Source organism: Phyllostomus hastatus, unplaced genomic scaffold, assembly GCF_019186645.2.
Source record: "Phyllostomus hastatus isolate PE091 unplaced genomic scaffold, TTU_PhHast_1.1 phas_contig_1, whole genome shotgun sequence".
Classification (NCBI taxonomy): domain Eukaryota; kingdom Metazoa; phylum Chordata; class Mammalia; order Chiroptera; family Phyllostomidae; genus Phyllostomus; species Phyllostomus hastatus.
The window spans coordinates 19,692,532-19,836,710 of record NW_025333498.1 but is presented as its reverse complement, the minus strand read 5'-3'; the positions used below and the strand labels follow the sequence as shown (position 1 = coordinate 19,836,710).

Genomic DNA, 144,179 nt, shown 5'->3' with positions numbered 1-144,179 from the left:
TACCCTCCTTGGGTTCTAAAAATCTCTATGTAGTAATAAAAATCAATGCTCTAAAGTTGAACTCCTAATAGAAAACAAGAACAAGACACTTCAAAACTCCTCTCCTTCCTGGCATTCTCTTTTCTTTGACTAAAATAAAAAACTTCTAAAGAAAAGGTAATGTCAAGGGCACTGCTTTTTTTATTTCACTTCTGACAGCAGAATTCAGAGCCCAAAACTTTGCATTAATTAAATTATTCTTTTGATAATAAAAGAGATGCATCTAATTCTTTGAAACAGTCGCAGCCAGATGGACGTATAATGTGAATATGCCAGTGTCTATGAAAGTTGTTGGATTGACTGCTCTGGGGACCAGAACTTGAGGTTTCTCTGGGAAACAGCGTGTCGGCTGTACCAGGGAAGGTTTTAACTCTGGCTGCCCAGTCTCTGTCACTGAGCCTCAGCCCTGCCCTGCTGGGGCCACCCGCTCCAGGTGGAAGAGCAATTTGCTCTCCCCTCCGCTTAATCCTCGCCTGTCTGCGGAGACCTCACCAAGGTGCCAATTGTAAGGATGGCTCTGGGTTTCAAACACCTGTCCACTAGGAACTAGACTTATCCCCCCAATGCCTTTCATGCGGCCACAAGACAGACATCAGATGGTAGCAACTCCTGGTCCCTCCTGAGCAGATGAGTTATGTGGGATCCAACGGCGCCCTGCTGCAGCCTCCCTGTTTTCCGGATATTTATCAGAGTGTAGAATTTTAACTGTGGACTAAAATAGAAAACAGAATCTTCAGGAATCCTGCCAGATGATAGATAGGCAGCACGGCTTGTTTTCATTTCATTCGATTCTCACAATCCTTCATTCTTGTATTTATTTATGTATTTTTTTTAAATTTAATTAACAGTGATTTTATGTGTTGTTCTAAACCCTTTACATTTATGAATGGTTTTAATCATCATAACCCAACAGAGTAGGTATTATTATTATCCTTATGTTACAGATGAGAAAATGAGGCACAGAGAGGTTAAGTGAAATGCCCACAGTCACAAAGCAGTAAGTAGCAGAGCTGGGATTCACACCCCAACAATTGGGCTCCAGAACCAGGCCTAGGGTACAATGCCAATTACTTTCCTCATTTTGAAGATAAATAAATCCAGATGCTGAGAGCTTACTTGATTTTCCAAGTTATACAACTTGAACCTGCCCCTACTTTAAGTCCTGGATTTTTCTGCTCTGACAGCTTCATTATGCTTGTGTCGGTGCCCTTAGCTGCATTCTCCCAACCTGTCAGGTTTACACTGAGGGTTTCAGTGTGACCCACATAGTTTTGAAACTCCAAGCAGGGCAAATCGGAGGCTAATTCGAGCACCTGCCTCCTGCCCCGGCTTCCCTGGTCTCCACCACCCTGAGTTAGGAGAAGACCAGGACCTTCTCAGGAACTAACTGGGGGCTAAGTCCTTTCCTGCCCACACATTCTAACAGGGCTCTTAGTTCATTCATTTGTGTTTTCATTCAACATATACTTAATGAGGTCCTACTGTCAGGAACCACCATGCTGAGCATGGAGACATAATAGTGAGCAAGGCATGGTCCCTGTCACCAAGGAGCCCACAACACACATACTAAGAGGCAATTGCAATGTCCAGCACAAAGCATCACAGGACGGACAGGTAAGCTAGGGTGCTGTGGAGGGGCAGAAACAGTGGGAGGCCCCTAGAGGAAGTGCCACTCTCACGTCAGCATTTGGGATGTGAAATGAGTCCGCAAAGGATATCGCTGCCCAAGTTCATAAGGCCTGTGTGCAGGACCCGGGGAGTGGCATTGTGGTGGCCATTGAGGAGTTTTAAGTAAAGAATTCACTGAACTAAGTTCAGTTCCCAGCACAGTAATAATAAGCACTAACATTTATTGAGCTCCGAAAATGTTCTAAGCCTCTACTTGTTATATTTGTCTTAGCCTGGGCTGCAATAACAGAACACCATAGACTGAGTGGCTTATAAACAACAGAAATTTATTTCTCCCAGTTCTGGAGCCTGGGAGGTCCATGATCAAGGTGCCGGCCAGTTCTGTTCCTGGAGAGAGCTCTCGTCCCATTTGCAGCAGGAAACCACCTTTCTGTGTCCTCACATGGTAGAGAGATAGAAGGGGAGAGCCAGCTCTCTGGTCTCTTCCTATAGGGGCACTAATCCCACAGTGGAGCCTCTGCATTCACAGCCTCATCTAAATCTAATCACCTCCTGAAGGGCTCACCACCAAATGCCATCACATTGTGGGGTAGAGCTTCAACATATGAATTTCGGAGTGAACGTTGAGTTCACGGCAGTATTGATTGGAAGTCACTATGGTACTATAAGGTTGCTGTTACTGTCCAATTCATGGATGAACTACAGAGGCATAGAGAGGTCAAGCCATGAAGTGGGAAAGCCAGGATTTGATCCCAGGAAGTCTGACTCTGGCGCCCATGCTCTTATTTGGTCCTCTAGACTCACTACCACCGAGCACAATGTCACTCAGAGTATTTAATACATGTTTGGGAGATTTGGTGGCCACTTTTTTACTCTCCCTGGTCCAAGGTTTCTTAGTCCTACTCCCTTTGGCATGACCTGAGAAGATTTTTAAAAAGTTTATTGTTGGGAACTGCCCTGCCTGGTATCAGAAGCTGTAACCCCGCCAAGGCTAAGGCTGAGGGAGTGGCCTTGGACCATAAGCCAGCAAGGAGACAAAAGCTTATCTCCCTGGCAGGAGCACTGCTTCTGCTGCTTCATAACTGAACCCCAAAGCTTGGTTGGTTAGCCAATGATGGGTAAGATTCCCCAAGGGGGGAACGATCTAAGACAGGCACGATCACGTGAGAGGCCCCCAAGAAAGAACTTTGGGGGGTACAGCAAAAGGGGGTGATGGACCCTTGCTCCTCGGCTTTGACAGAGCCTGAGTCCTCAGCGGCTGGGAGAAAATCTCCTTATCTCTTGGTTGCCTTAGTTCCCTTGCTCCACCTAAGCCTGAAACAATGACAGGGTGGTGCAGCTCTGTGCTGAAAAGGGCAGGTTCTCCAGGTGATCAGGCCTAAGAAAGAATATGTAAAATCCTGTGAAACCTGCTTTGTTTAGAATGCTCTCAGTTGAATGAGAAGGGTCCAAGGAGGAAGTTAGTTTGTTCCTCAAAGTCTTACAGCTCTTTGAACCCAACTCAAAATAGACCAGCAGAGTTCCTTGTTATCTATTGTTTGATCCTTACTTCCTAGCAATGAGTAATGAGTTTTTACCTGAATTCTTATGCAAACGAAACCAATAAAAAGCCTCTCCGGAGGGGGACCGGAGCGTTCTCCCCACCAGGGAGGGTGGCCAAGGTGCTCCCCACGTGAGGAGTGGCCCTGCTGTTCCTATTCCCCCACAGGACCTGGTTGTCTCTGTGTATGTTTTTCTCGAGTTTCGACGAGCCATCCGCAGCATTCCGTGATCACTGCTGGCCAGTGACCCATACATCAGTTTATCCCAGGGAAATGAAAACTTATGGGCTCACAAAGACACCCATACGTGAATGTTTATAGCAGTCTTATTTGTAATAACCAAACACTGGAAACAATATGTCCTTCAGGAAGTGAATGAGTTGACTAGTATGTATTCATACAATGGAATGCTGCTCTGCGACAGAAAGGAACAGACTTGATACATGCAATAGCCTGAACGGCTCCCAAGGGCATCATGATGAGTGAAACATGTCAGTCTCAGGCAGTCACATACTGTATGATTCCAAGTGCATAACATTCTCAGAATGTTACATAAAATGACAGAATGGCAGAGGTGAAGAACAGATTAGTGGTTGCCATGGTGAGGTGTAGGGGCTAGGTGTGACTATACAGGGTAGCAGGAAGGAGCCTTGCCTTGATGAAACAGTTCTGTATCTCAGCTGCTGTGGTCACACAAATCTACACCTGTGACACACTGACACAGAGCGGTACATGCCCACTGTACCAGTGTTGGTTTCCAGGTTTTATGGACTATGGTTATGTAAGAAGGGGGAACCGGATGGTACACGGGACATCTCTGTACTCATTTTGCAACTTCCCATGAATCTGTAATTATTTGAAAATTGAAAGTTTTTTAAAATGCCAATGCCTTGGCCTCACAGACTCTGATTTAATTAGTCTGGGTGTTCATGAGTCTGAGAAGTTGCCAGAGTTGGGTGCCTCTGAGCTGGCGCCTGGAATCCTACCATTGGAGGCTCTTTTTTGAGTTGAGAGCTTGCCTCCAAGAGCCCTGAACAGAGTGTAAGAGGAAGCTTATGAGATTCAGTAGCTGTCTCCATCAGAGGACATGTCCCTGAGAGCCCAGGACACCAGAAAAATCCTCGTTATCTATGACGGGAGTGGGGAGGGAGGAATGTCCTAAGGGAACGGTCAGCAAGCAGCAGCATTAAATTTGCTCATTTGGCCGGGCTCCTTGCTGGTGTTACCTCTGCAAGTCTGAGCCCAGATGCCCACAGATGGATCCCAGGTCCTACATTAAGACTTTCTTCCCCTACTGGAGGCCCCAGTTACCAGGTCCAGTTTCAAGGCCTTGTCTATTTAATCTTTACCATGGTCTCATAGGAAGGGTTGCTGAGTCCCAGATGGCCAACACTGATTTACCATGTGATAAACTGTCTCTGGGACAGATCTAATACAGAAAGGTGCCAAGCATGTTTTCACCACCTTGCAACCCAGTGTACGTTAACGTTTTCAAAGGGGTTATTAAATTGGTATTGATTAAGTGCAGGTCAAGAAATCAAGCACTTATGCTTGGCAGCTGGCAGCTCAGGTTTCTGCTGAAAGACTCTGAAACCTCCAAAAGAGTTTCAAGTCAAAAAAGGAAATAGATATTGAGCGTCTGAAACTCCCCAGTTTCCCTGGGACCACTAGCGAGATGGGAGCCACGTGTGCCCCCACATTAACACAGCGGCCACCCACGGAGCCTCCTGGGCAGCTGTGAGTGTGGAGAGTCCTGGAATGCATTTTCTGGTAGCTGCATCTGGGTAAGTGGCAGACTTCCTGGCTGCCTCTTTCTTTTTTATAGCCTCTTGGCTGTCTGTGTGCAGAGATGTTCAGGCAGCTGGGGACCCGCCTTGGGGCGGATTTGGGGTTGGAGTCCTCATGAGTTGCTTTGTTCTCTTACACATTATTGTCGTCCAACTCACCTATTACTGTGAATAATTTGCTAATTTTGGCCGTAAAAACAAATTCTTAGACAATCTCCAGTAACGGGTCTTTTTATGTCGATCAGGGGGGTTTTTTCCTGCCTTCCCTTTGTTTGATATGGAAATGAGCCTGATAGCTTCAGAGCCAGCCAGGAGCACAGGAGAGAAAACTGGAGAAAACTGTGTCCACCATAAAGGTGGCCCCTGCTCTCCTCGGCAAGTCTTTGAAGAATTCGTTAGTGGAAAACAAAGACTCAAAAATAAATAAACATCAAACTAGAATTCCTCAGGGGTGTGCACAGATACGTCTGGGTGTCTGTAAAACACATATTATGTAACACATGTTGCCTAATTCTGCTATTTATGTATCATCTGTGACCAAGCTTCCTCGTGGAAGGAATTAACGGGGTTGAAAAGTAAAATCTTCATAAATCACATAAACCTCTGGGTCCACAGTCACACTGTTCTGGTCAAGGCAGACCTGCCTCCAAATGCCCAGGCCCACAGCAACTTCGGGCAGATGAGGCTGCGAGGGCATGCACAGTTGTTCCCGCCCCGGGCTGCCCCTTTCTGTGCTCTCCTGCCTTAATTCTCCCCTTTTTAGCATCCCAGGTACCCACCTGTTCTGCTGGCTCCCCACCCCAAACAAGAAAGTTTCTGATAAAATCACTTGTTGAAGGGTTGGTTTATGACATCTTAATAGGCAGAGTGTCGGTCAACGTGTCATGGTAACTAGACATTTGCAACCTAAGACTTTCGGCCTTTGTCTTATTTTTAAGCATTTCAAACATCTGTGGGCGGATGCAGGTGGGGGACAGTAGAGGACTCCATGACTTTTCTCTAAACTCAGCTGATTGGGGAACATGGCCTGAAGGCAGCCTGATTTGGCTGCTCCAGGACAGAGGTATTTGCAGTTATAATTCCCTAGCCTCTTTTAAAGCCTGGGTCTTTCACCATCATGGAGTTCCCATCTGGCTCCTCGCTTTCCCTCCCCTCTCCCTCTTTCCCTACTCCTCTCCCCTCCCTTTCCCCCACTTCTCTGCCCTGCTCCTCCTGCCCCTGGCTCTGCCCCACATCCCCAGGGGCACAGGCTGCCTTCCAGCACAGCTGATGCTACCTCCCCTCTACCTAATGCTATTTTACCCCTTGTAACCCTCCTTTTAGATTGTCAGGAAATGAAGTCCCTCATCTCCTGTGGTAGAAAGAATACTTGTGCTGAAAGTCCCCAAAGCCTGAGTTCTGTCCCAAACTCCAACACTACCCTGCTGGCTGACCTTGCATGCATCACTTAACTTCTCTGGGCCTCTGCTTCCACATCTATAAAGCAATAGATTAGATTTCAAGGCCAGTCTCTGATCCTAAAACAGAAGCAAAACAAAAGGAAATGGTCTCTTGTTTCACAGGTGAAGAAAATGAGACCCGCAGTGGACAAGAGCTTTGCCCAGGGCCCCGCAGCTATGCCTGTGTGCATGCGCAAGGGGCTGGGCTTACTGTTATTTTGTCATCGACATAGGAAAGTTCAAGAACTCCACATTGCTTGGTTGCTTTTATAAGAAAATGGTGTTATTCCTTCATATTATGTCAAGAGAGCAGAGCAATGTATATTTTTGTCAATTATGAATTGCGTAGAGAAGAACAAAACACAGATATTTTATATGATTCCTCCTTTTAGATTTAAATTTAAGCCATGATATTTTTTTGTGAGAGAGTGTGTGTAACATCAGTGTGAGAGAAAAACATCGATCAGCTGCCTTCCGCCAGCACGCCAACCGGGGTCTGAACCCACAACTCAGCCATGTACCCTGACTGGGAATCAAACCTGCAACCTTTCTGGTGCCCAGGATGATGCTCCAAACAACCGAGTCACCCGGCCAAGGCTAAGCCATCATATTCTTATGTTGGTGAAGTCTGAAGAATAACACCATCATGCTGTCAAATGGCCTATTTTTTTAAAATAAAAAGTTATTAAAACCCTCTCCTGGTGCTAGGATGAGAGTCCAGGGCCCCACCCACTTAGCAGCTGCTCCCTGGTGAAGAATGACAAAGCCCCCTCTCTCCTCAGGCAGGCAGGCAGGCAGGCAGGCAGGCAGGCATGCAGGCAGCATGGAGGGAGTCTTGGGCCACACTGAGATGCTGCCACAGGCTGGGAGGCAGCGTCTGCCCCAAAGGCATTTATCTAAAGTGTTTCAAGGAATGTTGAGACCTGAGGGCACCTTTCTGAATATCAAGAAAAATTAATGCTTTCAGCATCTTAAAAACCCATCCTAACTAAATAAGCACAAAATATTGCTATTGTGGGTAAATAATAATTATTCTAAAGGCACAGCTAAGTTAGTGTGGCCCAGAGGCATTCAAAAAATAGTCATTGAATCCAAAACAAGCAGCAATACCCTCATTTTAAGCATCTATTCCAGCACAGCAGGTAAATAAATTCTCATTTATTACTGCCAGATAAAAAGAAAGTTATTGAGTAACTGAAAAAGTGCTGCTGGTACAGAGTCCAGGTTTTATATTTAAAACACAACATTTATATTAAGTAAATATTAACCTCAAAAATTCCTAGGTGTAATGGGAGTTTCACCATATGGTTATGAGTGACGGGAAATGATAACAATAAACACTGTTGACACGAATGCGCAGAGTCATATATAAACACCATCCAAGCCCCTTCAGTGGGGCCAGTAGAAGCCTCCATTCATGCACACAGTGACTCTACCACGTGCTTGACTGGACTTGATTGTACAAGAGAAAATTCAGATGACTGACTTTAAAATCTCTCTCTCCACACACACACACACACACACACACACACGATGCAGTCTTATTGCATGGCATATGATTTTGGGGGTTAAGTTTTATGTATTTTATTTGTATGAACTTAATCATTTTGGGGACTGGTAAGGACATTTTCTTAAACTGAGTGGAATTTCACCAGTCTTGTACCTGGCTATTCCCACATCTTCCTCGGTCAGAGAAGGGACAGTGAGAAGGAAATTCCTCCTTGGCTGAATGGTTCGTAGAATTAGCATGCAGATAGACTAAGATGTCTTGAGGACTGGGTATAACTGGCATACTTTAGGATCAAACACACACACACCCCCACTCCAAAATAATTCCATCCCCAGAATACTTAGCTGCTGGAGAGAAAGAGAAAAGACTACATTGGGATGCCCGTCTCAAGAAGCCCGCCTCCCAAATCATTCACAGCTTGAGAAATGGCTCACCCAGGAGATTATATATTGATGAAGACATATGATTCATGTTGTTTGTTGAATATTTTACTAGAAAAGGTCCTAAGAGGTCATTTAACCCAAACCCCCTAGTACATATGCTTCCTTGCAACTCAATACATTTTTCAGTCCACCTACCATATACAGAGCAGTGCACTAGAATAGTAGAAAGACTATATGCATCTGTAACTTTTATTGCACTAAATTACATGACCCGCAAAATACCATTCAGATCAAAATTGCAGTTTAAGGTTCTGTAGGCAAGGGGCAATTAATTGGAAAAGGGAAGGCTGAGAAACCTTCTTAGAGTAACGCTATCCAGTAGGATGTAGCTACTGAGCACTGAAATGTGGCTAGTGAGAGTGAAGAAATGAATTGTCAGTTTAATCAGTTTAAATGTAAATAGCCACATGTGGCTTTTGGCTACCATATTGGACAGCGTAGTCTTAGAGGATGTGAGATTTGAGCTGGGCTCTAAGCAAGGATAAGTAGGAGTTTGATAGGTATAGAAAATTAAAATTCCAACCCTCGCTGGTATGGCTCAGTGGATTGAGTGCCGGCCTGAGAACCAAAGGATCACTGGGTCGATTCCCAGTCAGGGCACTTGCCTTAGGTTGTGGACCAGGCCCCCAGTAGGTGGTACACAAAAGGCAACCATACATTGATGTTTTTCTCCCTCTCTTTTTCCCCAACCCTCCCCCTCTATCTAAAAATAAATAAATAAAATCTTTAAAATAAAAAAGAAAAGGAAACTAAAATTCCAAGCCAAAGGTAGTGCTTGTATAAGTTCATGAAGGAAGGAAAGCTTCAGGCATGGCTAAGTGAAGACCTATTATCTCATAAGATTGAAATGAAAAGTGGGTAGTAGGTTAACATGGAAGATAAGGTGGGAAAATTCAAAACTGTGTGGCATCTTGAATGCTAGCCTGGAAAATGTACACTTATTAATTCCATATTCAGTGGGGAGACATTTAAGGTTTTTGAGCATGGTAAAAATATAAGCTGCCTGGTGTTTTAGAAAAGTAGTCATCAATAATCTGCAACATGGGTCTGAGGGCTGTTTTGTTTACCTATTGCTGTGTAATGAACCACCCTACTCACAGTGGGATTAAACAGCAACCATTTCTTTGTGCTCTTGGGTTTTCTGGGTCAAGAATTTGGATAGCACACAGAGGATGGTTTATCTCTGCTCCATGATGTCTGGCACTTCAACTAAGGTGAATCAAACAGCTGGGGCTGGAATCACCCTCAGGCTCCTTCCTGTCGGCTCCTGAGCTGGGATGACTCAAAGGCTGCCCTCAGCTGGAACTGTTGACCAGAGCATCTATAGTTAGCCTCTTAGTGGCTTGGGCTTCTCACAGTTGGGCTCCAAGAGGGAGTGTTACAGGGGAGAGCATCTGGAGAGGGAGCATCTGGAGAGGGAGCATTCGAAAAGAACCAGGGGGAAACTATTTGGCTTTTACTGACCTGGCCTCCAAAGTCACTTCTACTGCATTCTTTTGATTATAAGTGAATCACAAAGGCCAGCCAGATTGTGGGATAAGAAATATTGTTGGGATCATCTCTGGAAAATGCAGTCTGCCACAAAGACCACAAAATGGGAGTTGGGAGATAATGAAGATTTCAACCAGGAACATGGAGGTGAGAAAGAAAGGAAAAGTAAGGTTTGAATAACAGCATGGAATTAGAACTAGCACTGATGGAAAGGGGAGTAAAGAAGGAGGAAGTCCAGGTGAGTGTGAACCTGAACCAACTTAGAAGTCACCAATTAGAAACCTGGGGAAGATGAACTTATTTAGAAGGTGGGAAAGGGGACTGTTTCCTGGGGATATATTTATCTTGGGGAGCTGGTGAGACATCCTTCAGTAGATATCAAGGAGGAAAACTAGTGATGCAGGGTTGGAGCTCTAAAGAAAAGTCACAGTTAAAGCTGGGAATAGATTTGGGAATCATGAGAGATGGAGATGATCAAAGAATTACATGTGGTAGGAATTCAATAAATATTGATCGACATAACCCACTGTAGCTGGGACCAAAATTAGTGTTTGCAATGAAAAATGATTATCAGTCTTTGGGGAAGTCTCTAAAGGAGAAGTGGGTGCCTAAGAATGAGGACCAGGAATTAAGGCGAAGCAATTTCAAAATCAGCAAATGTAGCACTATCTGAATTGGCTCATTCAGTAGCTACTCCAATGTCTTTCTAAGCTACAAAGCTGAAAACTATATTTTCCAGACTCTCTTGCAGCTAGTGTTCCAGATATATGATTCAGATTGTGCCAATCATATGCAGCATACCAAATTTGAAAGGCAGACGTACACAACAGAGAGGCAGAAACTGTGCTTCTGCTGTCCCTACTACTACAGTTGTGGTATATTTGTCACAATGGCAGCTGCAACAGCAGTCCTAATGTCATAGCCTACTTTTCTATAGTTTTGCTTTCCCCATTTTAGTTGCTGGTGGTTAACTATGGTTCAAAACTACTAAATGGAAAATTCCAGAAATAAACAACGAATAAATTTTAATTTTTGAGCCATTCTGAGTAACATGAAGAAGTCTTGTGCTGCCCCACTCTGTTCTGCTTGGATGTGAATTATCCCTTTGTTCCATGCATTCACACCATATACACTCCCCGAATGTTAGTCATTTAGCAGCTGTCTGTTATCAGATAGGCTGTTGTGGTACCACAGGGTTATGTTCCAGTAACCCTTATTTTATGCTTAATAATGGCCCCAAAGCTGAAGACTAATGATGGCTGGCAGTTTGGATATGCCAAAGAAAAGCCATGAAGTGCTTCCTTTATGTGAAAAGGTGAGTACAGTACAATAAATATTTTGAGACCACATTCATGTAACTCCTATTACAGTATACTGTTATAATTATCATGTTTCATTATTGGTTATTGTTAATGTGTTATTGTGCCTAATTTATAACTAAATTTCATTATAGGTGTGTGTGTATAGTACTTATACATGATATTTATTGGGTTTGGTAGTATCCGTGGTGTCAGACATCCACTGGAGGTCTTGAAAAATATTCCCTACAGATAAGTGGGGACAACTGTATATGCATTTATCAAGAGGGCAGGGTACACGGTAGCAGGGGCAGGATTCTGAAGCTGGGCAGTTGCCATGGTGGCTTTCCAGTAGGCAAGCAGCTTTCTGATTCCACAGCCTCCCAATTCCAGGTTGGGGGGTGGGGGGTGGCTGGGGGAGCGGCACTGGTTCCCTTGTTAACCTTAGTCTGCAGTGTTGTTTTGGAAGTCATTGCTGAAAGCTCAGCTGAGACTTTGCTTCTTCCGCTCTGGAAATATATGAGACATTTCATGCCTTGTAACAAGTCCTATTCTGCTCAAACTGGGTGGAATGGATTCTATTCTCTGTAACTGAACCCTGACCAACACTGTAAGCAAGAGATCCTGGTGTAGGTCTTAAAACCCTTGTAACAGCTACCTAACTGAACCTTAGAAAAATAACTAATGAGAAGGATTTCAGGGAGCAGCCATGAAAAAGTGAGAGGGGACATAGAGCGGATCAGTGCTGGTCCCCTGAAAGGGAGCATCTGAGTCTGAGTGATTCTGCACAAGGTACAGAGTAAAGAGAACAGTTCCAACTGGAAACTAAACTACGATCCTAAAACCCCTCAAAAGGGCATCATTTCTTGAGACCAAAAACCCATGCCTGAGACTCTTGCCAAAACTAGAGGAAGTACAGGTGACCCTTTCAATGGAAGGGGACATGTAGAGATCTGATCTTTGTTTTAGTCTGCCCTCAGCTGGGCCCTTAAAGATATTGGACTAATACTGACTTACTTCCTTAAAATTGGAGCCTAAAAACTTCCCAGGTAAATAGCTGATTCTGTGTGCCCACTGGTGGCTTGGGGTGAGGGTAAGGTGGGGAGAAAAGAATACTCTAGAGGTGAAAGAAAAGGTCTTGGATCCAGACTATAATCCTTGAGGCAAAAACCATCTCTCCCCTTGTATAACACAGATAGCAAAACCTTCAGGTGGGACTGACATTTTTACCACAAGGCAAATAACCTGTAATGTGACCAATAAATTACTCCAGAGTTCTTATTTAATATCACTGCAGACCCCCATACACATATACATTTTTCCAGTAATAGAAAGAGATTTGCATTCACTCAGGGAATCTACTGTGATGGTTAAAAGGTTGTCCTCTGGAATAACATTACCTGGATTAATTCCAATAACAAGAGGCAAGATCTTAGGCAAATTACTTAACCCCTCTGTGCTACAGTTTCCCCACCTATACAACAGGGTTAGTGGGGAACTTGGTGAGATCACATAGTGTTGTGATTGGCAGCAGCATCATGGTCCTCCAGCCACAGCAGGATAAGTACACTCTCACTGTGAGCAACTGTGTGTGCACAAGCTGTGGCCTCCCAACATACTACTACCAGCAAACCAGAGCACCATGATGCAAAACGGTGACCTCACCAGCACTCTTTTCTCCAGCCTAAGTCAGCCAGCCCCATCCTCTTCCATCCAAAGTGCCGGGCTTGGAGAGTTGAGCATGGAGGGTCCAGAGTTTATTTACACTTCTTGATATGCACACAGGATCTTTATTAGGCTTGCATCCAAAGTAATTTTTCTACATATTAATACATATTTTAATTTTATTGCTATATCCAGATCAAATTTTCAGAAATATAAATATTATTCTTTAGCTTAAAAGAAAGATTTGACAGTTTCACCTCTGTTAAGGGATGCCATCACAAACAGGTAATAGGACATGGAGAATCTTCCCTTTCAATGCTCACGTTCCCTACAGCACTATAGAAATAATGTGTGCAAGACTCAGTTCTTTCACTGTGTTGTGGGATCTCAGGAAGCCACCTCACTTCCTTGGACCTCACTTCCTTCATCTGCCCTCAGTATCCTCCTCGTGATTCTGTGACCAACCTGTGACTCCCCTATGACCTCCCTCTCCCTCAGTACCGGACTCCAGACTCTCCGAGGGCAGAGCACATCTTCTGTATCTCAGGGCTCCTCCAATATGCCTGTGCTCACCTGAGCAGACATCTTTGCACTCGGTAAGTAAAGATTTCATTCCTTGTGCCTAGGAAGAAAATGGAAGGTACCCACAGAAGGGTACCTTGAACTTCTGTAGGCCCCTGCCACGGCCTTCAGTCCTTGGACTTCTCTGTGCCTTTATTTCTTCTGACATCAAGTGGTTCTTGGCACTACCTACCCCCAAGATATGCCTTTTGTAAGGGGGCTTTCTCCATGCTTAAAGATAACTCATATCCTTGGCAGTGCTGTTAAAAGCAATTGTATATGCCCCAAAAGAGCATGTTTATTTGGGAACCTCCTTCCCGTGGAAGGCAGGTGGCACTTCAAGACTCCTTCCCCTACCCCACAGGATAGCCCCACAGCAGGATGTGAGTGCTGGCCCTCTCCTTACAAGACAAGAAGGTGAGGAGAGGGGTCACATTCTTGTCTGAGGGAGTCCCAAAGCCCACAGAGTAGACTGGAAGGCAGGACCCAGGTGTGTGAAAGTGATCAAATAAAACCGCCAGGACAAGCCCAGCAGAAGCAGGTGTAAGCACCCTGATCTACATTTCGCCCTGCACTTTCAGGTGGGGCCCCCACCTCTCACTCTCAACAATCATTCCACCTTGTATTTTTCAAATAAATAAATAAATAAATAAATAAATAAATAAGAAGCTTCCCCCTTGAGTTTCATTTGGGATCACCCTAGCCAGCAGTTCTCTCCTGCAGTAATACCTGCTTGTTTCTCTGCCAGGGAAGAAGAGGTTCCTCTCTCCTCATTAGAAGGAGCCTCCACACTGTTGACGCAAAACCCCAGTTTCTAGCAAGCACCCCTTTTCCTGACATTTCATTTCTCAACATGCTAAAACACAAAAACACTTTTGCTTTGACCCTGCTATCTGTTCTAGCTGCTTCTAAACTCAAACTCTGCTTCCTGGCCCCACTTCAGTTCTGAAGGTGGCTTCTCAAAGCTTCCTCCGGAAGCAAAGGCACTTTCTGTTTCTTACCATCCTTTCCTCTGCCCCGCCCCTGCCCCGCCCACTGCCCTTGGGCACTTCCATTGGTCTTGATCATTCTTCCATCTCCAGTTTCTTCGCTTCTTCTTACCTCTCTCACTTTTTCCTTTGGCTGCTTTCATGGCTCTTCTCCTTCTGTTCATCTTCTAATTGTGATTTCCCCCACCCCCAACTCTGTTGGAGCCTTTTTCTAGCTGCTTGATGCCCACCACTTTCATGAGCTCACTTACTCAGGCATCACTGCTTACCAAAGGCTCACAAGTCCCTGTCTGTAGCACTATCACTTATACCGCCCACTTCCCACATTTCCAACTTTCTGTAAGCATTTCCCTGTGAATATCCAGCCCACATCTTGGACTCATCAGCCCCAAACTGAATTCAGTGCATCTACTTAACTCCAGACTGTCTCCTTTTCTTCTTTTCCCACTTTTGTCAGCAACTGGACCATTCTTGCTGCCTCACAGGCTAAAACCTCAGAGTCCTTTCATTTTTTTTAACAGCTCTATTGAGATATAATCATCTATCATACAATTCATCCACTTAAAGTGGTATTTGGTGTGGCCACAAAACTTTGCAACCATCATCAAATCAATTTCAGAACATTCTACCTCCACCCAAAAACAAACAGACCAACCGACAAGCCTGTACTCATGAGCAGGTATCCCCTCATCTGCCCTCTCCACATCCCCTCCCACCACTGAAGTACTTTCTGTCTCTAGATTTGTCATTTGACATTGCATATAAATAGAAACATACTGCATGTGATCTTTTGTGACTGGTTTCTTTCACTTAGCAAATATTTTCAAAATTCATCCAGGTTGTAACAGTTAGGTATCAGTATTTTCATCCCTTTGTATAGCTGAATAATACTCCATTGTACACATGTAACATGTAACACAGTTTGTTTATCCATTCATCAGTTGATAAACTTTGGGTTGTTTCCACCTTTTGGCTATTATGAATAACGCTGCTACAAACATTAATGTAAAAGTTTTTTTGTGGACATATGTTTTCAATTACCTTTAATATATACACAGAAGCAGAATTATAACTCCATGTTTAACATTTTGAGAACTACCAAATTATTTTTCGAAGTGGCTGCACCATTTTGCATTCCTACCAGCAGTATATAAGAGTTCCAATTTCACCACGTCCTTGTCAACACTTGTTATTATCTTTTTCATCACTAGCCCTCCTAGAAGTATGAACTAGTATCTCATTGCAGTCTTGATTTGTATTTCAGTGATGGCTGATAGCTAATGATGTTGAGTACCTTTTCATGTGCTTCTTTGCCTTTTGTATATCTTCTTAAGGGAAAAGTCCAGTCAAACCCTTTGCCTAATTTTAACTGGGTTAGTTGGGGTTGTTGTTTTTTCTTTAATTACTGGTTGCAAGAGTTCTTTATACACTATGGACATGTCTCTAATTAGATTACATAATTTGCAACTATTTTCTTCCATTCTGTGGGTTCTTTTCACTTTCTTGATGGTATCCTTTGAAGCACAAAATTTTACATTTTGATAAAGTTAATTTATCTATTTTTTTCCTTTTGTCACTTGTGCTTTTGGTATATCTAGGAAGGCTTTGCCTAACTCAAGGTCATGAAGATTTATTCCCATGTTTTCTTCTATGAGTTTCATAGTTTAACTCTTACATTTAAGTCTATGATCCATTTAGAGTCAATTTTTATGTACAGTATAAGGAAGATGCCCAACATCATTCTTTCACATGTGGATATCCAATTGTCCCAGCACCATTTATCAAGGGATCTTTTTTATTTTTCCTTTTGTTTTATCTCATTCCAACCTGTCATCAAGTGTTGCTCCTTTTCCCCTTAAAATATTTGTCACCCTTTCACCACCAGGTCAATTCCCAGTTGAGGCCTTCACCATCTCATACCTTGATGACTGCATCTGCATCTATCTTTCCAAGCTCTCAGCAAGCCAACCCTCCTAGGGAAGGGAATTCAAGAAATGGAATTGAATTCCCATAATTCACCTGCTCAGGAACCTACAATAAATTCCTATTACATGTAGCATCAAGGCCAAGATCCTCCCCCTGGCTTCTCTTACCAAATTATTTTTCAAAGTGGCTGCACCATGGTGGTGGCGAGCCCCACCATGTCTACACCAGCAAATCAAAGATGTAAAACTCCATATTCCGTGTTTCTTTAGCTCCTCACTGAAAGGGGAGTTCCCTTTCTTTGTTGTCCTTTCCCCCCTCAGTCATCTTCCTTTCTACACCCCCCATTAAAATCCACACAGGCCCTTAAAGGCTCCTCTAAGCCCAAGCTCTTTGATAAACCTCCCTCAACTCCTCCAGCCCTCAGCAATGCTGTCCTGAGCCCCTGCTGCACTTGTGTGCTCCATAGCACCAGTCACTGTGCAAACAACAGTGGTGCACAGAATCGCACTCGACCACCCAATGCCAATGAGCAGTTATTGAACAGCTAGTGAAATTCACGGCACTGTGCAGGCACAACACATTCATGCGAATGCTGTTTCCTCCTGCCATCAAATGGGGGAATCAAATCCAATGAGATAAAAGATCCTTCCAAATCTACAATTCCACTCTTTCATCCATGCTATATTGATTCAATTTTGAAGTTTAAGCTTAAAATTAACTCCAGGTTTCCAGTGGAGGAAACTTTCCAAACCCAAGCCAGTGTTTTCCAAAGATCCCAGCATTATCTTCCCCCACCCCACCCCCCTTCTTTTTGCCATTGAACGCGCTGGGCCTATTAATGATCGAGCTTCGTTCGGTTCAGGGCCTCTGTGATTGGGTCTGCAGCTTACACTACAAGACCGATCCAAATCTCAAAGTTAACTTAGTATGAGGTTGCAACCCCTCTCCCCCTCGCCACCATTTCAAGAAACAAAAACAAAACAAAACAAAAACCATTCGCATTGAAGAGGCAGAGTTTGATCCCTTCCACGTTGAGTGCTCAAAACAATAGGAGCTTTCCGCTCTAGTACGACTTCAAAGGGCTACCGAGTGACTGCTCTCAGAATACTTGGTTGTGGTGACTGAAGAGACGAACAGGCATCCTCCTGCAACTTGGGGCCCTGTTAACACCTTAATAAAGCAACGACTCTGTACTTACTAACTAGGCAAATGCAGGAAACTGGAGGGTTGAGCCTTTAGGAGAAGGGGCGAGATCTGGGCGCTTAAGCAACACCCTGCTTTAAAAAGCCAATGAACTAAGAATTTGTTAAAATGACCTAAATAATGTGATTTTAAAAAAATCAACTAGAGATGGTTGGATTGACTCCAGAGGCATGATTCCTCAGTTGCAGGGTGGAGGATCACTGAAGCGAGGTACCAGGCTTGGCCGCGAAGTAGCAGCACCCCAGAGTTCTCAGCAAACACCTTCCCCTGCTCCCCCTTGCCTGTAGTGGATCCCAGAACACTGAGCAGGCCCGCCAATCGCAAGAGTGCGTCCGCTAGCTCGCCTACCCACCTCTTCTCGCAGGTGGCATCCAGCCAGCGCTGGCCACCAGCCCTGCAAAGAAACTGATTGCAAACTCCCCACGTTGGAACCTGCTGCTTGGAGAGCAGCGTGGAGTGCGACTCCTCTGCTCCAGCAGCTTCAGGGAGGCTTGTATGCAACCTCTCCTTGGTGCTGGAGTTAAAGTTTGCTCCCAATTTGCTGCTCTCCCCACCCTATAACCACCCTACCCTGGGGCTAGAGGACCACGGAGGACTTCTTGGGTCCACGGGTGCACAAGCACACCCACCAACAAAAGAAAGCCCATTAAATCTTCCCTCCTGTGAACTCATGCCCCAACGGATGCCTCTTTGAACTGACCCCCAACCCCCGCAGCCTCCGAGCGGTCTGGGGCGCTCCAGGCCCTCCCAGGCTGCGCACTTTTGCAGAACGCTTGGTCTTTGATGTCTCTTTACATTATCGCAGAGCAGCCCCAAGTTCTTCCCCGGTGCGAGGCTTTGTGTAACGCAGCTGACATTTGGCCTTGATACCTGTATCTCTTGGAGATTGCAACAAATTTCTAAAATAAATGTTGTACTTTGATCTCCCAGCATTGCATTTTTAATGGATGCTGCGAACATCACTTCATTAAGAATAAGTTTTCAGGAGCACAAAATGCAAAGGGAAGGAGGCTAAATGGCAGTTTGTAAAAGTCTCTCCAAACTTCAGCTTGCGCCTGGGAGGGCTGGAATCTTGGCGGATTTTCACAAAACGTAGATGAGGCCAAGAGAAAGGATTCCGAACACTCAAGAGAGAGCATACCGTGCATTGTCCCGGGCACTGTCCTAAAGATTTCACTTATACTACATTGTGTTTAAACCTACAAGCACACTACAAGTGAGTACTGTTATAACCCCAACTTTGGAACCGTGAAACTGGGGTACAAACAGACTGAATAACTTGCTTGTTAAGGCTACCAACTAGAAAATGGAAATCTGGGTTCGGATTTTCAGAGTTCGAACTCTTAACCATTAAACCATCACTGTTTCGCCTTGCTGGCAACTGGTGGTGGTTTAATTGGCTACGTGCGGGTATCTTAAAGGGGAAAAAAGTTCTCTCCTATAACAATCAAAGAGATGTGAATTAGCTTTTCTTGTCTTTTTTTTTTTAATAGCGAACAGATTCAGCTAGTGAGAATGCCTTCCAACTCGCTTGGTCCGGCCTCCTGGAGACAGGGGGTGTCGAAGAGCTCAAGGGATTGCGAAAGGAAACATGCGAAGGGGCCAGACCCGCTTGCCCAGTGCGGACAGGTGCCGGCGCGGCTGTGCGCCACGGGACTCCCTGGCCTCTGACTTGCATCCAGGAAAGGGCTCCTTCTCGTCCCCGGCTACACGGGACTCGATACCCTGGACTGGGCTCGAAAAGGGGTAGGTCTACCTGGCCTCGGACCAAAGCACTTCTCTCCCAGAGCACCCGGACCTCATCTTCAGGAACCAACAATGCCGCTGAGCTGTGCTGCCAGGGCTCAGCATTTCCTGGATGGCACTTTGTTAGAGAGAAGGGGGCCGTGCGAAGAGCTCATTGTATTTGGACCACTTGCGGCCCACTTGTCTCAAGCAAGATGTTTCTATTTCACTGACTGGCCCTAGGCGCGGGGAAATGTCGGTCTGGTGGCATGTGCCCTGACCCCTTGGTAAATGCAGAGGGCACAGATACACTGCAGCCCAGTCCCCATCCGAATCAGAACCCCGTTGGAGTTCTGTTACCCGGTCCTTCCTCTCACGTCAGTCCCACCCCTCCACCCCCACCCCCGTGGGGTCCCTGGGAAGACAACGTGCAGGAAGCGCTAGATGACTCAAAAGACCCCTGCACCCCTCTCCCCCACCCCCACCCCGCAGCCTAGGAGAAAGGACACTGTGTCCACCGGGAGGCCGGATATGGAGCCCAGTGGGCGAGGCACTGGAGGCCCCAGAGCTGCGGCTGCTGGCTGGAGGCCTCAGAGGCTGTTCCGGACCCCTAATCCTCTCCAGTGCCATAGGGACCCCGCCGCGCTCCGTCTGCCTCTTTACCCTGCCCCAGCCCTCCCCCCATCCTGGTGTTCCTACAGCTCCCGGAGGACCCCCTTTGCACTCTTGGCCAGAGAAAGGCTGGCGGCCGACTGTCCCTCCTGGACTGGGCATGAAGGGCCAGCGAGGGTTTGGAGGGGACACACCGTGGTGAGCATTTCCCTGACTCGGGCGAAGAACGCTCCGCTCCTGAAGAACTTTCTTTTCTTTCCAGAGGTGATGAGAACAACCGTTTTTGTTGATTTTTCCTTCCGATTAGAGGACTATTTGTCCTGGTAGGTATTAAAGTAGTTCGTTAACAACAAAAGACTTCCTTGGCCTGGCCTTACTTTATTCAAGTAGTTCCCGGGTAGGCCCGTGCGGCTTACAAGAGCGCGCACTCGCCTGCCCGGCCCATGGGATGAAATCACCAGCATCGCTGGGGGCTTTCAGTGGGGCCTCACAGCGGTCAGTGCCTCCCTCTACCGGGTCCGGGGCTGCCGGCCTGGACGAAGAAGAGGGAGAAGACAGCAAGCATTACTTCCCCTAGGGTGTGTATTCTGGGTTGCTCTGGGTGTCCTGCCAAGCTCGGCTTTGCGGGTAAATGCAGCGCGGGTGTTTTTCCCAGGCTCACTATTTGCTAAAGTTGTGGCCTGAGAAAACTTCCAAGTTGCCAGCAGGAACGTCACAAGAGAGCCCCAGTAGCTGGTCAGGCAGGCGGCCCTGAAGCGTGCGCGCCACCCACTGCCACCCTGGGCGGCCGCCCGGCCCCGCCCCGGGTCACAGCTTAGCCCGCAGGTTCACCACCACTGGCAGGGGGGCACGCGGCGAGCAGGCGAGGTGTGTCCCACGCCCCGCCCCGGGAATTCCCTTGGGTTCGCGGTGCACACAGGCTGTTCCAGTGTGGGTGTGTAAGTACCGGGGAGGGGAGAATTACCCTCATCTCCGTCTCGAAGTCCACGCTTGGAAGCTGAAGACAGATTTCTCTGAAGATAACAAAGACACTTTGTCACTTTGGGCGCTGCCTCAATGCAAATCTTTAATTGCAAGGGAATGGGGGAGGGGATAGAGTGTCTCAAGCAACCAAGCGCGGGTCTCCAGGCGGCAAGGCCCCCTTTGATCAGGAAAATCCAATTATTTGTGTATATACATTTCCCACATAGTGATTACTTCATTAATTGTCCCGCCTTTATCTCCTCCCTTCCCATCCCCCCTAATAATCAGTTCTTTTATCCAGACCAACAAACACACCATAGGAGCTTTGTGGATTCAAAGGATTTGCTTTCGCTTCTGAAAGAGCCGCTATTCTTTGATGATTGGGTAGCGGCAAACTTCAAAGCCATAAATCTTCCCTCTGACTGGCTGGCGGCCCAGCAAAGTCCTTATCAAATTCTTGGAGGTGATCCTGAAGCGCTCAGACCGCGCGCAGGGCGAGCGAGTGGTGTACGGTGAGGGGCGCAGGCGGGGAGGGCCCCAGCTCGCGGATCGGGCGCAAGCTAGGGACTCTGGGCGGCTGTCCGTCCTCGCCTTCTGGTCTCCATGCCTCGGCTGCGCCCTGGTCCGCAGCCAACTGCCCGCAAACTGTAGCCATGACCGCCGTTGCCGTCCTCCGGAACGACTCTCTGCAAGCCTTCCTTCAGGTCAGGGGGCTGGGCTCGGAGGGGGCGAGGGAAAGATGGAAGGGTCCTGTCTCGATCTCTCCTGGTGCTCTCTAAACCCTAAATCTCCAAGAGAGCCTTGTTCAGTCAATGCTGCAGAAGTCGGACTTACGGGCGCCCAAACCAACTTCACACCTAACCATAGAGTCCAAAGTGAGGCCTTTGGGGGAGGGACGCGCGGATCCTGGGGAGGTACAGGGGTGCGTCTGGCTGAGAACAAGGCCCGAGCTCACCCAGCTGGGCCCTCTTGCTGATTTCAGCTTGGGGTGGGTGGAGCAGGAGCCGGAGAGTAATGTGGAAACAGAGCTTGAAAGATGGGAGGGGGGGGGGCGTATACGCAGTCCGGCTGTGGGTGTTTTCAGGCCCTTTTTTACCATGGAGCCGGGAGTCCCCAGTCGGACCCCTCTCCCCTCCCAGTTGTGCCTGCTTCCTCTAAGACTGGGTAGCGTGTCTTTTAACCAAGTGCAGCACTTTAGCGGGAAGCGCTCATGCGCTCCTTGTGCAGGTAGCGCAGGCACCAAAAGTTTCCAGGGACTGGTGGATGCGTGCGTGGGGTGCGGTGGCGGGGGAGGGGCAGCAGGACGGGGGAGGGGCGGCGGTATAATAGCTGGCGTGGGGGTAGCGGGCTGGCCCGGAGACTGCGCTTGAAGCGTTAACCTTTTGTCTCTTCTCCGCCCTCCCCCGCCGCCGCCCATGCAGGACCGCACCCCCAGCGCCTCCCCGGACCTGGGCAAGCACTCACCCCTGGCGCTGCTAGCCGCCACTTGTAGCCGTATCGGCCAGCCGGGCGCTGCTGCACCCCCGGACTTCCTGCAGGTGCCCTACGACTCAACGCTGGGCTCGCCTTCCAGGCTTTTTCACCCGTGGACCGCCGACATGCCAGCGCACTCGCCGGGCGCACTGCCGCCCCCACACCCCAGCCTGGGGCTGACGCCGCAGAAAACGCACCTACAGCCGTCCTTCGGGGCGGCTCACGAGCTGCCGCTCACCCCCCCTGCTGACCCCTCGTACCCCTACGAGTTCTCACCGGTCAAGATGCTGCCCTCCAGTATGGCGGCGCTGCCCGCCAGCTGCGCGCCTGCCTACGTGCCCTACGCGGCCCAGGCCGCGCTGCCGCCCGGCTACTCCAACTTGCTGCCACCACCGCCACCCCCACCGCCTCCCACGTGCCGCCAGCTGTCCCCCAACCCGGCCCCCGACGACCTCCCATGGTGGAGTATCCCGCAGGCGGGCTCCGGTCCGGGGACCTCCGGGGTTCCGGGGGGCAGCCTGTCCGGCGCCTGTGCCGGTGGACCCCACGCGCCCCGCTTCCCTGCATCAGCGGCCGCTGCTGCCGCCGCCGCTGCTGCAGCCCTGCAACGGGGCCTGGTGTTGGGCCCGTCGGACTTCGCGCAGTACCAGAGCCAGATAGCGGCGCTGCTACAGACCAAGGCCCCCCTGGCGGCCACGGCCAGGAGGTGCCGCCGCTGCCGCTGCCCCAACTGCCAGGCGGCGGGCGGCGCCCCGGAGGCAGAGCCGGGCAAGAAGAAGCAGCACGTGTGCCACGTGCCAGGCTGTGGCAAGGTGTATGGCAAGACGTCGCACCTGAAGGCGCACCTGCGCTGGCACACGGGCGAGCGGCCCTTCGTATGCAACTGGCTCTTCTGCGGTAAAAGCTTCACGCGCTCGGATGAGCTGCAGCGGCACCTGCGGACTCACACTGGCGAGAAACGCTTCTCCTGTCCGGAGTGCGGGAAGCGCTTCATGCGTAGTGACCATCTCGCCAAGCACGTCAAGACGCACCAGAATAAGAAGCTCAAAGTCGCTGAGGCTGGGGTCAAGCGGGAGGATGCGCGGGACCTGTGAGCCCACCCGGGAGCAACTCTAGGCCTTTCCCCGCCTCGGACTACCCAGCACCTCTTCATGGAGGTGTTGGGGGCCTGAGGGGAGACCCGAGAGATGCATTTGCCCCAGCTGTCTGCCTCCCAAAGCGATGCCAGGATCCCAGCTTCCCTGGCCCGGCCCGCGGACAGGGACCCTGTGCCCAGAAGGAGCAGGGGAGGTAGGGTTGGGAGCTCTGCGGAAGGGTGGTTTCAAGCTCTGAACCATTCCCACCGTCTGAGAGACCTACAGTTTTGGGGTGGGAGACCTCACCCTGGGCTGATCTTGTATATAAGAAAGGCTGCTGAATTAAAGTGGAAGAACCTTGGCAGAGTTGAAACAGTGCTGGGTTTTTTGTTAGGACAGGGCCGGGCTTTGTACAGGTTATTTAATAGCTTTGTTAAAGAATAATTATAATAATTACAACATTAATAAAAATGTTAACTTTTGTCCTCAGCTCCATGCAGAGCTACAGCATGAAATGTCTATGTAAAGCAATCAGCAGTTGCAGCGTGAAAATAAATACGTTAACTCTTAACTCCGGGGTCACCTCTGGAAGACCCCGCTGAGCCGGTCTCATTTGATCTTTTATTCTTCCGGGAGGCTTTACAAAGCGGTCAGGTTTCACCAGGAATTTGGAGCTTCCTGGAGGCTTCTTTGGTGGAAGGTGCTGGGGAAGCGTGTTGGGTGCATGGATGGAGGACATAGGTAGGGCAGGGTCAGTTTGGTGGTACAGAAGGTAGGGCATAATTTTCTGATCACACTAGGAGTCTCTTAAGCGGCCTTAGGACTTGACCGGAAACTGCTGGGCTTCTCTGAAAAGTTTGAAAGTTGCTGCGCATACAACACATGTTCTTTTTATCTGGCGAATTCCCCGTGGCTTTCCATTTGTTGCTACTCCAGAGACGGAGGTCACACTCGAGCTTCGCTTCCTCCTGGCAGCTGGGAATGCTGGTGTCTGGAGAGGTCCTACGACTCGAGGATCTATTTCCAGAGATTTTGGAGAGTTACAGAGAAGCTGAGGGTCCTTGTACAGGTTGGTCTCTGCCCAGGAAAAAGGCATCACTCCTGCACTTCCGCCTCATCGCTGACTTGCTTATTTTGTCTTAATAATTGTGCTTGCAAATCTTAAGTCTTGTTGCACAATAGCCACTTCAGGACTTCTGTCTAGGCCTGTAAGTTTAGTTCCGGTTTGTATCTTGGGATTTTATTATTATTTTTATTTTTTAATCATTGAAGTAGACTAAGATTTCCTCAGGGAGGGGCCAGGAATACTCATCTGGGTTTCTCCTGACTCTAAAATTTGAGGTTTTAAAGTTTACAAGTGTTTTTCCAAATGGCTCAACTCAACTGGCTCATTGATGTTTTCTGGTATTTGAGTTTTTAAACCTGAAACTGAAACTTTAATCTTATGATATAGAATTAGCAAAGAACAGAAACATCCCAAATTTTGTTAATATGTTAAGCTAACATCATTAATGCCAAGTTTCAGTGGAACCAAATAATCTCGTGGTAGTAGAAATGTGTATAAAGTGATAGGATTTCACAGTTTACAAACTGCTGTCACCTTGCCTTTTGTCTGAAGTCAAAGTGAAGGGTAAATTCTTAAAAGTTGTGAGGGTTGTACTTGAGACTATTAAGTAAAACACAAACATCAACATAATTGAGATTAAAAGTACTGTTACACTCCTAAGAAATAGCATTTTTATTCTATTAACTTGGGACAAGGTAGTAAATAAATATTAGAACCATTGTGGAAATATGCCTTAGACCCAGTTATTCTCATGAGAGATTTTGAACTATTTAATGACAAATTAGACTGGGAGTCTTCAGGGTTCTGTACCAGGGAAGGGCAGTTTGCACTAACTAAATTTGCAAGGATGTGGCAGTTTTATGAGCAATAGGAATAAGAAAGATGCTAGAGGGTAACATTAATACACATTTAAGTGTGCAATCTTAATCAAGGTTCTTGTGAATGATTTCTATGAAGAGTTACAGAAACCCTCACATCTGGACCTTGTCCTGGGATCAACTTCAGAGCCAGAGGAGGTTTGTTTGGCAGACAGGGAAAGATGAGTCCTTGTTAGAGACTCAGAGAAGCTAAGTGATCCTTTCATGAGAAAGAGAATGCCCTTGGTAGAGAAAAATGACAATTTTGAAATGAGTCTACTAGCTATGATTGGCAGCAATGTACATTTAGTATCTAAACAGATAAAGTGTTGAAGATCGTTTCCTTACAAGTTCAACTTTGTAGTTAAGAGGAAAAAATACATAAATGTATAAAATTTAGTATCCAAATAGGTGAGGTGTTGAAGATAGTTTTCCTTATAACTATAACTTTGTGATTGTTAAAAGAAATCAGGTAAAATCTATGGAATGTATCTAAAAATACAGTATATTTAATTTTAAAAGCAGAATAAAGTCATTTGATGACATAACTTCATTATGTTTTCACTTAATTGAACCTGTAAATTGAAAGAAGTATGGTGAATGTTGTCTCCAAACAAATTTTGCACAGCTGACTATTCCTTACTGTATCACTGCAAAATCTGTGCTCCAGTTACTTTAGGGGAAAAAAGTTCATGCCATCATCCAAGTGGAAGCCAGAAAGCCACAATAATGTGATATTGTTGTCCAAATGTAGGAAAGTATTTCATACTTATCCTGAAAAAGAAGCTAATGAATGCTCAGAAATACAATTTTGAGTATACAGCATGTATTAGATTACATAAGCTGTTAAAATTTAAACTCGTGCTGCATGCTTTGTTTCATAAAACTGCAAATTATTTTGAAATAAATCTGTGCAAGAAATTGTATGCATAAATGATGGATTTAAGCACATTTAGCAGAAAAATTAATGAAATTCAAATTTAAAAGTTCAAAAGCAAATTATTATTAAATACAAACTAAAATTTATATTTGGAGTTTTGCCCACATCAAAAAAGACAGTTTAAGCTACCAACTGTATTCAAGCTTTACAAAAAGACCCCAGCACCCAATGCCATTAAATTTTAAAAACTAATTGAAGAAAGTTAGAAACAGTTTCTAAGCAACTATTTTAATAGTATGCCAATAATATGTAAAGTGTCATAATTTAGAAAATTTTATAATTAGTGTGATGTGATTATTTAAAATTTAACACTCAATTGACAAACAGCCATTTTTTACCAAGCACTTAGAAACATGGAGAAACTGAGTTATCAATAATCTAGGTAATTTGGAATTGTGTGTTTCTGAACTCGTTAATAATCCATAGTTTTCTGCTTTTTTCATAGGAAAATTGTGCAAATTTACCTTTGGCTGACCACTAATTTGTAGCAGTTCTGATAATGAATGAAAGTAAATTGTGTTAAAGAAAATACCACTAGATTATTCACTATTATATTAGTCTTTTCTAGTTTTGGTTAGGGTTTAAATCTTACCACTACATTGTATATATTGTGAACTTTTTTTTTGCTGTAAAGCAATCAAACAAGACATACCCATTTTTAAAAATTAACCTTGAGCATGCTTATTGTAGAAACCTTTCTGAAACAATATTTACAGAAAAGGCAGTTTTTCACCCCAGTTTGTACTATGTTTCTATGCTAATACTGTGGGGTTTTAAGTAATCAGTTTAAAGCAGCAACTTCTGTGTTTCCTATTGTTTTGATTCTGCTGTGAGAGTTTCACAATGTTACTAGGCCCGTAGCTATGACATCCAATTCCATAAACACCTACTAAGTTGTTTAGAGCTCTAAAGTGGTAAACCACTTCACTCACATCAGCATACCACATGAAATATGGACCAGTTGAGGTAAATATCTCACTGGGAAATGGTCTGCTGTGGAATCCAATTTGACCCCCCTAGGAAATGTAATTAAGGTTTTCTAACCTCTCAGATTGAGGGGCACTCAAGGCAGGACATACTAACATTCTATTACACACCGTTACCTCCCTTTGGTTGGCATGATGGAGGGGACATCAAAAATTTGATACCAACGGCAGCTTTGAAATGAGTGTATGTGCCAGCAGTTTGATAAACTGAGGGGAAAACCCAGAGAGATGTATGTTAGTAAGGAGATATGTATTTAGATTAATACCCCAAAGGGCATGTTTCATTATTGGGCCACTATAATGGTACTCTGGTTAATGCGGCATTCAACATCTGTACACAATACATTTTCCTCTGGTGCTATTCAGGCTCAACACATCTTTGCATAAAGATCTTTGTATCAATTAACTCCTTCCTTGATTATTTTTAAAGAATCTGTCATTTTTCAACTTTTCTGATAGTTTCAGAGTTTACTATTACATCTTATTACCAGTTAAAGATTTGCACATGATGATTGATATACTAGACGTTTTCCTGCTGACTTTTTGATGATTTATCTTTCTAGTCTTTATATGCTTTTCCTTTCATGTCCTTAGTGATTATGCTGAAGCAGAATACCAGTGGGGTATTTGACACTTAATTCATAATTCAGTCCTAGCATGTGAAGTGCAGTAGTTCCTACACAATGCCTAATAAACTGCATTAGATATTTTGGTTGTCTATCTGATATCAAAATTCAATTTAGGGAAAACAATCCAGTTTCTAATTTGATATATTAAAAATATGCAGCTTTCACTTTACATAAAATTGTTTCACCATTGTGGAGATTCAATCTGTATTATAAAATGAAAGTTTGTTTTACAGCAAAACTCTGTTTTTTATCACCTGTCAAACTTCTGACATCAAAAATATACTAAAATTTTCTAAAGTCTAAGGCAGTAGCTAGATGTCACCTGATTTTTAAATATAAAGTTAAATGGTCCAGTCACATGGGTGCTTTCTAATTATTTTGTGTTTAGCATAATCTAAAACATGGATGGAAAACATCTGGCTCTCTGCTTAATTTCATCCAATTTACAAGGCAAGTATCAAAGCTAAATCCCCATTTATGCTTATAGTTTGGAAAATGTGTCCTAATTTGAAAAGTATTTGGTGGCAATTTCCTAAAAGTCTACATAAGGTACCATGAAAGCTTATTTCTCTTATTTCTGTCTTTGGGAGTTTTATTCTTATATTTTGTGTACTGTTTTCTTTTTGCATTCTGTATGTCTCTTTACTTATGGATGTCAAATGTCTTTTGTGTTATGTGTCTTTCTTCCTTTCTTGATACAGCTATGCCCATATTTGATTTTGCTCCTTATTATGCAGAATTTGACAGAATTCTAAACTCTAGTTATTTAAAATCTATTGTATTTTTAATAGTTATATTCCTTGGTCTAAATTTTACATGTGAGTTAATTGAATCTATTTGTAGATTCAAGTCATATTTTGTTTATAGTATGTACATGTAGTATGTACATGGCTAGTGTCTACTGTGGACTTGTGAACATTGGTGAGAAAAATATTTCCATCACAATTGAAAGTAAACTTTTAAAATATGATAGATAAAATATTATGGTTTGAAGTAATCTCAAGTTGGATACACTTAATAAAAAGCATACCCCCAAAAAATAGATTACCTAACCTATAAACATAGCCCTTTATTGAGCCAAAGTTTTAACCATTACCCTGTAAGCATTTAGCTATTTGTATTCCTTAATAAGGTTATAATTTCTGATGGTGATTTCTTTTTCTCTGAAAGCCTTTCTTCTCCTATTAGATCCTGATAAAGTCCATGTCATCTTTCCATAGTACTGCAGATAACTACTAAGAAGTCATTGTGGTAACAAATTGTGTGCTGAGTCTGGGTCTGGAGTAGAAAGTTGCTAAGTTTTCTAGGCAGAAAGAACTCCCTCCATCAATCACCATTCAGGCTTGGCAACAGCAAGCCTATGCACCCTGAGCAGGTGGGAGCTGGGAGCTGGGAGCTGGGGGCTGTAGCTGCTCTCTGGCTTCTGGAGTGAAGAGATCTAGCAGTAGTGAAAAGAACAACTAACTGATCTTTGGGGAATCCCATGACTGTGAGGAATAACAGCCACTTGGAGTATGCTGTTTAGATAGGCTATTCATAAAGGAGTTTAAACAGAGCCACTGGGTAGAAGTTGAAGGGAAAGGTTTGAGCACTTTTGGAAGCTGGAATGGACCCCTGGAAGGAAAGCACCCCCTCCCTCACCCCAGCTTAATGTGGTTTTTTAAAACCAAAAGTGAGTGTGGGTTTTACCAGTGTATGGAGATGTGGGCTTTAACTGAGGGCATTTGGACTTGGATGATCTTTGTGGTTTCTTCCAAAACTGTAAAGCTTCAAATATAAAATCTATAAATCAAAATTCAAGTACATTTTATTATACGTACCAAAAAAGCAACAGTAGTATGAATATTCCTGGCATTCTGGCATCTGATTTTAGAAATCTGGTTTTTTTAAATAGGTTGTTCTTAAATAGTTAAAATTACTAAAGAGGAGCAAAGGCAATTTGTGGATAAATCAGAGAAACTCTCTGCAAGTAATATCAGAATTTAGTCACCTGATCTTAACATTAGCTTTTGGAGATAGCACTCTGGGTATGTCAATCCTTATAAGTGCCGTACTGTTAATCCACACCCCCACATCCTGTTTCTATGTAGGGAAATTTCACAGTAAGGTGACAGGATTGAAGAGTATAGATAACTTTGCAATAATTAAGTAGACTTATTTAAATTTACAGACTCCGGCCTAGTTAAGTTTAAGGTAAGTAACCATTATTTCCCCACGCCCTCAAGGTCAGTCAAGTCAAGATGTACAATTAAGAATATGTAAACTGCATACTTAGTAATTTAGTACTTGTTAGTTACAATGATTAGATGTAGAAAACTAGATAAAAAACAAATTCAAAGCACGTGTACATAACTAAATTTAATTGACCAAACAATCATTTGATAGCTATAAGATATAAAGTACAATGAAGATTCAAAAGTGAACACAGTCCTTCAAAGAACTGGCCGTCGTAAAGGAGATTGATATACATACCAATTAATGTAACACAAGGCCTAACTGAAAAGCGATGAACGAAATTCCTTTAATTAAAGCACAAGGAAAGAGAAAGTGCTTCAGGTAAAACAATGATAAACTATTTTATACCATAAATGGGTCTTCTGCTTTCAAAAACAACAACCCACAAACTTTGCCTACAGCATTCAGAAATCAGTTAGGTTTTTACCTGCAGCTGAGAGGTCCAGGTAATGTGGTCCCCAGACCAGCAGCCTTAGCATCACTTGGGAACTTGTTAGAAATGCAAATTCTCAGGTCCAGTTTGAAGTTACTAAACCCTGGGAATGGGACTCAGCAATCTGTGGGGTTTTTTTCTTTCCTTTTTAAAATATTTATTTATTTGTTTATTTATTTTTAGAGAAAGGGGAAGGGAGGGAGAAAGAGAGAGAGAAACATCAATGTGTGGTTGCCTCCCACATGGCCCCTACTGGGGACCTGGCCCTCAACCCAGGCATGTGCCCTGACGGAATCGAACTGGCAGCCCTTTGGTTCGCAGCCCACACTCAATCCACTGAGGTACACCAGTCAGGGTGCAATCTGTGTTTTAATAAGTTCTGTATTTTAATAAGTGATTCTGATGCACACTACAGTTTGAGAACCACTAGTTTTGGAAATTGCATATTTAATAATGTGTAAGACTATAGCAAATAAGCAAATTCGAGCCTAAAACACTTACAAGTTACTCTGGAGAAATGGAGACTGTCTAGGCCACTTGGCTAAAATCCTCACCCAACTGAGAAACTCAGTTGAAAGTCTTCTAGCTGCCAATGAGAAGAATAGTCTTAATTAGTGATTTTTACGTGCATGTTATACAATTATATAATTGTCCTGTTTTGTTTTTAACACACACAGATTTACATTTGTGTACCATAAATCATATTTTATATGTTAGTGGAATTTTCCCCATGAAGGAGAACACTGACTTCAACAACATCTGTTTTCTTAAGAGGAATACTGAGCTAACTGAGCAGTTTGATTTTTTAGTGTCATTGGATGATTACCAACTAATTCTCATAGGGCACGTATATACACCACTAAGAATGAAAAATGCATGGACACTCCAAGCTGCAGAAATGTAATGATGACACTTCTGAAGTGCAAGCACAGTTGATTCGGGCCCCTGGTGCTAACATAACCCTTTAAAACTCCCGAGAGAGAAGTGCAGAACCCCAGGGCTTCTCTAGAGAGGCCAAACTTCACTTCCTCTGGTTTCACCACAGGCATCAGCCCACCCTCTTCTCCACCAAATCTTTCTTGCTTAAGGTGCTTCTTGGGGCTGTTTCTCAAACCAGAATATGATCTGGTAAAGTTTCTTTGAAAAACAGTTGATTTCTGACCATTGGAATTATAGAAAACTGCTGGGAATTACCAAGACCAGGGAAGCTTGTTACATAAATGTGAATAGCTCCACAATTTTATCAGGCCCTTCTGCCTCCAGGTCTAATCAGTCATTGATTTGGGGTACTTTAGGAGGACCTTTAGTGAATGAAAACATGAAGTTAGCTTGATGGTGACTATGGCATATTTCCAAAGTTCCCCAGAACTCTTAAAGCTAAAGGAGCTTTCTACAACCTGGTAAATCTCCCCAACCGGAATTTTTTGAAATAGAATTTAACACTTTGGAGTTGGCAGACAAGTTAAAAACCATTCAGTCTGACCCTCTGGTTTAACAGAAGAGAAACAGGGCATGAGTGATCAATGAAGCGGTCGTTATCCATGGTGCATTAAAGAGTGAACACCCTCTATGGGAACTCCAGCCGCCTAGCAAGGAGAAACGGTGGAGGGTCAGGAAGAATGGGAAGAAACTCAGGAAGTAGCATCAATAGATACTTTGGCCCCAAGCTGCCCAAGGATTGGCTCTCAACCTTTTATGTACATGAAAATTACCTGGGATGTTTATGTAAATTCAAGCCCCCAGGCTAAATTCCTAAACCAAACCTTCCTAGGTTGCCTACCAGCTGGCCTTTTACATAAGAGAGAAAGAAACCATTTAGTTTAAGCCATTGTTACTTGGCATCTGTTACAGTAACTTAACCAATATCCTAACTAATAAATCACACAATGCTTCTAGAAACAGTTATTAGCAGTGCTCCTGCTGAGTCTTCCTGTGTCAGCTGTGAATTACACCCCTTTAAAAGATTTTACATGGTGTCACCTTTCCACCTCCTCCTAGGCCCTGTCTGCTGGAGTCCTCAAAATGAGTTCTCACTGCTGAACGGAAACCCACTTAGGAGGCTGCTATGGAAAATGCCATCTCTGCCTTCCGGCTTTGCCCATGCTCAGGCACCTAGAAGGCTTCATGCATTCCGTTATTCACTTATTTCACTATTTATGGGGCTCTTTTCATGTGGCAGTCCCTACTTTAGACACCAGGGATATGGCAGTGAACAGAACAGACAAGTTTTATGTTCTCAAGAGGCTGACATTCTAGTAGGGCAGTAAAGGTACAATATAATGAAATAAGATAATTTCATGGAATTATAAAATAAGACAACTTGAAATTTATCTTTATTTGCTCTGTAAGGTCAGACAGGTAAACTAAGTCTCAGCCACATTGCTAGTCTCTGTGGTAAGCAGCCTCAAAGATGGTCCCCAATAATCCTTGTCTCTTAACTGCCTTGGATCCTTGTATGTGCCCTGACTGGGGATCGAACCCACAAGCTCCGTGTATCAAGGCGATGTTCTAACCAACTGAGCTACCCAGCCAAAGCTGAATGCCACTGATTTTTTATATTTGACTGGCACAGATAAGATCTTTATGGGGAAAAATTCAACTACCCATTTTGATTTGGGGGGATTTCAGTTCTGAGAGCCACATAGAGGCACAAAGGCCTGGATGATCTCAAACAAATCACTTCTCAGAGGTCATGTTCCCCATTTATAAATGGGTGGAAGATGAAGAAGTTTCCAAATGTAACTACTTTGAACCCCTGGTAACTGATGCCTTAGGAGTCTCCTTGTTGATTGGGCGCTCTGCCTCTGTTTCATGTCCTGGCATTCTCTGATAATCACCCACCAACTGGATGATCCCTTTCACTTTTGCTATGAGTCAGCACCTGGTGAATTACAAGCATAATCCACTGCCTCTCGGGCCCACTGGTTGATACACAAGGTTTCAGTACACAGTGTTGAAAATGGAAAATGGAGGAAAATAGTAGAGTGAGAGAAGCCACTGGGAAGAGAAGGATAGAGACCAGGGAAGATTGGGAAAGGAAGAAACAAGTTGGCCAGTCTTGTAAAGTGACCCATGTAGAGGGTTTCCTCTGTAGGCAGGTCCCATGAGGAGCTTTCAGCTTAAAGGTTTACCCCAAGTCAAAGAGAGCTGGAATTTCAGGGAAGATTGTCCCTAGCCAAACAGCTGATGCTGTTCCAGTTCATAGGAGACTGCCAAACACGCTCGACACATCTATGTGTATGGAAGAGAAATTCAGACTCTTGATCTGTTACCAACTAGTGGCATGACTTTAGACAAGTCGTGTAACTCTATGAGGGTCAGTTTCTTTATCTAGAAAATGAGGGAGTAGGACTGGATGATCTCTTGAGGTGCTTTCCTGCTTGAAAATGGCGTGATTCTTACCAACACTGGTGTATATAGCCAGGTGCTCTGGTTTATTACCTGTTACTAAGTGGAACCACCCCAACACTGAATGCCATAAAATAGCAACCATCCTATTACGCTCCCATATTCTGCAGGACAGGAATTCACACGGGACACAATGGGGGTGGCTTGTATCACACGGTCTTTGATCTCAGGTGGGAATGACTCAGGTGGGCTTGGCTCAATGCCCCTGGAGACTGTCTCAGTGATGTGCCTGGTGCCTAAGCTAGAAGACTCGAGGTCTGACCCAAGAAGAGTCTGTCAAGCAGAGCACCTGACCTCCTCACGTGGCGTGGGCTTCACAGAACTTGGCAACTGGATTCCCAGAGGGAATGTCTTGAGACTGACCATCCATCTCAATAGGGAGGATTTCAAAACAGGCAGAAGTTCCATGGCCTTTTCAGACCTAGACTTAGAAGTCCCTTGGTAACAATTCTACTATATTTTATTGGTTGTAAGCAAAGCACTGAGGTTCAAGGGAAGGAAAAGTAGAAAGGCAAATTCATTGTCAGGGGCTTAGCAAGTTCACGTTGCAAAAGAGCCATGCTGCTGCCTGTTTTGGAAAAGCACCCCCTGCCGCAGTCTCTGCCCTGGCAACAAGAGTTCCCACCCCTCCCTCAAGATCCCCAAAGCCTCATGCACAAGATATTTAAAGTTTGCTTCCACTCAGAGTCCAAGATCTTGCTATTTAGTTAAGCTCTTGTGCTGATAAGTTTTCTCAGGTGCCTTTCTCAGGTACAGCCCCATGAGCACATCTCCTTGCAATTTGAAGACCTGTGTACTAAAGAGACAAGTGGTATCTTAAGCTCCTTAAAGTGCCTATTATCTGTCTGAAAGGGCTCATGAGAACAATCTGAAATCTTTCTGAGGTTTTTAAAGTCACATCATTGGCTTTATCTTTACTCTGAGACTTTGTCTTCCTGACCGCACCCGGGATGCGACCTTTGCACTGAGGACCTTCCTTCCTTTGGGAATGCTTTGCTGGCTGGAAAGACTAACTTAAGCCTTCTATACTTGCTCTAAATTTTGCTGGAAAATTGAACCATTCCTCTTTCTCTAGCCATATTTTATCACCAATTACTAAGATAAACCAGTTGTCACTTTTGGCTTTTTGCCAGGAAATCTTCTTAGCCTAATCCTCTTCCATTTGGTATATTTGCTATTTTTCTCCTTACTGAAGGCAACAGTGTTAATAAACATTTTGCTACTACTTAGCAAGCTCCCCTTATTTCCACCCTCCAATAGTAATTTTCTCCTCCAGGCCTTCATTGACAGTCTTCCCAAATCCAGACTGGTTTCAGTAACTTCTAGAGGCCATTTGACCTCGAGAGTCAGCATATGCAAGAGATAATGAACAGAAAACATATAAAAATGGGACTGTGACCCACAGTCTGCTGTAACCAGCCTATGAAACCAACCTATTATCCACAGTAACCAGCCCAGAAAGCTTACCTGCTGTAAGTAGGACTTGGAGGAAACCAGGCTGCTACCTTTAGCAACAATCCAGGAACCAAACAAGACTCCCTGTGACAATCAACCCAAAATGACCAGTTAATAATTAACAACAGACAGTTTCCCCAATTTTATCCCTGCTTCCAATTTAGGACAAACCAGAGAAAGCCAAATATACATCCTAACCAATCACATAGGACATCCCGCTTCTAATTAGCCCACTTACAGCTTCCCCAGGCCAGCACTGTCCAATCAGGGCACACACAAATCTTCCCTTCCTTCCACTATCCCACTCCTCTCCTTCCTTGCTTTTGAGCGTCTGCCAAAACTCAGTGATGGTGGCTGATTCCCTTGCTATAGCAAGTTCTGAATAGCTCTTCATTGTCCTCATTTGGTTAGTCTTCCTTTATCTCCACAATCTTCTTCCTGCTACTGAGTCAAAAGCCAGTGATTAATGTTTTTTTGTTGTTGTTGTTTTTGTTATGGAAGAATCCCACTTCTAGGCACCAAATTCTGTACTGGTTATGTTGCTGCATAAAAACCACCCCAAAACTTAGTGGCATAAAACAACAGTTATCTTATTCTCACAGATCCTGTGGGTCAGGAATTCAGACAGGGCAAACCAGAATGCCTTGTCTCTGACGCACAATGTCTGGGGCCTTGGCCGGAAAACTCGAATACCCAGGGGAGGGGCTCACCAGGAGGCTGCCTCACTCACAGGTACTGATGCCTGGGCTGGGGTCACTTGGAGACTGGGCTCAACTGGGTGTGGCAACCATGGACTCGGGCTTTTCCCAGCATGGTAGCCAGGCTCTGTGAGGGAGTGTCCTGGGAGGTGCAGCCAGACAATGAGTGTCTAAGGAAAGGTGGGAGCTGCACACCCTTATTGATCTAGCCCTAGAAGTCACATTTGTGCCCTGACTGGTGTGGCTCAGTTGGTTGGGTGTTGTCCCTTGAATCAAAAAGTCACTGGTTCAATTCCTGGTCAGGGCACATGCCTGGGTTTCGGGTTTGGTCTCCAGTCAGGGTGCATGCAATAAATAAATAATTTTTTTATAAAGAAGAAGTCACATTTGTTGGTTCAAGAGCATCCCTAAGCTAACCTAGATTCAAGGGGAGGGAATCAGACATGTTTTACTGTGAGTGACAAAGTCCCTCTGCACAGCTACACATGAAATAGCAGACACCATGGCAGCCGTTTCTGGTAACTGTGATTTGCCACTCCAGGCCACCCCCTTCGTGGCATCCATCTACTCATTCATTCCTATCTCACTTATTTGTCCTCTGCTTCCCTTCAAAAATAATTTGAGGATGCTCTGTTGTAGTAAGAAGATGGGTTGGTGGGCATGGAAAAAAAACAAAGGAAGTTGGTTGATCTCAGGTGATAATCTAATACAGGTATTCATCCATTCATTCCGTAAGTATTTTTCAAGCATTAACAATGGGTCATGAACTGTGATCAGCTCAGGAGACACGAAGTGAGCAAAATTAACACAGGCCCTGTTTTCATGAAGCTTAAACCCAGTTGGGGAGGAAGACACTTTAAAAGTTTCATAAATATCTAACTACAAGTACACTCATCTCAAAGGGATATGCAGCAATGGTCTAGAAGCAGTGCAGGAGCTTGTTTCCAAAGAATTAGAGATTTCCCTGAAAAAAAAAAGTGACTTTTAAACTATTAATGCAAAGATGAGAAAAAGTCAGGTAACTAAACCAGGGCGTTGCAAAGCATGTTACATGAATGACTGGTGGTACAGAGATATATTGTTACTGTCCATTATATGTATTTATTTTCTGCAATTTAGGACAAGTGACAATGGTTTTCCATCTTTGTTAGCAGACAAAGTTTACTTATTAAATAAATGTCTTTAAGGTTAGCAAAGCTATCAACTTAAAAAAATAGATTGTAAGTGAAATAATAGGGTAGACATTACACACACACTACAAGTACACTGCATAGGTAATATGCAGATACCTGAAGTTTAGTAAATGCTGGACTTGGTGTGTTGGGGAACGAGGGCAGGGAGAGGAGACATGGGAAATGAAGGGAGCATCATGATGCAAAAGCTCTGACGTGGGAAAGTAGAGGATCTAAGAAACAGAAAAATGGCCAATGTGGCTTGAGCAGAAAGTGCGATGGGGTTGCTCACAGTGAGCCAGGAGGCCTTGACATTGAGATGCCTTAGTACAGAATCGAGACCTCCAAAAATCAAAATGGGACATTGCACTTTTTTTCCCCTTAAATACTGTACCTGTGGAAGGTTAGTACAGAAATCACTGGTATTTGAGTAGTACATTTGTAATAGAATAAATTTAAACTATACAGATTGCAGCGATATTAATATTCCCATAGGAAACAGTGTTGTTCAACATGTTTTAATTATCCATAAAGCAATGGGGCATCACTGAAGAATTTGGGAAAGGGAATGATGAAACCTAGTTTTTGAGGTTTTAAAAAATTATTTTGTCAATGTAATCCATGCACTAAAAAATCTATGGAAGGACTAGTAGTAATAATACACAAATGCTGTTCACCAACCTCTTTCCTGCCCCCAGAGCCAACCACTTGAACACTTTTCCATTGGTATTCTCCTGGTAGTTTCCCTCTTATCTCCAAAAAAAAAAAGTATACAATATAAAATTAAGTATTTAAATATGTATATATATTTTTTTAATTGCCACACTCTTGATTTACCAAGTTTGGACACTGTACTGGACACTTTTGTGCTTGCTTAGACTTTCTCAGACTCACCTTTCTCCCGCCTCTAAGGTTGCTCTGCCCAGGTCATCCCAGTGGCGACCAACTAAGTCTGAACTTCCATTCCACCACAGGAGGTCAGCAGGCTGCATACCCAGATCCACCAAAGGGCCCAGGTGACACCACACCTGGGTGTGTAGGAGAGTTCAGTCTCCAGACAGTAAATTTTGACCAATGGAACACAGGAGATAAAGGGAGATAGCAGATACATTTTCTCTTTCTTTCTCTTTCTGATGGATTGTTCCAGGCACAATATTTTCAGACAAGCTATTCAAAGAGGTCCTTTGTGACCGAGTGTCACCTGCTGAAGAGCCGATGGCCAATGCAGTAATTCATCACCTTGTATTTGCTACCAGTCCTTCCCTGCCTGTCTCCCCTTTCCTCTAACTGTTGCAGAGCTGAGATTGTACCTAATAAAGCCTTAAGCTTTGCCTCAGGCTGTTTTCAGGCTAAAACAAGCTAATGTTAAATATTGACTTACAACTGCAACTTAATATTATCACTCATATCTTTCTCCTGTATTCTTACAGTTAATTCATTGTTCTGAGTTCTGTTATGCTGAAACTTTCAATGTTGTGCTTATAACTACTATTTCCCTGAACCACCAGAGAAAGCACCTCTTAACTCTGATATTTGTCAGGATGAAGATACTGGTTTTCCTTCCCTTCTTTTCACTTCTCCTCCCCTTTTACCTGCAAACTTCCACATCATACTTGTACATTCTTAGGGTTGGTAGCGCTTATATTCTGTTCTGTAATCGTGACTATCTTTTATTATTTTCCTAAGTGCTGATTCTGACCTTGAAAATCAATGTGCAGTGCATATACTATGATAACTATCCCTGAACTATAATGTTTATTGAGGGTTTTCTTTGTTTCAGGCACTGTCCTCTAAGCTCTGGGGATAAAACAATGAACAAAACAGACAGAAATCCTTGCTTTCATGGAGCTTTCATTTCGGTAGGGAGACAAACAATAAACAAGATACACATGTAATGTGTACGGTATGACAGATAATGAAAAGCACTAAGATAAAGCAAGGAAAGAAAATAGGAGGAGTCGGGCCGAAGGGCTGAAACTCTAGATAGTCTGGGCAGGCCAGACTTCACCAGGGAGGTAACCTTAAGGAAATGAGAGTGCAAGACAGTCATCTGGGCAAAGGGAAACGCAAGTAAAGGCGCTGAGAGAGGAGAGTGCTTACTGTGCTTGAACAAGGGCAAGGAAGCCTATGTAGCTGGAGCAGAGTGACCAAAAGGAAGACTCAGAGGGGACGAAAGAAAGTGATGGCGAGACATTATATAGGGCCATATAAGTCCCAGTAAGGACTTAGACTTTCACTGTAGGAGAGAGGGGAAACCTTGAGAGGGTTTAGAGGCGGGGAGTGGCAAGACCTAACATACATTTTAACAGGATCGCTCTGGATATTGTTGAGAAGAGACTGAAGGGGGCAAGGAAAGAAGACTAATTGTTGGAATAATCTAAGCGTGAGATGATGATGGCTTGAAGCAAAGTGACAGCATGAAGTATATGAGAAGTGGTCAGAATCTGGATATATTTTGAAGGTAGAACGAACATGACTGGTGAACGACGGGATGTAGGGAAAAAATGGAATCAAGAATGACAGTAAGTTCATTGTCCTGATCATGTTAGAACAGGGCCGCCCATGGAGACATGGGAAAGCCAGTGGAAAGAGCAGGTTTTGAGGTTAAAAAAAATCAGGGTTACAAATTTTGCTGATTGAGTTGCTGTTTTAGTTATCTATTATTGTATCAAAATCATCCCAAGACTTAGTGTCTTAAAACAACAATAATTAATTACCGTTGCTCATGGTTTCTCTCTGTTAGAAGTTAGGGAGGGTTCAGCCGAGTAGTCCTTGTGTAAGTTCTCTCATGATAACCTCCCAGTTTAGCACTGAAAGTACTGTGTCCTGGGAAACCCTTCCCAAAAATGCAAAAAGTTCTGGGTTTCAGTGATAGGTGATAGAATTTGGAAGCTGGGGAGTACAAAACCGTACAGTGACTAAACAAACAAAGCAGGGACGAAAGGCAGCGCTGTTTTGGGTGTCAAATGGATAGACCATAGACTGTCTACCTTAGTAGTCACTGTCTCTGATTTTCCACTGACCACTGATCTGAGCAACCATGATCTGCGATTCACATTAATGTGCCATCTCTTATTGCATCACTTTGAGTTACATTAGGGTGCACTTAAGTATGTGTGGTCATGGCATTAACAGTCCATGTTTGACTTGGACTGTGGATTCACTGTTGCTCTTTGTATTAACATTATTATGGCCACCTGGAATGATCAGGATGGATCCCCACCCAAACTCCGGTTTGGATGTTGAAATTGATGCACATACCAAGAAGCTGTGGAAGGCTATATACTTATATCATTCAGGTCCATCAGGGAGAGCAGGGCAGGCCTCTCCAGCAGGAAAAGGAGACAGACTGGCTTGGAGTTTTTACTGTGGCAAGAGGACAGGAGGAGGAGTAAGGGTTCCTAGTGTGGGTAGAGGCTTGTGTGGTTTGGGTCTCCCACGGACACCAAAGGAGAGCACACCCAGGCTTTGTTCACAGCTCGCTTTCCTAGATGTAGGGCATCAGGGAGAGGAAAGGGATGAAGCCTGAAGCTGTTGCTAGGCAAACATCAAAAATGGAGACAGACTGCTTATTACAGAGGTAGTGCTATGTTAATTTCTAACAATGTGAATATTGTGACAATGTTTTCTAAAAGTTCAGATCATGAAAATGGGAACTGTGATATCACAAACACAACCCAGATATAACTGGAAAAGGAGGCTGAGTGACTGTTACTTGAATGATGAAGGAAGAAGACACACAAATAGATTATGTGGGTATACAGCCAAACAGAGCATGCTGGACAACGTGCAGAAAACAGTTTGGGGTTGGAGATAGCAGAAAAGAAGATTGTGAAAACACACATGGAAACTGAACCTCACAAGATTCCTAAATCAATTGAAAGATTTTGTCTCCCAAAGACACCAACCTTCAGTTGAAAACAGTGACCACAGAATTATTTTAGGCATACCACACTAATGAACAGACATTATCTTGTCATTCCTGGTATGGTTCTACAGAACTGAGTAAAGTTACATTTATTAATTTACAGGTTGGAACTAAAAGGTGTTGTGGGGAAATTTGGGAACAGCTGTGCTGGCCTCTGCATTAGGTGGCTAGGGCTGCCACAACAAAGTACCACAAACCAGGTGGCTCAAAACAAACAAAATTATTCCCTCACAGTTCTGGAGACTAGAAGTCTGAAATCAAGTGGTCAGCAGGCCCATGCTCCCTCTGAGGTTCTAGGGAAGAATCTGTTTCATGCTCTCTACTAGTTTCTGGTAGCTGTGGCAATCAATTGTTATTTTTTATTAATATAGGTAATATCTATTAAATTAGCACTACTGTATTTACGTTGCTTTTAAATATCTTATGTTTACATATCTTAAAATATACAACATAGCCAACAAAATTTAAACATCTAACATAGAGTTTAAAAAGTGATAAGATAAATCGCTATATCAAAGAACAAGAAGTATTTATTTACTTATTTATAGAGAGAGGGGGAGGGAGAGAGAAAGAGAAAGAGAAACATCAAAGTGTGGTTGCCTCTCATGTGCCCTCTTCTGGGGTCCGGGCCCACAACCCAGACATGTGCCATGACTGGGAATCAAACTAGTGGCCCTTTGGTTCTCAAGCTGGTGCTCAATCCACTGAGCCACTCCAGCCAGGGTGAAAATTATTATTGTTATATTTTCTCATGCATGTTATTTGCTTAATTATTCCTACTATTAATGACTTCTAGTTGCCATTGTTATTATCCTATTGTTTACTTAAATAACAGCACTATATATATGTGCATATATTGACCTTTGGCATTCTGATTTTGAGAATAACAATACAGATTTAAAATAAAAATTAGAAATAACTTCATTAATTTTAGTAGACAATATATAATCATATTTTCCTGTTTATTTAATGAAATTGAAATGGTTAGCCAGCTGAAAAAAAAAACTAATTTGAAGTTAGCAACAACATTTTTAATAGAAGGTAAACAATATTTAACATTTTCTAAGATAAGGATTAACTATAACTGAAATATTTTATGATATTATCTAATATTGGGTTGACCAAAGTCCATTTAGTTTTTTCCATAAAATAAAAGACAAATTTTTCATTTTCACCAAATCAATATCCATTATTGATTTGGATATTTTGAGTATGTTGGCTATCTCCTGCTATTGGCTTCTAGGGGGTAGAGGCCAGGGGTGCTGCTAAATATCTTCCAATGCATAAAGACAGCCCCATAGCAAAGAATTATTTGGCCAAAATGTCAATAGTACCAAGAAACTTTGCAAACCACTTTTGACATGTTCAGTCAGTCACAGTACCTTCTCTAAACACTGCACAGATCTTTCTTTGCATTTCAGTTCTGTTTTTACCTTTCTTGAAATAATAAAGCCTAATACACTGAAAATGTTGCATATTTTCTTCCATCTTCAATACTAAAATGACTGCATTAAAATTCACCGATTTTGATAATTTTTCTTAAATGCATGCTGATATTACAGCTGTCACAATACAATCTAACAAAATTTTTGAAATGAAGTTGAAGACAACTAAGCACTATTAGAACCATAGAATGGAAAAAACTAAACTAACTTTTTGGTCTAATAACCAGGTACTGACTAGTTTATTTAATAATGTACACCCAATCTGAAAGAAACCACATAAAACTTTTATCTGTAACTTTTATCTGATGTATCTTTTAAAAATAGGTCCCTAAAAAGCATCATTGTTACTAACTTACACTGATTTGTTGTTCACATTTTCTTCTTTCTAGTTAATAACATGGCCCTAAAGATAAATACTGAGAATAGCTTAATTAAAAAAAAGATTAAAAAAAAGATTTGTTCATGTGTAAGTGAATTTAGGAAGCTATTTTTAGCATTTGATATTTTTTCACCAATCCTCTTTGGTCTCCTGGATTCTGTCCAGGAATGCTCAATGTTCTTGACAACAGTCTGGGGACAGAGCAAGCTGGGTCTTCCAACAAAAACATCATTACTTCCACCACCTCACTCTACAATGTATCACAACTGAAAACATTTCAGTGTGGGTCAAAACCCCCTATTTCTAGTGCTGGTTTTACTTTCACTGAAATACATTTAGAGTAGAGAAAGAAACCCAAAATATATCTTGATCCCTCACAAAAAGCAAGTGCCCTTTGGCTTGGCCCATGAGGTTCTTACATAATGGGGTCACCTCTGGATTTGAGGTGGGTGAGAGGTGTGCTTTTCTTTTATAAAGTGTGAGGAGATGCAGAGGAGTTTTAGAAAAGAGTCCATAAAGATGTGAGGATCTGGTAGCTGGTTCCCTTAAGCAACTTCTTTGGAATGTAACCCCCATTTGAAGACCACTGGCACAGGAGAGAGGGAGAACAGGTGGACCAAGGACATGTGGCTCAGTGATACACTGATGACCCCCTTGGGGTTAACCATAATGAATTTAAAATGAAACTAGTCACTTGTTTTCCATTAGTCACAGCCTGCTGGGCTGATACAGGCAGGAAGAAGGTGGAGAACTGGATTTAACCAGCATCGTGGATTTAACCAAGCAAGTGGTTTTAAGAATTTAAAGATGAGAAAGAAAGGAAACATAGTAATAGTGCACTACTAGATTCTAGAGTAATGCACTTTATGTATATTTTTAGCTGATTCATCATACTCTCCAAGTAAGTGTAGTCTGAAGGTCACTGCTCCACTCCCATCCTTTCTGTCGTAGATTTAGACCTTTTTCATTCTTGTATTATCTTAAAAAGGTATTGAGAGGATGAGGTGATAAATATACATGCCTAGTTTGTCATCTTCAGCAAAAAGTTCTTAAATTGCAGTTTAAAAGATAATGCCTGCTCTTTGAGATGGGACTTGGTGAGGAGGTAAGAGTGGATGCAGTGGTTTTAGGAGAGAGTTGCTGTCATCCAAGGAAAGGGTGCTGGTAGGTTGGTATAAAGTGGTAGAAATGGAAATGGAAAAAAGCACATGGTGTGGAGAGTTATTCAGTACTTATAATGACCTCACGGGGTTATGGAATGAAGATAAGGAATAAAGAAGAGAGATTTGTTCGGTCTTCTTGTCAATGGTTGTATTCACTAAGATAGGGAACACTGAAACAGGATGACAATTCTGGTGGAAGGTCATTAATTATTTGTAGAGCTATTGAGCTTGAAGTGTCATCTACATATCCAAGCAGGAGGTCAAGGAGGCATGTGCTGTCTGAGTTTAGAGGTGTGGTCTGAGAAGGAGACATATTAGGGAGTCATTGATAGTATATCAATGGACAATGAGCCAAAAGAATGGATGAAATCTGTTTGGAAATGAATACAGATTAAGAAGCAAAGGAGATAGTAATACAAGATATAGTTAAAAAAATAGGCACATATTTCTCTCATCCTGGTTTACATGACTGTTTACATGATTTTGTCTCTCATTAAGAGGTGGAGTTTCTTTCTTCTACCTCTTAAGTCTGGACCAGACTTGTGAGTTGCTTTGACCAATAGAATATGGTAAAAGTAACATTGTGGGAATCTGAGCCTAGATACCAAGAGGCCTTGCAGCTCTGCTCTTGCCCTTGAAACTATGTTGAGAAGCCTAGATTAGCCTTCTTGAAGTTAAGTGACAATGAGAGGGACAGCCATCACTAACCACTGTACTTATGGGTAAGGTCATTTTAGATCATCCGGTCGTCAGTTTATCATCAGATAACTGTGGCTGCCTGAGCAACCATATGCAAGAGCAGCAGGAACCCCTCGGCCAAGCCAAATTCAACTTGCTGAGCATCAGAATCATGAACAAATAAAATATTTGTTATTGTTAAGCCACTAAGTTTTGACATGCAGCAAGAGACCACTGATATAGAAGCCCAGGGAAGAGTCTTAAGAAACTCCTATTTTTAAATATTGGGTAGAGAAACAAGCTGGCAAGAAAGAAAAAAAAGAAAGGAGAGAGAGAGGGAAGGTGGGAGGGAGGAAGGAACAAGGAACTGACCCACAGAAATCAAGGAGTGTTTCAAGAACATAGGAATGCCAATCGTGTCAAACACGACTGAAAGGTTAAATGAGATGAGATGAGAAATTCCTGTTGGATTTAATGACATGCAGGTATGGTCACAGTGACATTTGGGACAAAGGGAAAATTGATAAGCTCAGTCTTAGACAGTCTGATATGCCTGCAGAGTTTCTAAGGGAGTGTGTCTGTCCAGCAGGTAGTTGGATTATATGAACCTGAAGCTCAGGGTAAAGTTTAACCCCAGTAGGCATATTGGTGATGAAGCCTGGGTGTGCCCCCGGGGAAGACAATGTTAAGTGTGATGGCAAGGGGGTCTTGGGGTGCACCAAGATTTTAGAAGGTGCGCATTGGCAGACACTCCACAAAGAAGCCCATGAATTAGAACTGGGAAAAAGTGGTGCACAAAAGCTTTTAAAAAAAACTGTTTCCAAAAGGGGTAAAAAGTCTATGTATGGTGCCAAATGGGTACTAGACTTATCAAGAGAATCACTTCATAAGATATATAAATGTACACTATGGTGCACACCTGAAACCAATATAATCTTGAATACCAACTGTAAATGAAAAAGGAAAAAAGGGTTGGGGGAAAGAAGTCTGTCAAATGCAGCAGAGAACTTAGTAAGGCAAGAACCAGTAAGTCCTCCCATTGAATCTGACACCATTTGCCAGGGGAAATGTGTTAGCAGCACCTTTGCAGAGCCAGCAGAGCCGTGCTGCGCAATGGCTGAGAACTGGAATAGGTGCCGGCGTACACAGAGAATCCTTGGGGAAAAGAGAAGGAGGGCACTTTCCAGTGCCAAGCATTTCAGGTATTTTTATTGATTTTGTTTTGTTTTAAGGCTATGTGACTTAAGGCTTATTTAGTAATTGAGGGAAAAGAGGTAGTAAAAGAAAACCAAAAAGAAAAAAAAGAGGGTTATATTCTCAAGGGGTATTTTTTCCTAACATTTTCTTTTCCAGCTTCCATGAAAAATCCTTCTACTTGTATTCAGTTTTTTCATTATGTCCCTTCACCTCGATATATAGTTGGTTAAAATTCCCAGAGTTGTTTGCTCTTTCCATTACAATTTTAGGTTCCCGATTAAGCCGGAGACTGACAGGGCATTTTCCTCGCTTGGAGCTAGCTTCAAATCACAGACAGAGGAGGTATTCTAGGATGTTCCCAAATGACCCTAGGAAAAGAAGTGAAATTTTCTGGCCAAATAAATTTGAGAAAGGCTATACATTTAAAATCTCCCTCTGAGAGACTGACCAAGTACATTAGCATATTAAAGCCCCTGAGAGTTCCCAGTTAAACAACAACAAAACTCTGTTTAAAAGTTTACAAACTCATTTCCTCCCCAGGATGCATTTTTTCTCTGCATGTTATTAACATTCCAGAAGAATTTCCCCTTAACACCAGTTTAGGAAACCCTGCTGCAGCAAATTGGTTCTACCTATGCTGTGTGGGCTGTTTGGTTTTAAATAGAGAGGTTCTCCATCTTACCGCTAGATTCAGGATTCATGTTACTTCCGGGATTTGGAGCCCTCCCTACACAGTAAGGAATAATGGGGACCACCAATTACCTTGGGGACCTCTTTATAACACTAGGACCAGAGCAATTAACAACAACAAAAAATGAGGATAAAGATGGTTGAGGAGAGGTCAGCAAAAAAAAAACCCGACACCTTTAATTAAGGCCAACAAAAATCCCCTGCTTTGTGAAAGGAATGGTAATTTATTCCTTCCTGGAAGGATGTGAGTTCAAGACAGGATCAAAATATCTCCTTACATTTCTGGAGGAAGCAGTCAACTAAACCACAGACACTTTAATAAGATAATTGGGGATGGCAGCATTTTTGAAGTTATGATAAAAGAGTCATGAGGTAACACCCATGGAAATGGGTGACCTACATTATGGGTTGAAAGAGGAAAACTGGGGAGCATAAACACGTCGCGGTGGCGATGTGCTGTCTCCAGCACTGCTCAGAGGACAGTGGGGGTCAGGCCGGTCCCAGCAGAACCCTGATGGGGTCTAGCTTGAACTGACAGCCAACCTTTCCCTTCCTACCGTGTTAAAAGTAGAACCAACTTTTTTTTAAAGACTGCCATTTCATATATGTGTATGTGTGTGTGTGTGCTCTTAATATTTAAATTCATCCACAAACCAAGAATTGAAAGACAATCATCATTTATGTGAGGCCTGATATAACAACGTTTTGGCGACAGGCTCCCTCTACTGTCTCTGAAATAATAAATAAACACTTTATGGTACTCTGCTGACCAGATTCCAGACTTTATGAAAGTCAAAGCAAACACAACCGTGTATAACAATAAAAGAATTGTTAGTATAATAATCAGGAAGTTCAATGTTTGGAGAAAGTTGAGAAATCATAAACTAGTTAATGATATAGATAGAACCACATGAAGTTGCTATTTGACTATTTTTAATCCACAAGTGACAATTTTTATGGTTCAACCTTATATATTAATATTTAATTGCCAAACAATAATAGGGAGGGTGTATATTGGGAGTAGTTATTACTTTTAATAAATAATCTTTATGATGAAATTCCCTAAATACACTGGTTAATTTAAATGATGTTTCTTGACCAAAATTAACTGCAGGGTATATCAGTACCATATAGGAATGTGTATATTATAACTTGGGTTTGAAAGTTAAAAAGTGTGAAGATACAAAATGTTTCACACAGGAAGGTAAATGAAAAAAATGTAGAAAAGCCGTATGTTTACAAGAGGAAAGCTAGAAATAAAATAGTTGACATTTTAACTCTGAGTGAGAAGAGGAAGTAGAGCAATTTGCATAGACTTCAAACAATCTCACACTATTGAGAAAACCTGCAAATCCTGGAAAGAATTAGAGATAAAAGCCAAAGTCAATACACTTCAACCACCCTTGATGTTTCACAGTCACTAAAGGAGAAAGCATCTTCTGGGTAAGTTCACACTTGGCACAAAATAAATATTAAGTCTGTTGGCAATTTTCCAAAAGTTAATATTTTACAGTTCAGATTTTTATTTAAGTTTGCCTTTGAACCAGAAAAAAAAATCCTTTTTTGAAGTTGTCATAGTCCCAGGAATTCAGTCTAAGAATGAAAGATGCCATCAAAAATTTATTTACAAAGATGTTCATCAAAACCTTATATTTACAGTTACTGTTCACCACTTAAATCTTATTCCTAGCACCTACTTATTCTAGCACCTACTATGCAGTAAGAACTCAATAAGTATTCTTGAAAGAATGAATTACAGGAGAAAACTTGGAACTTTCCAAATTGGTGACTGGTTGAATAATTATGAGTAGACTATGGTTTACACATATTACATATGACCATTAAAATGTTTTGAAGACTTTTTAAACACATTGGGGAAATGTTAAGACATTAGAGAGAATGTTAAGCAAAAAGGCATGATAACAATGTGTACACTATCTAATATGAATCTTACAAGTGAACACAAAAAGGGCAAAATTATTGATTATGATTTTTATTTTTTTTGTTTCTCTGTGTGTTAAAAATTGTCTATCATAAGTATGTACTGCTTTTATAATCAGAACACTAAATGTTATTTAAACATTTGTATGATGCTCTGCTATCAGATATGTAATAAAAATTTATCCATTAAAAACTGTGGAGTTTAATAAAAGGTACTTATTATAGGGTAATTCAATATTTGTATAAGAGTGTTTGGCTTTTCCCTATCGTTTTGTTAGAACAAGCCCTCACTAGATACATACTTTCTGTAATTTATCCAGTGACCTGATAAATTACAGAAAGTAAATTTTACTCTACTTTTGGGTATTACACCAAAAACTTCTGTATAAAAGTTACAAAGATTAGCAAATTATTTCCAAAGTTATACAAAGATGAGATGTGTTTTTTCTTCAATGAGAAAATAACCATCATGCATTCAAATAGGCACTGAGACAGGCACTTCACCTAAACAATCTTTAATCCTTACAGCTACCCTTTATTCATATACATAATATTATAGTAGAAATAGTAAGAATAGCTAAGTTATTGATCAAGTGTCATGTTCCAGGGTCTGTGTCAGGGGCTTATTTTCTCTCATTTCATGTTTTGAGCTGTCCGGGAAGGTAGTATATATTACCCCCACTTTGCACTTGAAGACCCTGAGGCCCAAAGTGGAAACCTGATCTAACCACCCTCCATGTGGAGAAAATATTTTTATGCTCAAAGGTCATTAAACCATTTTTGTCCCTTTTTTCAAGAACAAAAAATAAACACTGAAAACACTGCATTCTACAAATGGACTTAATCTTCTGTTGGGAGGAAGAGAGGTAGGAAGAGGAAGCTTCATCAGTTAGAGCTGGGGTTTTCTTACTTCCTTGGAGTAAGACAGTGGGAATAGCCAATCAGACATTACCCATTCATCAGTACAAAGCAAATACATCAAAACAAATGTTTTTTAAAATATTGGTCAAGAAATATAATGAATTTCCCTTGCTTTATTTGAATGAAAAATCTGCAAACTTCCGACATCAGCTATGTAAGGGTGTTTTTATAATAGAGGAAGGAGATAGTGGTTTACTATGTCCTTACCAAAGGAGGGATGTATTTTTCAATGACTTCATTGAGTTCTTTACAAAACTTCCATTTCCGCTTTATTCCTTTGCCTTCTTCCTTCCATCAAGGTTCCAAGGAGATTTAGAGTGAATGTGGGGAGATGACTAAGAAAATGTAAAAATAACTGAGCCTTAGCAAGGCAGCTCAGTTGGTTAGTGTCAATGGGAAACACCAAGGTTGAGGATTTGATCCCTGGTCAGGACACAACACATCCATGTTTCTGTTTCTCTCTCTCTCTCCCTACTCAATTAAAAATATAAAAATTAAAAAAAATTTAAATAGCAAGAATCTTTGCATACTTTTGGCTCCTGAAATGGTCCAACTGGTTCTATTTTAATAATAGTATTAATAATAAATTAAAAATTGCCACTTAGTAAGCATCTTCTACGTGTCAGAGCTTTATACATTTCGTGTCATTTGAAGCCCACAACCGTCTACCAAGGTACGTATTCCCAGCAGGTACCTAAGCCCAAAGGTTAAATAGCAATTATAACTCATATCAGGGCTACTCAATGAAATCGAATCCAGATTTGATTCCAACAAACCCCACTTCCTTCGAAACACGTTGCCTAGCAACAAATCGATCCTAGTAACTTCCCCCAACCAAGTGAAGAAAAATAGCCAATTCCTTCCTAGAAGCCAAGCTTGACAGTTAGAATTTTCTAATAGTTATTCTTCCCCACCCCCTTCTGTGACCAAAACAGTGATTTAAGCAGTATAACCTTCCACTGGCCAATGTCGATTTCACCCGGGACTTGGCTCGGGCTCGTGGCAGAGTCCCTGGTTCTAATTCCTCCAATCTAATTTCTGGGGAAACTGGCATCCAGAGATTTCGCAAGAAACCTATAATCTTTTTAGGGCGACCTCAGGTTGAGGGACCAAGTCCTTCAGGGGACATTTGTTCATTCACATCCAGGAACAACCCTCTCTCCCAAATTAAGGCTTCTCCTGTCACTAACAAGTTTAAAACACTAACGAGGCCACCCTACCCTTTTCTCTCTCCCCGCCAAGAACTGGACCAGGTATGGACAAAGGTATTTCAATCCCCCTCCCTTCTGTTCTTCTCAAAGCAACCCGTGCGCGTGCAGACCTGCGTCCGAAGGCCTATGCACCCAATTCGCTGCGCCACGAGACCTCTAGAACCGCGGGGCTCTCTCGGAACCGGGTCTCGCGCCAGGAACCCGCTGAGAGTCTGCGAGCTTACTCCGCCCCTGCCCCTCTGTCGCCCAGGTCCTCAGCTCAAACCCGAGCTCTCCCCGCCCCGCCCCCTCAGGCTCAGTTCTCAGGCCGTTCCCTAGCCAGCCCCGCCCCGCCCCCTCCGTCTAGCGCCCTCCACCGCTCCCCAGGCTTGGCCCGCCCCCTCCACGCCCCTCCCCAGTTCCCAGAGCTCGCTCCACCTCAGCCCCGCCCCTTCCGCCGCCTACCTCCGCGGCTCCGCGAGCTTCAGCAGCAAGCGGTATCGTCTCCATGGCGACACTCCTTGCACAGAAAGCCGACGGAAACGCCAGCTAAACGCCTGGCCTTCGCAAAGTGCCTTTCAGATGATCCATGTGAGAAGGCCACAAGCGGGTAAGAGGGGCCGCGGCGACTGCGGGTCTCCCCCTCCCCATCCCTGCGTGCAGCCAGACTCATCTCTCACCTCGGACCACCCAGGCCCAACGCCTGAACCCGGAGACTTCTCTGGACCCTCCAGGTTTGGGCTCTAGGGCCTCGCGGCTGCCGAGATAGCAAGAGAGAAGGTAGGATCCTCGTGGCTGGAGGTGCACCTCGCACTTGGTTTCCTCCTTTGGGTGTAGTTGGGCATGAAGAAAGGAAATTAGTGTCTGCATGTTTGCGTGATAACGGAGCAGTTCTGAGGGGCTAGACAGGCCACAGGCTCCAACCAACGATTCCCACGTGTCAACTCCTCCTCTCGGCTCCCCCTCAAGTGAAAATTGCCGCGTTCCATCCGAGGGCTTCTGCCACTTCTCTCGGTCCTTCTCCCACTCCCTCCACTTTAACATTTTTCTTTTTCTTTCCTTTTCTTCTTCTTTTTTTCTTTTTTCGAAACAGCTTAATGGCCAATGGGAGCAAGCATTCTTTGGCTGTAGTTAGTCGTTACTCTCTACCAGGGGTGTCCAACCCTGGGCCGCAGGGCCAAATGCAGCCCAGCATGGCTATGAATGCGGCCCAACACAAAATCTTAAATTTACTTAAAACATTGAGATTTTTTTGTGATTACATTTCACAAAGTATTTAATGTGTGGCCCACGGACACCAAAAAGTTGGACACTCCTGCTTGACACAATTTGCTCAGCCATAAAAAATTGCGGTGGAATTTGGACAAATGATTTAACCTCTGCGGGTTTTATTTTCATCCTTTCATAAAATGAGGGGCTTGGACAACGGATCACTTGTAAAGTTCAGTCTTCAGCCTTGAGATGACCTGAGATTTCTAAATTCATAGTGTGGTATTGAGACGACTTTACCCTGCTTTAGTAGCATTTAAACTAACTCATGGCATAATTATAAACTTGTCCTTTGACTTTCTAGAGGGCATAGGTGAACTGAATCGTTCTTACCCCAAGAGACCCCGGAAGTTATTTTTTTAAAGATAAATCTGGCCCTGGCTGGCATAGCTCCGTGGATTGAGCCGGGGCTGCAAATCAAAGCATCGCAGGTTCGATTCCCAGTCAGGGCACATGCCTGGGTTGCAGGCCATGGCCCTCAGCAACCGCACATTGATGTTTCTCTCTTTCTCCCTCCCTTCCCTCTCTAAAAATAAATAAATAAAATCATAAAAAAAATTCACGTGGTTAGTTTAAAAAAAAGATAGATCTGAAAAAGACAAAATTTTTTTTATTTGTTTCATTCTGAGAACCAAATACAGTGTTCCCCAAATGAGTGTTAATTTTTTAATTTTAATTTTTTGCTAATTGAAGTTTTTTCTTTTAATCTCAGGAAAACAACAACACAGCTCTTTAAGTATTAAGAGTTTACCAGAGCTGAATTCCAGTGCCTTCGTAGGAATTCCACTGCCCACTCCAGAATTCCAGAGCTTCCTACTACCACCTTGGAACTAAACCTCCAGTTTTTTTCCTCTTCCTGTGCCCCATCCAATCTCATTGTGCATTTAGATCTGGTCTCCTTAAGTCAGAGTTTACCTTCAGCACTTTCCCTGCTAGGCTGTAGGTAATAACAACAATACTAATAGGAAGAGGAGGAGTTGTAATAATTATAATAGTAGAAGATAGGTGCTGCTATTATTGCTTATTAGTTATTTATATTAACCCTCACAATAACTCTATGAGATAGGTGGTATTTTTATAATCATTTTACAGTTAAGGAAAGTGAATCATAGAGAGGTTAAGGAATTTGTTCAAAGTCATGATTTGCTGGGATTTGAACATAGGCAATCTGACTTGAGAGTCTGGTCACTATCTTATGCTGTGAAGGAAATATACAAAGTTTATATGTGGCTACTTTTAAATAAGAATGTAAGTGATAGATGATCACTGAAGTCATTTTATACACATTTAACTGTGCAATGAAATATTGTCCCCATGTTCCTTCATGTTTCCCCATTATCTTCCTCTCTGATGGAGATGGTGCTTAGTCCGCTCCATCTCTCCTCACCACAACTGTAGGGCCTGAGTGTATAGCTGGATATTTAGTAATTCATCCTTCACCCGTTAGAATACAAGATAGCTTATAAAAGCAAATAGCACAAAAGGATAAAATAATTGTGTAAGTGAAGAAAAAAATGTGTTCCAATATTATAAGAAAAACTTAAGAATTTTGTGAAATCTGATTTTAAATGTTGGTGACTCATTTTATAAAAGTTTCTATTTGAAACCTGTAGAATCCAAGTAAAACCCATTTGGCTCTAAAAACTGCTGGTTAGTGAACACTTACTTGAATGGAAGGTACAAGATATTTTACATTCTCTTTTCGCTACTGAGTCTTTATTGTCCAGTGTGCGTATCTCATATTGAAAATATTTTAAGTGTCCTTGAGCCACTTGTGGCTAGTGGTTACCATATTGGACAGTGAAGCTCTAGTTTATATGGTCTTTGCCTTTGCTTTCTCGGTTTTTTCCTTCCCAGTCCATTCATTCAACACATATTTATTGAGCACCAGATTATGGCATGGAGTGCACTGGATACTAGAGATTTTTTTTAAAGTTGACTTGAGTTTATCTGTTCTTATAGCCAAAAACAAAAACAAACAAAAAGCCCCACTTATCTAAACTAATTAGGCCCTAGACTGGGGTTTTTGATTTTTGAGAGTCAACTTTTCCTTAAAGGCTGGCATTACATCGCATATAACTCAAGCATTGCCGGGAGTTTTGTACCATGTGTAGAAAACCTGTCTGCAGTGAGAGAGAGTAAGGCCTATGTGCAGGGAGAAGCTGAAATGAACAAGGGAAAGTGCCAACCCCACCCCCTCTCCCTGCTTGAACACAGCTGTATCCACTGTGTCTTGAATTCCGCACAGCCTGGGTATTCAACTCTTGAATTCTGTGAGCCAACCCTTTTTGATTTTTTTTGCCTAAACCAGGGGTATCAAACTGATTTTCACCGATGACCACATCAGCCTTGCAGTTACCTTAAAAGGGCCGCATGTAACTTTAGGATTGTATAAATATAACTATTCCTTAACTGTTAATCGAGAGTTCTGCACTGCTGCCTGGTAGAAACAAGGTGCTGGGCGGGATAAAACAAGGTGGAGGGCCGGATTCCGCCCATGGGCCTTGTGTTTGCCACCTGTGGCCTAAACTAACTAGAGTATGGTGCCTGTAACTTGAAAACAAGTCTACACTAATATAGCTAAAAAGACAAGAACCAAGACCTACCTTTTAGAAATGAGCTCTTACATTCTATGTCAGGGTTACCCTCCACAAAATTTCAGAGACTTGGTTTGCTTTCCATCACTTACTGATTAAAGCCAAAAATCCTTAGCACCTGGTAATTGACTTTTAAAATTTGCTTCCACATACATTCCGATTTCACTTATTGCCATTCTCTAATATAATACTGGACTTCTCTTCCCTGTTTGTTGACTGACTATTAGTCTTGACTTGGTTAAGTAAATGTCAGCTTCATCATGAAGCCTGATTCAGTCTTTCTTCTGATAGCACATAGAATTCACCACTTTTCACTGTGCTCCCTCAGGCCATCTTAATTCTAATACATAGCTCTTATTACAGGGTATCAGGTATGTTAGCCTCTTTTGGTTTTAAGGAGTAGAAATCATATTTATCAAGGTCTCATTTGGCTTGAAATGTCAAAAATCAACTCCAGTTTATTTTAGCAAAAAGAGAAGTTAATTGGCTCATCACAAAGGCAGAGATTGAGCTGGAAGACAGGACTCAAACATCATCTGTCTCGTCTGCCTCTGCCTCTCTCTTTCTCTCTCTTATCTCTCATCTCTCATCCCTGATTCTTTTGTATATTCTGCTTCACTCTCAGGCCACTTTTTTTCCCCAAAGGCTAGAACCATAATTACTGGAAGCTCTAGACTCATATTCGTTTTTTAAAAATACATTTTATTTTTATTTATTATATTTTTACAATTGTCCCAGTTTTTCCCCTTTTGCCCCCTCCATCCAGTACCCAGCATTCCCTCCAACGATCCCCTCCTTAGTTCATGGCCATGGGTCATGCATATAAGTTCTTTGGCTACTCTGTTTCCTATACTGTCCTTAACATTCCCCTGTCTGTTCTGTAACTACTGATTTGTACTTCTTAATCCCTACATCTGCCCCCCATCTTCCCTCATCCCCCTTTCAACTGATAACCCTCTAACTGATCTCCATATTTATGATTCTATTCCTGTTCTGCTTGTTTGCTAGTTTGTTTTTTAGATTCAATTGTTGATAGTTGTGAATTTATTGCCATTTTAATGTTCATAGTTTTGGTCTTTTTCTTAAATAAGTCCCCATTATTATATTTCATATAATAATGGCTTAGTGATGATGAAATTCCTTTAGCTTTACCTTGTCTGGGAAACATTACCTCACCTTCAGTTCTAAATGATAGTTTTGCTGGATAGAGTTATCCAGGTTGTAGGTCTTTGCTTTTCATCACTTTGAATACTTCTTGCCAGTCCCATTTAGCCTGCAAAGTTTCTTTTGAGATATCAGCTAATAGTCTTATGGGTAACTATCTGCTTTGCTTTTGCTGCCTTTGTTTCTCTCTTTATTTTTAACCTTCGACATTTTAATTATGATGTGTCTTGTTGTGGTCTGCTTTGTGTCTATCTTGTTTGGGACTTCGTGTTTCCTGGACTTCTATATTTATTTCCTTCACCAAATTAGGGAAGTTTTCTTTTATTATTTTTTCAAATAAGTTTTTTATTTCTTGCTCTTTCTCTTCTTCTGGCACCCCTATGATTTGAATGTTGGTACATTTGAAGTTGTCCCAGAGGCTCCTTAGCCTATCCTTGGTTTTTTGGATTCTTTTCTCTTCTTGTTCTTCTGATTGTTTGTAGTCTTCCTTGTGTTCCAAATCATCAATTTAATTCTCAGCTTCATCTGCTCCACCATTGATTCCCTGTAAATTTTTCTTTAGTTCACATAATGTAACCTACATTTCTGCCTGGATCTTTTTTATGCCGCTGAAATATCTGGTGAGTTCCTTGAGCGTCCTAATACCAGTGTTTTGGACTCTGCCTCTGATAGATCGCTTATCTCTATTTTGTTTAGTTCTTTTTCTGAAGTTTTGTTCTGTTCTTTCATTTGGGCCATGCTTCTTTGTCTCCTCATTTTGGCAGCCTCCCTGTGTTTCTATGTATTAGGTAGAGCTGCCTTGACTCCCTGTCTTAGTAGCATGGCCTGTTATAGAACAGAGCACTTGTAAGCTGGATGGGGCAGAGCCTTAAGTAATCTCCAGGGCAGGCAACCCGTTTGAACCAGGTTGATGGAGTCTCAGATATGATGTCACACTCAGTGGCTCTGTGTGGGGGAGGGCTCAGAAAGGGGACAGTGGTCACTGCCTGGCCTCTGGAGTTTTATCCTGGAGACAGCTATCCCCCAGCACTCACCCTGATGCTAGACCCTTCTGTTTCTTCTCGTATGCTACTGGTGCCCTTCTAGCTACTGCCCTGGTGTTAGAGCCCACAGGGAGTGAGTCTATGTAAATCCTAAGACTGTTGCAGGCCTTTTAAGAGGTGACACCTGGGAATCCCACAGAGTATTCTGCCACTGCAACCCCCACTGATTTTTACACCCAGAAGTTATGGAGACTCAGCTTCCTGGCACTGGAACACTGGCCTGGGTAGTCTGGTATGGGGCTGCAATTCCTTGATCCCTCCCAACTTTCATCTACCACACATGGGGGTGGGACCACCGGTTCCACATCCCCAGCTCTCCACCCCTCCTGCCTGTCTTGATGAATGTGACTTTAATTCCTTGGTTGTCGGACTTCCATAGAACTTGGTTTTCGGATGATTCTGGGTGATAGTTGTTTTGTAATTTAGTTGTAATTTTTGCTGAGCTTGTGTGAGGAGGTGACCTTTTTCACCTACACCTCCATCCTAGACTCATATTCTTCAAACTCTATGATAATTCCACTCAGAGAAGTCTCAGAGGAAGGTTGTGATGGGCTTAGCTTGTACACAGGCTCACCCCTTTGTCCAGTCACTGTGTTAGCTTATGAATTGCTGTGGCTGCTACTTTTGGACAGTAGTACTCTTGTGTTCAGGTGGGCTGGATCTTTTAACCACATTAGGAAAAAGGAGTTATCAATAGACAATAACTTATTATAGAGATACTTGTAGAAATTTAACCTGGAATAATATGGCAAACCTGGAGAAGAGGCATCAAGCTTGATTCTGGAACTGGCAAGTTGTTCAGGGACAGCTCAGGTGATTATAAACTTTCTCCTTCTCTATCTCCAGTTCTGTCTCCACTGCCTTTAGACTCTCCTTGGTTATGTCCAGTCCATGAGCTTAAAAGAAGCGATTTGATTGATCCTGTCTGGGTAGTGTAGAAACATACATTGGAGCTTTTTAGAGGAAAAGATTTAATACAGAACTGTGATGCTTGGTGTGTCCCATATATAGGGACTTAGTACCTCTTTCCCCTCTAAAATTATGAACTCAGATCTCCAGTGGCGCAATTGGTTAGCATGCAGTACTTATAGAATTATGAGCTTCTCTTGTATCCCCAGGGTTTATCACAGGGATATATGATATATAGCAGGTGCTCATCAAATGTTTGTGTCAAACAGACTTTGAATATTACTTGAAAATTGAGAACTATCATCACTGTTGTTCCCATTACCACTGGGACTGTTGAAAGTCATAAGGAGAGTCCACCCATATTCTAAAAGCCAGATGCTTTTGAGCGTCTGGGTGCGCTTGGTAGAAACTCAAAAGGCTTACTAAATGAATGTTGTGATGTTAACATTAACCATAATCAATAGTAATGAATATACAAGGTGTGCACCTGTGTGCTGTTCTTTCTGGATACCATGACCCCAATTTGAACAGGTGCCACTGGGTGGAGGAGAGAATTGAAGCAGCACCTGGCCAACATATAGCTCACATGCTTGTAAGAGATGGGTAAACATAGAGATACAAATGATGTTGCAAAATTTAAATTATATTTTTAAAAATAGATAATACAATTTTGTTCAAAGTTTCAGAGGTACAAATGCTCATAAAGTAAAAACCTCCCACCCTAGTCCTTCAGCCATCCCCAGAGTCAGCCAGTGTTATTATTTCTTACCTGAAAGCATTCCCTTTCAGAGATGGTTTGCATATTGATGGGTATTTGAGAAAGTGCATATTGCCTATACAGTGGCTGTACCTCATTCTGCTCAGCCTGTCAGCCACTGCTTTACCTTTATCTGTGTTCTCAATTACTCTGCTTTTTTCCTGGAGTCAAAAGATCTTTCTAAACAAGTATCATTACTTTTACGCTTGTGTGATTTTTAAACTAATTCATTAAGTCTTCAAAGCTAATTTGCTTGTCTCAATCACAATAAAGCTTCCTTTTTGTTTCCCTAAGCAATCTTAATCAGCCCCATAGAACATCTTCCCAGTTTTTTAGATCGTTTCTACAGTGTCCTTTCTGTGTGCCATGCACTGTGCTAAACACTTTACCCAGATCATCCTATATAATCCTTACAATGATCCAGTGAGGTTGACACCATTGTGATCCCTGTTTTACAGTTGGAAGAGCTGAGGCCTAGAGAAAATAAGTAACTAACCCATGCTTACTGGGATGTGAATCCAGTCTCTGTCACTCAAGAGCCCCAACTCTTCAGTGTTACTCTGCACTGCCTCATAGGGATTCCATTTTAAGTAAGGAGATTAAATGGACACTTCTTAGGTAATAATAGTCAGACCTAGCAGAGCCTATGTTTCCATCAGGAGCTAGGATCTGCCCTAGGTTTTTCTATTACCAGGTGAAATGGAATAGGAATTATATGCACTGATGTTTCTTCGAGGAAAAGGGTGGACTAGCAATCCATAAAGATCCTAGAGCTAGCAAGGAGAGGAGGGCGCTAAACCTAAGGAGATGCCTACCCAGGAAGTCTTATGGCAGCATACAGGATTGTGGAAATCCATGGAGTGGAAGTGTTTCTCCAGAGAGGTCATCCGAGATTTCTTTGTTCAGGGCCTTATTTGGTTCATTTTTGCATTGTTTTTAGCTTCTGAGCTCTGTCTACTGCCCTAGAGAATTAGGAGTAAAGTCATTTATTCTTGAGTTTGGTCTTCTACTGTTTTTCCTAAAATGATGCCTTGCTTTTCTGATGGACTTTAGCTCTCTGTGAACTTCTCAGAGGGATAATCAAGTTAATAATATACAGCCCATGCTGGTGTGGCTCAATTTGTTACAGCATCGTCCTGTACACCGAAGGACTTGGGGTTTGATTACCAGTCAGGGCACATACGTAGCTTGTGGTTCATTCCCCGGTCGGGGCACTTATGGGCGGCAACCAATCTGTGTTTCTCTCTCACATCAGTGTTTCTGATTCTCTCTCACCTGCTCTCTCAACATCTCCCTCTCTCTAAAATCAATAAACATATTTTTAAAAATAAAATAATAATAACATACATAATGTCTGGCTTGGTTAGGGTTGCTCAAGAAACAAAGCCTGAGGCAAAAGTTTACATGCTACTGCTTATTCAGGAGTGCAGATCAATGTGAGGGAGCCGGATTTAAAAAGAGAAAAACTTAATACAAAATAATGAAGGTTCTCTTTTATTGCCCACAGATTTGGCCCTAAGTTTTGTTTTCCAGAAATCCCTAGGTACGTATTACTAATAATAATTTGAAAAGTTATTATTGGCTTGGGATGTAGGGACAAGTAAATCCTTACCTGTGGAAAGTTTAAGTGTGGCCTCTCTCATACATTAAAAACCTTATGAGCTGATTTTTCCCCTTGCAATTAGAATGAAATTTAAGCAAATATATAAAGTGCTAACTTCTAGGAAAATCAGTCCATTAGGGGGTAGCTTAGGAAAGGTAAAAGTTCACAGAGAAAACATTTAACTAATAAGTATTAATAAACACGTAAGGGCATTTTTAAGGTAAGAATTATATTCTTAGATGTGTCTGGAGGTTAATTTCTAAATGTGTTTGTTGAAATAATATTTTATTAAAAATACTGTCTCTTATTCTGGCTTATATGCACTCTATAAAGGCATTTTTCATAACATGGATGATCTGGAGTGTGTGATATACTTTGGCTTACATCTTGTTTTGTTGAAGTGGGAAAGAAAAAAGGTGGTGTAAACATGAGCCACATCAAATTTATGATTTTTATGGTTAGCTCAGTAGGAAAAGTGATTCCTTAACCTGCTGTCGACTGATTTGGGTCTAGATTTAGAGACCAAGTTGTATAAAACCAAAATAGTAACAGAGTGGGGAGCTAACTTGATACATCGCTTGTTTTTCTTTTAAAATTTTTTTTTAAATAATAGTATATTTTATTGATTATACTATTACAGTTGTCCCAATTTTTTTCTCCTCTTTATCCCCCTCTGCCATCCCCTCACACTCAAGCATTCCCTCCCCCCATGGTTCATGTCCATGGGTTATATATATAAGTTCCTTGGCTTCTCCATTTCCTACACTATTCTTAACCTCCCCCTGTCTATTTTATGTTTACCTATTATGCTTCTTATTCCCTGTACCTTTCTCCCAATTATCCCTCCTCCCCCTCCCAAAGATAACCCTCCATGTGATCTCCATTTCTGTGATTCTGTTCCTGCTCTAGTTGTTTGCTTAGTTTTTATTTTTATTTCTTAAGTTCAGTTGTTGATAGTTGTAGGTTTGTTGTCATTTTACTGTTTATAATTTTTGACCATCATCTTTTTTCTCAGATAAGTCCCTCTAACAATTCATTGCTAAGGGCTTGGTGATAATGAGCTCCTTTAACCTGACCTTATCTAGGAAGCACTTTATCTGCCCTTCCATTCTAAATGATGGCTTTGCTGGATAGAGTAATCTTGGATGTAGGTCCTCGCCTTTCATGATTTTGAATACTTCTTTCCAACCCCTTCTTGCCTGCAAGGTTTCTTTGGAAAAAATCAGCTCATAGTCCTATGGGGACTCTTTTGTAGGTAACTGTCTCCTTGTCTCTTGCTGCTTTTAAGATTCTCTCCTTATCTTTAAGCTTGGGTAATGTAATTATGATGTGCCTTGGTGTGTGCTTCCTTGGGTCTAACTTCTTTGGGACTCTCTGAGCTTCCAGGACTTCCTGGGAGTCTATTTCCTTTGCCAGATTAGGGAAGTTCTCCTGCATTATTTTTTCAAATGATTTTTCAATTTCTTGCTCTTCCTCTTCTCCTTCTGGCACCCCTAGAATTCAGATGTTGGAACGTTTAATGTTGTCCCAGAGGTTCCTCAGCCTCTCCTCATTTTTTGAATTCTTGTTTCTTCATTCTGTTCTGGTTGAATGTTTATTTCTTCCTTTTGTTTCAAATTATTGATTTGAGTACCAGTTTCCTTCCCTTCACTGTTGGTTCCCTATCTATTTTTCTTTATTTCACTTTTCATACCCTTCACTTTTCCCTCTATTTTGCAACCACTCTCAACCATTTCTGTGAGCACCCTGATTGCAAGTGTTTTGAACTCTGCATCTGGTAGGTTGTCTATCTCCTCATCGCTTAGTTGTTTTTCTGGAGTTCTGACCTGTTCTTTCATTTGGGACATATTTCTTTGTCTTGTCACAGCTGTTACATTGTAAGGGGTGGAGCCTTAGTTATTCACCTGAGCGGAGCAATCCTCTTTGCTGCATTGTGATGCTGTCAGTCTACATGAATGTTTCTTTAATTCCTTGGTTGTCAGAGTTCCGTGCAGTTTGATTTTCTGGCAGTTCTGGTTGGGTTTTTTTGTTAATTGGTTGTTATCCTTCTTTTGGCTGTACAAGGAAGTAAAGCATTTCTACCTACACCTCCATCTTGGCTGGAAGTTGTACATCACTTTTCCAACATGCTTATTCCTATAGTTAATTTTACATAGACTCCAAGGTAAAATGGGGAGAAGGGGTTAATTTCTCTAGACTTCTTTTAAACCTAATTTCATAATCCAAAAGATTGAGGTTTTTCAGTTAGGATGGAAATAATGCTACCAAATACAAAAACAAAGCACATACTTAATACTCTACTGACAAGACAAGCTCTGCATTCTACTTTATTTATATTCTAAATTTATATAAGTGTTTAAAGACTTATGAAGTACATATTTTGTTTTTTTGCAGAAATTATCTAGAAAAGACAGATGTTGTAAAGGTAAGAGTACATAAACTTTTTTAGGACACTTATAGTTATCTTACCATCAATTTATATAGTTTTGAATAATTACTTTAGGATAAAATTACCTTTAAACCTCAATAACAGAAATGTTCATATAAAGACTATGTGTAAGTTATTTCAAATACCTTACATGAAAATAATAGCAATAATGCTAGTTTTTATTTCTGCTTCTATTTTAGGCACAAAACTATATTCAGAATGGCAAACTGCTAGTGTTTGATCCAAAGGGTAAATGATTTATTACTTAAAAAGAATATGTTTGAATACCATTTTGTCCTAAATATGAAGAAGATAGTATGCCGGGGTGGATGAGTGTGGTTGAAAGATTTAGCAATTAAATCCTTTATTATGTTGTCTGTCATTCAAAAATTGCCTAAATATTTGCCAGTCAGGAATTTCTGTTATGAGCATCACCATTGACAAAATACTGAGGGGTTTTTTTCTTCTCTTTCAGAAAAAGTGGTGATTAAACCAAATGAAACCATGTCAGAGTAAGAAAATGTCTCTGGTTGTGCAACTGATCTATCACATCCTTCTAAGCAATTAGAACTAGATAGTGCAATCATTTGTCACCCAATTAAATTTGAAAGGCTAGAAATGCATGGATTAGCACTTTAGCTTTTGCTTCAGCCAAAGCAATTGTTACTAGATAAAAGGACATTTAAAATGAAAAATGAACTTTAATAAAAATGTAGAGATGGGTAATACTGACTTCTACTTTTAAATGCTTCAACACCAAGTGTTCTGTATTTTACTTATAAAATTTTCATTGTTCATTTCTATTTCCCTTTGATGCTTGCTAATTTCTTTCAGAGTATCTCTTTAAATGAATATTTATAAACAGATTCTTTATTTACTATGTGATGATTTGTTACTACTAAATAAGGAAAATTCATAATCACCCCAAGTAGTTGAAGAAATTAGTGTTAAAAAGAATTATAGTTCAGTTTAAATTTAGGTATATATTAAGTACATGGTTTGTTTAAGGCACTGATCATGATAATTCATCAAAGCCCTTCCTGATATGATCATCTCCTACCACCTGAAAAGTAATTCTAGCATTTCTTCCATGAAAATTACATTTTGAAAGTTGATCATAAAACATATTCATAGAGATAAATTATTGACAAGTTGATAGGTATTCTTCTGGTGGAATTCTACTGAAATTAATATTATTTTGGCTTATTGTGAATATTACTGGGTAGGAAAATTTTCACCTAAAGCAACATATACAGGGTCTGACAGAAGTAACGCCTGTTTGAGTGAGGTTGGTAGGGTAATATTATGGGTATAATGATATGGTCATAGGTCGATGCACTTTGCCTCCTTGCACAACCAAAAGAAGGACAAAAACAAATTTAAAAGCAAAAAATAACCAGACCTGCCAGGAAATCAAACTGTAGGAAAGTCTTAAAACTAAGGAGTTAAAGAAGAAACATTCATTCAGACTGGTAAGAAGGGTGGACATGGGCAGGCAGGGTGGAGCAGAGGGGAGTCAAGGCAGCAGCTGGGTGGGTGAGGCAGCACCTGGCGGACCACCTAGTCCCACATTTGCATGCGGATAAACCAGGAGGAGCAACTGAGGAGTGAGACAGACCATACAACCCACGGTTCCAGTGTGGCGAAATAAAGCCTCAGATCCTCTGGTGGTAAAGACCTGTGGGGGTTGTGGTGGCAGGAGAAACTCCAAGTCTCACCAGAGAGTTTTTTGGAGAGATCCACAGGGTACTAGAATGTACACAATCCCACCCACCTGGGAATCAGCATCAGAAGGGCCCAATTTGCTTGTGGATAATGGGGGAAGTGACTGAGAGCTGGCCAAGAGCTAAACAGGTAGCATTGTTCCCTCTCGAACCCCTCCCCCATACAGCACCACAATGCAGTGACTTGGGTTGCCCTGCCATGGTAAATACCTAAGACTCCGCCCCTTATAACATAGCAGTTGTGACAAGACAAAGAAATATGTCCCAAATGAAAGAACAGGTCAGAACTCCAGAAAAACAACTAAGCGATGAGGAGATAGACAACCTACCAGATGCAGAGTTCAAAACACTTGCAATCAGGGTGCTCACAGAAATGGTTGAGAGTGGTTGCAAAATAGAGGGAAAAGTGAAGGGTATGAAAAGTGAAATAAAGAAAAATAGATAGGGAACCAACAGTGAAGGGAAGGAAACTGGTACTCAAATCAATAATTTGAAACAAAAGGAAGAAATAAACATTCAACCAGAACAGAATGAAGAAACAAGAATTCAAAAAATGAGGAGAGGCTGAGGAACCTCTGGGACAACATTAAACGTTCCAACATCTGAATTCTAGGGGTGCCAGAAGGAGAAGAGGAAGAGCAAGAAATTGAAAAATCATTTGAAAAAAATAATGCAGGAGAACTTCCCTAATCTGGCAAAGGAAATAGACTCCCAGGAAGTCCTGGAAGCTCAGAGAGTCCCAAAGAAGTTAGACCCAAGGAAGCACACACCAAGGCACATCATAATTACATTACCCAAGCTTAAAGATAAGGAGAGAATCTTAAAAGCAGCAAGAGACAAGGAGACAGTTACCTACAAAAGAGTCCCCATAGGACTATGAGCTGATTTTTCCAAAGAAACCTTGCAGGCAAGAAGGGGTTGGAAAGAAGTATTCAAAATCATGAAAGGCGAGGACCTACATCCAAGATTACTCTATCCAGCAAAGCCATCATTTAGAATGGAAGGGCAGATAAAGTGCTTCCTAGATAAGGTCAGGTTAAAGGAGCTCATTATCACCAAGCCCTTAGCAATGAATTGTTAGAGGGACTTATCTGAGAAAAAGATGATGGTCAAAAATTATAAACAGTAAAATGACAACAAACCTACAATTATCAACAACTGAACCTAAGAAATAAAAATAAAAACTAAGCAAACAACTAGAGCAGGAACAGAATCACAGAAATGGAGATCACATGGAAGGTTATCAGCGGGGAGGTAGAGGAGGGAGAGTGAAGAAAAAGGTACAGGGATAAAAAGCATAAATGGTACAAAATAGACAGGGGGAGGTTAAGAATAGTATAGAAAATTGACAAAAGAACTTCTATGTATGACCCATGGACATGAATTAAAGGAGAGGGGAATGCTGGTGGGAGGGGTGGAGCAGGGCAGAGAGTTATAAAGGGGGAAAACATGGGACAACTATAATAACGTAATCAATAAAATATTTTAAAAATAAATATTAAAAATATAGTTTGAATTTGAACATTTCAGCTAAAATATATGGTATGCTTGAGTGTCACACTGTTATGTTATGGAGTTACATGCTGATGATTTTGTAATAAAAAAGGGGTGTTATATTGTGTCAGACTCTGTGTTTTAATTTTACACTGTCAAACCTAAAAATTAAAATTAGAATCCACCTTGGCTTTGTTGTAAATTATTTATTAAATACTTATCTTTATATTAAAGGGAGACTAATATATAACAGATCAATGATGAGAATTTATTTATTGCAGACTAAATATTATATACAACCATAAAAAATAAATTCTCTGTTGATTGATTGAGACACACACACTCTCTCTCTCTCTCTCTCTCTCTCTCTCTCTCTCTCTCTCTCTCTCTATATATATATATATATATATATATATATATACTGAGGTAGTTATATCTCAGAGATAAATCAAGAGCAGCATGGGCCAAAATAGAAAAGTGTAGTGCCTACTTTTTCTCCTGATCTCATTAATAATAGCATCTTCTTATCAAACTACTTTTTGGAAGGGTAAGGTGATCATGTTCCCTTTAATTTGCTTGCAGAGAAGAGTTTGGGTGTGGTTTGGATGTTTGAAGTGGGTGGTTCGTGTAGCCAAAAAGCTTCATTGTTGTGTGTGGCATTGGTACTTTACCCATAGTTTGAGGCAAACAGGGCCATTCCTGGAAAAAATGATCAAGTAAGAAAATAGAAAATCATGGGGGACCTTTGTTGTGGGACTAGTGTGACCTGCAAAGTTGATGAATTTTCTCAATTAGCTTCACATTCCACGTTTTACTCCCTTATAGTCCAGGCTCCATAGTCTGGCTGGAAGTGGAATTTGCCAAAAGGTCCTATTAACCTTGGGTTATGGGAAAACTAGAAGTTTCCTTCTCCCACCAGTTCTTTGCCTTAATTTTCTGATTGGTTCTTCATTCTAGTCCAAGACACAAGGATTTTATAAACCATGAGTTTCACACTGCTGTGCACACAAAACTCACATTTATCGTTTTCCCCATAGATCCATGTGGGAAAGAGTTTGTCCACCCAACAAACTGCACTTAATTAACAAACTTTTCAGTAGTAAAGGTAAAATATATCTTTAATGCTGGACAAAATTCTATGGATCTTGGACCTTTGGTTTGTTAGGTGCTTTGGTCAACTTTTTGAGCATATATACCTAAAGATGTGGGGCGGGGGGGGGGTTGCTGAAGCGGCCCCACAGCACTTAATACTCTGAGGCTGGAAAAATTTTGTCTGTATGTTATTATATAAGCATATGTTTTATCTTTTTTAAAATGAATGAGAAGTTATTTTTTTTTCACTTTTACACTTTAAATAAATGCCTCTTTGGACGAAGACCAAGGATGGCCAGCAAACTTTTTATGTCAGCAACACAACTTTCTATAAATGGAGCTAACACATTCTTAGAAAAGTAAATTTTAATTAATTTTTAGGCCCATGTTTGACAAATTTATAAATCACTTTAAAACAGAGTTTAAAATACAAACTTCCTGAAAGACTTGTTTAATTCCAGTAGACATTTGGGGGCATTTCATAAATATGCCCAGTGCTTAATCCTAAAACCCTCTAGCATAAATATGTGCCAGTGAGATATCTAACTTGACTAACTCTAACCTCAGCAGATACTAAATTAAATATCTTCCATTTCCAACGGGTATTACATAAAGTAAAAAATTTGAATCTTTCCTTAATTGTAACTGTATTTAAATAACAGATCTTTTAGAGTATACTAGTTACTATTTTTAAAAAGATGGTTGGCATTATTACCATAAATAACTTCACTTTGACAAATGGAAGTCAATAGACCAAAGGTTAATATTAGTGTTGCACTCTCCAGAAGTGAAGCATTTAACAATGGTGAGAATTGATTTACAAACTTAAAAAAAAAGGCTAGTATTTCTCATATTCTTTTATTCTATTATATATGTCACAATGATGTGCCAAAGACATTCATAGAATTGATTGCTTATATCCTCTGTGTTAAAGAACCCTGAAAGATTCTAAGAATCACAATACAATGACAAATGCCAGACAGGGATAGAATTTTAATCGCCAGTGAAAATTCTTTTTAATGTTTTGCCACAAAGAAGATACTACAGTTTAGCTATTTAGCTTATTGTTGGTGTATTATACTGTATGTTAATATTAAATGTGCATGTACCTTAAACAGAATTGTGACCTAGGAAAGTATTTTTTGACTATCAATTTTAACATTTAGGAAGGAAGTCTCTTCAAAAAATATTGAAAATAAGGTCTCTTTAAAGAATACTGAAAATAGAGTGTCTTCAAAGTGTATTGAAAAAAAAGATACAGAAACAAATCTACAATCTAAGCTATGGCCATCTTCCTTCTTAAAAGAAAGCACAGGTAATAACTCCTGGTTTTGTTTGGTTTTTTGTTTGTTCATTTAATTGTTGCTTCTAATTCAGCCCTCTTTCACCAGAGCCTTTGGGATTTTTAACAACTCTGTAGATCTGGAGAGGATCATGGGAATCGGTACTTTTTCTAATTCATACCAGATAATTCTGATATGCAGTCAGGTGTAGGACCCGTGGGGAAAAAATTACATGAAATGATAATGATAGAGCATTAAATTTTAGAATGAATTAAAATACCTAATGAAAACGTTAACAAGTCCCATTCATTCAACAGCAGTTTACTGAGTGCCAGGCACTGGATACAATAGTTAGCAAATGTGCAAGGTCCTTGCCCTTATGACATTCACATTCTAGTGGGAGATAGACAACCAACTATTATAAATAAATAAACAAATAATATAAAATAAATGCAAACAAAAAAGCAATACAATATTGGTTGTGATAGGTGTTATAACATTAATAAAGGCACCTGGGAGAGGACTGCCTTAGATCTAGGGATCAGGAAATCTCTCATGAAGCTCTGTGTTTGTGAATTAGCAGTTTCTGTGACATCACGTACAGCCCTTCCCCTGATGACCTCAGTGTGATGATCCAGTGAATAGGCTGGGTCCACACTGGAAGATCAGAGAGTGAGCAGCTGTGAGCTGATGGAGACTCTAAAGGAAACAGGAGCAGGTAGATGGCTCACATAGTCCAACCATCCTATCCTGGAAAGGACTTGGTATCCCTTTTCAGGGTAGCAGTTTTTTTTTTAGAGTCATGAATTTGCTTTAGGTTGAAGAGTTTTACCAATTTTTTAATTCTTTTGGTCTGTGTTCTTTTAACATTGTTTTCTCTAGAGCTCTCCTGGATTTGCTCATTTTCTTCTAACCCAGGTGTTTCTGCATTATTTAGAGTAGCTCCTGGCACACTCCCATGAAAGAAGGTATCCTTCAAAACTTCCTTGATACTCAAAATCTTACAAGAAAAGGATGGTGTAGCACAAGTTAGTTTCAAGCTGAGAGAGAGATCCGTGGGGCCAAGGGAGTTCTATAAGCTCATTCAGTAGTGTTTCCCAAAGAGATGAGTTTAGGAAACGTGGTAAACTTTTTAAATGATTACTTTAATAGTATATTTTGATACGTAGAAAAAAATCATATAAGATGTGGTAAAGAATATGGACTCGGGAGCCAAACTGACTCCCAATGGATGTACCACTTAATTAGCAGTGGGAAGTTGGGCAGGTTATAACCTCTCTGTCCCTCCATTTCTTCTATGAATGGAATAAAAGCAAAACATACCTCTTTGGGATGTAGAGAGAATTAAATATGAGTTAATATATACAGCGTTCAGAAGAGCAATGGCATTTAATGTGTTGTGATTATTATTTTATTTTTAATATATCCATCAGTTTCATGGAGGATGGTATTTATGATCTGACAAAATTTGTATGTTAAAAAAAGTAGATTCAAATAAAAATATTAAATAATTAGTATAAGTAGCACTCATATGGCAAAATGGATGAAGAAGGCATAAGAATCATTGAAGTTTGGAAAATGTTCTAATAGGTTGTACCATGGAGATTATACCTCTTAAATATTTTTCTATCACTTCTTCATCTCTGTTTTACCAATGCCTTATCATCTCTCCCACCTGGATATTTAAAAGAGAACTATCTCTCCCCTTACTCTTTTTTTGTCTCCCCTCAAATACACTTTTCACCCTACTCTCCAGGGTTTTCTTCAGAAATGCAAAATTGATCATACTTGTTTTCTTACATAAAATCTTTCATTAGTAGCTCCTTCATTCTTAAGATAAACCCCAAGGCTTCCAGCCCACAAGACTTATTCATCTAGCTCCTACCTACACTTCAAGCCACATCTGTCACCATTTCAGTTTCAGCCTTAACCCTAAAGCAGCATCAAAGTGCTATAGTCCACACATATTCTTGCTTCTTCATTGGCCCATGGTGTCCCCTCTCCCTGGAAAAACTGATCCACTCAGACTGGACAGTTTCTGACCACTCCCCAGACTGGGTACAGCCCTCCTTTGCTCTCCTGTTTACCTAAAACACATCTTCATCACTGCCTTTCTATACTGTTTTATAATTATCCATTTTGTTTATGACTCCCCAGTTAGAGTTGCAAGTACTCTGAGATCAAGGACTATTCGTTTTTGTGCTCCTGGGACTCAGCTAATGCTAGGTACTGAATGGGTAGTCTGTCAGTATTGCTTAATTTTTCTTTTTTTAGATTTTATTTATTTATTTTTAGAGAGGGAAGGGAGAGAGAGAAAGAGAGAGAAACATCAATGTGGGGTTGCTGGGAGCCATGGCCTGCAACCTAGGCATGTGCCCTGACTGGGAATCGAACCTGCGAAGCCTGGTTCACAGCCGGTGCTCAATCCACTGAGCTACGCCAGCCAGGGCTAATTTTCCTTTTTCATCATCTATGTTTAGTCATAGGTACTGTGACTTGAAAATCATTAATGTTATATTTACAGTACTCCACGTGTATTTCTTCCTAATTTGCGTGTGTGTGTATTGAGAGAGAAAGAACTTTATTCTCAAATATTCAAGAGTGACATGACATAAGAAGGATTATTCACTTCTTAGCCTCTCCAGTCTTTTGCTCTCTAAGCTCTTTATTTTGTATTTACCTTCCTATAAGAACAATTTACGAAATATATTTCTAGAGATAGAATAGCATTAATTTTTTTTCTTGAAATTATAAGTAAGACTTTTACATTTATTAAAATTTCAAGCACCCAACAACATTAATATTAGCCCAATGATATTGGTTTGTGTTGTTTCCTCTTTCACCTGACAGTTTTATTACCTTTTTTTTGAAAATGGAAATCAGTGCTGTTTAGTCATGAAAAACAAAACTCCAGAACAGGAAGCCATATAGGAAACATGTACACTAGTTACATTATAAATTAGGAGTAACAATTGAAAATTTCTGAACTTGTAAACATTTATTGATTAATTTTGTACTTTGTTTTAGGTGAAGTGGGCAAAGATGAAGTCATTGCAAACCATGGGAAAAATAATGAATATTGCCTTCAGGATATAGATGATAAACTGTCCGAATCAACAGATGATGATGGTGAAGATGACACAAGTGATGAAGATAATGAAGACAGTAACCCAAATAGTGATACTCATGCCCCATTAGAATTAATGGCAGAAGTAAGCTTTACTGTGCATTTTAATTAACCTTGAAGTTTAAAAAAATTGTAAAAAGATCCTTGCCCATGTACAGATGCTTACCAGGCTACTCATCTCTCTTATGACTCTCACCAAGGTAGGGGTGAGAGGAGATTCTGCAAGTGACTTAGAGTAGTCTGGAACAGGCAGAAGCAAGAATAAGAAGTTTTGGTATAAAACCCTTCAAGGACTGTTTAAAGGAATGCTTTCTACACGAAGCATGGGCACCGTGCTAGTTACTGGGAATATATAGAAATAAATAAGAAAGACATGTCCTACCTTTGAGAGCTAATAGGCATATGTTATTTATATATAACAATTTATAACAAAATGAAATATGTGCTAGTTGCAGTATTTATGAAGTTCTCTCGGAACAGGGAGGATTAAGTGAGTGATGAAAAAGAGAAACCAGAGAAATGGGATAAAAATTTTAGAAACTTGCAGAGGGAAGGGTAGACATTCATTTGGTAAACAAGAGTTGATGGCATTCCTGACTTAGGAAGCAGCATGTGCAAAGGCATTGAACCCTGAAATGTCATGTGCAAAAACTGTACATAAACGTTTACTGATAATCTATGGAGAACAAAACTGGTTTTTGTTTTTGTTTTTGGTTTTGTGTTTTTTTTAAAGATTTTATTTATTATTTTTAGAGAGGGAAGGGAGGGAGAAAGAGAGAGAGAGAGAGAAACATCAATGTGCGGTTGCTGGGGGTCATGGCCCGCAACCCAGGCATGTGCCCTGACTGGGAATCAAACTTGCGACACTGGTTCACAGCCCGCACTCAATCCACTGAGCTACACCAGCCAGGGGAGAACAAAACTGTTTTACCTCACTTGTTGTGGTATCGCAGTCTATCTTTACTTAATATTACACAACTTCATGTACGTTGTACAAACTTCATAATTGTACATTTTCATTTCCCCTTCTCATCCTTTGTATTATTGTTGTTGTACATTTAACTTCTACCTATGTTAGAAGCTCCACAATACTTTCTTTTTGTTTTAAATAATTATCACAGGGGTTTCCAACCTTTTGGCATCTCTGAACCACACTGGAAAAAGAGTTGTCATAGGCCACATGTCAAATACATTGTGACACAATCACAAAAAAATGTCATAATGTTTTAAGTAAGTTTATGATTTTCTGTTGGGTTGCATTCATAGCCATCTGGGATGTATGTGGCCCCACAGGCTGCAGGTCGGACACCCCTGTGAGTTTTTTTAATTGGAAGATAACTTTTTTGGAACACATTTCTGGTGTTCTTTATAGTTTTGTGAGGATCCAACTATCACCTGATACTATTTTCCTTTTACCTGAAAAACCCCTTTAGTATATTTTACAGTGCAATTCTGCTGGCTGTGAATTATCTCACCTTTGTTTAAAAAAGTCTTAATTTCACCTCATTTTTTCAAAGATGTGTTACCTGGAGAGTTCTAGGTTGCCAGGTTATTTCCTATATTTGAAAGGTTGCTACATTGTCAAATAGTTTCAGAAAAGGTGTCTGGAAATCCAAGATGGCAGAGTATTAAGTGGAAGTTGCACAAACCTCTTCCCAGGACCAAACTGGAAAAACAACTAAATTGTAGAGAAATCATTCTGAATAACCAGCTGAACCATAGCTGGAGAGAAGCCTTATAACCAAGGACAGACAGAAGAAACCAGTTCACCACAACGACACTGGTAGGAAAAGTGGAGGAGGAGCAAAAGGGATGGCTGGGCTCCTACAGAGAGCAGCTGAAGTTCTGGAAGGATATTTAAGTGGCTAGCAGGTTCCCCCTGAGAAGTTTTGAGTCCAAACCCCAAGCTGGGCTCCCCAGCCTATAGCAACATTGTCAGAAAAGGAACCCAGATAACCTACAGCTATGAAAAGCTGTGGAGTTTTTGTTTACCAGGGATCAATGGCTGGAGACTATCAGAGGACCAACACACAAAATTCTATTTGCAGCCTCTTAACCTGGACTCTTGCAGAGGGAGGGCAGAATGAACTAGAGACATGTGAGGAGAGTCTGGGGATGGTGGCTCTGGGGAGAGAACTGAAGAAACACCTGCCAGGATCCCTGTGCTGAATCATCCCCTGTACTGCAGAGGCCACGTTTCTCAGGCAGAGCACTCCTCTCCAAGTGACATCAGCCTGAGAGGAAGTAGAAGCCCTGCGCATAGGAATTACTCCACCTACCCTATGGTGCTTAAGCTGGGGTGCTGAGGAATGTACCTGGAGGTTATCTCAGTGATTAAGTTTAACAACTAAAGCAGATCTCTTGAAGCTCTGAAACTAGCTGGGCCAAGTGCTGGTAAAAGCCAGCCATGCTGTGCATCCTGTTCTTTCTGCACACCAACAGGCACAGCAGAGGGACCCACACACTCTAGGTCACTGATAGATCCAAACAGGTTGCCCAGGGCCAGTTACATTCAGCATCTGACATAGGTCTACACCAGAGTCTTTGTGGGTCTACCTAATACATAGAAACAAAAAACAAACAGCCAAAATGGAAGACAGAAACAGGCCCCAAATGAAAGAACAAGAGAACCCTCCAGAAGAACTGAATGAAATGGAGGCAAGCAATTTATTAGATAGAGTTTAGAGTAAGGATTATAAGGATACTCAACAGCATGAAAAAGACACCAGAAACAATAAAAAATGACTAGTCAAAACTAAAAATCACAGTATCTAAAATAAATAATACACTAGAAGGAATAAGCAGTAGGTTAGATGAAGCAGGGGATCGAATCACTGGTCTAGAAGACAAGGTAGAAAATTCCTGAGCAGAGCAACAAAAAGAATTTAAAAGAATGAAGAACTCTTAAGAAAACTTTAGGACAACATGAAGCATAACAACATCTACGTCATGGGACTACCAAAAGAAGAAAAGAGTGAGCAGGGGATCAAGAATTTATTTGAAGAAATAATGACTAAAAACTTCCCTGGTGTGATGAAAAAAAAAAAAAAAGACATACAAATCCAGGAAGTGCAGAGAGTCCCAAACAAGATGGACCCAAACAGGACTATGCCAAAAATACATCATAATTAAAATGGCAAGCTTAAAAGACAAGGAGAGAATCCTAAAAGCCTCATGAGCAAAGCAGGGAATTACATATACGGGAGCTCCAATTAGATATCATATGATTTCTCAAGAGACATTTAAGGTAAGAAAGGTTTGGAATGAAATACTCAAGGTGATGAAAGCAAGGACCTACAAACCAAGACTACTTGAAATGATAACCAGCAAGGCTATCATTTCAAATTCAAGAAGAAATAAGGAGCTTCCCCCCAAAAGAGCTAAAGGAGTTTGTTAATACCAAACTAGTACTACAACAAATGTTAAAGGGCTTGCTTTAAGAAGAAGAAGAAAATAGAGGAAAATAGTTTAAAAATAAAATGGTAATAAATACATATCTATCAATAATCACCTTAAATGTAAATGGATTAAATTCTCCAACAAAAAGATAAGGTAGCTGAATGGATAAGAAAATAAGATTCATATATATGCTGTCTCTAAGAGACCTACCTCATCTTGAAAGATACTTACAGACTAGAAGATATGGAAAAAGATATTTCATGCAAATGGAAAGAGGAAAAAAGCACTGGGGAAGCAATACTTATATCCAACAAAATAGACTTTAAAACCCAGGCTATAGTAAGAGACACAGAAGGATACTACATAATGATAAAGGGAACAATCCAACAAGAGGGTATAACCCTACTAAACATTTATGCACCCAACACAGGAGCACCTAAATATGTAAAGCAAATCTTAATGGACCTAAGAGGAGTGATCAAGAGAAATACAGTCATAGTAGGGGATTTTAACACCAAATTGCTTCAATAGATAGATCTTCCAGACAAAATCAACAAGGAGATGGTGTGCCTTAACATACTAGATTAGATGGATTTAATTGATAACTTCAGAGCATTTCACCCCAATGCACATAGGATGTTTTCTAAGATAGACCACATGTTAGGACACAGGACAAGTCTCAATAAATTTAACAAGATTGAAATCATATCAAGCATCTTCTCTGACCACAATGCTAAGAAACTAGAAATCAATCACAAGAACACTGAAAAATACACAAGGACAGAAGCTAAATAACATGTTTTTAGCCCATGAATGGGTCAACAACCAGATAAAGGAAGAAATCAAAAGATACCTTGAAACAATTGAGAATGAGACACAACAATCCAAAATCTGGGACATGGACACCAAGCCTAAGAGGGAAATTCATAGCATTACAAGCCTATCCAAACAAACAAGAAAAGGCTCAAAAACAATCTAACTTTATCTAGTCAAGATGGAGGCATAAGTAAACACAGCTCGTCTCTTCACACAACCACAAAAAAGTTACAACTAAATACAAGACAACTATCACCCAGAATCATCAGAAAATCAAGCTGTATGGAAGGTAGACAACCAAGGACTTAAAGAAGTCACAGTCTTCAGTATGGGTAGGAGGGGTGGAGAGGTGGAACCCTGGAATGGGCAGTCCCACACTCACCTGTGGTAGATAAAAATTAGGAGGGATACCTCAGGACCAAGGGATGCCCCTGACACCAGACCACCCAGGCCAGGGTTCTAGTACCAGGAAGCTTAGTCCCCATAACTTTTGGCTGGGGGTGGAGGAGGTCAGAAGAATCTGTGGGATTCTCAGGCATCACTTATAGGGCCCACAAGCATAATAGAAATTATACAGACTCCCTCTGCACTCCAGTGACAGGACAGCAGCTAGAAGGGCACCAGTGGCATATGGGAAGACAGGTATCCGGCATCAGGGAGAGTGCCAAGGGACAGCTTCCTTCAGGACAAATCTCTGGAGGCTAGGCAGCAGCTATTGTCCCTTTTCTGAGCCTTTCGCCACACAGAACCACAGAGCATGACACCATATCTGAGACTCCCATCACCCTGGTTCACATGGTTGCCCAACTAAGATTACTTAAGGCTCCACCCCATCCAAGCTATGGGTGCTCTTTTCTACAGGCCACATTCCTAAGATGGAATCAAAGCAGCTCTGTCTAATACATAAAGAAAAACACAGGGAGGCTGCCAAAATGAAGAGGTAAAGGAACATCGCTCAAATTAAAGAACAGAACAGAACTCCAGAAAAAGAACTAAACAACATGAAGATAAGCAATGTATCAGATGCAGAGTAAAGAAACATTGGTTATTAGGATGCTCAAGGAACTCACTGGGTACTTCAACAGCTTAAAAAAGACCCAGGGAGATATGAAGGTTACACTAAGTGATAAAAAGTACAGGGAATCAACAGTGGAGTGGATGAAGCTGAGAAATCAAATCAATGATATGGAACATAAGGAGGATAAAAAATTCAATCAAAACAAGAAGAGGAAAGAATCCCCCCCACCTCCCAAAAAAGAAACAAGGATAGGCTAAGGAGCCTGTGGGACAACTTCAAACATACCAACATTCAAACCATAGGGGTGCCAGAAGAAGAAGGAAAAGAGCAAGAGATTTAAAGCTTATTTGAAACAAAAATAATGAAAGAAAACTTCACTAATTTGGTGAAGGAAATAGACACAAGTCCAGGAGGCACAGAGAGTCCCAAACAAGATGGACACAAAGAGGACCACACCAAGGCACATCCTAATTAAAATGTTGAAGGTTAAGAATAAAGAATCTTAACAGCAGCAAGAGAAAAGCAGAGTTACTGGCAAAGGAGTTCCCATAAGACCATCAGCTGATTTCTCAACAAAAATTTTGCAGGCAAGAAGGGACTGACAAGAAGTATTCAAACCAATGAAAAGCAAAGACCTACAACCCAGATTACTCTATCCACCAAAGCTATCATTTAGAATTAATGACAAAGTGCTTCCCAGACAAGGAAAACCTAAAGGAGTTCATCATCACCGAGCCATTTTTATATGAAATGTTAAAGGGACTTATTTAAGAAAAAGATCAAAACTATGAACATTAAAATGACAATAAATTCACAACTATCAACAATTGAATCTAAAAAAACTAAGCAAACAAGCAAAAATGAAACAAACAAATATGGAAATCATTTGGAGGATTATCAGTGGGGAAGGGGAAGAGGAAGATGGAGGGAAAGATGCAGGGAGTAAGAAGAACCAATTGGTAGGTACAGAATATACAATGATGTTAAGAACAGTACGGGAAATGGAGTAGCTAAAGAATTCATACGCAGCCTTGGCTGGTGTGGCTCAGTGGATTGAGTGCTGGCCTGCAAACCAAAGGGTTGTGGGTTCTATTCCCAGTCGAGGCACATGCCTGGGTTTTGGGCCAGGTGCCCAGTATGGAGCACACAAGAGGCAACCACACATTGATGTTTCTCTCTCTCTCTTTCTCCTTCCCTTCTCTCTACAAATAAATAAAATATTAAAAAAAAATATGCATTACCCATGGACATGAACTAAGCAGGGAGAGGGAAGCCAAAGGGAATGTGTGGTACTGAGTGGAGGGTGTCAAATGGGAAAAAGAGTTGGACAATGGTTATCTAATAATCAAAAAATCTATTTAAAGCAAAAAGACAACAAAAAATCTAACTTTACACTTAAGCAATCTTGAAAAAGAACAATAAACCCTAAAGTGAGCAGAAAGAAGGAAATAATAAAGATTGGAGCAGAAATAAATGACATACAGTCTTAAACAATACAGGAGATCAATGAATCCAAGAGATGGGTCTGCCCTGGCTGGTGTGGCTCAGTGGATTGAGCACTGGCCTATAAACCAAAGGGTCGCTGGTTTGATTCCCAGTAAAGGCCATATATGTCTGAGTTGCAGGCCAGGTCCCCAGTAGGGGGTTCATGAGAGGCAGCCACACATTGATGTTTCTGTCTCTTTCTCCCTCCTTTCCCCTTTCTCTGAAAATAAATGAATAAAATCTATTTTTTAAAGAGCTGGTTCTTTAAAAACAAGACTGGCAAGCCTTTAACCAGTCTTATCAAGAAAAAAAAAAAGAGAACCCAAATAAAATCAGAAATGAAAGGAGAAATAATAACTGACATCAAAAAAATACAAAGATTGTAGGAAAATATTATGAACAACTATATGCCAACAAATTGGACAACCTGGACAGAATGAGTAAAATTCTAGAAATTCTATACAGTTTTCCAAAACTAAATCAGGAAGTATCAGAGAATCTGAATAGACAGATTATACCTACCAAAATTGAAGCAGTAATCAGAAAACCCAACAAACAAAAGCCCTGGACCGGTTGGCTTCACAGGTGAATTTTTCCAAACATTCTGAGAAGACCTAACACCTCAAACTATTTCAAAAAATTCAAGAGAAGGGGAAGCTCTCAAGCTCATTTTACAAGGACACAATTATCCTAATTCCAAAAATAAATGAAGACACTACCGAAAAAAGAAAGTACAGGCCAATATGCCTGATGAACATTGACACTAAAATCCTCAACAAATATTAAAATTGGCCCTGGCTGGTGTTGCTCAGTGGAGTGCCAGCCTCTGAACCAAAGGATGCCAGTTCAATTCCCAGTCAGGGCACAAGCCTGGGTTGTGGTCCAGGTGCCCATTAGGGGTCCCTGAAAGGCAATCACACATTGATGTTTCTCTCCTCTTTCTTCCTTCCCTTCTCTCTAAAAAACCTAATTAATTAAATATTTTAAAAATATTTAAATTGAATACAGCAATCCATCAAAGAGATCATATACCATGATCAAATGAGATTCATGACAAAATGAAGGATAAAAACCACATGATCATAACAGTAGATGTAGAAAATTTGATAAAATCCAGCACCCATTTATGATAAAAACTCTCAGCAAAATGGAAATAGAAGGAATGTTTGAAAGTAAGATGCAGACATCATAAAACTTCACCCCTAAAATGTGAGAATGGGTCTCCTAAGAATAAGTTCATTCTTCAAAGTAACATCATACCCTTATCACATCTAAGAAAATTAACAACAGTTCTGTAATAAAGTATATTATATTAAAATTGAGACTTCCCAATTGTCTTTAAAATGACTTATAACTGGGTTATTTTCCAGTCAGGATCCTGTCAAAACTCATGTTTTGAGTTTAGTTTTTGAGCATTTATTTTGGATGTCACAAGTAACTTAATAAAAGATCAATTTTTAAAAGACTTGCCTTCAACTTAATTTTGAAGTCTTAAATAATTCTCATGAAAGTCTTTAGTCAAATATCCATTGCACAAATTGCTTAATTTCACTGGCTTTTCAACTATTGAGAGTAAATATATTTTATGTTAACAACATAAAATCAATGCAAATAAATAAGTCAATGTGTAGGAGCCTTTGAAATGGATTCTATGTACCATTTCATTTTCTGAGATTAGTATTATTAATATAATACTTCATTTAAAAAGCTAGATACTAGTTGATGTTAAGAAATTCTTGTTAATTTTGTTAGGTGTGATAGCAATAATGTGATTGGGTTTTTAATTTAACATGAGGTGACATATATAAAACTGCTTAAATAATCTAGGCAGGGGGCGGGGGGGAATTTGTGGTGATATTGATAAAACCAGATTGGTAAAATGTTAATTTTTAAAGGTGAGAATCAGGAGCATGTATTTCTTTCACAATTTTCTCTACTTGTGTGTATATTTAAGTTTTCTATAAAGAGTTTAAAGATACAAAGATAATTGAATTAACAAAATTACTTAAGACTAAAAGATAGTCTTTTAGGTAATTCATGAATTAAAAGTAAAAATCTAAACCTATAACCTACTTAGAAAGTAGCGATAACCATAACACTAAATATGAAAACATTTAAAAAGTGCTTAATTTCAAATGCTTTGATGATGATGATGATTCAAGAAAGAATGACAGTTAATGAACTAAATATTAGTGCCAAAAACCAGAAAAGCAACATAAGCATAAGGAAAGTACAAAGAATTAAAGGAACAAATTAATAATTCAAGTAAAATCAAATTAATAAATCAATTTAAGAGCTAGATATTTGAAAAATGTAGATCATAGATATAATTAAATAGAAGAAATCTACAAATAAGAATTCATCTTAGACAAGAATAGATTTTTTTTAAGATTTTATTTATTTATTTCTTAGGGAAGGGAGGGAGAAAGAGAGAGAGAAACATCAATGTGCAGTTGCTGGGGGTCATGGCCTGCAACCCAGGCATGTACCCTGACTGGGAATCAAACCTGTGACACTTTGGTTTGCAGCCCACGCTCAGTCCACTGAGCTACGCCAGCCAGGGCCAAGAATAGATTTTTTTAATACAAGAGAATTATTAATATGTGAGTAAATGGGAATTGTGATGAAATTATTTATAGAAAAATCTCTAGAAGAGTTTTGTTTACATTAGAAAACTAAATCTAATACCCCTGTGAAAAGTTTAGAAAACTGGTAGGGAACTGCTTTTTAAAATGGCCCCTGAGTATTTATCAAATATCGAAATGTGTGAGAAGTGTTTGTTTGTTTTTTTTGTTGTGTATGACTCATGCTCATGTCTCTTGGAGAACAGATGTAGTGGAACTAGTGTATCAACATATGTTTCAGAATATGTCACACACAAGCAAAAACAATCATCTCAGTGTAGGCTAATTTTTGCAATGGAATCATAATTTAAATAATAATAAAATATTAGTTTGGTAAATTGCAGCTAGATAAATAAAAACATATAAGAATAGTTAATTCCATGGGAGAAAACTATGATATATGAACATGAACATGATTTTTATTTTTAAAAATGTTACTGAACAGTCCTAGTTTTTGAAATATGTGGTCATTTATGGAAACAATGTACATGAAGATGTAATAATAAACATCTCTGGGTAGTAGAGATACAGAGTCCTTTAAATTCAGGACAGAAGGTATTTATTTAGCTTTTAAATTTTCTATGTACAAAGACGTGTATTTGTAATAAAAATATAAAGGAATAGTAAAAGCAGGATGTATGAGAGCAATACTGGAAAATAGTGACTATACATATGTAATTGTAAATCTACATTTTTAACTAAGAATTATCATGTAATTATGGACAAAGCTCACAAATGGAAGCTGAATCTGAATCAAAAGGATATTAAAGTGGCTAATATCCACCATCTCTGCCAGTTGAATCAACCTATGTATTCTCAGATTGTTCCGTAGTATATGTATCATGTGGTGGCAGCGAAGTAGAATTATCATACTTACATGTTGCCTTGCCATGAAAAGTCCTTAAATATTTTTAATTGAGATTGATAGACTCATTCCTGGAAAAACATGTAATGTTAAAAGGAAATTAATCATTAGTGGAGTATTTTCTTGAAAGTTTATAATTGACACTTAAATTCTCTGCAACTGCTTATCGGAAAAATTTAATGTTTTCCAGTTCCTAAGAGCAGAAATGTGCCAAGACTACCATTTGGCTAAAAAATTATGTCAGATGAGTAAGTACAAAATACTTTGTTTTCCAATCTTCTCTTTGTTTCTAAATACATTCCATAGTATATAAGATAGTTTGGTGTTCATAAGCCAAGTGAATTTCTCTAATAGTGATCTCTTGACAGTAAATTAGACTGATTGGTATAAGAACAAATTTAGACTTCTAGACTAACTTTGAGTGAGATCAAGTGAAAGAAACTAGTTAATTACCACTACTTACCATGAAAGTAAGTCAGAATCCTTACCTTTATGATAAGGATCTGTGCCTTTAGTTTCAAAGAAGTGTCAGGTAGTGCAACAACCCTTACTTAACATGCAATTGTTCCAAAGTATTTGAGTGCATACATGTGTTGGGCACTGTTCTAGACACTGGAAATACAGCAGCCAACAAGACAGATAATGATCCCACCTACAGATGATAAACTCATATATAGAGAGATAGGTGTTATCTAGGAAAATAAAGTAGGGAAGAAGGAATAGGAAGAACCTGGAGGAGGCAAAGCACTTCAGATAAGATGGTCTCAGAAGGCCTCATGAAAAGACTTGAGCAAAGACCTGAGGTTGAAGAACTAGTCAGTGGGTATCTGGAAGAAGTGAATTCCAGGAAGGTCTAAGAGGAAATGTGCTGAGATGAGAGTGTCTGGTGAACAAGGACAGTGTGATTGGAGCAGAATAAGCAGTGGGAAGTGTGATGGGAGGTGAGGTCACGGAGGTTTGGGTTGGGGGTTGTGCAGATTGCATTGCACCTTTCCACAGTTTAAGGGTCTTCAGTTTTTCTAAGTGGGAAACTGTTGTATGCATTTGAGTAGAAGAATATACTTCTCCTTTTTTTCTTTCTATCTTTGATTTATAGTGGTTTGACCTGATGTTCAACATAGTTGCAGTTTTTTTTTCTTTACACAAAGGGAGATTTGAGAGGTTTGCAGGGTTTCCTAATTCTGTGGGTTGTTGTTTTCAACAGCTTAAAACAATTCTTGGCCATTACCTTTTCAAATGTCATTTATGCCCCATTCTCTTTCTCTCTTTTCTTCCTGGATCTTCGGTTACACATAAACTAGACATTTTTTCATGGTGTCCCATGTATATCTGATAGTCAGTATTGGGTTTTGTTTTTCCTTTTTTTTTTATTTCTCTGCTTCAGTTGGGATATTTTCTATTTGTCTGTACTTCAGTTGACTTATATTATTTTCTGCTGTGTCCCATCTGCTGTTAAAACTATCCGGTGAGTTTTTTTATTGATATCCAGTGAATTCTTAATTTCAAAGATTGTATTTTCCAGTTTTAGAAAGTCCATTAAACAACTTTGAAAGATTCCTGCTCCTTGTTTAAGTCCACAATGTTTTCAACGATTTTACCCACCTTTTTCTCTAATACATTTGTCATAGTAATTTTCAAAATGAAATGGCAACTCTCCAATAAACTTTATTGATAATAGGACTCAAAGTATCAACTGGTGTTAGACTTCAGTCTCATGGTAAAAGTCCATGAAGTGAATATGTAGTATAGGAATTGTGAGCATCTACTCTCATTTGCCTCACAGAGTCCCTACTATGGATACAGTACTTCTGGACTCATTGGAGATTTTTTTTTATTCTCACCCAAGGAAATGTGTATTGATTTTTAGAGAGAGAAGGAGGAGAGAGAAACATCAGTTGGTTGCCTCTCCTACATGCCCCAACCAGGGATCGATGCTGCAACCTACGTATGTGTCCTGGCCACAGTTCAAACCTAAAACCATTTGGTGTACGGAATGATGCTCCAACCAGCTGAGCCACCCAGCCAGGGCTCATTGGCCAATTTTTAAAATGGGTTTCTTGAATGCTTTAACACTACCTATTTTATATCCAAAATAATAAGCCATATTTCGCACTTTGGACAAGCCATTGAATAAAATATTTTGATCAAAACTATTTTTGGTGGCTCATACATAGAATTTCTGATCAGAAGGAATCCTTAGAAAGAATCATGTCCAATCCTCTATTTTTACAAATAATGAAACTGAAGCAGGAGAGGTTAAGCTGCCTCATCAGCCCCACTCGGAGTGGGTGGCACGGCCTGGAACCCAAGCCCCTTCCTCCCATGGCACCTCTCTTCTCTGTGGGGCTAAGGCAGGAGTGACTGTAGCTCTAGCTCCCAGTTCTCTGAGTTTCCTGTGGAGTCTAATTATGGGAAAATTTATATATCATGTTTCAGTATTCATCAGTCAGTTTTAGAAGGCCTCTGGCTGAGGCTTACAAGATATGTGCACTGATAATCCCGTCTCTCGGTCAGTTTTGGCTGTTAGCCCGGCAGTGTGCTGCATAAACAGCAGGTGCTTAATAAAATGCTTATTGACCCGACTGCAGCCAGTGAATACACATTAAGTGCCAGGTAAATGGGGATGAAAAGTCAGAATGATCTATCTTAATGGGGTCATACCCCTTTAAAAAGGCACTCACTCCCATCGTTCCTTCCTTCCAACAAGTACATGTTGACCACCATATCTGTACCAGACAGTGTTCTGGGAGTTACAAAGAAAGCAGAAATTAGAGCCCACATACTCGAAACCCTTTGGGATTGACATAGACATGATTTGGTTTGGTTTTCACCTTTACTGGCTCATCTAGTACGACTGCACACTCTTTCTGTGTCAAATGTGGGCCTCTAAAACTAAGGACTAGGCTTTCGGAAAAGGAGTTACACAGGGCCCTAAGATAGGCCCCATGACCCAGGAAGCAAATTGGGAAAGAATACTGCTCCCAAGAGAAAGAAGAGGCTCATGGGAAACATGGGGAAAGAGGCCCCAGAGGTGGGGGTTTGGGGCAGGGAGTAGCTATTGATATGAAGGTAGGGAGACCCAGGTTTAGCACTGCCAAGCAAGCTCAAGGAAGATGGGAGAGCTGAAGGCAGACTCTGCCTCGGGGGGAAGGAAGTCCTAGTGTGCTGTGGTGCCAAAGGAACCTTGGCCGAGGGCTGCCACAGCCCCTCTCTGTGTTCACAGTAACGGACAAACGAAATTTTTCACGTGGTGTGGACCCCAAAATATATATATACATTCTTACAGTGTAGATAGTCTTTTGTCTCTTTTTTCCTGCTCCTAGCTCTTTTCTAGACATCCCCCCTTTCTCTCTATAGATATTTATATATTTGTGTATGTTAACATACATTATGTATTTATATATTTATGCATGTATGGATTGAGCACCCACTAGGGAAGCATTCATATTACATTGTTTAATTCTTCAGATAATTCTGTGAGGCTGATATTATTAAACCTTCTTTACAGATGAGGAAACTGAGGCTAGCAAAGAGAACTAGTTCACACAAAGTCACACAGCTGCTGAGTGGTAAAGTTTGGATGAGATCCCAGGTCTGGCTTGAAAGCCTGTGATTTACTACTATATTTCCACTTTCTCATTTTATTAATAAGCTTCTATTTCTGGTCAAATAGGCAAAGACTTGGAAAAGAGACACTGTTATGGACCAATCAGGTTTGAAATGGCTCCTATGGTTGACTAATATATTTATTTTATTAGTAAATGTATTTATTGTGTGAAATAATTTATATGAAATAATGCAGCTTATCCCTTCAGAAATGCTTTACAGATTTATTTTCTTGAACAAAGCCTTGGGGTCCTAGTGCGTTTTCTTCTTGTCTGATTACAGCACAATCATTTACATCTTGTTTGGCTGAAGAGCTTCCCATCTGGCGTCCCACATACCCATGGGTTCTTGTCTCTGTCCTGCCTTTTAAAAATTTGTATTGGGTTCCCTGCAAGAAATTTTACCTGTTGGCGAAGGCTTGAATCTTATCTGTCTTCCACGCTCAGTTTTTATGTGGTCCCCTAATATTTCCACACCCATTTTTCTGCTGTCTCATGCAGAACTGGCATCTCTGCTCCTGCCATTTCCTACCAGGCACTGGCAGCAGCCTGGAAACGTGGTTTTTAAACGGAGCTGAAAGTCTAGAGTCCCAAGTGCTTATCTTAGTTCATCTCATGAATGACTGTGAGATTTTGTGCCAATCTCCCTATTTCTTGGTCTTTTCATCTGTAAGAAGGAATCCGCAACTCAGTCTTCTCAGGTACCACATTTCTGCTCACAGGCAGCCCTGGATTCTGTCAGCCTGGAGCACCTATTTCATCTACTGTAATACCTGTAAACGTTTAAGAAAAATGGCCTGAAAGCCAAAATGGCTCTCATCATTATAAGTCTAACACAAATACAGATGTATCTTCAGAAAACATAGTTCCTATAACTTTTTTTCTCTTTTTGAGTAAAATCATTCTGTCCCACTAGCCTAGATATAATTTTATCTAGGCAAAAAAAGGACTGCTTTCTATTCAGTTATCTATATTCATTTATTTCACTTATTAGTGTTTTGAGGGTTACAGCTCTGTTCTGGGCACCCCAGGGATGTAAACGGTGAGCAAGACCAACATTCGCTCTGCCCTAGAATAGCCTGCAGCCTGGGGGACTTAGGTCCCCACGAGCAGCAGAACCCTGGCTCCCTGCCCCAGCTTCAGCCAGGAGAAAGTATCCATTGAATTCTTAGGAAGGAAACAAGCCTTTTCTAGGCCCAGACCGTTCCAGGAAAACTAATAATCAACATTTTATTCAACACTTATCATGCACTTTATCTTATGAATACTTGATCTGCATTATCTCATTGATTCATTAAAGTAGCCCAAGGTGGCCAATGGTATTATTACAGGTAAAAGAACTGAAATGCAAAATTTTAAATACTTTTTAAAGGTAACACTGCTAGACAGTGGCAGAACCTGGATTCACATCTGACAGTCTTTCTTCAAGGCCCACACTGGGCTCTGCATATTTGCCCAGGTTAGGAAACAGCCCCCAGAATACCATCTGCATGTACTAGAAGTTTCTCATACTTTTTTCCAAACTCTGCTAACCTGTCCAAGAGTAAGAAGAATGTTTGATGCATCACCTGGAATGGATACTGCTGAGCTAAGCTTCAATGCAGACACCTTTCTCTCACTCTGAAAATTAACAACTGCCAGCGGTTTTTGTTGAACCATGAGAGTAGCTGATGTCATACTCTAATCCCATGGAATAATCCTAATTGCAATGAGAAATTTTCTAAAGTGTGTTACTAGGAAATTAATAACACTTTTTAATAAATGTCCTACCAAAAAGGATCCCATGGGAATAATAAATTGGGGAAACCACATTCTCCTAAGATTCATAGTAGTTATGAGCATGTTTATATTTTCTATAAAATTCTTCAACTGCCTCTTACTGTAAACATTCCCTGGTTAACTTTATTTAACCTAGTTTTCCAAGTATGTGTTCACATCTTAAGAAACTAGTCTCTCAAGGAGTGGGTTGGAGAACCCCCACTCTAGAAAGAGGCTTAGCCTCAGAGAAAGATTTAGTCCAAGTTAAAATGTATAAAAAGTTACTTTTATTAGAAACATTGAAAGATGTATAAATACCTATAGGATCCTCAGAAGCAGCTCTGAGCAGGTACACAGCCATGCTAACACAGATTGCTGGTAGCTTATTACAGTAGTGGGTTAGGAAATAAAGACACTGATTTGGTGTGTCAGGACGAATGCCATATGGGGTGGTTATCTGGGGCCGGGGGCTTGGCTGAACCATCCACAGTTCTCTCTTTACTATTAGCCAGGCCGATAGCACACTTGATGTTTCAGTGCCCCCTTGGTGCCATCAAGATATTGCACAGGAGCCACAACTTAATAGATGATGCAGAATTATGAATACTCCTCAAGGTAGGCAGGAAGACGGTAGAGAGAGATCTGAAAAATAAAATAGTCCAGAAAACTCACAAACAAAAGGCGTAAATCGTCCTGCTCTCTAGAACATTGGTAACATACGAGTAAGCCTTAAAAAATCTATTGGTATAGTCCGAAGGAGAGATGACACATTCGCATACACGTTCACATAAAGGATCAACAAAAAGGAATAAACAGTGCTGAAAACAATGGGTCTGATGAACAGGGGAGGCAATGACTGGGATGCAAACTAGGGTAAAAGTTGTAAGGATGAAGAAAAAGAAGAAACATCAGTTTTCCTATTTGAAAGATGGGTTTTTAGAAATGACATCTCTACCCTGGAAGACCTTGCACTAAAAACAAAAACAAAAAAAATGAAACAAAACAAAAAAACCAACTCTGTTCCTTTGTGTTCAGGGTGTTCCGACGAGGCCTTTAGTAAAGGATGTTGTGCAGACTTTGGGAGGCTGAGAGGAATAAGGGATTAACAGACTCTAGGCACACATTCCTAGTAGTGAAGTGTCCATATTTTGCAGTATGTGTGCCTTGTTTGCAGAATTAGTTACGAAACACCTTGGTTTCAGGCCTATGAGGGAAGCCTCGTAGTGACTCTTTGGGCAGGAGGTAGAAAATAGAATGAGATTTCTCTTACAAATCACCTAAGGTAAGTAGAGCACTTTCTCTTTGCACTTAAATATACCCATGGTATAATTGTTGATGTTTATTGCTTTGTGCATTTTCACTTACTCTGATTGGCAGTTTCATCCTCATTCTGAGGAGCCTGTTTGCTGAAACACTTTGTTAATAACACACCTTCTGTTGTCCATTTTCAGTCCTAATTTATGAACCAGAAAACCCTGAGGCCAAGGAGTTTTTGTCACTTATTGAAGAAATGTTGCTGATGGGTAAATTTAAAAATTGAAATTCCTTCTTTCTCATAGAACTATGAGCAGTCACTATTTAAAAACCCATTATCCCAGGAGATTGGCCAAGTACATCCTCAGGAAATGGTTAAGAGAAGTCTAAATGGTTATCTTGGATGGTTTAATGAAACCAGCTTGGCCTTCGTGGGTGGTCAGGATGACTTCCTGACCTCTGTGGGGTGGAACTCCCAGACAAAGCAGGCTCCCTGGATGTAGGCATCTAGTACCATAGTCTTCAGAGGGAACAGAACATGCTAATTGCCCCCTGTGTTAAGGGACTATCCCACAATTCCAGGGAAAGCCAGTACCCTCTAAATTATCCTATTCTATTAAGAATTTACTTATTCTCTTTAAGAATTACATTCACAATAATAAAAATATTTTCATAGACCTAGTTTTAAGTTTACTTTAAATCTCAAACATCTTTGTGCCAGTAAGATGTTTTTATTTGTGCTGCTAATTTGACCCTATATACAGTTAACAAAATTCAGCTCAGTTCTCATGTTCCAAAAATATGTATTTCTCAGTAGAGGGAAAAGCAAGGAGAATTACAACTTTTCAAAGAGTGGAAATATTAAGAAATGTATTAAGCAATTTTCTTTCTTTCTGTGGCAGAGAAATCTCCAAATCTTGAGGAAGATGATAAAGATAGTGAAGAAGACAGTAGCGGTGAGAGTGAAGGAGAAAGCAGTGAGGAGCTAAGTGAAGGAAGCTCGGACGAATGTGAAGACGGGTGATGAAAGATGCTACTGTGGTCTCATCTTCACATATTTCTATTACTGTGTAACTTGGAAATATAAAGAACAGAGCTGCATTTCAGTCTAATTCTTCTTCATTTGGTCTAGAGTTGTTTTAATTTATCCATATTAGTTTGAACGCCTTCCTAATATTTAGGTCTTAGCTCAACGTGAGTTTCTCAGAGAGGAAAACAGTATTTGAAAACCCGTAGCCAACTCAATGGGTTGGGTGTCTTCCTGCAAACCAAAAGGTCACCAGTTCAATCCCTAGTCAGTACACATGCCTAGGCTGAGGGTCAAGTCCCTGGTTGGGGGCTTGCAATTGATCACATATCAATGTTTCTCTTCCTTTCTTTCTCCCTCCTTTCCCCTCTCTCTGAAAATAAATATCACATCATATGCCTGTTGAGTGGTAGATCCTGGGTTTGTACATGGACATGGTAGCTCCAGATCCATCCTCTTAGTCCTTCCAGGTGCTTTTTATCAGTATGTTCTTCATAGCATATATCACTCCCTAACGTTCTTACTGAACTACTTGTACTTTTTTTTTTTAAGATTTTTTTTTTTGGTGGTGGAGAGGAGAAAGAGAGGGAGAGAAACATCAGTGTTTGGTTGCCTTTCATGTGCCCCCTGCTGGGGACCTGGCCCGCAACCCAAGCATGTGCCCTGACTGGAAGTTGAACCAGTGACCCTTTAGTTCACAGGCCTGCGCTCAACCAGTGAGCCACACCAGCAGGGCTAACTAGTTGTACTTTCTATCTTCTCCCTTCTTGTCAGAAAGTGTAACCTCCCAAAGCAGGACTTTGTCTTTTTCACCATTTCCCCAGCAGCTGCACAAGTGCCTGGCAAATAATGGGATGTATATACCAAGTGAATGAATGGAGTGAAATTAACAAACTGTCTACCTTCTTTCATGAAACATTTACACGACTTCATTACACCTTTGATGTCTCAATCTGCATTATTTTGCTGATTCTGTATTCCTTGATGAATTTCTGCCATCTTCAAAATAGGTTGTAAGGTAACTGAGGTAAAAGTAAGAAAAATATCCCCAAGTAGTTTGTTTTTCAAGGTGCCAATCTGATTTGTATGTAGGTATTTTGAATTTTTATTTTTATATTAGCACACCATTATGTTATATCTAAAATGTTTGCAGCATAGTTTAGTCTTTGGGAATCTTGTACCCTGCTAACATTTAGAGGAAGAAATTCTGCACCATTTTGTAGGAGTGACTGAAAGAGATGAAGGCAGGTGTGTGTAATCCTCTAGTTACATTAAGTAGTCAGATAGCATCAGAGGGCCGGCTGACATAGACCTCACGGATGGTCATTCTATTTGTGGGGGGCTCGTTATTCCTTCCCACCATAGCAAAACCACCATGTATCAATCTGGTGATGCTTACCTGATTATGGAGCTCCCCCTCCCCCACAAAGAAGTTCACAAAATACCCAGCAACTAATATTGCAGACTAAATCAGTTACACTAATGAGATTTTAGTTTTCCTTTAAAGGAACAGGAAAGTTCTGAGGAAGAAAGTCTGAATAAAAAGTCAAAATATCACAGGCTGTGTTATAGCTAAATCTAAGAGTTTATAAGGTTTATTCATACAGGATAATCATACCCCTCTCTTCCCATTATTCATCCTACTTACTGTCTTTGATCAATGTAACTTAGGGTGTTGGCATAACCTAACAGGCATGTGTGTCTGTATGTAGTAATAATAGCTAAAAAAAATCTACAAAGTATTATTTCATTATTTAACCTGCTGGCTTCTCACAATTGTTCTAAGAGCATGCTATTATTACCCCTGTAAGTTACACAAATCAAATTTGGGGTGCTGGGGGATAGCCAAGGGTAAATGTTAACTGGGGTATTAGAACTCCAGGGAAGAAGTTAAGACTAAGAGATGCTAGGTTATGTCTCAGTGTGAGAGAGCTCGTGAATCTTGAACCCCGCATCCCAGGCTGCTTCACACACAGCTGAACTCCAGAAACTGTTAATGTTCCAGACCTGTGCCTTGTTGGAAATTTTATAACATGTTACCCTGTATGAAAGAACCAAATATCCAACAACATGGGAATGTGTGAGAATGTCCACTTGATGGACTTAAGATGGGAACCCACTAAAATAGTTTTATTTATTCAATAAATATTTACTGAAGGCCTAAAGGTATACCATGGAGAACAAAACCCATAAATAGCATTTATTTTTTAAAGTTAATTTTATTGCAGTTCAAGTACAGTTTTCTGCCCTTTTCCCCCCACCTCCCCCACCCCACCCCAGCCCATAAATAGCATTTAAATAGTGCTCTTAAATAGCATTGTTGTGGTTGAAATACAGGGTGATAAACATTGTCATTGAGGATGTGCAATGTGCCAGGCGAGCACATGGCAGACGGGGTGGCACCTGACCCAGGCCAGGCACCCAGGGAAAGTATTCAGAAGGAAATGAAGTCTCAGCTGAGAAGGTGGAACAAGCAGGAATTAGCCACAAGATGATGTGAGCAGTGTCCTAACACTAGACACATTCTGAGTCCAGAGAGTACACAGGTAAGATTGGATTGCAAAATGAAAATGAACCAGTTAGAGTAGACACAGATGCAGCTACAGTGATAAAACAGCAGGATAATTTGAGGATCATATAAGTGGGAGGCCATTGATGGGTTTTAAAGAAAATAATGATTGTATTTTAGAAAGAAAATTCTAGTAGCCAGGTGGAAAAATGTTTTCTCAAGCTACAGGTCATGATCCATTAGTTATGAAATCACTATAGTGAGTCACAAGTAGCTGGGTTTTTAAAAAATTAAATTGTGCACAATAGGAAATAGCACACATTACAAAAGGGAATGAATTAGGGTTTTGTGAAACTTTTTGGTTTGAGAGTGTGTGTATGTGTGTGTCCTAGATCTTGATGTGAAATGTAGTTCTTCCTATGGACCTCAATTACAAATATTTATGTATATGTATGTATCCATACACATACATCTGAAAATGTAGAGAACAGACAGAATACAAAACTCCACTGGCACATAGTAATCCTAGCAGTTCACAATTGTAGCCTAGAAGGAGTCAGTCGCAAAGAGATGCAATGGGATGGAGTTATCCCAGAGGTAGAACTGGCAGGAATTCGTGAATTAAACACGAGGGAGAGGTAGAGAGCAAGGGTGACCCCCAGTTGGATAACTGGTTATATGGTGGTGCTGTCCCCCCAAAATAAGGAAAACAGAAAGATTTGCTGGAGATGTTGGCAGTTAACTTACATAAGTATGGGAAGTATATTAGTTTGCTATGACTGTTGTGGCAAATTACAACACACTTAGTGGCTTAAAATAGCACAAATTTATTATCTTCCAATTCTGGAGGTCAGAAATTAAAAATGGGTCCCCCTCAAGCCAAAATCAAGGGGTCAGCAAGGCTGCCTTCTTTCTGGAGGCTCTCGAAGAGAATCAGTTTCCTTGCCTCTTCTTGCTTCAAGAGCCTGCCTGCATTCCTTGGCTCATGGCCACATCCCTCCATCTTCAAAACCATCTATGTCAGACAGAGACATTCTCACACTGCAGTCTCTGCCATCTTTTCTCCCCTATCTTGTGATTTTTGTTAAATTATACTTAGTAAGTAGAACCCTGGGGTGTTGAGCCAGGGTTCAACAAAGATCCAAAGGGAAAGTGAAATGGGAAAGATTATTACACTTGACATGCGACTGGGGAGATCAAGGGGCAGGCAGAGAGTGAGTAGCAGGACCTGGGGTATATGTCTTTATTGGGGTCTTCAAGTGGGATGCTTTTGGGGTTCCCAGACTAAGGTCAGATTGGTCGATTCAAACCACAATGATCAGAGTTTCGGTAAGCCCAATGAGGGTATTATCCAAGGCAGTGCACAAGGGAAATTGTTGGGAGCAGGAGAGACTGTATCACCCGGGGCTTCGGAAAGTCGTATCAGAAACGTACTTGTGACTCTTATCCAGGCCATGCACTTGAGGGAGAGACTAGTGTCAGTTCAAAGCCCTGTAGGCTGCCCAGCCACACAAAATAGATGACAAGGCTGCAATATTAGTTCACCGATGCTCTCAACACTCCACCTCCCTCTTCCTCTTTAAAGACACCTGCAGTTTCTTTGGGCCCATGTGGAAAATACACTGACTAGCAACCTTAATTCCATCTGTAACCTTAACTGCCCTTTGCCTGTAACCTAACATGTTGATGGGATCTGGGGATTAGGACATAATCCTAATGTCTTAATTAGAACATAATTAGGGTAGGGGAGCATTATTCTGCCTACCACATGAAGTATTGGATAGAAGTTGTTTTGGAATTCCTAGTGTGGAGCTTAGGACAGATACTTTGGCTAGAGGTATATACCTTAATTAGGAGTCATCAGTGTAGGCTGAATGAGGTAATGCATAACAGATATCTCTTTGATTAGAGATAGTAATCAAAGATAGGCACTGGTGGCTCACAGAGACTGTAGTCTGAATATAAGAGGACTGAAAATAGAATTATCTTACATGATAACATTTAAGTGATGGTCCAAGAAGAAAAATTCACAAAGGAGCCTAAGAAGAACAGCCAGGGAAAATCGGGGAAAGCGAACTTCGTGGACACCATTGGTTGGTGCTCAGCATCCATCCCCGCTGCTTCTGTGCTGAGAGAGCCCTGATTTCGTCCAGATATTCACTCCACACACACAGAGCCACGGGACTCAGGAAAGACACTCTCAGCCAACCAGTGCATAGCGTTTCTCTGGTGACTGTTACTGTTCCAAAAGTGGACATGTAACTGACGTTGGCCCAACCAAATTAAGGACTTTATTTCATGACAGGGAGGAGGGGTTCCACCATTCCCCTGGTTAAGAGCCAGGAAGCATGCTGCCGTATTTACAGCTGGCAGCCGTTTTATGGTCATGAGAGGAACTGATCTTAGGACGAAGCTGATGCTGTGGAGAGTAAGGGAGCAAAAAGAACTCAGGTTGCTAGTGGTGTTCTGCCACGGACTCAACTGCTCTGCGAGCCAGCCCTCTGAGCTTTAATATCGTGAAATAACTTTATTATTGTCTAAACCAGTTTGGATTGAGGTTTCTTTTAACTGCTGCTAAAAGCCTCCTAACTGATAGTGAGTACACCACAGAAACCCAGAAAAGACTTTCAAGGTCAGGCCCTGACTGCTGTGGCTCAGTTGGTTGGGCATCATATCACAAAGCGAAAGGCTGGTCACTGGTTTGATTCCTGATCTGGGCACATGCCTGGGCTGCACACTCCATCCCTGGTTGGGGCACCTACAAGAGGCAACCAATCAATGTTTCTCTCTCACATCAATGTTTCTCTCCCTCTCTTCCTCCTTCCTTTCCCCTCTCCCTAAAAAATAAAATCTTTTAAAACAAAGTACCAGTAGAAAAAACAAATGTTCAAGAATAAATTTTTTAAAGGTCTTATTTATTTTTAGAGGGGCAGGGAGAGACAGAGAGGGAGAGAAACATTAATGTGTGGTTGCCTTTCACGTGCCCCTGACTGCAGACATGGCCCACAACCCAGGCATGTGCCCTGACTGGGAGTCAAACTGGCAACCCCTTGCTTCCCAGGCCATCACTCAGTCTGCTGAGCCACACTAGCCAGGGCAACAATAAAATTTAAAAAAAAAAAACAGTTTGACTGGAAAGATCTGCTTTGCCAAAAGCTATAGAGAGAACAATTGAGATAAGAACTAAAAAGGGTGGTTGGATAGTAACAAAGAGGTGGTTGGTGACATTAGGGAGAGCAGAACCATTTGCGGGGAGAACATCATATACGCATATTTGTGAGTGTGAGTGTGTCTGAAGTGAGGAAAAGGAGAACAAGCAGTTTGACTATGAAGGAAAGGAAAACGAGGAAGTATGGTTGGAGGACATAGGCACAAGGAGTATTATTTTTTAAATGTTTAAGATGAGCATGTTTAGGAAGGATGATAATTATATGTATTGATAAGCTATTATGTGTTAGGCATTTCATATCTTAATGCTTTCTTCATAACACCAGTGTAAGATAGACATCATCATCTCCATTCACACATGAAGAAACTGAGGCCCAGCGAGAGTGAGAGTAACTTTGTAAAGACCACATGTGGATCACTTTCATGAGTTTCTTTTGCCCCTTTGAAACCCCTTTGGCTTGCTTCCCCTTCTGTCCTGAAACAAGGCTTTTGGTGTTTCATGCCTTTAGGCCCCTAAGTGTGTCTTCATCTCTAATAAAATCATTCTAAATGTCTTTCTATAGAATTATTTGAAAATGATCATTCTGTAAAGACGGTGAGTTTCAGTTTCCTCCTGGATGGTGTGTTAGGAGGAAAATCTCTCCTCCATCATAACCAGCACCAGATCCAGTTTCTCCCTGTTGGTGTCGGAAGAACACAACCAAAGGCGGGCTGAGCACTTAAATCAGCAGCCAACACCCCCATCCCAACGCTGCCTTCTTCTCTGAGCTCGCAACCCACCAAGGAAAGAAAATAAGAGGAAAAATATTAAAAAGTACATGTACTAAATGGAATTAAAAGAATACTTTAAGACACTTGTCTCAAAACTTGCTAAACAGATCTTTCACAACTCATAGCAGTGGTTTGAATACTCACATAACTAGCTGCTAGCTTTTAGGATAATTGAAGTCTCCTAGGTGGCTCTGATTTTGGGGGACTTATTTCTTCTTTCTCTCAACTTCTCTGAATCTAGATGAAGAAAAAAACTGATGCAAAATGACTGCCCACCTCATTCTGCAGTTGCTAGGGGCCTTCCAAATGGCCAGCTGAAGAGGTTGGGAATGTAACATCTATTCAGCAGCACAAATAAAAGACAGCAACATATCCATGGGGTAGTTACAGTGTTCCAGAAACCACTCTATGCTGGGAATACCTTGGTTTAAAAAAAAAAAAAAATTCCTGCCCTCATGGAGCTCACATTTTAGTGGGAAGAAAGGAACAGTAAATAAATAAAATATACAATATATCAAGTGGTATAAGAAAATACAGGGAAGGGACAGGAAGTACTGTGGGAGGGGAAGAATTGAAATTTTAAATAGAAGGATAAAGCAAGGTCTCACCGAGAAAATAGCATTTGAATGTTTGAGCAAAGACCAAGAACAGGAGGAACAAATCCCAGGGCTACTCCGGAAGAGCTTCCTTCCCAGGCAGGGGAACAGTGGCTGTCAAGTCCCTGCAGGGAGCATGCCTCGGGTGTTCAAGACACAGCAATGTCCCTGGGGCAGAGGAAGGATTCCGTCCCCAAACAGCTCCCTCTCACCCCTCGTCAGGTGAATCTGGACATCCCATCAGAAAGTTTTCTCCTCTTGGAATCGAAATTTCTCTGGGGCTTAAAAAACCTCTAACTCACCAGAGAAAGGGGCCTCAAGTCCATGCCAAGGGGTGATCAAGCTCCACTGGAACAAATGGGCAACAAAGTCAAACACTTGTGAGGCTTCGCTTCCACATCCGTGGAGACATTGAAATGGGCTCAGAATCATTGCTGAACTGAGGGGGCAGGACGGGAGCTGAGTTAACATTTGTTGCACACCATAAACGAGGCACAGGTGGACTTGCTGAGCGTTATGGACATCACATAAGATAGCCCACAAAGCTGGTATTCGCCCTCATTTTACAGATGAGAACATTTGGAGCAGTAAATAATAGCTGATGAGGAGAATCTAGATTTGAACTTGGCTGACTGACTTGAAAGTCTTTGCTTTTCCTCCTGTAAGAGGCTGCCGGGAAGACCTCATGAGGTCCTCGAGAGGAGTCCTTAGCACTCACAACACAAGAAGACTCCCCAGTGAGAAGAGTCACAAAACACTATTACTAAATTATTTCAGATAAACAAAGACTTGTCTGGTCTCATCTGATATCCTACCCCTCCCATTGTGGGAGTCCAGAGAGATTAAGTGATTTCCCAAGGTCAAGTGGTTCGTGGCAGAGTTGGGAAGCCTCCCTGAGCAGTATACAGGGCACTGGGACTGAAGGGGGAAGAGTTTTCAGCCCACTTCCCATGAAGGGTGTGGTTTGAGAAGTCCTGGACGCTCTTTGTACTTCAGTTTCCTCACCAGCAAAATACAGGCAGTAGTTAAATGAGAATTCATACAATAAACACCATGTAATTTCCATGAGAGTTGCTTCTCACCTCTATAATATAAATTAATTATGTTTTAAAGTGTGAAAAACATACATACAGAGAAAGATGGGTCTCTAACACACTCCACTTCCCTCCACCACTACCACCATCAGGCCCGCCTCGGCCCGCAGTAAGCAATCAGGGAAGCCCATGATGCCAAGGCACCTCTGGGTCCCACCTTGGTTCTCCCTGGCTGCCTTGGTGTATATGTCAGCTACTGCCACAAAAATGATGTTTGCAGATCAGCTCCATTCCGGTGGCCAAAACAGAGTCGCGAGTGTGGACCGGTGGAGTATAAAGTCCTGATCTAGAGAAGATGAAAAATTTTCTTAACCATTTCAAGTCTGCCCATGCTCTGACGCTTGCCTGTGGCTTGTCCCTGGCTATGAAGTTGAGAAAAATGTGCCTGTAGCCCCAGAGAGAAGATACTGAGAGGCGGCTTGAGATTTCAGGTTGTGTAGATCTCAGGGATCCCTGACATACCCAAAGGCAAAGAAAACAGGACTTCAGCCCTGGGACTCAGTGAGACAGAAAGAATGAGCTCCAGGTGGCCAACTGCTCCAGAAAAACCCGTGGTGGGGATTTCAGATGACAGAGACGAGACCTTTGGGTGTTGAGTTCTTACAAGAAGGGGACTGAGCCAGAGCAGCAAAAACGAGGAACCCCCTTCCTTTAGGTTCAGTTTTCTCCCTTGAGCAGCTGGCCAGGATTAGGTCATGAATCCTATCTGAAATAGAAGTTATCCAATTCTCTGAAACTAAAGCAGAACTTTCCAGAATGTTCACAAACAGTAGTCCCATACATGTAAGTCTGAAACAAGGGCTAAATACCTGTTATTTTAAATAGTTCAAGAGTGCTTTACACGGAAAGAAATGGATAAAATATTACTATACCTAGTATCCTATCCCATACCATTTCACTAAGAGCATCTCATGGGAAATCATATTTCTTGCATCCCACTCTTTTGGGAAAGGACTGAATTTGCCTCATTTTTTATTGAACAAAGAACTGAAAACAGGTACACCCTAAAAGCTCTCTGTCAGAATTGCAATCCAAATCTCTTATTTCTTTGGTCTCGTTTCGCAGTGAGACACGTTGCCTAAGAGCAAAGGGGGTTCGTGAGGGCATCTTTGAGGAGCACCTCTGTGAAAAACGGACACTCTGCACCTCCTCGTCTTTCACCAAAGGGACAGAGACTCTGGGTGTTCCAAGCCACTTCCGGCGGTATCTCTCCGTTTTGAAAAGGCTCTGCTTTGTGCAACGCGGCAGGGGATGCGCGTGAACTGGAAAGGGCCTGCAGTTTCTGGAAGAACTGCTCCCTCGTGGGGCCGTCGTTTGTTCCCAGAAATTGTTATCTGTCGCCACCTGGTGGCCCCTTTGTCTTCCTATTCGGAACAACGAGAATTGGGCGTCTTAAGATTTGTACAAGATCTGCCCTAATAGAAATCACTCTGTCCTCCTTGATTAATTTCTTTAATATTAGAATACTTTCATCTTCTGGATGTCAAAGGGGAAGGCACCATTTGCCTATTATCTCGGCGATTCAGATACTAGGAGAAAAGGTGGTAATTTCCGGAGTCCTCTCCAGCGTTCTGGCAGCGATTGCGCCTCCCTCGCCGCCCTTTTAACCCTTCCCTGTCCCCGGGGAGCGAGCGCGGCGTGGTCGGCGGGGGCAGGGGTGTCGACTCAGCGGCGGCCTCCAAAGTCCAGAGTGACCTGGGGAATTACCATTCAAGTTCACAAACACACTGAACGCACCTCAGCCCCGACCTAAGGAAAGCCGGGTGTCAAGTTAACAACGCTCCCCACAGCCCTGGTTTCGGGGGACAGACGTTTCCATCGTGAGCACTGCCATTCATTCTCATTTTCATTCTCTCTCTCTCTCCCCCTCTCATTAGATACTTAAAATAGACCCCAAAGAGCTAGCTAAAATGAACAAACACCATGGCTCTAAATCACCTTTCCCGGAGGCTGTAAATGCTGAATACGTCAAAAAAAAAAGAAAGAAAGAAAGAAAGAATCGAGATTGACGTTTCTTATTTACTCACCTTGACGTGGACGCTATTTTACGCACAAAAGTCTCCCCCGCCGCCCGTGTGGGCGCCCCGTCCACGCCTGCCCCCGTCACCACCCCTCTCTCCCCCGGCCGAAAGAAAGGCTCTCCCGGATCCGGACGGACCGTCTCTAACCCTCCGTCCGGGGAAAGGGCGCCGGCGGCGCGGGGCCGTGCTCCCGGCACAGCCCACGCCGGCCTGAAGGGGGACGAGCCGGCAGCCAGGACCGCGGAGCCGGGGCTGCAGGGTAGCAAACCCGGGGGAGAGAGTCCGGAGCCGGCGAGCTCGCGCCCTCCTCCCGCCTCCGGGCGTCGCGGCCCCCCGCGGCTTCAAAGCGCTCGCCCTCAGGTCGAAGGGAAACGGAGCAGCTGGGCGGCCGCCCCTCCCCGCGGCGCCGGTCCCGGGAGAGGAAGCCGTCCGCCCGCCCGCCCCCCTTTGTCCGCGGCTTCTCCCCGGTAGTAATAAAAGATGAAAAGAAGAGTGAAAAACACAGAAATAACGGTTCCAAATGTTCTGAAGAGCCAAAAGACGGCCACAACCAACCCTCAGTACCATTTTTTTATGAGGAGGCGAGAAGGGGGCGAAATACTCCACCGCCGCCAGCGAGCGGGAGCCAACCGCAGTCACTGCCCGGGAAGGAGGCGGGCGGGGCCGGGCGGGCTGGCCCGGAGCTGCCGCGGGAGAGGCCGGAGGAACGCCACGGTGGGCGCTGTCCTTGGTGCTGAAAGGCCCGGGCCCCGCCTGCGAACTCGACTTGCTGGAATCGTGTGCGTTTCTCCACGTCCAGTTCCTTCCCGTCGCCTCTGAGCCCAAGATTCTGGCTTGGGATGAGAGGTAACGGGAAAATCAATCAAAGTCCCCCAAGTCTGTGGCTCTCCCCACCTAGCTGGAATGTCAACTCCCTGAGTGCAGGGATAATACGCGTTGTTAGGACAGTGTAAAACTCCCTGAGAACAATGCCTGGCACATAGCAGGTGCAAAATATTCGTTTAATGTCTAATATTTAATTAAACATTTAAAAAATAAGGATGAGCATTTGCCGGTCCATAAAGGAAAAAGGGAGGGATGTCCTCGCAGCTGGACCCACTGAGGTTTAATTTGTGATACCTGGTCTTGTAGATTGCTTTTTCCAACGAGACTTTTCTTGGCTAAAACGTTAGGGGTGAGCGGTTTGGACACGGGGGTCCGGAGGGCAGGGGCTGGAAGTTTCTCGGTCTGATGACCCAGATGGAGATAAGCAAGTCTTCCTCTAGGAGACTCGGGCCCCGGAGAACGTCGAGGAGACGGAGGGCCAGCAGGCGCCTTCCCAGAGCAGCTGACCCCGGGGGGCGCCGGGATGTGTTCTCTCTTCTCTCCCGCCCCCCAGCGCCAGCGTCTGGCATAATTTAGCGCTGGCGCGGGGCTCTGTGATTGGTACAACGATCCCTTCCAGGGAGGCTGGAGGGGGCGGCGTGGGTGGCATTCGAGCCTCACCTGACGGTAAACCGCGCGTTTCCAGCCCCGCAGAGCCGTGGCGCGGGGCGCGGTTCTGGGGAACGTTACCTGCGCGCAGTGGGCACGCCCACCCTCCCGGGCCCCAGACTCTGGTCTGGAGCTGCGGTTACCCCAGGCCCGCTGTTCGGGATGCTCTTGTGTCTTTAAAAAGTGCCCAAGTTTTTACTGTAAAGTGAAGAGAGGGAGACAGTATTTTCTTTAGTATCGAGGACAACGCGATTGTTTCAAACCTCCCAGCGAGATCTCTTACTGATCGAACTGTGTCTGCTAGGGGCGAATCTTCCATCTCCCTTACGGAATTTTCAATGATTCGTAAGATCTCTCCGCATTTCCACTGTGTCGTGGTGGAAAGGGAGAAGACGTTAGGAGAGGAGGGGCAGGCCTCGAGTGGACCAGCAAGGCCGCCAACGTGTCCATAAATAACCTTTGCCGGCTGGGCCGCAAAAGGGGAAAAAAAGTCACTGTGAAAACGTGTAAAGGTTACCCGGTGTCATCCAAACACACACAAAGATCAATTTTGTTTTGCCTTAAATAAAAAGAAGCTCAAGCAGAGGAAAGAGGGGAACCTAATTTAGCAACGAGGGTCGCTGAAGGGTGGCTTGAAGGGACAGGAGTGCGCAGCCAGCCCCTCCAGGTGTGGGCTCTGGCGCCGCTGGAGAGATCCAGCTAGCAGAGAGCCTCTCGGTTTCTGGGTTTCTGGCGCCCTCTGGTGGACGTTTTTCCCCGAACGCTTTTTTGTGGTGAGGGGCTTTCTGAACCTGGCAATTCATTAAACATGCTTAAATATTGCAAAAGGAGAATCCTTAAAAATCAAGGGCTTTTACACACAGAAACACACACCGTGACAACTCAGTGCTCGGGTTCCCCATGTGGGTAGAGGAGTGCTCGGGCATGTTATTAACCTTCAGATGTGATCTATCAGAATTACTTCTTTCCCCATCAACAAGAAGACCAAAGCCAGTGAGGAACAGAAAAAAGAAATAAAATGAAGTCACTATAGTCAAGCTGCTAAATTACTAAAAATCAAGTAGGTTGAGGCATGAGGAAACAATTCCACTCTTATTTTAACGAATCTGGGAACTTCGACTTTTTAACTTTCCGGTCTTGCCTCAGTGCCTGGATATACATCAAACCTCCAGGTAACCTTGCAATTACCTGTGAGGACTAAGGAAAGAGCACGCAGGGGTCCAGACCACTTGACAGCCGTTATCCTCACCACCCTGTCATCTAGAGGGTACCATCTCGCATCAACCTAAGAATGCAGGACTGAATTTTCTTAAGTATTTTTACCGTAAGAATCCTCCGCTTATCTTCCTTCTTCGGAACTCTCTGGGTGTTGCTTAATCGTGTTTCTAGTGTGCAAATCCTAAAACCCTTGGATATATCTTTACTACTTATTTCTAGCCCAAGCCTTCGATTCGTTTACACGAGGTGGACACTACGAGGGAACGCAAATGAGTGGGAACGGGACTATTTTCTCTGCTGTGGCCCTGGGTCGCTGTGCTGTACTTTGGGGAGACCTTGAACTTAACAAGAGAACAAATGCAAAGGAAATGGAGATTACTTCGGGGGTCTGAGTGTCCCCCTCGTCCCTGCCTCCTTTGCTTCTACACAATCCGGGCTGAGTGGAGAGCCAGAAAGCACACAGGGCGAGCTCTCGCGCGGAGGGTCGCCGATCTGGGGAACTACTGGAAAAGAAATCGAGGCGAAGCCACTGCCTTCGTCTTCTGAAATGTATGGGGGAGGGGGAGCTGAGGGAGGAAGAAGCGCCAGCCAAGCAGAATTCCTCGCAGGAATTAGCTTTACCCTCGTCTTACCCGACACTCCCTATTAAAAAAAAATAGACCTCGTTGAGTACATTCTGGATTACTCATAGGGCTTTTTTTTTTCCGTGCGCAAAACCGTGATCTGGATTTATAATCGCCGTATAAAGCTCCAGAGGCGGCCAGGCACCTGCAAAGGAGCCCCGCGGCGCTGCCGACTAGCTGCCCCCGCGAGCAGCGGCCGCGTGATTCCCCCGCCGAGCGGGTCCCGCCTCCCCACTCCGCCCCCGCCTCCCCCGAAGCCCAGCGGCAGCCTCTCCCCGGCGTTCTCGTCTCCTCGCGGCGTTAGCGTGCGGCACAGAGCTGGTGCGAGCGCGGCGGCGGCTGGAGGTGACGCCGGGCGGGCAAGCCTGTGGCAGAGCCAGACCAGCCGACTGGGTCGCTGGGCGCTGCGCGGAGGAGCGGCGGGAGCGCTGGGCTTGCTGTCTCCGAGCCAAGGTGGGTACGCGCGCGGGCGCCGGACTTTCCAGTGCCCAGCCTCGGCTCTTCCGCTGGGTCTTCTTCGCCCGCGGTTTTGCGGTCAGCCCCCACACCGGGCGTCCGCCGCCCACCCTCCGCAGCCGAGTGCCCACCGCCCGCCCCAGTGCTGGCTTTCCGCTGGTGCGCCGCGCGGAGACCCCCGCCCTCGCCCCGCTGGCTTCATGCTCGGCCCGGGGATGCACCGCTGAGACTGAGGCTAGCGCAGAAGTGGATCAAGAGTGATTTTCCGCTGCGTTTCCCGGCTGCCAGCGCCCGTCTCACCTGAGGACTCCAGGGCGGTAGCCACCGAAGGCGCGACTCGGAGCGGTAACCTGTTACTTTCTTAGAAGCCACAGCCTACCCATTGCCGGCGTTTCCGCGCGACTGCGCGCTCGGGGCCAGGCTTGGGGTCCTAGGGAGCATGGGGCTGCGGCAGCCGGTGGGCGTTACTCTGCGGGCTCCGAGACCTACCTGCCTCGGCCCTCGCTCTCCGTCCCAGACTCATCGGACGCCATCGCGCGGGGCGCGGAGCAGGGGCGCAGCGCACCAATCCTCGTCCTCCGCCGCCCGCGCGCTGGGCGCAAATGTGTTTCCCTGGTGACGTTCCCCCTTCGCGCCTCCCTCACCCTCTCCGAGTCTGTGCGGCGAGAAATCTGGGGACCTCAGAGATTTGGGTGGAGGGGAAACACAGAATCCTGGACTGAGCCTTGTCCGGGACTGCGAGATGGCTCAGAGCGGGGTGGGACCGGAGGGAGACAGGTGAGCCTGCGACCCTCTCTCTGCTTTCTGGCTATTTGGAGTGCAAGTGGCTGTAGTTCGTCCCCGGCCGAGTCTGAGTAAGAATGGAAAGATCTGGGCCTTTTCTTTCCTCACCTTCTCTCACCCAAGTCCTCGGTCCCGGAGCAGTTACCCCCTTCTTTCCAGGGAATGAGCCAGACACAACAGCGGGAATCAGACACCGAACCAGACGTGCCCGCCCCGCGCACCCTCCCCGCGTCTGCCCGCCCGCCGGCTGCCGACAGCCCAATGGGGCTTCTCGCGGCTCGGCTGGAAAATCGAGCACTGAGTCTCCCTTGCCCTTCCAGCCCAGTCCCCGTATCCTCGCTCACTGCACTTGCCTCGGGCTCCTCTAGTCTCAGCGCTGCGCTCCAGGTCGCCCGGCTACTCCGCCAGACTGGAGAGCCGCCCGGGGCTACGTTGCCGGTGCCGGAGTCTCCGAGCTCGCGCGCACGTCCACCTCTCCCCACCCCCCCGCGCACCCCGACCCAGCGGGCGAGCTGCCCTTCCTCCCGCTTCTTCCCCCCCCCCCCCGCCCCCCGGCCAGGACTTCAGGGGGAGCCTACGGCGCGCCGGACTCCGGAAGCCCTCCCGGCACAGCTATCGTTTTTCTTGACAGCCTGCCCCTGCGCCTGACCGGCCGAGGACCCCGGAGAGCAGAGGCCCCGGACGACCGAGCTGATGGCGTCTTCGACCCCTTCTTCATCCGCTACCTCCTCGAACGCGGGAGCGGATCCCAATACTACCAACCTGCGTCCCACAAGTAGGTCCTGCCCCAGTTTCCTGTCTAATAGACTGCGGGGAAGGTGAGGACGCTGGGGCGTGGGGAGGCTACCTTGGCGGAAAGGGAAGGGAGAGCGCGGTGATGGTGGCTGGAAAGAACTGGGTCCCTGACCCTTCCCGGCCAGAGGTCATTCGACTGACAGGGGTGCTAGGCGATTTGGAGGCTCTGGAGAGTGGGAACCTCGCAGGGCTGGAGTGGCAGCGATCCTTGAGGGCTTCGCAGCGAGGGGGAGGGACGGGCGGCGAGAGCGTTGTTTTCGTTGTGTGTGGTTTCTTTGCGGAGTGGGACGTCGGGGGTCTGTACGGGGAGCAGTGTGAGGAGTGGGGAGCCTCAGCGGGAACTGAGCTTTCTCTCCCCGGCTTTCGTTAAGCGGATATCTGCCCCCCTCCTCTTTCCCCCCTGCACTGCGCTCGAAGTCTGTAATCAGCGGAAATTTAGACGTTAATTGCAGCTTTTAGAAAACTCGGGGTCCCTAATTGCTCCAAATTTGCCTTGAGCTATTGACGAGTGAGAGAGAAGCCAAAGGCGAGAAAGGTGCATAAAACAATTTGGGGGACGAGCCTGGACGTTTTAGACAATTAATTACATCTCAGAGACCAAAAAAAAAGAAAGAAAGAAAAAGAAAAAAAAAGCGCGGGGGAGCGGCATCACTTATTGTGTGGAGGGTTGGGGAAGCAGGAGGCCGGAAGGTTTGCCCCGGCAGGGGGAGAGAGCACCTCTCTCTTTTCTGGGGGGCAGGAGACCTGTCTCCAACTGACATGTCCCGAAGAGAGAAGAAAAGGGGAACCAGAGGGCGGAGGTGAGGAGGAAATTTATGCTTCCTTACTCCTAGCTCAGTGAGCTCTTCAGCCCATTCCAGAATCTGTCCTTAATTCAGATTTATTTCCCACTTTTCTGTAGAGCCAGGGAGATGAGGGAATTGGTTTTCTTTTTCCAATTTGGATTGAAATGTGCCTCCCCCCAAATCTATCAGCTCCAGGTAGTAACAGCCCCAAAATTTCTATGTAAGGGAGGCGTAGGGATGGCAGTGTGTTTAAGAGGGCTTATTGCTGTGCTTTTGTGGGATTTTCTATGAGGTTAAGGGAACATGGATTGTTTCCACCTTAGAAGATGGGGGTGTTATGGGGTAAGGCCCTCTCTCCAACCCCTTAGTGCTGTCACTGGCTCCCGGCTGGAGTCCTTGTCTTCAGTCCTTAGACTGCGTTCTAGTTCCCTTTGCAGCCGCCTCTCCAGGGCGAGCTACGATTGCCCACACAACAAAGAGGGGCTCGGGAGAGCCGCCAGCCCTGGCGGCACGTGAGTCCGGCACTGGCGGTGGAGCTGGCTGGAACAGGCCGAGAGGAACGGGAGGCCTGAGCCTCTTTGTCTGTTGCTTTGGCTTTGATGGGTTTCTTTCCAGTCTTCTCCACATTTCCCGCCCCTCTTCTGCTGCCTAGTGGGTCTGGGCGGCCATTGTGTTCCTCTGCCCTTGATTCCTGCATCCCCACCTCTGACCGTGCTCCTACTTCTGGGGGGAGCGGGGCAGCCGGAGGTGGAGTGCAGGTGCCCAGCCCCTGGTCCAAGACCCACTGGAGGATCCAAACTGAGTTAGCACACGGCCTGACGCGATTGGAACCCGCCGAGGCAGACGGAAGGTAGTCGAAAACCCCGCGGGTAAGAGCGTACACCTGTCAGAACACAGTGGCCCGCCGCCGACAGCCCTGCTGGGGCGGAGCACCCCAGGCTGAGCATGCACGCCCGGCTCTCCACCGGCTCTCAGCCTCCGTTGCAGACGAGGCCTCGCGGTGCAGCTGGCTCCGCTTGTTTGCCCCTGCGAGTTCTCCTGGGAGGTGGCCTCGCTCGGTCTGTACAACTGTGCTGGCCGCTTGCTCCAGCGACCCCTTCTCCTCGCTCTCCGCTACTCACTACATCAAAGGATCTCTCTCAGTTCCTTTCCCCAATCTCTCTTTCCTTTTCTTTTACTGTCATTGCCCGACTCTGAAAGACCGAGCAATAAGTCTGAACTCCCAACGCCCCAGCTGAGTGACCTTGGAAAACTCGCTTAGTCTCTCTGAGCCTCAGTGTTTTGTGTTTGTGAATTGATCTTAGATGAACACTCCTCTTGTTTCATAGTGCTGTTATGGAAAGTAGCTGAGATGGTGTTTGAAGTGTAAGCATTTTATAGGCTTTTTACCCGCCAGGTACTGTTATTCGGGGTTTGCTTCCCACCGATTTCCTGTCTGTTGCAGGAACTCCGTCCGTGTCGGGCTGTCTCACGGACGTCGGGCTATTTCTTCTCCCCGCTGGGTGTCTGTTGTGCTTCGGTTTAATGGATGTCGCTCTTCTTATGGCAGCCGGCAGTCGTGCGGGACTGAAGGCACCGGCTGGGCTGGGGTGGGGGGTGGGAGTGGGCGGAGGAGCGGTGCTTTGAAGGGCCCGAAGGGAACTCCACAGTGGGCTCACCACACCACTCTCACGGGACCTCGAAGGCACCCTCGCGCTCCTCGCTGGAAGTCGAGCCCCGAGGGCAGAATAGACCTTGAGGAGTTTGATAATACGGCACCTTCCAGGCCCGAGGTTGGGACCCGGACGAAAGGTGCTTGATTCCCTTCGCCATCTCCAGACCGCAGATGTCGAGGGGAGGGTTAATGAGGGGCAGGCTGGGCAGAAAGAACGGGAATGGAGACCGGATGCGCACTATTGTGTCTGCTCGACTCCCCGGCCAGACTGAAGAGCATTCAAGCGAGTCCGATCATCTAGTCAAATACTATTTTTCACCCAATTAATTCCTGAACTCTTCCGCGACCCCATTTCATGCCAGTTTATTTTAAGCTGCCACTCGGCTGGAGACCCGCCAAGAAATTATGAGACGTGTTGGTCCCAGATGCCTCTGTGTTCCCTTTCCGGGCCGCTGTGGTCGTCTTTCGAGTCTTAGGGCGAAGACCGAGAGACAGGGCCTGGCGGGTGGGTGCCGGGCAATTCGAGCTGCCGAGCCTGGCCCTTTGCTCTTGGGGTCAGCCTGCCCCAGCCCGACCCCCCACCCCCGCCTGCGCGGCTCCCCAGCGAGGGTCTCTTGGAGGCCGGGCGGGGCATGGGTGCGTGGCCTCTCAGAGACACTGTTCTGTACCTGAGAGTGGGAGCAGGACACGAGGCTGCCCGTCTGCCCACAGATCTGCCTTCTTGCTCCTTTCAGGAAAGAGCTTTTAAGGAGGCGCCCTGGCAAAGACCTGTCCCCCCTTTCCCAGAAAAACCTTTGCCTTCACCCGGGTCTCCCACGGTGCAAGCCTCACTGATCGCCCATCTCTTGCTTTCTAGCGTATGACACGTGGTGCGGCGTGGCCCATGGATGCACCAGAAAGCTGGGGCTCAAGATCTGCGGTGAGTGGAAGGTCCTGCAGGGGCCGGGCAAGGCGGCGCGGCCTGCGGGTTTCGGAGAGGGATGCACGCGAAAGGGGGACCCTGGCTGTTGGACCTAGTTTTCTACGGTATCTACAGCCCTGAGGCGGGGCGGAGGCGTAGCTCTACAGCCCTTGAACCTCCTCTGCCCCCTCCCGACCAGTCCGGGGGTGGGGGGCCTTTCCGCTGGCGTCCAGGACAAGCTGAGACCGCCAGGCTCCCCTCCGCGTGTCTAGGCTCGAGAGCGCCAGCACAGCGCCCCCGTGCGGCAGCGCGGCTCCTCCTGCCGCGCGCAGGGGGCCGCTCCTCCCCTGGAGCTCTGCCCCGCGCGCCCAGAAGGTCGTGCAGAGAAGGTGAACTGGCCCGGCTTTCCTGGAGAGCAGGCCTGTGGCGCAGTATCTGCCTAAAGCGGTGGCTGACACGTTGTCTCTCTTCCCTCTCTACTATCAATCCTGCGTTAAAAGCGGCCTCTCGGGCTAGAGGTTTTTGCTCCGAGATGCTGTAACAGATTCAGGTTTCGTTCTTGGGGGCCTCGGAGGGCAAGAGAAAGGGTTGTCTGCAGCTCCCGGTGCCCTGCCTAGGGCAAGTGCGGGCGGCTCAGGCCTGAGGGTTTGCTGGGCTTGCCCTTAAAGTAGAGGAGGGAAGGGAAAGGGAGCAGGCGAGGGCGGGGGTGCGGGACCCGCAAGAGAGAGAAGGGGAGTCGGGTGCGGCTTGCCAGAGAAAGGAAAATAGATCTGGGAGCTGGAGAGGAGAAAGAACAGCTCTCTGGAGACGTGAGGGTCTGAAATGAAAACGCCCAAGGGATGTAATTTTTTTTCAAAGAAAAAGGAGATTCGCACAAATGGACACAGCCGAGTGGCTCCGGCTGAACAATGAGGACTTGCTTTCCTTGATACAATTCACCGTCTAAAATCTTTAGCCTTATCGGGCTAGAAAATACGGGCGTCCCCGGGCAGGGGGTGGAGCAGCCTGGGAAGATTAACGAGGGGCTTATTACAGAGCCATCCATCAGCTGCTGCGCGCCGGAGATAGCGGCGGAGCCGCACCGGGCGCGCTCACCCGCCCCGGCCCCCGAGCACCCGCGGGTGGGCGAGCGGGGTGCTCTCTGGGCCTGCTTTTCCCGGATTCCCTGCGTCCCGGGTCCCCGGGCGGCAGCCGAGGGGTTATTTAGCAGCTTCTGAGTACCACTCCCCCTTCCGAAAGCGCGGCGCCCTCCCTGCATTTTCCGGGCTCTGTCTCCTGGATCCTGGAAAGGTTCTTCAAGTCCAGATCTAGCCATTTTACAGGGAAAGCCCAGCCCGGGGGTTTGGCCTTCTCCCCAGCACGCGAGGCCCGTGGGGCGAGCCCGGTAGCCGGGTCCCTGGCGGGGGTAGCTGGCAGCAGCCTAGCTTTGTTCTATAAATAGCTCCCTCCCCCAGCCGCCATTCCCGGCTTAATGGTCCGTTCCGCGCCGTGTCCCTTCCGCGAGGCGCTGGGCTTCAGCAGCCGTCATTGTCATGCAGTCGGGCAAGCAGAACTGAGCGAGCCCTGGGCGCCTGGCGCGGTGGAGGACCGGGTGGGAAGGCTTGGGGTGGAGTTCGCTTTTCCTGCGGTCCTGGGCCTGCCCGGGCTGGGGGGGGCGGGGGGGCAGCCCTCATCCACTCCAATCCCCGCCTCTTGGCCTCAGCCCGGGCCGTGCTCCGTGCTGCCGGGACTGAGGGGCCTTCGCGTCCAATGGAAGAAAAGATCTAAACTCCCCTTTGGGTAAAGGTGCTCGTCTTGGCCCGGGAATAGGGGACCGGAGTTTGCATCTACTTCTCCTGAGAGGAGAGCTCTTGGGCATTAAGGGGCTACCTTCCTTAGAGAGTTTTTTCTCTCTTTCTATCCCCAGCCCCAGTGCTAAGTTCGGGACAGTCGAAATCCACGTGGCAGATCAGGGCTGGTAGTCCTTTAAGGGGAAATTGCCTTCTGCTAAAATGCATGCTTTGGGGCTACAGCTTAGGAGGCTTCAAATGAGGTTTGATTCTGAAAAGAACCAAAACAGCAGAAGATTTGTGTTCCATACCTTGGGCCAACTGCGCTTTCCATTTTAATCTAGTGGAGGCGAGGCACAGTCTTAATTTTGACCTGAATCCGCAGCCCCCTCCCGTGTTCCCCACACAGACATGTCCACTCACTTCATTCCAGACTTTCCAGGGCCGGAAGGGTGCGCTTTTGGCCTGGCACCATTTGGGGTTGGTTTGACCTTTCACCTTAACGGGGCAGAGCGACTAATGGTCTTCTTCCCCCTCCATTGCTCTGCCTTTCCCAAACTTCTCCAGTGCCTTGCCAAGATTTTACCCCCGCCCACTCTTCTGCCCCCTTCCCTGGAATGAAGCTCCATTCCCCCTCCCCAGCTCCATTCAGGAATGAAGCTGCAGGGAAGACGAGGGGTCTCGCCAGTGGTGTCCTTAGTTCTGGAGGCAGAATCCCTGGGAACGGAATCACCTAGAAGAAACCCAGGGTCTTGTCGAGGGGTAGAGAGTGGGGTGGCTGCAGGCATGGCAGCATCACCTAAATAAACAGAAGGGGACACATTGTGCCCTAAGTTCTGGCTCTGGGCTCTGCTAACTTCCCAGTTTGTCCTTGCACATCCATCACTTACCTATGCAGAAGCCCCAGACTGGCTGCCAGTTAAAGCCTCTGGGCTCCTTAATGTAGCCTATGCAATGTGTGTGTGTGTGTGTATGCTTAATTTTGTGTCAGTTGCCAACTTTTTTTTTAAAGATTTTATTTATTTATTTTTAGAGAGGGGAAGGGAGGGAGAAAGAGAGGGAGAAAAACATCAATGTGTGGTTGCCTCTCGAGTGGCCCCCACTGGGGACCTGGCCTGCAACCCAGGCATGTGCCCTGACTGGGAATCGAAACTGCGATCCTTTGGTGCGCAGCCTGTGCTCAATCCACCCAACTTTTAAACATAGAGAGACTTCAAGTCTTCTGTACTTTGGGCTTCTCTTGAATAGTAAAATAAAAGGGGGCAGGGAGATCTGACAGGGTACTTTGATCCCATAAAAATCAGAACGAGAGCCCCTTCCTCTTGTTCAGTGCAATTCCCTGCTTCAGCTGGTGAGGACAGGGGCTGGGCTTCAGGCCCCACTTATGCCCTTGGTCCTGTGCTTTTATGCCCCGTGCCACTCACAGCCCCACTTGGAAACAACTGGCTCGTGTCAGGTGCTTCTCAGGTCCCCACGCTTCCCCCCCCCCCACTCCCTGGGCTCCCTAGACCTTTGAGTTTAGTGGCAGCGTGAGGAATCAGCAGCAGGATCTCCCCACAGCCAAGAGGTAGAGTCGTGGCAGGACTCACTTCCTGTCCCCTGCTTGAAGCCTGACCAAAGCCAGCTGCAGCTTGGCTCTCCCTCTGTTATGCCTCTTTGCCTCTTGAGAATGGGGTGCTGGGTTACTAGTCACTCACTGTCCTGAACAAGGTCCTCACAGCGCAGAGCAAGAGGGAGTGCAGTCTGCTTCGGTCTCAGGGACTTCTTGCCAGCCAAGGAGGTTGTCAGCGCACTGACCTCCAGTCACCCACCACCTGGAAGCACTCAGTGCCTTCCCAGAGCTGCTCAGAGACCAGAGCCCCAGCTCATTCACCTTTTATGAGGCTCCCAGCATTTCAGGAAACAAATACCTTCCAAAAAATTGTTATCCCCATAACAGTATACATTAAGTGATTATATTGTCAGATTAATGGTTTTTGCCACAAATTATAATGCAATGGAAGTATGGTTTTCGTAAGATCACTCTGGGACATACAGAAAATGTGGATTCACGGGACACTCCAAGGAGCGCTGTCCCAGAATGGGATGCAGGTTTGAAGTTGTGTCACAGTTGTCTCTCAGTCCTGTCAGGACACCTGTCAGATTTGGAGATAAAATCCCAAGTCTAAGTGGACATCCGAGGCCTTGCAGCTGCCCAGAGAAAAGGCATTTCTAAGAGGTTTCAGGTAGAGACTCTCGGCTTTTCCTGGGAGTGGGTTGGAGCCAACCAGGTATAAGGACCTAAGAGTGGGATTTTAGCAGGCAGGACCTCACCGCCATTTGGCCACACAGACTTGGTCTTTTTGGCCTAGCAAATTCCACAGCTCCGTGTTCCATGAGCAGGAAACAGGCTCTGAACTCAGGAGCCAGGTGATCCTGCATCCCTCTGGCAAATGAGTGCTGGCTGAGTGTGCCTCCCGGTTTTGGACTTTGGGGATTTGGAGGAGGAATTCAGAAAGCAGGAGAAGAGGTGAAGGAAAAGATAAAAACCTTACCTTTCTATCCAAGTATGGCGCTCTGTTATACATTAGTACAGTGATCTTCAACCTTTTTCATCTCATGGCACACATAAACTAATTACTAGATTCTGTGGCACACCAAAAAACACATTATATTTTTTTGGCCAATCTGACCAAAAATAGATATAACTTTGATTCACACAGGACGGCTATTGTTGTGTTGACTGTTGTCATTTTTTATTTGACAGTCTGAGGGAAAAGAGGTCAGTGCCCCTGACTGCATGACCAGGTGCTGCATGTTTTAAGACAAATGCCAGTGTGCCGCAGCACGCCGCTTGGAAATCGCTGCAGCAGTGTGTTTTCCCTCCTGGTGTCCTGTGGGACTTGAGCAATAAGTTTACAGGGTGCTGGGAACAATGAAGGGATGTTGCCTGTGCCTTCCTATTCTTCCCTCCAAAAATAGCCCCTGCTCCTGAGTGTGTGGGAGGACTCAAATCACCCCAGCGTTCCCCCTGCACCCCTCCTACCTCCACCCCTCACCACTGAATTGCAGTCCTGGGGAAGTAATGCAAAATCCCTCAGATTAACTTGCCTCTTCTTGAACCTCCCGAGAATTTCCTCCAAGTCTGCCTTGTGATGTAAGTGACTCCCCAAGGATCTCAGTAGCTACAAAGACAGCTTTGGGGTCACCAAGAAGCTTAGTCCTCTCCTCCTCTTTTCAGTCTGGTGCATTTCCGGCCAAGGGGAGTGGGAGCAGGCCTGCAGACCCTGAGCCTGAGGGGATGAGGGGACATGTGGAGGCACTGAGGGAGGCTCTGTGCTCAAGACACTTGGAGTCCCACCCTGGGCTCAGAGGTCACCTCCGTGGAGTTCTCAGATGGCTTTTTAGCTTTATTACCACATTGGCCACCACCTGCCAAACTGTAAGCCCTTGGAGGTTAGGGGTCTGCCTCGTTTATCTTCAGAAAAATTATGCTTACATTCAACCTGTGAGCTGTCCTTGGTGGCTGAGGACAGCATCTAATCCCTGCTGCTGGTCCTCACTCCTCCCTCTAGTTGCACAGCCTGGAAATCCAGTGCTGGCAGCATCCTCTCTGGTCGTGTCCTTCCCTTGAAACCCCATCCTGGGGCTGGTTACTGGAGTGGAAGCTGTCCAACTGACTTAATTCTGAGTTCACTGTCACATTCAGAGAGGAGAATGGGCTTTGCTTACTGTTTTTCTCTCTTGCATGACTGGGTCTGTGCCACAGATGACACTTGGCACTGCCCCCTCCCCGCCTGAAGGCAAGCAGTGCCAGAGCCCTTACATATGAGATGCAGACCCTCAGCTTCTCTGGAGAAGTGAGAACCCTGCTTGCAGAGTCCACCTGGCTCAGCAGCTGACCCTCTGACGCTGGAGTTCAGGTCGCTACCTCTGACCCAGCTTCTTGTGCTGCAGGCTTCTTGCAAAGGACCAACAGCCTGGAAGAGAAGAGCCGGCTTGTGAGTGCCTTCAAAGAGAGGCAGACCTCCAAGAACCTGATTTCCTGTGAAAACAGTGAGAGGGATGGCCACTTCCGGCGCACGGAGACGGACTTCTCCAACCTGTTTGCCCGAGGTAGCCCCTCCCCACCCTCACCCTTGCACCTATTCTCCCTGCTCCAGTGCTATCCAGTGGCCTCCCTATTTGAGTTTCTTGAAATTTTACCTCTTTTACCAAAAATATCCCTACTTTCTATGAATTGCCATGAAACTACTTTTCCAATGTTTGAATCCTTCCTTCCTCCATGCCCAGGTCTTCCCTGCTTTGGAAACCAGATGAGGGTAGGCAATAAGAGAGTCAATGCTAAAGACACTTTCAAGGACAAATGTGGATTCATAGAATCTCGGAATCCATAGGACTGTTACATGTAAGAAAATCCAGTAATTCCCTTAATAGCATCTACCCTCCAAGGTCGGCAACAACCTCGACAACAGGGAGAACAAAAGCACTGGTGGGGCCTCGTGCCTAAGTGCTGTCCTGAAGCTCGATTCCTTTCTTCATGTACTGTGGCCCCCATCGCTGGTCTCAGCAGGGGCCTTCCCAGTCTCTCTCCCAAACAGCTCAAGGGTGAACCCACCACTGCCCCCTTCCATTTACTCCCCACAGGCCAGAGAGCCCAGACCAGAACAGGACATAAGACTTTAGTAAACCTCAGAGATAACCCGGGGAATAGACACAGAGCATCACATAGAACCATTCTGCTTCTGAGCTGTGGCTGACAACCTCAGTTGGGCCCCTCGGGCTTTCCACTCAAACCCCTAGCCTGACTCTGCCTAACGGAGGCAGTAACCCAAATTCATCTGCAGACTCCCCAGGGTGCAGGCCAAAAGGATGAGGTTAAAAGAGAGGTGGGAGTTCCTCTTCTCACCTCCCTGAGTCTCATCTTCCAGTTCTAGTTTTCAGTCTGAGGATGCCACAACGGACCACCCTCTTCAGGGGACACCTCAGCCTCCACCCACAGAGGCCTTGCCCTCCACCACCAACAGATCAAACGTATCATGACACCAAACCAAAAAGCTCAGTGTCTCAATCAGATGTACAGGGACACACTGGGTACCAGGGGAGCAAGGTAGAAGGCCCCTGCTCCACAAACCTGACAGGTGTCTGTTCAGCCTGTGGATGCACAACTGCGGCGGCGGCTGCTCACTGCACTGGAAAGCACTCCATTTCTCTTATGAGCAGCCTAGCTACCAGAAAGCCTGCGGACACCCGGAAAGGCGTGCAGAACCTCTGTGTATATGCTCATGTGCATTTTTCTAGGGAGATGGTACATCAGATTCTCAATGTGCATACATATCCTGGGATGAAATTAGGCCTATAAAGATATCATGGCTGACAATAGGATTTCTGGGCCTAGGAAAGGCAGATATGAGTCAAGTGATAACCACTCGCTGGCTCTCCCTCCCAGATCTGCTTCCGGCTAAGAATGGGGAGGAGCAAACTGTGCAGTTCCTCCTGGAGGTGGTGGACATACTCCTCAACTATGTCCGCAAGACGTTTGACCGCTCCACCAAGGTGCTGGACTTCCATCACCCACACCAGCTGCTGGAAGGCATGGAGGGCTTCAACTTGGAGCTCTCTGACCACCCTGAGTCCCTGGAGCAGATCCTGGTTGACTGCAGAGACACCCTGAAGTACGGGGTCCGCACAGGTAAGGGGAGGAGCCAGGTGGACGAGCAGCAGCGAGCTTGCCCTGCACCACAGCCCTTCCAGTTGAGAGGATGTCAAACTTCTGTTGAAGGAGAAGCACAAACCTAGTGAGGGAAGGAAGCAAAGTGCTCAGTGACCACACAGCAACCACGGACAGTGACAGTTCATGGAAGAAAGGCCCCAACCCCAGCAAAAACCCATCATCATTTATTGTTGCAAAAGTAGGTTTAAAAGATGTACAGTACATGGTATTATGTTGAATTCTGTAAAAAGTTTTCATTACTGATTCTAAGCCGTTCAAAACCTAAAGATAGCAGAATGACCCATTTTATGCCTATTTCATTCTGATAAATTCTGCCCTTGCATGTCCTTGAAACTCGGGAGAATCAGGCCTATATCTCTCCCTTTCTGTAGTAGTTTCCTAATGCTGCCAAAACAAATGACCTCAAACTGAGTGAGTTAAAACAATAGAAGTTTATCCTCTGCCTGTTCTGGAGGCTAAAGGTTTGAAATCAAGGTGTCTGCAGGGCCAGGCTCTCTCTCTCTGAAGAGTCTTGGGGAGGATCCATCTGTGCCTCTTCCAACTTCCGGTGGATGCGGGTATTCCTTGGCATCCCTTGGCATGGAGATGCATCACCCCAGTCCTGGCCTTCACCTTTACATGGCATTCTCCATGTGTCTGTGTCCAAATTTCTCTCTGCTTATAAGCACACCAGTCTTTGGACTAGAGCCACCCTAACCCATTATAGCCTCATCTCAACATCTTGCCTTGATTACATTTGCAAAGAATCTATTTCCCAATAGTCACTCACCAGGAGATAACACTTGAACATATCTTTTTGAAAGTGTTGAATTCAACCCTCAACACCTTCTATTGGCTAGGCCAACACACACACTTGGAATTCTATTCTTACCTCCAGAGTTCAGACACCCTAAACCCCCAACTCTTATCTCCCACAGGAAGCCCTGGAAAGATACCCTCTTGCCTCCTTTTCTTGTTACATGAACCCTCTCTAATCAGCAATCCTGGCCAAAATGGTTACTTTCTTTTTAAAAATTTACTTCTTTATTTTTAGAGAGAGGGGAAATAAGGGAAAAAGAGAGGGAAAGAAACATCGATAAGCAAGAGAAACATAAATCAGTTACCTCTCGCACATCCCCATCTGGGGACCTGGCCCACAACCCAGGCATGTGCCCTGACTGGGAATCAAACTGGCAACCTTTTGGTTTATGGGGCGATGCCCAACCCACTGAGCCATACCAGTTAGGGCTAAAATGGTAACTTTTCAATTGCCTCAAGCTCAAGGACATCTTGAATCTCTCTCTGGCTATTTTGAGGTCTAGGAGTTAAGCAGTGGTTTCTTCTCCATACTGTCTTTCCCCACGGCAGCCTGGCTCTCCGGAGCTCTCGGCCAGGCAGGGAGGTCTACAGGAACTGGCAGTCCATGGCATAGTAGCCACCCAATGGGAGCCCCTAAGGCCACAGCTGGTAGCCTCTTGTTCTTTTGTCTTCTTTTTCTCTCTTTCATTATCCCTCTCACTCTTCCTAGTCATTTGAAAGTCTGAGTGGGGACGCTGGTGGTGATAGAGCTGAGTAAGGCTATTAGATGCCAGAACCAAAGTGTTATAATGAAATAATGAGGCTGTCCAAAGAGGCATTTTTAAACAGAGAATCCCAAACAGCTTTTGAGGTCTGCCAACACCACTAGAATAAGTGTACCTCCTTCAAATAACTGTAGGATAAAGACTTAATTATATTACAAAGTCCGTGTTTGATTTTTAAATTAAAGCATGCTCATCCATTCAGTTACATCTCACCTTGGTGTCTGATGGCTAACCCGTTTCTGATGGAGGTCAAATAGAGCTATTTGGCTGGATAAAAGGAGCCAGCATTCTCCACGTATGTTTTAGCTTGACTTACTTTGGTCCAGAGGTTCTTATTTTGTCAGCTCACTCTGCATACACTTTCTCAGAGAGATGAGACACCGTACTTTTATCCCTGAAGCCCAGGATAGTGTTGTCCCTCAAAGGAAAGTATATGGACTTGGCATAATAGCAACTCTTATTGCCCATAAATCTAAAGCATCACTGGGTCAAAGAAACATGGATCCCTTTTTAAATCATATTTTTCAATTACAGTTTACATTCAGTATTAGTTTGTATTAGTTTCAAATGTACAGTGTAGTGGCTAGATGGTTGTACACTTTCCAGAGTGGTCCCCCCAGTATTTCCAGCACCACCTTGGCACCACACACAGTTATTACACTATTGTTGACGATAAACCCCAGGTTGTACTTGACATCCCCATGGCCATTCTGTAACTGCCATTTTGTGCTTCTTAATCCCTTCACCTGTTCCACACTGCCCCCCTTTTCCCTCTGGCAGCCAATGTCTGTTTGCTGTTCTATGCCTCTGTTTCTATTTTATTCATTTATTTTGTTCCTTAGATTCCACATATAATGAAGTCATATGGTATTTGTCTTTCTCTGTCTGACTTATTTTACTTAACATAATACCCTCTAGGTCCATCCATGCTGTAGCAAATGGTAAGATTTCATTCTTTTTATGATCAAGTAATATTCCATTGTTTTATGTAGTGATGGACACTTGGGCTGCATCCGTATCTTGGTTATCGTAAATAACACTGCAATGAGCATGGGGTGTATATATTCTTTTGAAGCAGTGTTTTGAGTTTCTTTATATTCCCAGAAGTGGAATTGCTGGGTCATAGGGCAGTTCCATTTTTAATTTTTTTGAGGAACCTCCGTACTGTTTTCCATACTGGCTGCACCAATCTGCATTCCCACCAACAGTGTACGAGGGTTCCCCTTTCTCCACACCCTCACCAGCACTTGCTGTTTGTGGATTTATTGATGATGGCCATTCTGATAGGTGTGAGGTGATATCTCACTGTGGTCTTAATTTGTGCTTCTCTGATGATTAGTGATGTTGAGCATCTTTTCATATGTCTAGAGGCCATCTGTAGGTCCTGTGTGGAGACATGTCTTATTCAGGTCCTCTTCCATTTTTAACTAGATTGTTTGGGGGTTTTTTTTGATGTTGAGTTGTATGAATTCTGTATGAATTTTAGATTTTAACCCCTTACTGGCTGTATCATTGGTGAATATCTTCTTCCATTTAGGAGATTGATAGTGGTTTCCTTTGCTGTGAAAAAAACTTTTGAGTTTGATGTAGTCTCATTTATTTATTTTTTTCTTTTGTTTCCCTTGCCCAAGGAGATATATCAGAAAAAAATATTTCTAAAAGAAATGTCAGAGATTTTCTGCCTGTTTTCTTTTAGGACATTTATAGTTTTGAGACTTATATTTTAAGTCTTTAATCCAGCTGGAGTTTACTCTTGTATGTGTCCAACTTTTCCAACCATACATTGAATAGACTGTCTTTACCCCATTGTTATCTTGCATCTTTTGTCATATATTAATTGACCTTATAGGTGTGGGCTTATTTCTGGGCCCTGAAACATGGACTCTTTTTTTTTTAAAGATTTTATTTATTTATTTTTAGAGAGGTAAGGGAGGGAGAGAGAGAGAGAGAGAGAAACATCAATGTGCGGTTGCTGGGGGTTCTGGCCTGCAACCCAGGAATGTACCCTGGCTGGGAATCGAACCTGGGACACTTTGGTTCCCAGCCCATGCTCAATCCACTGAGCTACGCCAGCCAGGGCTACATGGACTCTTTTTAATCCAGGTTATGAATCCACTTAGATATTCACCCTGCAGCCATCCAGCCCTGTTCCTCAGAGCAGCTTCTGGGAGCAGATATTTCCATTTATAGAGTTTACTGTCTCCCAGGCAGTGTGAAACCTCCTGCTGCTGCTCAGGGTGTCGACCTGGCAAAGTGTGCTGGGGCTACCGTGTGAAAACAGCTCCCAGATGCTGGGCTCTCTTTAGATGTAGATACCAGAGCACTAGGATAAATGCCACAGGTGGCTACACGTAGTGGAAGATTTCTTTTCTAAAAAAGGATATTAATACTCAGTCAAAATAATGAATTACATTTTTTAAATTTTTTAAAAAGACAGTATTTATTTTTAGAGAGAGGGGAAGGGAGGGAGAAAGAGAAGGAGAGAAACATTGATGTGAGAGAGAGAAACATCGATTGTATGTGCCCTCAACCAGGGACCTGGCCTGCAACCCAGGCTTGTGACCTGACCGGGAATTGAACTGGTGACCTTTTGGGTTGCAGGATGATGCATAACCCACTTAGCCACACCAGCAGGGCTGAATTGTGTTTTAATAGTGCAAACATACTGATATGGGTACACTCCATGAAGGGATGATGATAATGGCATTTGGAGATTCCTCTACAAATTAGCAAAAGACTTCTGAAAAAAGAACCAGTATATTTAGATTGTCCGTGAATTGAGACAGATGCTAATCAGCCCTCAGTCACAGTAAATATGTTGACTTCCTTAATTTTTCTTTTTAACTTTGTATTATGGAAAGTTGTAAACATATACAAAAGTAGAACAGTATAAAAAACAAGCCCTTTGTACCCAACACCCAGCTTCAACTATTATCAACTCCTGCCAATTTTGTTTCATCTTTCCCCCAGACCACCGGCCCTTCTTCTTTATTATATGGAAGCACATCCCTGACATAATATTATTTTATCCATAAACACTTTTTACTATCAAGGTTTCTTTAAACAAAAATAATCACAATATCATTATTACATCCAAACCCCCACAAAATTTACAGTTCCTTAATGTCAAATATTCAGTCAGTGTTGAAATTTTAAATGTCTCATGAATGTCAGAAATGTTTTGTTTTGTTATAATTCATTTGAGTCAGAGCCCAAATAAGTCCCTCACAATGCAACTGCTTGATACATCTCATAACCAAAGTAGATTTTCCCTCCCATTTCTCCTTTTTTTCTTGAAGTTTGTTTATTCAAAAGCTTTACTTTAAAAAATTACTCTTTCTTTCTCTCCCTCCCTGACTCTTGACCACGTGCTGCTCAATATCGTATGTGTCATCTGTTATTTTCATGGAACAGAGAGAGTTGAAACTGAAATTTAAACTAAGTCATTTTGTTGCTTGATGTGAATTCTGGTCTTAGTTGTTGAGGGCATAAGCCTGTAGCTATAAGAGAAAAGTAAGGTTTTAGGGGACTTTGTGTCCTTTATATTTTAATGGAGAATGACATACTGTTTCACCTTTGCTTGAGGGCATTTCTGTCAGTTTGTCTGTCTTTGACCCTCTTTCGTCTTTGCCAGGTTGTGTGGTTTGCATGCATTGTCAAATAGTGTCATTGAATTTATTTATGATTCAGTTTTGCATTAAAATGGAAGGTTTTTTAAAAGTTTTCAAATGGGTATGACATGTATTTTTAAATGAATTTTAACAAAATTATTACAGGAGAGCTCCCAGATTCTGTTGACACTAAGCAAAATAGAACAAAATAGGCTAGTTTAAGATATTTAGTGTAGCTTACATGGATGTCTGGAATCCCGCCTCATCTTTATATTTATGCCTCTTTTATTTATTCTAAAAATCAGTATTATTTTTTGAGGACTGTTGAGATTCAGGGATCAGAATATTCTAGGAAGTAAGACTCCAGAGGTTCTGCATGAGTCCCCATCACACGTGGGAAGGAACAGGCATTCTCAGAGAGGAAACGTAGGTGAGGAACAATCAGACGCTAGATTTCTGACAGTTATTTCAGAGGCTAAAGCAATTTCCAGGGGAAACACAGCAGTCAGCAGATCTCTCCAGCACCAGTCCTCTGTCACATACCCCGAGATAATCTATCGCGTTGACTCCTTTGGGTCAGCTGAGCCAAGCCTGCTGATGTGGGGTTGAGTTTTCCTGTGAGTGCCAAGTTGGCCAAAACTTGGCAACAATCCTCAATTTGCTGAGAACAAAGCCTGTGAAAACATGCTCTGGGTTGCAAAGGGCTTTAAAGTTACATAATAAAAACAATTATTTGACCAACAACGCAGTGAGTGAACGAGGCTGTGTCTGCCCATGTTTCAAAGAGGAAATGCCAGGTCATCTAAACAATAAATTTAGTTTAATGGCCACTTGTCTGTATTTAGGCAAACACACTGATGCTTGATGTCACCTCTGACTGACACAGAGACAGAGAGAGGGACGGCATGCCCTCAGCATCCGCACTGCAGCGGCACTTTCCCTGGGCTTGGACGGTCTACGCCGCACACAGTCTCTGAGGCCTACAGCCTCCCCTTCGTTAGTAAGCCTTGATTTGGGCACTAAAGGTTGAAGCATTTATGAGGAAAATCAGGACACTACACTCTGATGTGTATTTAAAAATATACATACAATGAGGATTTCACATGGAAATTAATCAAGGTATTAGAAAGATTATTAATTTCATAACATTGGATTTTTTATTTAAAAGCATTATGCTTTAGAAACATAAATTTGGGGGACATCATTCACGCTAGAAGTTGGTGTAGGGCGCGTCAACCTGACCTTCCTTCTCCATGTCCCTGGCAGCCCTGTTAAGCCGTTCGGACGGCGGCCCCATCGGTGTGGCCCTAGTAGAGCAGTATTTTGCTTAGAAGATAGCTGGAAAAAGCTGGGTTTGCCTTGATGCTTGCCTGTTACTTACTTCTCCAGGTCATCCTCGGTTTTTCAACCAGCTCTCCACCGGACTGGATATCATTGGGTTAGCTGGCGAATGGCTGACATCAACTGCCAATACAAATATGTAAGTCCCTCTTATTATTTTCATATAAGCAACCATGATGTATGACTATGGTTTGTTTCTTTAAAAATCTAATCCAATAGCTTTATAATAATTTTATTACAGTTACCCTAGTCATCTTTTCTCTTCAAATTTTTTAGGTTTATCACCTTATAAATCTCTTAGGTTTATACTGATTTAATATTGGATAATAGATGAAGTACTTTTTAATTGAATGATTCATTTTAATAAAAGCATAGTTATAAGAAATAATAACTCTGGCTTTCAAAATTTAGTGTGAATTCCATGTTAAAAATTCCATATTTCTTAATGATGTATTAAAGAAGTCATGTCTTAGAATATGATCTTGGTCCATTTTCCTATCCAAATACATTGGTCCTTACATTGCAGTTGTATTTTTTCATAGTTAAAGCTTCCTTAAAGCCACAAACTAATTTGGTCAACCTATTGCTTAGCTAAAAATTCCCAAACAAAATTCAGCTGGTCATGATACAGTATATATTCTTCTCAAAATCATTGTTTGTTTTTTGATTTTGACTTTTTTTCCATGCTAGTTTGAGTAGACAAAGCCTTTGTTTGGTTCTGAGTTCTTGTAAATTTACAGGAAACTGACTCTGAGGTCCCCGGAAGGTGGGGGTGCATGTACTACCTGGGCAGCCAGTCCTGACAATTGTCTCAGCTTCCTCGACATACCATTATGCTTTTGGAGACAAGGACGGGTGATAAGGTGATGGGGGATCCTGATGGTCCACCAAGTCCTCCAAGGCACGAGGGTCATGTTTTACCACTCTCTGTCCACCAGACAGCGGCCCCACCTCTGTTACGGTATCCAGGAGAAACGATGAAACAAGTTTCTCACAAGAGCTTTAAAATAACTACATAAGAATTATATGGGGTTTAGTGACTGTGGAAACATTTAGAAAATAATCATCCACCTTTTAAGTTCATGGTAAAATAGATTTGAAAAATAAATTTAGGTGAAAGGGTGGTAGTATTTAAAATAAGCTCTTCCATTTGACATCAAGATAGAATATAAGTTATTAAAGTTCAAAGTCCTCTATTTTTCTTAAGCAAATTACTCCCAGCCACAGAATCTGAAAGGGTATTTTAAATTTACTTATTGAGTCGTATGTGTTCCAAAAAAACACTGTTTAATGCTGTGACTCAAAATCCTTAACTACTTGTAGAAAAGTTTATATTAATTAAGGATTCTTGTTATGTGTGCTAATTTAAGATAACAATGACAGATTTTTTAAAGCAGATGTGACAAGTGAAGCCTTTCATGCTAAAAGGCGTAAAAGATTATGTTGATTGAAATCGAAAATGTTTTTCATGCTCCCTGCTTGCCAGTCACGGTTAAGTTCACGGCGCGTCCGTGTTGGGCCCTGCAGCCTGCGAAGGGCAGGCAGGGATTCGGGTCAAAGACGCACTTGTCTGGTCTCCTCAAACAAAACACTCACCTTTGCAGTTTTTGCTGTGGTATAGTTTGTGAGATAAAAGCATATCAGCAAGCACAGACATCGTAATATACTAATTGTAACTTGAAAAGACACTAATGCTTAATTGGAGCATCTCACACTAAGGAACAATTTTAATTAGAAAGTACAGCTTTTAAAAAACTTAATTATTTGGTAATGAATGAGGAAAAATAGAGTAAAAGATACATATCTATTAAGGCCCGAATACTCTTATTAATATAGGCTCTGCATTTACCCAGCACCTTTAAGTGTATATTCTGTAGGCCTCTCAGCTGCAGTTCCGTGTGTGTGTGTACACACACACACACACGGATTATGTATATATACACATGTGCATTATTTATCTTGAGATTGGGATATATATATACACACACATATATGCACACACCCACATATGTACATATATATATATATATATATATATATATATATATATATATATATCCCAATCTCAAGGTAAATAAAAGGAACTCACTCCTTTGAACCATTTATGACCAGATACTCTCCTAGAAGGCTTTTCTTCAACCAGAGAGTTCTCACGAACCCTCCTTTTTTTAGTATGTGTTCATAAAAATCAAAGTCCCTTATTATTTCCTTACCTCAGCTCAGCCATGAAACACTGAAAACGTCCCAGCCATCTGAGGTCAAGGCCAGTCCAACGAAATGGCACCTAGTAATTGCAGCTGGACTGGACAATGGACATTTATAAAATATGATCCGATTCCAACAGATCGATAGAGAAGGTTATTTAAAATAGTGAAATAGTTTCTGTCAGTTCTGGAGACAAGGCATTGTCTGAAGAAGTAATAAATATTATCTAGAAATTGTTCTAAGCCGGTTCCCCTGGAAGACCATGAAATGTGGCAGCTCTGTCAGGAGCGTATGCAGAAATGTGCTCCCTTGTGACAGTTTCTTCTCCATCTGCAGACAGAGCTCAACGTAAGTCCGAGAACGAACGGCAAAAGGCTCTTGTTGTGGCAGATTAGGGTTGAGTGGTGTGCTCATTTTTGTTTTACCTGCACTGTAATTAAGTTTGAGTATGCAGATAATAGGAAAATATCCCTCAGTATAGTATTTATTTTTACCCTCACCTGAGGATATACTTATACTTACTGGTTCTAGAGAGGGGGGAAGGGAGGGAGAGAATCATTGATGCAAGAGAGAAACATCAGTTGCCTCTTGTATGTGCCCCGACCAGGGACTGAACCCACAACCTAGGTATGTGCCCTGGTTGGGAATCGAATCCACGACCTTTCAGTTAATAGGACAATACTGCAGCCAACTGAGCCACACTGGCCAGGGCTCAGTACAGTATTTTTAAAAGAAATGTCCACTATCCTAATTCAAATGGCAAAGTGTTAGGTGTCTGACTGTCGGAGTAAGAAGAACGTTGGTGTTCATGCATTTATACCAGCCTGTGCATACATCTTTGAGACATGTTGTTCCAAACAAGGACCCAGGGACAATCCAAAGAAGACTTCACAAATGTGTAGTTTCTATGGTGGGTACAGCTCTTTCCTTCCCAAACAGGGCCAGCAGGCACAACCACGGGGGTCGAGCAGCAGTACCCAAATGTAAACAACAGCCTTCCCGCAAATATCTGAGCACAATACATAATCTTTACAGCAAGATCTATCACAGACCTTTGTTATGAGGTTATGATTTCAACTACCTCGTGCTTTATTTTCATAGAAATTACCCAGGAGAAATTTTCTATGGGAGTTATCAGTCATTTTGTGCTACGGGGCAGGCTGTCACAGAGGAACCCACAACAAACAGTTCTTGTTTGTCATAGGAATGCAGCTGTGACATGAAGGACTTGGAATTCTGACTCTGAAACATACTGACTGGGAGATCTTAAAACAAATCACTGAACCTCTCTGAACCTGTTTTTTCTTCAGGAAAATGGGGGATAATAATATCCATTCTGCAGAGTGGTTCTGAAGACTGACACAGGCACTAGTCTTAAGCACCCAGTGTATGCAGGGTGCGGCGCACACGCTCACACCGAGGAGAGGCAGGCAGTCACCCACAGTCTCTGTGGTCATTCAACACCTCTCCCTTCAGGCTCCCGGCTCTCTTGTTTCTGTCTCTCATCATCTCTGAACACCAGAGGGGCTCACTAAGCTCCCTTCAGGTGTGTTAGCTTTGAAGGTGAAGATGGCCACCTGCCACGTCTGTAAGGAGAGGAAATCTAAGAGGAGTGTCAAGATGGTCAACATAAATTATGTCTTTCTCTCATTAAAGAAGTTCGGAAGTCACCAGGCATCCAGATGCCCGGTGCCTTTTTCACCCCTATTGTTCCACGTAGCTCTAGCATCACGTCCATGTTCCAGACCTCAGGAAGCTGGAAGAAGGAGGGAGGGAGGAAGGAAGGAAAAGCAAAAAAGGATACACTCTTCTAAGAAACTTCAGAAGCTCCACCTCTTTCCCGCAGCATCTCTGTAGCCGGGACTTAGTCCCGTGACCACACCTAGGAAGTCTAGGAAATGTCATCTTTGATCTGGGTGAACTGCTACCCCAAGATCGATACTGGTTAGCAGTCAGCAGACTTTGCGGCAAGAGAAATACAGCTTCTTAATCAATGTGCCTTGGTTCTGAGTGCATCCCTCTGGAAAGGTGAGTTGAACTATGAAAAAAGGGCTGACTCACTACCCTACTCAGAATACAGAATGGCCCAAAAGTCTCCTTCAGTGTCACTCTATGGCTCTTTTACATCCCTGCTTCCAGTACCATCTTCTTGTGCTTCAACTTAGAGATTTTCACAGGTTTAGTTCCTTGGTCTCTGATTCTGAAATATAATCTTGTACTCTAACTCTAGCATCTAACCAACTTCTTCTGAATCCATATTTGACCTTTGATCTCTCTACTTTAATCTGCTTTTGTCTGTCATTTAGGGGAGGGGGACCTAACCTGGAATCCAGGTTGCAAGAGGGGTGCCTCCTACAACTGTGTACTAAGTGATGTGCGTGTCCTCATTTTCTTCCTGGGAAGAGGGGCTGTAGCTTTCCTAGGAGTTCTAAAGGGGTCGATGGCCCCAATTAAGTTAAGAATCACTGCTCTAGGGTGAACTTCAATGCTTTCTACAAGGTTTTGTGTGTAGGCAGACTGCCAGTTGTAATCATAGCCCAGGCTGGGAGGGCAGGGTCACAGAAATGTCAGAAACAGGGAGCACCATATCAGCCCATCCATCAGGCCCAGCTGAGGATCAACAGCCACGGACCAACCTATATGCTGCTAAGAGAGGATGTCAGGACCAAGGTCAAGACTCAGATAAGCTGGTCTTAGCTGTGAAATAACTGGTCCTACAGAGCCAGGCAGGAACCATCAAATGAGATGCAGCTAAGCCAAAAGCCAGATGCTGGATTCATCCTTGTAAGTTTCTTCCTCACAGTTGAGAATGGCGTCCTATAACATCTTTGTCTCTTTAGTACGTAACATGCCATCTGACAGAATAGTCATTTGGTAAGCATTTGTTGAACAGAACTGAAAGAAATGAACTGAGTACCTGGCACAAATAAGAAATATGAAAAAGATAAGATCAGATGGTTTCATGATCAAACTCCCTAGACTCTTTCTCCTAGTCCTGAGAGTGATGGCCACACTCCTCCCTTGTCCTTAAGTAGGAAGCCTAATTCTAAGACTAAACCTGGGGCCTAGATTGGTTCCAATCATGAAGTAGACCACCCCCCCTGGCCTCCGGCCCCATCCCTTCTCCATTCCCCATGTGGTCCCTGCCTGGCCACTTAACACTGTTTTGACTCCAGTCAGCTTCCATCCAGTCCATGGTAAGGTTCTGATAGTGCCGTATGTAATTTCATGTTCCTTGCCTATTGTGAGATTCCAGCACACACATTGCCAGCAGTACCTATTCACCATGCAAACATTTTTGCCATTCCAATATTTCCAAAAATCAGTAGCACTATCAACACATTTGTTTAAGAATGATCAGAAACACATCATGAGTTTGACTCTTGGTCCAGCACAGGCTAAAGCAGGGACCCTTCCCTTCTTCTTCCTTTATCAGGCCCTCAGACACGAGGGGGTGTTGGTTTCTGCGGTGACAGGGCTCAGAGCAGAACCAAAGCAGGACTGTGACCTCCAGAGGTGATGATAACGGAACACCTGATTTTCGAGACTCTTCCTCCTAAATTTCAAGTGTCTTACTAAAGAAAATGAACATATTCTCTTTTTTTTTTTTGGAAACAAAATTCTTGTACCAACAGATATATCCTGAGGATCCTCCAGGATATTTTTGCGCTCTTTTACAGCCATGTGATTAGTTTGATTGCTTTTTTCTCCATGATTAAAACTTAGTACCTTCACCTGGGTCTCATATACAACAATTGTTATGTCATCCTTGCAAATAGCTCTGCTAAATCATTAAGCCAGCAAGAATTCCCATTAGTCCTCAGCATTGACATTCAGCTCAAACACCTTGTCCAATGATAAAGTCTCCCCCTATCCGTCGGCTGAGTCAATCTAGGCATCTCTCTTCAGTGGGCATGGTCTGAGTCGAGCCCCAGACTCCAGTGCTTGAGAAGGTCAAGCAAAGGAGGACAAACTCGGAGTCAGTGAATATCTTTTTGTTTTCTGGCTTGATTTGCTGTGGATGCACCTTCTTTGATTTCTCTTAAGCCCTGTGTTTGGCACCACAATCTTGTCTCAATGACTAGTCTACCAGACTGTGTTCTGTTTTGAATTGCTTTGAGAATAGCATGGCTTGCTACTTTTAAATCAGTTTGTTAGAAGACGAAGGTAACCTATCAGGATATCTGATGCCCACGGTTAGCTGTTGATGCCAATTGACCATCTTCTTGTTTTTTATAATTGGTAATTAGAAAATCATCCCTTATAATTATTCCTGACAGCTATCAACTTCAGAGAACTATAGAAACATAGCTGCCCCTGGGGATTATCAGTAGAAAAACCGTGTAGATAATTATATGGAGATCTTTGAAACCTGGGTCAATATTTCCAATTATCTTCACAGTTAGCTTCCAGATGTTTACATTGTTTTTAAAAGATGGAGTTTGTCTCTGGGTTTTATAGATTCTACAAGTGTGAAATTAGCACTCTTTTTTAAATGTTGCAAACCAATTTTATATAAAACTTAGAATACATGTTTTCAATTAACATTTGCATCATCCAATCTTAGAAGTGAAAGGGACCCAGAAAAGTCACTTTCTTTCCTTCTATTTCTCCCGGTGGAACACACCCAAGACACTCCATTCAGATGAGCATCTATTTTGTTTGTGAAGAATCAGAGAGCAGGTACCTCCACCACCTCTTTTGGTAACCCAGGCTGTTTTCTGACGTTTTATGACTGACGACTTAATGCATTTCCAGCAAATGAATTGTTTTAGTGGTTTTGAGCCTCTTTTTTTTTAAGATCCCAAGTACAAATACTAAACCAATCATCTGTGTTCCCCAAATAAGTGGTTGACTTCTTTATTTTCATTCATTTTTACCACCTTTCCAGGTTTACTTATGAAATCGCTCCAGTGTTTGTCCTCATGGAGCAAATAACGCTTAAGAAGATGAGAGAGATAGTTGGATGGTCAAATAAAGATGGTGATGGGATATTTTCTCCTGGTAAGTTGCTGTTCTCTTTTCCTGATGCTCCTCCAAGTTTGTAATATGAATCCTTAGGACCCTTTTGAGAATATTAAACATGGAATGAGTTTGTAGAAGAATAATAACCTTTAAAAATACTGGTTTTCTATACTCCACCTTTCTACCTTTGTCAGGGTGAAGGTTAGCAAGAATGCTGCATTCTATGTGTACTAACCCACAAAGGCTGTGCCTAAATTATGCTAAACAACTCCAGTTTGTCAACAGCAGTTTGATTAAGCTGAGGATCAGTGAATCAAGATTATCAACGGACTAATCAGTTTCTGCCAAAAGTCTATCTACTTTGAATCTCTAGCTTGATGTAGATAGGATAAGAATTTTTTTTTAAGAGGACAGATGTTCTTGGTGTTAGGAATGACTTCGGGGTGGTGTCAGAGGCAGTGTGGTTGTGTACAAGGGAAAGAGAAGAAATTGTCCAGGTGATTCAAGCCTCCCACCAGTTTGCCTGTTTGAGTGTCAGGCAATCGTTGCAAAAGTGAGTTTGTGTTGGCCAGATATACCTAGTTACCTCAGTTCTCCTGAGTCCTGTGAGGAGAGCATCCAGGCAATGGCACTGTTTCCTTTGGCCTCCATTATTCTCTCTTTCTCTGTCTTTCTGCCTCAGGGAACAAATTCATCTTTATTCAGTAAATAGATTCAGCAGAATGTGGCAGCAGGGCTCTGGCTGGCTAGTTCAGTTAGTTAGAGCATTGCCCTGACATGCCAAGGTTGCGGGTTTGATCCCCAGTCAGGGTACATACAAGAATCAACTAGTAAGTGCATAAAAAAGTAGAACAACAAATTGATCTTTCTCTATTTCCCTCATTTTCTCTCTCTAAAAATCAGTAAATAAAAAAAATTTTAAGTGAAGCAGAAGCAGGGAAGTTGTAACTCACCCATTTCTTTGCAGCCATTGCCATCTCTTATGTCTAGGCTTTGGCTGGGGTGGGCCCTAGGGTATGTGACTCACCTTCAGCCAAACTGCTTCGATGGCTTTGGTGGTGAGCATGGCTGCTGTGTTCCCAAGGCAAAGGGGCCAGAGGGAAGCCCTGGCAATAGGAAGCCATCAAAACCTATCAAGATATTGTCCTTTCCCTCTCTGACCTCCCTTGTCCCTTGAGACACCAGCTTAGCCTTTGCTGTTAGAAATAATAATGAAGGAGCTCCAACACCTCCCAATGTGTCTGCTTGCTGATAGGGGGAGCCATATCCAACATGTACAGCATCATGGCTGCTCGCTACAAGCACTTCCCGGAAGTTAAGACAAAGGGCATGGCGGCCGTGCCCAAATTGGTCCTCTTCACCTCAGAACATGTGAGTTGGGTGCTCTTGCTCATGGATTGTGGTGTTTTTCGAGGGACTCTCTAACGTCTAACTTCAAGCCTCTGTTTGTTACAGAGTCACTATTCCATAAAAAAGGCTGGGGCTGCACTTGGCTTTGGAACCGACAATGTGATTTTGATAAAGTGCAATGAAAGGTAGGCAGGGGAGAGTGGATATTCGGTTCTTGATGTATTAAATGTGTTCATCTGTTAAATTTGTTTTATTGTGCTTAAGGACTGACTCAGTACAGCGTGCCAAGCTGCTAATGGTCTGTTGAAAATATCCGATTAAATTACTTTTTGCTGTGGCTGAAGTTTTTTTCATGTGCAGTCTCATTGATTTTTCATATTCATTTCTCTCCTTTTATAATAATTACAGGGGGAAGATAATTCCTGCTGATTTAGAGGCAAAAATTATTGAAGCCAAGCAAAAGGTACATACTCTACAGTACATCTAAACTCTGGTGAATACAAATTTTAAAAAATACCTTCTTTCTGCTGTGGACAATAAAAGTCTTTGATAATATAAGAAATTATTTCATTGTGTTTCTAAAACTCTGTTTTCAAGTGTTTATTTATTTACAAGTTGTGAGATGATTTGGCCTTAAAGCTGTGTCTATACCATATCACTTTTTTTGAAAAATGAAAAATTCAGTCATTAAACCACTGGTTCTATCTTGATTGTGCCAAATGATTAGTGTGATATACTTCAGTAAATCCACTACCCAAGCACCTGAAGATATAGCCTCTTCAGGTTTTCACTTGCTACATGTTAGGTGTAACCTTATTTTAACAAATATCATTTTAGCTTAGAATTCTGTTTAACAAAGTGCTTCTGTGCCCTGGCAGATGGCCAGTGATGCCTGGTGAATCAGCCTCAGCAAAGCCTATTGAACAAAAAATCTCATAAAACAGATGTATCCACAAGACACTGCCAGGTAGTTGTCAGGCCATTTACCAACTCGTTTTGGTTACATTCTTCACCTCTTTCTCTAACTGTAGTTCTTTGCTGCGGTCTCAGTAGGTGAGACTGGAGGAAATGTCACTAGGACTGAGCAAAAAGCAGAGGTGGAGCTGAGCTTCAGTAGAACCCGGGACTCACAGATTTCCCCCAGCCTGTCTGATTCCATGTGCTCATTTATTTCTCGTTCACATCAAAATTTTACCAGGTCAACTCTTAGTGAAACAATATATATCCAGTTTTAAATAACCAAACAATGCTTTGGTATGTATTATTATTACATAAGTGCACTTAAAATAACACAGCTTCTAAAACTACAAAGCCCAGATGATATTCAGAGCTACCTGCCTAGCACTTTAAACTTATTATTACTCTTGCCTGCTTTACTGTTTACCATAGAATTTGCCAATAGCAAGCATACTGTATGTTTTGCTTACTTAATTTTGCTGGTTATCTATCACTGCCCTCTAGAATGTAAACTCCATGAGGACAGAAATCTTCATCTCTTTTGCTCACTACTGTATTCCCCACGTCTACAACAGGGGTTGGCACATAACACCTGGCTCAAAAATTGTTCGTTGAATAAATGAATGAGTGAGTGAATGTGCCAACAAAGAATACTCCCAGATGTAGAGTCTGACACCACTTCAGCTCAGCTGACCTCCGAATAAGTGCCACTGCAATTCGCCCACTTCCTGTGGAAAGGAGAAAGGTTAAAAAAGGCTAATCAGCCTGTCTCTCTTGCCTCATAGGGATATGTTCCTCTTTATGTCAATGCAACTGCTGGCACTACTGTTTATGGAGCCTTTGATCCGATACAGGAGATTGCAGATATATGTGAGAAATACAACCTTTGGCTGCATGTCGATGTAAGTGCTATAACTCACAGAGTGGCCCAGTCCAGTCAGGGGTGGAAGCCACTCTGCTCTGTGGTTCGCCTCAAGCTTCTCCCGCCGCCCCCACTGGCTCTCTGTCCACACCGCATTAGTTCTGCTCTTCTGTGGTTCATTTCAGAATATAGTCTCTATCACCTTCCCAGGTAGCTTTTATCTGGAGAAATAGCTACAGAGAGAAATAAAACTGATTTCAGAGGGAAAAAATGTAAGATACAATGTGTAGAAAGTGGCCATGAATCTGGACACCAGGCTAGCTGCCTTCAGCCAACCATCTATGACACTTTTCTAAAAAAAAAAAAAAAATACATATCTGGTTCCTGTAGGAAAAATAAGACAGTAGACAGAAGGAGTTATTAACTAAGAGATTTACTCCCAGATTTTCCCAGGAACAGAAAAAATACATAAGTGACTGAGTATATTTTTCTCCTTTTTCTCACTCCAGTCTCTTATGGATATAACTTCTCACAGCTGGACAGTTGGGTCGCCTGTGGTACTACTGAACAAATGACTAACAAAGGCTGTTCTTGTGTCATGTGATGTCCCAAGCTATTCCGTAAATGTATGCATCAGTGCACCCACAAAAATGTCGGGATGTAGCAGGCGCTGTGGTGGGACATCTAAGTCTGGCAGGGCTGCTGCTTTCTGAGTTTGCAGAAGACCATAGGATTTTCCCCTCCAGAGAACCAGTTAACAGGCTCCAGGCCTTTGTGCCACTCCTAGAGCCACCATGCGGGGTCATTGAGTGTCCTCTCCCTTTGCAGAGTACTTACTTGTAGGCTTTGGGTGCTGGCACCACAGGCTCACATGAGATGTACCTGTACTGCTCAGAGCTACTCTGACTTTAACCTAAAGGAACTTATGAAGAAGTAACAAATGGTGAATTACAACTGCCACTGGTGAACAATCAGTGTGGATTCCTTTTGTCAAAGAAGCTTATGCTTTGTGACCATTTGCTTTCTCATGATTTAGTGGAGGTGTGGAGTGACTGGGTTGGATTCTTAAATGTCTCTGCCCCCCTTCCCCCTTTCTGTGTCCTGACAGGCTGCCTGGGGCGGTGGGCTGCTCATGTCCAGGAAGCATCGCCACAAACTCAGCGGTATAGAGAGGTAAGGGCCAGGGTCTGGGCATCCTTCCGCCCGGGCTGTCATACAGGCCATCTGCAAGTCTGCCGGTGCTCCCAGTATTGCATTTCAGTCTGACTAAGCTCACTCTTGCTCAGTAGGCATTTATTGTGCACATATAGTATGCCGGGCACTGGCAATCAAAAATAACTGCTTTTTCAGTCAAATGACTCCTCACCCCAATGAGTTCACAATTTAGAGAGAGAGAGAGAGAGAGAGAGAGAGAGAAAGAGAGAGGCAAGTAAACAAATAGTTGCAACCCAACGTGATAAGCACAACAATGGATGTGATTACTAGGTGCCCAGGTAGGAGAGAAGAGAAACCAAGCAGGTGGGAGATTTGGAGGCTAAATGAGTTTGCCAGGGTTACAGGAAGGGGCACTGATTCGTTTCACTCCCCTTTCTCATTGAGCTTACTGCTGGGAAAAGAGGAGGACACTCAGCTCATCCAACTTAATTTTTTTGTTCACCACTCAAGTTCAGTGGGTGTGCTAAACGAAATATGATTTTGACCTGACTCCAATGTATTGATCCCAACTGATCCCACTGATTCAGCAAACATTTCCCGAGTACCTGTCACAGACAGGCAGGCACGAATGTGAGTGCTCGGTTCCCCACCTTCAGTCCAGCCATCTATGGCACTTTCCTAACAAACATGTGCCTGGTACATGTATGGAAAATAAGGCAGTATATGGACAGTATTAGATCGACTAAGAGATTGACCCTCCCAAAGCTTACATTCTGGTGGGCTGGCTGTACATAAACAAAGAGATATTTCATCTCTCTTGTAGTAAAGAAAACTAAAAGAGGGTTAAATAACAGTGAGTGCCAAGGCATGCTGTTGGAGGCAGGGTAGTCAGAGACCTTTCTGAGGAGGTGACATTCAGCAGTACTGCAATAATGGGAGACTGGAAGCAAGGATACAGGGAAGCGTGTTCTGGGTAGTGGGAAGGACAAATGCAAAGGCTGGGAGGCGGGACTGTCCTTGGCAAGGTGGTGGAGAACAATCAAAGAGGCCAGTGTGGTTGGAGCAAAGTGACAGAGGGGAACAGACCAGGCTGGAGAGGGGACTGGGAACAGGCACACCAGTGGCTTCTCTCACAGAAAGATCTCTGGCTTGAGGTGCTGTTGCCTCTGCCATGGCTCTTCCCTTCTGGCACAGTTTCGAAAGGCCAGTGTCAAGGTGAGTGGGACAGACTCTTTGCAGCATAGTTATTTGGCTCCATAACTTGAAGGATAATGTATTAAATATAGATGAACCAGTTCAACTGTATTCAGAGTTGTTAGGCAATTTTCATTTTCCCTCTTTGAGTGTAGGGACCCTGGAAACAGTTTGCACTAGCCTTTTTCTTATCTAACATCTTAAAACACATATGTCTTCTGAAGGAAACTGAATCCATATCATATCTTATTACTTCCCATTTGTAGCAGCAAAGGATCATTTACTTCAGACCCTTAGGACATTGAAAAACCACTTAATATAAGAGATCTAAATATAATTTTTAATAACTCAGTGGTGATAGCTATGAGAAAATTGATTAAATCTACTATCTTTAAAATATGGCTTGACACACTAATGCATTTTAATGACTAAGCATTTAGTCAACTTTTCTTAGAACTTTTCATAGGTCTCTTTTACAAAGGTTTTCTTTATTATACACTCAGAGGTACAGGACTTCAGTCCTTTCTCTCTTACCTTTTTTTTTTAAACATTTTATTTATTTTTAGAGAGGGGAAGGGAGGGAGAAAGAGAGGGAGAGAAACATCAATGTTGAGAGAGATACCAATTGGTTGCCTCTCGCATGCACCCTGACCAGGGACCGAACCCACAACCCAGGCATGTGCCCTGACTGGGAATTGCGCCAGCGACCTTTTGCTTTGAGGAACGACACTCAACCAACTGAGCCACACCTGTCAGGGCTCTCTCTTATTTTTGAAATACAGTGTACACCCTATTGTCTCCATTTACACTAAATCATTTTCCCTCTAAAGGACCTAAGCAAGATGAAGAGGTTAAAATTTATAGCAAGGATTTAGCTCTAGGGAGTACAGAGTCCATATAATTCAGAGCCAGTCGCTGTGTCTGGGGAAAACACCCTTCACAGGTATTACAGCATGGAGCCCAGCTGTGGACCAGGCCATTGGGAAAGTGTCTAAACCACTGAAGCAAGTTACCCAAGTTTTAACCGTCATGCATTATACTTAGTAGTTTCCGTAATGTCCTAGCTAGTGTGCTCCTTACCCATTTAATTGTGTCTGACAGAGTGATGCAGTTGCTAGGAGACCATGCTTGTTAAGCTATCTTTGCAGCCTAAACTGGCAATGTCATGTTCATTTAGCATTTAAACAAAGCTGCCAAGGAGTCAAAGTCTAGAATTGTTTAAATGATCCTTGTTTTTAAGCGTCACTCTTCATACTACTTCATAAGTAGTCAGGTCAGCGTGGCCAGCCCACTTCATAACTAAGAACAGGAAGGCAAAAGCAGCCAGAGCCTTGCATAGAGGAGGCAGGTGGTGGAGGGGCAAGGAGCACTGGCTCTGCAGTTCCGCTCCCTGGACGTGAACCCGGGCTCCTACACCTCCCAGCTGTGTGACTTTGGGTGATCCATTTAACCCTTTTGTGCCTCAGTTTCTCCATCTAAAATAGAGAGTGGTTCCTATATCAGAGGGTTGTTGTGAGAATTAAGTATTCTAGGCATAGTTATCAGCAATATGTATTTATTAACTCATTTTCTCCTGTATTCAATCCTATGAAAAATACTCCCCATTTTACAGATGGGGAAACTGAGACACGAAGGAGTTATGGAACTTGCCCAAACTAGCAAATGTCAGAGCCAGGATTCAGATTCAGACAAATGAGCTCCAAACTCCTGAGTTGTTAATCTTGACGCCATAGTGGCATAATGCCTGTAAAGCTCTCAGAATAAGAGGACACATAAATTCTTTGTAAATAGTAGCTGGTATTAGTAGCAGTTGTTTAGAAGAGGCAATCTGCAACTTAGTACCCTGAGACTGCCTGCAAAACAATTGTTTACCACTTGGTTAGTCAGTTTAGGGGACTAGGCATCGAAAACATGGACTGACTTGGGTTGCGCTGGGTGGTGTTTTCTTTAAGAGGACATTCACTTCTTGCTGATTCCTGCTCCTTCTTCTCAGAGCACATGTGTTTCTTCCAGGGCCAACTCGGTGACCTGGAACCCTCACAAGATGATGGGCGTGCTGTTACAGTGCTCTGCCATCCTCGTCAAGGAGAAGGTCTGTACTCCCTCCAGAGATGAGCTGCTGGCCTGCAATCCTTTAGAAGGCACCAGAGAGCAAAGCATAGGGTCTTGTTACAGCGCTGGGCTGCAGACTCATGAGGCGGACTGCCCTGTTGGACCCTCGTTGCTGCCCGCCCCCTGCCCTCTCCGTTGGTCTGCGGCCAACCCCGTGCCTCCCCTGGGCTCTCACTTGCTGCTGCCCTTCGCTCTCCCTCAGTGCTCAGGGCCCTGTCTGAGACAGATTCCAAGGGCAGTATTTCATTTCACATTCCTCATGCTCTACAAGCAGAAGGAAAAGCAGCTGGAGTACCAGCTCTTACCTCAGAACAAAAGAGTGGTCATTGGAACATACTTTAACTTCTTAGCTTTAACTTCATGATCCCAAGAGCTGAAAAAGAGTTGACCTGTACATGTTACAAATGTCAGCTCAGACTAACAAGAGCTGTTGACCCTAAAGCTCCTGCGAATGAGTTAGTGTATTCTCCTCTATAAGCATCTAATAACAGGACGCTACCCACAGGCATTGGTGCTCCAGGGAGGCATTCCAAGAAATCCGTCACCCCACTGGGGGAGCCAAAACCTGCCCAAGCTCTTTACCCTGCTCCTAAGTAGAGTACCTGTGAACCTCATAAGAGATCCTGAAAAAGATGGGGAGGTTTCTTAGGGCATGCTTTTGGGGAAGGAAAGTCTTTGCAACATGAAACTGTCTGTCCCTTGCCCACTGAGTGCTGCTGCTCTTCCCAGCCTTTGAAACAACCCAGAACACACATGCCTACTTCCAAATGCCATGAGGGGGACAGTGGAGCCCTTGTTGTTGGCCTCTGAGACAAAAGATTACTTTCTAATTAGACTGACAGAGGGAAAAGGGCAAAGGTATTTCCAAGAGTGGTTTCAGAGAAGAACATCAGAACAAGCGTGTGACCTGCTAAGACATTAGAAGGAAGTTTGCATGCGACCCTAAGTCCAGCCAGCCCTGTTTCAAAGCCATCCACATCTCTTACCTGTGAATACAAATGCTGCCTGTCTTGATTTCCATGATAGGGGATACTCCAAGGATGCAACCAGATGTGTGCAGGCTACCTCTTCCAGCCAGACAAGCAATATGATGTCTCCTATGACACTGGGGACAAGGCAATTCAGTGTGGCCGCCATGTGGACATTTTCAAGTTCTGGCTGATGTGGAAAGCAAAGGTACGAGATAGGGAATTCAGGAAATAGAGCAGAAATGTAATTTGCACAAGCTGGTTGGCGAAAAAGAGGAAAGATATATCACAGATAATTCACTATGTGTTCAATCAATATCTAGGTAATTGAGTTAACTGGGTTTTCTTTGCAATGCAATCACTTTATTTTTCAAGTCAAATTCTCCCTTCCTTCATTCAATCTCCTCAGTTTGAATTACTGTGAAGTTTCCTTATAACTTCCTCTTCTAACAACCAGAAATAATGCCAAGATAGGGACTTCTACAACAATCCTTAGGGATGCTGCAGTTATTTAGTGCAGATGTAGAAGGAGAGATAAAGATAAAACTACTGCATTATTGTGTACAGAACACTGAATTCCTTTATGAGGCCTCAAATCATGGGATATGTATGACAGTTTTAAGTTCTGTTCAAATAATGGCTTTCCCTTTATTTGTACTTTACACACTATTCTGGAAAATATATACTTTATTCTGAGAAATCCTACTGCTAGACTGAACGCTGGTTCTGCATTCATCAACCCTTCAGGTTACATTTCTGTGTCTAGAAAAAGAAAGCTGGCCCTGGCTGGTGTGGCTCAGTGGATTGAGTGTAAGCCTGTGAACCAAAGGGTTGCAGCTTCGATTCCCAGTCAGGGCACGTGCCTGGGTTGCAGGGAAGGTCCCAGTAGGGGGCTCACAAGATGCAACCACACACTGATGTTTCTCTCCCTATCTTTCTCCCTCCCTTCCCCTCTCTCTAAATATAAGTAAATATAATCTTTTTTTAATATAATCTTAAAAAAAAACTATTAGAATTTTCCCCAAAATATGAGTGAGGGAGAGGATTACCACTTGACTATTTGTTTCAAAGTACTTTTATGCAATCAAGTAAAGGCAGTTTTTATTTCACAACTGTATACCATATCCATTATTTTTATTTACCTACTGAAAATTAATTTTAATAATTTCCATGATTAAGATTGGGTCTACCTAACACCAAAACAACAAGGCTTTCCAATGAAATGTCTAGTCAAATATTTTTTCTGTAGGAAGAATTGGACAGATCATTAGTTCTTTTTCTCATTTAGCCATTTTGTCTTAATACAGAAATAGTCTGAATTTGATGTCTACCACAAAGTAATTATAGGTATTTTAAGCACATAAATAGCCATAAGCAACAAGAGAAAGAGCCACATCATTTAGAAATATAAAAACCACACTGTCTCAGTAATTTGCATCTTCATTTTGCCTATAAATAACCCCTTGAACCATCTGCTGGAAGTTTGGCTCTTGGTGTGTTGCTTGCTGGGGTGGGGCCCTGGTGTAGGCTTGCTTCCTGAGTGCAAAGTGGCCTGGGCAATGTGTACACCCAGTAGTGGCTGCTGCTTTGCCAGGGTTGGACTTCACCCAGGCCCGTTAGCCATCCATAAGCCCACCTTGTGCATCTGCTCTGGTTGACACTGACCCACTCAACAACCGCCACACTGCTGTCATTAATCAGTCATGCTGGCTTCTGAAACTCGTGCTCAACCAGTTTGTCAATAGCTGGAACTATTGCAATCTCAGGGCACGTACTGAAACCAGCGGCTTTCCCATCTGCCTGCCTTCCTGTCTCCACAAAGGGATGCTACTGCCTACGGGGAAGGCAGCCTCCTGGGTGTGTGGGGGACATGTTTGACCTGGACTGACTGCTGCGGAAGGTGGGTTCTAAGGCAGTGGTTCTCAAACTCTCCGTGGTGAAGAGCCAGTTGGGTTTTTTTAACCTATCATAGATCAATACCATAAAGATGAATTGCTTGAAAAATAAAATTAAAAAACATACAAGGTACAAGCACCAATTTTTAAAATTAGATTCAGTAGACATTAAAATTATTATTTAAAATTGCTGTACAAATTTCTTATTGCTTAATGTCAGTTTTTGTATTCATCTTATCATGGACTGGTTACAGTTCGTGAACTGACTAGCACTATCATACAGCAAACCTGAAAATAGGCTTCGGGTCCAGGCTGCAAATAACTAGCAGGGAACTGAAAGCCTGTTGAGAATAACTGCCCTTCTTTCTAATCATCTCCAAGAATATTCTTTTGTCTACTTCCAGAAGACAAGGACAGCATAGCTTTCTCAGACGCCTATCGCAGGGAAATACAACCTCTCGCCAACAAACTTGACTTTTCTTTTTTTTTCAAACAGGGAACAGTGGGATTTGAAAATCAGATCAACAAATGCTTGGACCTGGCTGAATACCTCTATGCCAAGATTAAAAACAGAGAAGAATTTGAGATGGTTTTCAATGGTGAGGTAAGTTGTCATCATAGATTAGATGTGCAGCAGCGTTTCCCAAAAATCCATTGAGAGAAGCTCCGGAAGCCTTATTTTCCCACATTGCCAAACAGTGTTTCTGAATTTTAATTCTTCTGCATGATTCGTTCAATTCTGTCTGTGTCCATGAACTTTTCTTCCAGTAGCATTGGGATGACTTTTCCCCTTCACCTCTTTGCAGACAAGAGGTCTTTCCTTGGCAGGTCTTGGCACTTTTGGTTGATCTTATTATTGTGTTGAATCCTCTGGATAAACTATTTCTCAGTTACAAGAAGCTTATAGAATGGGCATATACTTGTCCCCCAGGACTGGTTAGGAAATGAAGTTCTACTTTGCATAGACTCATTACAAGGAGAGCAAAGTACAATGGTTCTGCCCCGAGTTCTCTTCCACTGTGTACAGTGCGGTATTTGTCACTCCAGTGTAGACTGAGTGCCCGCTGGGCGCTCGGCCCCCTGCCAGGAGCTGGCTTATGTAGTGGTGACCAGAACAGATACCGTCTCTGCCCTGATGGGGCTTACAGTTGGCTAAAAAAGTTCCCATCATTGAATGGGGGGCACTGTTGAATAAAAGAAAATCTACTCGTAACCCAGTATAACGTTACAACAGCTACATTCAGCTTGGTCCACTTATTAGGCAGTCTAGACTTGTAGGAACACCCTGGAGAGTCAGCAAAGGAGGAAGAAAGAGCCCAGAGCAGTTCAAATCGGTGATACAGTGCTCATGTGTTCACCCACCAGACCTCGCTCCGATCATCTACACTATTTTAAACATCCTTCAGGTTAAAGGTGTGATGTCTAACCAGCCCGTTAGAGGCAGGCACAGCGAGGACAAACAGCAGCTAGGAAGGAAACTGAAAAACTGTAGCAAGAATCTGGAAGAACTAAAAATGTAGCAGTCTTTAAGGGAGGGACGCTAAGTAGTTCCAGGCATGACAGTTAGTCCTGTCTCACGGGTGAGAACCAGTATCAATGTTCATTACGATAATCCTGAGTCATCAAGAAAAGATTCAGTATGCCAGTATCATAAACTCAATAAAATACTTAGTTGTCAATAAAAGTGTGTTTCAAGTATCTTACAGATATGAAGTACCACAGAATGGCAAGATGGATAATACCCTTTTTTTAAAAACTACCCAAATGCAATTATTTTTTAACATTTCAATGTTTTTCCTTTTTTTGTTGTTCTTTTTGGTCAGAGAGAATTCCACCAAGAGTCATGAGAGGTGTGGGGAAAGCCTTCTGTCAAGTTCTCCTAATTTTCTCTTTTGCTTGTGTGTTTGTTTGTGAAAATCTCTGCAGCCCGAACATACAAACGTCTGTTTCTGGTACATTCCGCAAAGCCTCAGAGGCGTGCCGGACAGCACTGAGCGACGGGAAAAGCTGCACAGGGTACGGAGTCTCCCCTTTGTCCCTTCTCACCCTTGGCATTGCCCTGACTGGTTGGAACGTCCTTACGCTCATGTGTCTTTCTAATGAGGGAGAGATAAAAATTAAAGACTCGGGGTGGTGGGGAGCCACCTCGTTATATTCTCCTTGGATCTGGGTTGTCCCCTTGCTGTAGTCCGGACGCAACGGGAACCTCTGAAGGGTGTGTTCCTGTCTGAGGCTGGTGTTCTTTATTGAAGGACGGGCCCAGGGCCGGGCACTTGAATCCTATACGTGTTCCTAGGCACTTCCATATTACCCTATTTCTCTCACAGTATATTTTCACTAAGTTCAAGTCTACTCTAATGCCAACCCATTCTGATCAAGTGTTGATGTCTATGTCTAGTTCACATATGATTGCCACTCGTTGGTATATTTCATTCATGTAATGTTTCATTCATTCATCCAACCACTCAACAAACATACACTGAGCACAGTCTCCCTGCCAGTCTGCATGCCGGGCAGAATCCCGGACCCCAGATTACACGGGAGCCTTGATTTGTGCCGTTGCCCATACAAATTTTTTGTCTTTTATTTTTATTGTATTATCATTGTTCTATGACTGACTGTCAAAATTCAATCACACAGTATTTTCCAAGGGAACATATGACTGGGTAGACTCAAATAGTCATTAGACTTTAGTCACTGAAGAAACCTAGATATAAGATGTTTCTTATTTTTACATCAGTGTAAAAAGGGTAAAAAGCAAACTGCTCTCTTTTCCAACCAAGAAATGAGCTGCATTGTTAAAGAAAAAAAAAGAGAGAGAGAGTGGTGTTGACATGAACCTTGAGCTTTGTTCTATGTTTCCATCACAAGGTGGCTCCCAAAATCAAAGCTCTGATGATGGAGTCCGGCACGACCATGGTCGGCTACCAGCCGCAGGGGGACAAGGCCAACTTCTTCCGGATGGTCATCTCGAACCCAGCCGCCACCCAGTCCGACATTGACTTCCTCATCGAGGAGATAGAGAGGCTGGGCCAGGACCTGTAGTCGCTGCCCGCAGAGCAGGCGTCTGTGGGGTTCCCTCCCCCTCCGGCACTCTAGAGCAGCCTCTGTAAGTTGCTGAAACAATAGGCCATTTCACTGCAGGTGAATATAATATCTTGAAGAATGCTGTTAATCCCTTACTTAAGCTTGTTATAGTTAGCAGGAAATAATGTTCTTTTTAAAAAGTTGCACATTAGGAACACAGTATATATGTACAGTTATATATACCTCTCTCTCTATATATATGTATGTATAGTGAGTGTGGCTTCATAACAGATCACAGCATGTTCCCACTCCAAGACTATTCACTTTCCCTTCAGCAGCTACCTAGGGACCAAACCTGCTGCTAACCAGCTCGCCCAGCAACCCCAGGGAAGATGTTTCTCAAAATGTCGTGTTGTAGGGACCGAGGGAAATTCTGTTAGCAGGAGCTGACCTCATTATCATTGTTTTTCCCACCCAAAGTGGTGATGGATGAGAAAAATCACCATTCGATGACAAGGGTCACACCCTCCCCATTAGTGTCCTGTTAGGGAAACATAGTAGCAGATTCGTTGTTTCAGGTGTGCTGTTGCTGTATTTTCAGAGATTAATTTGTGTAGGCTGTGCATATCTCTGTTGTCTGACCTTGGGGGCAGGGGGGAAACACATGTAATGATTTAAATGACTGTTTAATTGTAGGTAAATGAAATATTTGCTTATTTATATTCAGAGATTTACCATGCTAAAGAGGTGTCTTGTATTTTTTTCCATTTGTAATGTACCTTATTTATATATTAATGCAGTAAGTTCTGAAAACTGTTTATGGTATTTTTGTGCATTTGTGAGCCAAAGAGAAAAGATCAAAATTAGTGAGACTTGTATTTATATTAGAGTGCCCTTAAAATGACTTAAGCATAAGTTTACCATCTATAAGAGAATCCTGATACTGTACATAGAGCCATATATATGGAAACCCCATGACTTAACCAGCATCTGCTCTCCTGTTACCCTCTCTGTCTGGCTGTATGTCTGGTGTTCTCGATGCTTTTCTAGTAATGGTTGGATAATAACTAGATCTCCTGTAATTTTGTAGTAGTTCATGACCAATCTCTGTGACTCGCTTAGCTCAAACCTAAGGCAACGTTGCCGAAGTCCTTCTGAAGATCTCAGATACATTGACCAGGCTCACCACTGTTTTTGAGGAAAGGAAATTCACACTGTGCGTTTTAGAGTATGCAAGAAGAATATAAATAAATAAAAATATTCTCCATGGAGAATTTAAACAAAATCTTCTTCCAGTTTGTGTTTCATGCAGAAGGAGAGATTTCCAATTACAGTCGCTTGGGTCACCACGGCCCCTTCACTCCTCCACGGCACTCAGTACCCTTCTCAGGCTGGGACTCAACCCACTGTCACAGGTTCCCGAGCCCCTTAGCTATAAAATTGTAATGATTATAGTGTTTAAAAAATTTGCAATGTAAGCCTGGGGAAAGAAAAGCCACCTCTTTCTCATTTTCCTCTTTGTGT

The 144,179-nt window shown here is 43.1% G+C and overlaps 3 protein-coding genes across 5 annotated transcripts; all 3 read left to right on the top strand.

Moving 5' to 3' along the window:
* Positions 1-21,344: 21,344 nt before the first annotated feature.
* SP5 (Sp5 transcription factor) lies at positions 21,345-23,923 on the top strand. Its single transcript, XM_045829730.1, has 2 exons — positions 21,345-21,525; positions 22,243-23,923. Exons 1-2 carry the CDS (start codon positions 21,475-21,477, stop codon positions 23,386-23,388), a joined length of 1,197 nt encoding a protein of 398 aa, XP_045685686.1. The 5' UTR covers positions 21,345-21,474; the 3' UTR covers positions 23,389-23,923.
* Positions 23,924-50,846: 26,923 nt separating this feature from the next.
* Positions 50,847-89,207, top strand: ERICH2 (glutamate rich 2). The gene is made up of 10 exons (XM_045834796.1): positions 50,847-51,391; positions 60,028-60,063; positions 62,518-62,548; positions 62,752-62,800; positions 63,027-63,063; positions 68,028-68,176; positions 71,172-71,356; positions 81,669-81,726; positions 88,293-88,364; positions 88,998-89,207. Exons 1-10 carry the CDS (start codon positions 50,847-50,849, stop codon positions 89,117-89,119), a joined length of 1,284 nt encoding a protein of 427 aa, XP_045690752.1. The 3' UTR covers positions 89,120-89,207.
* A 13,647-nt stretch (positions 89,208-102,854) lies between these two features.
* Positions 102,855-143,889, top strand: GAD1 (glutamate decarboxylase 1). Of its 3 annotated transcripts, none has more exons than XM_045831819.1 (17): positions 102,855-103,048; positions 104,466-104,609; positions 107,925-107,987; positions 113,675-113,833; positions 115,167-115,409; positions 122,014-122,104; positions 129,062-129,174; positions 130,391-130,506; positions 130,591-130,670; positions 130,894-130,948; positions 132,228-132,344; positions 133,413-133,477; positions 136,667-136,745; positions 137,792-137,941; positions 140,125-140,232; positions 141,555-141,644; positions 142,500-143,889. In XM_045831819.1, the coding sequence occupies exons 2-17, from the start codon at positions 104,528-104,530 to the stop codon at positions 142,671-142,673; spliced, it is 1,785 nt and encodes a 594-aa protein (XP_045687775.1). In that variant the 5' UTR covers positions 102,855-103,048; positions 104,466-104,527; the 3' UTR covers positions 142,674-143,889. The 3 variants fall into 3 exon arrangements, with proteins under 3 accessions (XP_045687775.1, XP_045687785.1, XP_045687793.1); XM_045831829.1 differs by lacking the exon at positions 102,855-103,048 and adding an exon at positions 103,361-103,396; XM_045831837.1 differs by lacking the exon at positions 102,855-103,048 and adding an exon at positions 103,800-103,828.
* Positions 143,890-144,179: the final 290 nt, after the last annotated feature.

What these genes read in the sequence shown, in the direction of transcription:
- SP5 (XM_045829730.1), top strand. Translation starts at nt 21,475, where the DNA reads ATGACCGCCGTTGCCGTCCTCCGGAACGACTCTCTGCAAGCCTTCCTT. An exon ending in CTCTGCAAGCCTTCCTTCAG is followed by an intron (nt 21,526 to 22,242) that starts GTCAGGGGGCTG and finishes CCGCCCATGCAG; the next exon opens with GACCGCACCCCCAGCGCCTC.
- ERICH2 (XM_045834796.1), top strand. Translation starts at nt 50,847, where the DNA reads ATGGACAAAGGTATTTCAATCCCCCTCCCTTCTGTTCTTCTCAAAGCA. An exon ending in CTTCTTAAAAGAAAGCACAG is followed by an intron (nt 68,177 to 71,171) that starts GTAATAACTCCT and finishes ACTTTGTTTTAG; the next exon opens with GTGAAGTGGGCAAAGATGAA. An exon ending in TAAAAAATTATGTCAGATGA is followed by an intron (nt 81,727 to 88,292) that starts GTAAGTACAAAA and finishes GTCCATTTTCAG; the next exon opens with TCCTAATTTATGAACCAGAA.
- GAD1 (XM_045831819.1), top strand. Translation starts at nt 104,528, where the DNA reads ATGGCGTCTTCGACCCCTTCTTCATCCGCTACCTCCTCGAACGCGGGA. An exon ending in GAAGTACGGGGTCCGCACAG is followed by an intron (nt 115,410 to 122,013) that starts GTAAGGGGAGGA and finishes TTACTTCTCCAG; the next exon opens with GTCATCCTCGGTTTTTCAAC. An exon ending in TTATTGAAGCCAAGCAAAAG is followed by an intron (nt 130,949 to 132,227) that starts GTACATACTCTA and finishes CTTGCCTCATAG; the next exon opens with GGATATGTTCCTCTTTATGT.